Below are 127,855 nucleotides of genomic sequence, written 5' to 3'. Positions count from 1 at the left end.
TCTCTATTTTGCTTGTTAGTTCATTTTGTTCATTGCACTCCACACGTGAGTGAAATCATATGGTATTTGTCTTTCTCTGACTGACTTATCTCACTTAGCACAATGCTCTCCAGGTCCATCCATGCTGTCACAAAAGGTAAGATTTCCTTCTTTTTTATGGCTGAGCTGTAGTCCATTGTGAAAATGTACCACGGCTTTTTAATCTACTCGTCTACTGGTGGACACTTGGCCCCAAATTATTTACTAAAAAGTCTGCCTTTACCCAGTGATTTGAGAGGCTATCTTTATCATACACTAAATTTCCATATGGGTTTCAGTCTATCTGTGAACTTTCTCATCTGTTCCATTGGTTTGTCGGTCTTTTAATGCATCAGTATCATACAGTTTTTGTTGTTGTTGATTTTTAGCGAGAGAGCAACAGACAGTCAGGGACAGACAGACAGGAAGGGAGAGAGAGATGAGAAGCATCAATTCTTCGTTGCAGCACCTTAGTTGTTCATTGATTGCTTTCTCATATGTGCCTTGACCGGGCGGGGGACAGGCTCCAGCCAAGCCAGTGGCCCCTTGCTCAATCCAGCGACCCTTTGCTCAAGCTGGTGAGCCTGTACTCAGGCTGGCGACCTCAGGGTTTGGAGGCTGGGTCCTCCGCATCCCAGGTCGACACTCTATCCACTGTGCCACCACTGGTCAGGCAGTACCATACTGTTTTAATTAGAGGCTTTCTTTTAGTATCTGGCAGGGCTAGTTCACCTCTGTAATTTTCCCTTTTCAGTGTTTTTTAGTTTCCAGTTTTCCACATAAAAACTTTAGAATCAACTTGTCTAGGTTCATAAAAAGTTTTTATTTTCATTGGGAACCATTAAATTTGTTAATTAACCTAGGGAGAACTAACATTCTTATGATGTTGTTGTGGGTTAAATTTTGCCTACCAGAAAGATGTGTTGAAGTTCTACCCCTGGTCCCACAGAATGTGACCTTACTTGGGAATAAGGTTGTTTCAGATGTGATTATGTAGTTAAGGTGAGCTCATACTGGAATAGGGTGGGCCCTTACTCCAATCTGACTGTTCTTATAAGAAGGAATTCTGGGCCCTGGCCGGTTGGCTCAGTGGTGGAACGTCGGCCTGGCGTGCGGAGGTCCCGGGTTCGATTCCCAGACAGGGCACACAGGAGAAGCACCCATCTGCTTCTCCACCCCTCCCCCTCTCCTTCCTCTCTGTCTCTCTCTTCCCCTCCTGCAGCCGAGGCTCCATTGGAGCAAAGATGGCCCGGGCGCTGGGGATGGCTCCTTGGCCTCTGCCCCAGGCGCTGGAGTGGCTCTGGTCGCGAGGGAGCGATGCCCGGGAGGGGCAGAGCATCGCCCCCTGGTGGGCGTGCCGGGTGGATCCCTGTCGGGCGCATGCGGGGAATCTGTCTGACTGTTACTCCCCATTTCCAGCTTCAGAAAGATACAAAAAAAAAAAAAAAGAAGGAATTCTGCCTCAAGACTAACAGAAATACTGCTTGAGTTTCCAGCTTGCTGGCTTGCCTCCACAATCACATGAACCAATTCCTTAAAATAAATCTCTGTGTGTGTGTGTGTGTGTGTGTGTGTGTGTGTGTGTGTGTGTGAAATATATATATTCCATGTATTCTCTGGAGCACAGCAACTAATATATACATGTTGTTTTCCTATTCAGAAAGCTCTCTTTTCATTTGCTAAGCCTATTTTTGTGTGTTTTAAGAGTCTTTTAACGTTGAAATGAGTTTTCTATATACATGATTTCTTAAATGTCAGCCAGGCTAGATATAAAATTCTTGGCTTGCATCTTCTTTCCTTGGGTTTCTTGAAAATGCTTTTTCTGCTCTTGCAATACTTTGTGTATTACCCTTGAGGTCTAATGCCAGACAAATTTCCTTTTTTTATATTAGTAATGTGACCTTTTACCTGGAAGCTCTTAAGATTTTTTTCTTTGTTTCCAAAGTCTAAGATTTTATTAAGATATGTCTCAGAGTTGATGGATTCAGGTCAATTTTCCCAGGTATGTGGTGGGCCCTTTCTATATGTAGATTTTTCTTGTTTCTGGAAAGTTTTCTTGGATTAGAGTTTTGAAAAATTAGCTCTCTTCCAGTGTTGTTTTTCTTTAGGATTCAAATTATATCTCTGTTGGAGTTTTATTGTGTATTTTCCATTTTAACCACTTTTTTCTGACCCTTTTTACTTATTTGTTTTCCATTTTCTTGGGTTATTTTCCCCATCCTTTGGCAGTCGCCTTTATTAAATTTTCATTTGAATCTATTCTTCCTTGGGTGCCTGGTAATTTATTCACTTGAGATGGTTGTCTTTTACCTTGCCTTCAATTTCTTTCCTGGTTTCAGTCAATTCTCTTGCATTTATTTCTACCTGTCTGTCCATTTCCATTCTTAGTTTTTATATTTCTGATTTTAGGATTTTTATATTGAAAAACATGTTTAAATGTATTTAATTCAGTGTGGATTTTTCATGGTTGGCTTTTATGGGGAGAATTTTCATTAGCTGATCTTTTTTGTTTTCTTCTTAGTTTTGCATTGAGTTAATTTATTTATTTTTCTAACTCCCAGGCATTTTGTGGACAGAATTCCTAGCTCAATAGCATCTTCTTACTCTCAAGGAACAAATAGGGTTGTTGCCACATAAGGTGGGTGTGGGGTGGAGGGACAGGCAGGGGCTCCACTGGGGCACTATTTCTGTGCTGTGGTAAAGAACCAGCTTTACATTTTTAATTTTAAATCTATTGTGGACCAATATTTTTGTACAATACAATGAAAGTTATTATTTTTTTTTTTGAGAGAGAGAGAGAGAGAGACGGGAAGGGAGAGAGAGGGTGAGAAGCATTAACTCATAGTTTCTTTCATGTTAGTTGTTCATTGATCGTCTCTCGTATGTGCCTTGACCAGAGCAGAGCCAGTGTCCCCTTGTTTAAACGGTGACATTGGGCTTTTCATGCCAGTGACCTTTGGGCTCAAGCTGGTGAGCTTTGGGATCATTTGGACGATGCCCCTGCTCAAGCCAGCAGCCTGAGCTGAAAAGCCCGCACTCAGAGCCAGTGACCTCGAGGCTTTGCATCAGCAAACCCAGCACTCTGGGTCAACACTGTATTCACTGTGCCACCGCTGGTCAGGGAAAAAATGAATATTTTAATGATAAAAATTACAAGCCCCACTGTTTTTATTATATTTAACAGATAAGACTGCATTAAAAAATTTTTTTTTCTTCTTTTCCAAGTGAGAGGAGAGGAGATAGACTCCTGAAAGTGCTCCAACCAGGATCTACCTGGCAACCCCCGTCTGGGGCTGGTGTTCTGCCCATCTGGAGCCATGCTAGCAACCAAGCTATTTTTAGCACCTGAGGTGGAAGCTCCATGGAGCCATCCTCAGCACCGGGGCCGATGCACGTGAGCCAATCGAGCCATGGCTGCAGGAGTGGAAGCAGGGAGAGGTGGAGAAGCAGATGGTCACTTCTCTTGTGTGCCCTGACTGGGAATTGAACCCAGGACACCCACACACCAGGCCAATGCTCTACCACTGAGCAAATCGGCCAAGGCCTAAAATTGCATTTTAAATCAATATAATAAGAAACAAGAAAAAATTATTAAACTATGCATTCATTGAAAGTGAATATGTAAGCAATTAATAATCACTATTATATTCATAACTTTATTATTCCACAATTTTAACTAAAGTTATGAGTCAAAACAATTCCCCCCCATTAAATGCCTATATATGCACATTTTAAGCAAAAAAAAAAACCCATGTATTTTAAATATTTAAGAGTTTTAAATATGACGAATAAGCTTGGTTGCTGGTTCATCTATCTAATTGAGGTTGGATTGTTGACAGTGCTACATGTAAGAGATGATACAAACTATTTCTATCTTTGGTCTTAACATTTATAGTAGAGAAACTTAGTCTCACAGAGCTATGTTGACAGGAAAGGAAGAAGCTTTTTAAAGTAATTCAGCAAGCTCAGGACATTCATTTTTAATTTTCATCCAAAATAAAAGCAAGTGATGATTTATTCTAAAAATGTCTTCAAATCTTAATCCAGTTCTAACGAATTATGATGTAAAAGTTGGAGTTAATTATAAATTCTGAGTTTTATATACTTTTGGGTAACAGTTGGCAAATTACCCTTAAACTGTCTTCCATTATAGCATGGTTTTGCTGTGCACGACTAGGACGCAACCTGTTCTGTATGACTCACCATGGAAGCTTTCCAGTACCCAAACTGGTCTGCACCTTGTTCAGTGAGATGAGCCTGTTGATCATGTGTTTGGAGATCATGTAATGTCAAATTGCTACAAAAATTTCTAAACACCGATATCAGTTTTTTACTTATCACAAACTGATATTAGCCCAGACCTACACCATTCTTAGGCCGCTTTGATCAGCTCTCTTGGCCCACTGGCAAGTTATCGGGAGACTCCTTGGATCTTCAGGGATAGTGGAAGGTAAAGGGAACATTGAAGGAGTAGTAGATAAAAAAAAAAAACTCGGCCCAGGCTGGTTGGCTCAGCGGTAGAGCGTCAGCCTGGTGTGCGGGGGACCCAGGTTCGATTCCCGGCCAGGGCACACAGGAGAAGCGCCCATTTGCTTCTCTACCCCTCCGCCCCCCACTCCTTCCTCTCTGTCTCTCTCTTCCCCTCCCGCAGCCAAGGCTCCATTGGAGCAAAGATGGCCCGGGCGCTGGGGATGGCTCCTTGGCCTCTGCCTCAGGTGCTAGAGTGGCTCTGGTCGCGGCAGAGCGACGCCCCGGAGGGGCAGAGCATCACCCCCTAGTGAGCAGAGCGTCGCCCCTGGTGAGCTTGCCGGGTGGATCCCGGTCGGGCGCATGTGGGAGTCTGTCTGACTGTCTCTCCCCGTTTCCAGCTTCAGAAAAATACAAAGGGAAAAAAAAATTTAAAAAAAACAAACTCGTAAAATCCATCCATGACCTTGTAATCTTTTGAAGCGGAAAGAACATCTATCCTTAATTTCTTCCTCATTATCATGCATTATATTTATATATTCTAGGGATACCACTTTTTCTTCTCTTACTTGTCCCGCCCATCTTTCTCCTCATCACTTAAAGTTACCACATGAAGGTGGTTTACTTGAAAATTTAGTCTATAAATGTCACGTGGGGCCAGAGAGTAAACAAGTGCTAAAAAATAACGAGGACATGTCAAAAGGCACAGGGGCCAATGAAAGGGGCTCCCACTGGCCAAATCTGAGACAGTTTAGCAACAAACTAAATGATAGTGATGGATTGTAACAGAGACTAAGACAAACATCCATGAGGCCATGTGATATAAATAGAGGAGGTAAATTAATGGGAGAGAAGGGAAAGCTCTTCTTTACAGAATTCCAGTTATATAGAGGAAATAATGGATTGAGAAAACCATTATTTGGCAAATACCACAGTGGTAATAATTATTTCAGGCAAGAATCATCAATGGATGCTAAATGAATGGGTGAAGGTAAGATGAAAAATGAGATGTGGCCCTGGCCGGTTGGCTCAGTGGTAGAGCGTCGGCCTGGCGTGCAGAAGTCCCGGGTTCGATTCCTGGCCAGGGCACACAGGAGAAGCGCCCATCTGCTTCTCCACCCCTCCCCCTCTCCTTCCTCTCTGTCTCTCTCTCTTCCCCTCCTGCAACCGAGGCTCCATTGGAGCAAAGATGGCCCGGGTGCTGGGGATGGCTCCTTGGCCTCTGCCCCAGGCACTAGAGTGGCTCTGGTCGCGGCAGAGCGACGCCCTGGAGGGGCAGAGCATCACCCCCTGGTGGGCAGAGCGTCGCCCCCTGGTGGGAGTGCCGGGTGGATCCCGGTCGGGCGCATGCGGGAGTCTGTCTGACTGTCTCTCCCCGTTTCCAGCTTCAGAAAAATACAAAAAAAAAAAAAAAAAAAAAAAGGGATGTGAACATAGTTTTAAGGTGTCTAAATGTAAAAGAAAAAAATAGCTTTATAGGGGAGAAACCTGTCATGTAACACCTTAAGCAGTTACCGTCACCCAAAGGAGACATATTGACGTCATGTCCTAAGAAGGGCGCGCTGAGCTGGACGTGCCACTTCTGTGCTGTTCTTTCCAACAGCTCAGCACCTGAATTTCATCGTGAACAGGTATCAGTCAAACCCAAATTGAGGGATATTTCATAAAATAACTGGCCATTACTCTTCAAAAGTGAACTGTCCCACCAGACTGTTATCTGTGTCGATGAGTTTTTGTCTTGTTTGTTCATTTGTTGTTTTCAGTTTATTAAAACATTTTTAAAAAGTGAACTGTCCAAAGATAAAGGAGACTAAGAAAATATGACAACTAAATGCAATATATATTCCTGAGTTAGATCTTGATCCAATAAAAGGTCTTTAGTAGGTACAGTAACCTAACTTTAACCAGTTACTAGTGTTTGGAACCAAGAAACTGGCTAGTATATACCCACAGTACAATGATGGGTCCAAGCAGAGCTCCTTGAATTTAGTTCTATTATAGTTTATATTAAGCATTCACAAACCTTAGAACATGTTATCCCACTAAATGCTGATTTTACAAACTTGGAGTATTATTACCACCCCTTTTATATAGATTAATAACTCTGATTCAGAGATTAAGGTATTTGCCCCAAATTATTCAGTGGTGAAGTGGTGAACTGAATTCATCTGTATGATTTGTGCATTGTGGACAAGGCCCCCTGGGGGTGAGGACGACGGAGACGCAGAGACCCGACTCCAGAGACCAGGTTCACTGACGCAGATCCGATTTATTCAGGAAGTAAGCTAGCTTATATATACAGGTTCAGCCTATAGGGTGTTACAGCATGTCTTCTTCACAGCCAATGGCTAAAAAGATCAGGGAGCTGCCTGGTTGGTGCTGAGTTACTTCCTTACAGCGGGCGAGCTCCCTCCTGGGTGTGCCTAGGAGGGTTTCAGGTGCTGGAGTGTTCTCCTCAAGCATTGCATCAGCCACAGCTGCTAGGAATGCGCTCTGTGCTCTACCTACAGTGCTTTTTTTTTTTTTTTTTTTTTTTTTACAGAGACAGAGAGAGAGAGAGTCAGAGTGAGGGATAGACAGGGACAGACAGACAGGAATGGAGAGATGAGAAGCATCAATCACTAGATTTTCGTTGCGCATTGCGACACCTTAGTTTTCATTGATTGCTTTCTCATATGTGCCTTGACCGCGGGCCTTCAGCAGACTGAGTAACCCCATGCTTGAGCCAGCGACCTTGGGTCCAAGCTGGTGAATTTTTGCTCAAACCAGATGAGCCCACACTCAAGCTGGCGACGTCGGGGTCTCGAACCTGGGTCTTCCACATCCCAGTCCGACGCTCTATCCACTGCGCCACCGCTTGGTCAGGCACCTACAGTGCATTTTAATCTTTTTCTTTTCTAAGTGAGGAGGGGAGATAGAGAAATAGACTCCTGCATGTGCCCCAACTGGGATCCACCCAGCCACCCCTGTCTGGGACCAATGCTCTGCCCAACTGGGGCTATGCTCGGAACCAAGCTATTTTTAGTGCTTGAGGTAGAGGCTCTATGGAGCCATCATCAGAGGCTTGGGACAATGTGCTCTACCAATCGGGCCATGGCTGCAGGAAGGGAAAAGAGGGAGAAAGAGAGAGAGAGAGAGAGAGAGAGAGAAGGGGAAGGGGAAGGGGAAGGGGAAAGGGGAAGGGGAAGGGGAAGGGGAAGGGGAAGGGGAAGGGGAGGGATGGAGAAACAGATGGCTGCCTCTATTGTGTGTCCTGACTAGAAATCAAAGCTGGGACTTCCACATACTGGGCCAATGCTCTGCTAACTGAGCCAACCGGCCAGGGCATTTTAATTTTTTAAATTTATTGATTTTAGAGAGGGATAAGAGGGGGGGGGAGAGAGAGAAGCATCAGTTTGTTGTTCCATTTATTTATGTGTTCATTGGTTGATTTTTGTATGTACCCTGACAGGGGATCTACCCCACAACATTGGCATATGAGGACAATGCTCTAACCAACAGAGCTACCTGGTCAGGGCCTGACCAGGTAACATTTTAATTACAATGCTGCTTCCCAATGGCCTTCTCCAACAACTCTCTTTTTTAGAAGAAACCATTGCATAGTCATCGTATCATGAGAAGACTAGAAAGAAACTTTGCCTAAGTCCAAGGCTAGAAGGTTTGATGGATGACTCAGAATGGCCAATGACCCCGGTTCTTACATATTGGTTTGCTCATCCATTAGAAAGTAAGTGTATGGACCACAGCAGGCCAAGGGCAAGGTGAGGGTGGGTAAAGGGACAAGTCTGGGCAGTGCTCGGGGGTTGGCACCAGTTTGCACACTCATTCAAATGGCACTTGTTCCAGAAGTTCTGACCATGCTAGCTGTGTCTTCTGCGCTCCTGCACCCTGAGCTCTGCAGATGTTTTTGTGTCGGTCGTCACCATGCCTGGCCTTTGGGCACGCTTCTCCTCCTTCTCCTCCTCTTCATCTTCGCCCTTGTCCCGAACTCCCACCCCAGATCAGCCGCCACACTCAGCCTAGGGGTCGGTGGCCCAAAAAGAGTGCTTGGCCACTGCGTGAGCCTGGAGAGTTCGGACTGAGTCTCTGGACAGAAGCAGCAGTGGCTCTGGGCCAGAGGAAGACTCGGCATACCTGGACAGGGCTCCCTGCCCAGCTTCTAGCTGCTCAGACCCCAGGAAGAGCACCTGGGTCAGTCTTACGCAGCTGCTGCAAGACAGCCTGGCTCAGGCGTGTCTGGGCTCGTGGGGCCCTGCGCACTTGCTGATGCCCAGCTTGCTGGTGAGCCAGGTGGGCAAATGACTGTGCCTGGCCTACAGCGAGCAGTGCAGCCTGCAGGGGACGCTGCTGGACATCTATGTAGAACAGGGCAAGAGCTGCCACAGCATCGGCCAGCTGGCCCTCAACCCCAGCCTGGTGTCCACCTTCCAGCTGACCCTCGCGCTGCACCTGGACTCATGCTGCTGGCCCAAGATCCAGGGGCTGTTTAGCTGCGCCCACTCTCCCCTCAGCCAGTCCCTGACCCCGGGCTCCTGAGTCATCAGGAGGTGTATAGCTCGCACAGCTGCCCACTGAGGACCGACACTGCCCCCAAGGCACACAGCTGAACTTTTGGGGTGGGCACTGGCAGGCAGGAGCTGAGGGACTGATGCCTGTCATTAGAAAACGGACAACAGCTACCTGGGGGGAGGACGGTGTGAGGGGGGCTGTTTCCTGGGAAGCTGAGGTGTAGGTGGCTTCTCACAGGGGTGCAGGCTTGCCCTCCAGTACTGTAGCATGAAGCAAAGGCTTAGGGGCTAACCAGGCTTCCGGCTAGACATGTATGTAGCATGTCCCTTGGTTTTTTTTTGTTACTAACAGTTAAGACAACAGTGGTCTGACAGCCGAGAGCGCAGCTGGGCCGCACTGGCCTCTGCAGGCAGTTTGCTCATGGTGGCTGGTCCTGGTGGGAGGAGGGCAGTCATCAGGTGTTTTGTGTATCTCATGGTCTGAAGAGGCCAAATGTGTTTGTTCTTTGGTTTTGCATTTTTTATGGGTTGTTTTTTTTTTGTATTTTTCTAAAGTTGGAAACCGGGAGGCAGTCAGACAGACTCCCGCATGCGCCCGACCGGGATCCACCCGGCATGCCCACCAGGGGGCGATGCTCTGCCCATCCCGGGCGTCGCTCTGTTGCAACCAGAGCCACTCTAGCGCCTGAGGCAGAGGCCACAGAGCCATCCCCAGCGCCCGGGCCAACTTTGCGCCAATGGAGCCTTGGCTGCGGGAGGGGAAAAGACAGAGAGGAAGGAGAGGGGGAGGGGTGGAGAAGCAGATGAGTGCCTCTCCTGTGTGCCCTGGCCGGGAATCGAACCCAGGACTCCTGCACACCAGGCCGACGCTCTACCACTGAGCCAACCGGCCAGGGCCTGGTTTTTTGATCGGATCTTCACTACTGATGTTCTAGGCAGCGATCTACGGGTGCACGAATGTAAAACTAGGAAGGGATGGGTGTTGGGATCACTTGGAGGATCTTTGACAGTTGGAAGAAAACACACCAGGGAGCTGCACTTGGCCCCTCCTCTGCTATATGCTGAAGCCTTTATCTGTGAGGGGTGGAGCTGATGGCGGTGGAACCTGGAACCCCTCCCCCAGAGGAGCACCATCTGGGTCTTCCATCTAGAACTGGTTTTTTGTGTGTTTTGGGGGTTTTCTTTAGTGAGACAGAGAGGGACAGACAGGAAGGAGATGAGAAGAATCAATTCTTCGTTGTGGCACCTTAGTTGTTCATAGACTGCTTTCTCATATGTGCCTTGACTGGGGGTGGGGGTAGGTTTACAGCTGAGCCAGCGACCTTGGGCTTCAAGCCAGCAACTTTTGGGCTCAAGTCAGCACCCATGGGGTCATGACTACGATCCCACACTCAAGCCAGCAATCCTGCGCTCACGCTGGTGAGCCCGCACTCAAGCATGCGACCTTAGGTTTTCAAACCTGGGTCCTCTGTGTCCCAGTCTGAGGCTCTATCCACTGCACCACTGCCTGGTCAGGCCCATCTAGAATTGTGTACTTGAAGCTACTGTTCATGATGTTCAAGCATTAAGACCTATGCAACATATTAAAAATAAAAAAATTTAAAATATAGAAAAAAAGACCTATGCAATATTTCTTACTTTTCTAATAAAGTATTTGTTGGCTCTGGCTGAGTAGGTCAGTTGGTTAGAGCGTCGTCCAGATGTGCCAAGGTTGTGGATTTGATCCCCAGTCAGGGCATATACAAGAATCAACCAATGAGTGCATAAATAAGTGGAACAACAAATTGATGTTTCTCTCTCTCTAAAATCAATTTAAAAATAAGTATTTTTTAAAAAAGAAGTTTTTGGTACCAATGAAAATGGGTTGAGTATCAGTCCTTCAAAAAAGACATAGCAAAAGGGAAAAATCAATACATTATTCCTAACAGAATTAGGCCATAAGTATTATCTACATGTAAAATCTCAGATGTTTTAGAAACCCAGAATATCCTACCAATTAGATATAAAGTAATTGGGTCTTTTCTTTCAATGCTAGTGGAATAGTCGGCCACGAGTCTGGCTTTCCTGCCTCTCACACACTGTGATTTATGTTCCTGAACAAATTAGACTTAATTTAAGAGCAAATCATCAGCAACAGGTATGATAATCTTGGCAGAACATTTATTTTAATTAATTGCTTTCTTTCTAGCAGAGATAGAAAGGTGCTGATGCCATTTACCCTATAAGGATTAGTGCTGTCATGTAATTAATTTTTTTTCTTCCCCTAGAACTTAAAGTCTCATCACTTTTAAATTACAAAGGCATTGGTTTACTTCATATTTAATCATAACAATCTAATGTCTACGCAATGTTTATAGAAGAAACTTGTGAAAGAAAAATGGATTTTAATCACTGCAGCATTATAGATTCCTGCTCCCCAAGCAGAGGCCCACCTGGGGTCCATGGGGGTCGGTGTTTCGGGGCCAGGCAGCTGAGAGAGCCTCACTCCATAAACTTGACAGTCAGTAGTGGTGGGGAATACTGGAGTGATTTCAGAAGTGTTGTTCTTCTTCCCTGTGGAGTTATCAGCTTCACTATTATTTATAGTTTAATGAGAGGCAAAAAGAAAACAAAAATTTCCTCCACTCTATGGATGCTTACCACTGCAATTGTCAAAGGTATCTTGCAGTAAGTGGTAAAAAAAACACAACTAAATAGACTCCATCTTCTCAAACCTGCCAACCCTCAATGTTATTTAGAAATGATTTAATGATCTTTTCACAGCGGAGGCAGAAACAGCCAATGCTAAACCCAAGTAGGGTTCCCAGGGGCAGGACAGCGTAACTCTCATACTAAAATAATTTAGCTACATCATCATGAAATTTTAAATTCTAGTGCGAGAGTCTTAAGAAAATTATAACCTTAAAGCCTTTAGATAGTCTACGATAGTTCTTCATAGTCTAACCAATTAGTTGCTTATTTGTCTTTTAAAATGCCATAGGGAAATTTAAGCCTTTCCTACCTAAAGTCTAGTGTGAATTTATCATGTATTCTGTATCAATTCAGTAACAGGAGTGGTAATGAAAGTGTCTACCTTCTATTTGGTACCATCTCAGGAGGCAGTAAGAATAAACAAATGTAAAAAAAAGTAAGCATGAAACTGTATAACAAAACAGCCAATTCTGATTAACTAAAATCCTATTTAGTTACGGTTTTACAATATAAAATAGATTCAGTATTAAAATGACACAAATTTGGAATCATTACTAACTTTGTCACTCTTTATAGACATTGGTCCACTTCCATATAAAAAGTAGGGAGCGTCTACTTACACTTAATATTCTACAATGACGTTGTACCACAAACCAGTGACTTAGGCCCTGGTCAGCAAACTGCAGCTCGCGAGCCACATGCGGCTCTTTGGCCGCTTGAGTGTGGCTCTTCCACAAAATACCATGTGCGGGCACTATCTCGATAAGGAATGTACCTACCTATATAGTTTAAATAATTTGGCTCTCAAAAGAAATCTCAATCATTGTAACTGTTGATATTTGGCTCTGTTGACTAATGAGTTTGCTGACCACTGCCTTAGAGGAGAAAATGATGGGAATAAGAAGAATTTTATATTCATACCCCAAGATATCCCCAAATATTTGTTTTTGTCTGCATATTATGAACATTTATAACTCCACAAAGCCAGTTTCTTCTTATATCAATGTAGTATCTTAATATCCACACTAGACCATCTGGATCACCAAACTTTGAAAAGAGGTTAAAAAATCAGGTGCAGTCCCAAATCTCCGCGGCTGCATATGCACGCACAGGCACAGTTGAGGGCTGCTCTAAAGTTGAAAACCTGTTCTCCTGTTTCAGAGATATTTACACCAAATTAGGGCATCTACAATGGTTCACAGTATACACAACCCAAATATCATTGCCACCTCCCCTGTATAAGGAAGTTAATTAAGCATTCATAATCTAATATATTCAGAGCATTTTCTCCACACAAATAACACAAGCTATTCTAAATACTTTCATATTTATTTCAGTGCATTATTTTCAAATACTGAATGGAATGAAATTATAATTAGTGGTTAGACCATAATATTTAAGCACATTATAGAATCTATCACACAAATCAATTTATAGCAATACTATAGTTCACTGCAAAACAGCTTCACAGGCACACACAAGAGGAAGAACATAACTTTGAAAAACTTTTTAAAAAGTTTATATTGTCTACTTTACACTAAAAGATTTATTTTCACGAAACAGTCAATTTCCCAACCCCTTTTCTAAGTTTGACTTAAAGAAAGTTCAGTCCATTCGAATCTTCTGGTTTGTCATCCTATAAATGATGCTATCATATCCAGGATCCATGTTCCAAAGATTGTAAGAGATGACAATCACAGCCAAGGCCATGGTGATCATTATCCAAAGCACCATGTTGAAAACCACGGAATACTCAAAATTATATTTATATGCAAGGTTATAGGGACTGGTGTTCTACAATGAAGAAAAGAAAGAAAACCATGAGGGAAGAATTTTAGGGTAGGAAATTATCCCACTGTAGTAGTTATGATTCATTTACCAAACAAACTCTTATTCCTAAGTAGCGTAGAGCTTATACGAGGAGGACCCAAGAAGGGGAGCCTTCAAGGAGAAGATAACATACACTGTTGATTAAGTATAAACTGGTTCGACTGAGAAATCTGGCAATACCAGTAAAGTTGATCAATGTGCATATCCTATGATCCAGGAAGTTCATACCCTGGGGGAAACTTCTATATGTGTACAAAGAGATGTGGACAAGGATGACCATTAACAGAATGGGTGATTGTGGTACATTCATACAATGGAAAACAGCTGTAAAATGAACTATACAGCTATGTTTATCGGCCTGTGTAACTCTTAAAACCAACACTGGGCAAAGAACAGAAAAATACATATAGTATGATTCCATTTGTGTAAAATTCAAAAAACAGGCAAAACCAAACAACGCTGTTTAAGGAGACATACAGTTTGACTACATGTCAAACTGTAAAGAAGCGCAAAGGAATGATCAACACAATATTCAGGACAGCAATTACCTCTTAATGGGGAGGGTAAGAGATGGTCGAAGGAGGGATACAACAGGGAGCTGGCTCTTTAGCTATATAGTGTTACAGTTCTTTTTATTAAGTTAACTGGTATTACATGTTATCTACAGTCACATGCTGCTTAACAACTTTTTAGTTAATGACAGATCACATATATAACGGTGGTCTTATAAGACTGTAATGGTGCTGAAAATTTCCTATCACCTAGTGACCTCATAGCCATCTTAATGCTGTAGCTCAAGACATGACAATTGTCTATAGCAGATTTTCAACTGGTGTGCCATGAGAATTTTTTTTAGATTTTATTTATTCATTTTTAGAGAGAGGAGAGAGAAAGAGAAAAGAGGGAGGAGGGAGGAGCAGGAAGCATCAACTTCCATGTGTGCTTTGAGAAGGCAAACCCAGGGTTTCAAACCGGGCACCTCGTTGTTCTTCAGGTCGACGCTTTATCCACTGCGCCACCACAGGTCAGGCCACAAGAATTTTTAAAACATGTAATACCTGACTATTTAGTGAGGGGCAACGACCAATTTTCCCTTAGACCAGTGGTAGTCAACCTGGTCCTTACCGCCCACTAGTGGGCGTTCCAGCTTTCATGGTGGGCGGTAGCGGAGCAACCAAAGTATAAATAAAAAGATAGATTTAACTATAGTAAGTTGTTTTATAAAGATTTATTCTGCCAAATGTAGCGAAAATCCGACATAAAGTACTTGGTAAGTAATTATTATTATATGTTTTAACTTGCTGTAACTCTGCTTTATAAATTCTATAAAGTAAAGTTACTTCCCTACTTTATAAATCACCATTACTGTGGAACCGGTGGGCGGTTAGAAAATTTTACTACTAACAGAGATACAAAAGTGGGCGGTAGGTATAAAAAGATTGACTACCCCTGCCTTAGACTGTCAAACTACAAAATGACAACAGCCAATACAATAGCCGACCAGTGTGAATGGATCAAATTTATACTTTTTTTTTAGTCAGGTCAGCAAAAAATATATTTTAGTAGTTTATGTGTGCCGTGAGATGAAAAAGGCTGGAAATCGCTGGCCTCCAGTACTCATATGGGAACATGCTGTAGGCTTCCAGCTTGGGAGCAATGGGCTAGAGCATCTAGCTGAGGCGGGTAGCAGGCTACACCACCTAGGTTTCCGTAAGCACCCTCTACAACAGGGGTCCCCAAACTTTTTACACAGGGGGCCAGTTCACTGTCCCTCAGACCATTGGAGGGCCGGACTATAAAAAAAACTATGAACAAATCCCTATGCACACTGCACATATCTTATTTTAAAGTAAAAAAACAAAACGGGAACAAATCCAGTATTTAAAATAAAGAACAAATTTAAATCAACAAACTGACCAGTATTTCTTTTTTTTTTGTTTTGTTTTGTTTTGTTTTTTTACAGTCAGAGAGAGGGATAGACAGGGACAGACAGACAGGAACCGAGGGATGAGAAGCATCAATCATTAGTTTTTCGTTGTGCATTGCAACACCTTAGTTGTTCATTGATTGCTTTCTCATACGTGCCTTGACCGTGGGGCTATAAGCAGACCGAGTAACCCCTTGCTAGAGCCAGCGACCTTGGGCTCAAGCTGGTGAGCTTTTTTGCTCAAACTACATGAGCCCTCGGTCAAGCTGGCGACCTCGGAGTCTCGAACCTGGGTCTTCCGCATCCCAGTCCGACACTCTATCCACTGCGCCACCGCCTGGTCAGGCCTGACCAGTATTTCAATGGGAACTATGAGCCTGCTTTTGGTTAATGAGATGGTCAATGTCTGGTTCCATATTTGTCACTGCTAGCCATAACAAATGATATGATGTGCTTCCAGAGCCTGCGAGGCATGCGTCCCAAGTCACAGGAAGTAGTACTGTACGTGAGCGACGCCGCACTCTGCATCATGAGAGTACATACAATGCTCCTCTCACTGACCACCAATGAAAGAGGTGCCCCTCCCGGAAGTGCGGTGGGGGCCGGATAAATGGCCTCAGGGGGCCGCATGCGGCCTGTGGGCTGTAGTTTGGGGACCCCTGCTCTACAATTTCCACACCATGACGAAACTGCCTAACGACACATTTCTCAGCATATCCTCGTCATTTACGGGGCACATGATTGTATTTATGTATGATCTACTTAATTTGTCTTTTTTAATTTTTGAAAAGGAAAACAAATGATGGTTCATTAACCACATCTTTGTCCTGAAGTGACACCAGCTGGGCTTTGGTGGGAGTAGGGTCAATCCATTCCCGTGCAAAGGCACTGAAAAATGTAATCCCTTCTGGCAAAGGCAGTGTTGGTAAACTTAGTTCATTCTGGCTAGAGAATAAAAAAAAACCTAGGAAAATAGCAGGAGCTCAATGCAGGCAGAGAAGCTATCTGGTCTTCAGCCCTTCAGCCTATGGGCAACGGGAAGCCAAGAACAAGCTTCAATCAGGAAGTGACATGACCAGGTCTGTCTTCAAAAAAACCTTGATGACCACGTGTCGGAGGGACTTGGGAAGAGCAGGGTGAGGAGCAAGAAGCTGAAGAGCAAGAAGCCGAGGCAGTGAGGGGGGAGAAATGAGGGCAGGCTGTGTGGCAGTGAGTGGGAAGAAGAGGCCGTAACCCGGCAGCCCCAGCGCCTGGTGTGCTGCTAGGAAGACCCTGACTTACACTGGATGAGAGGATGGCTACACAGTTGTGCGTACATGCAGGGAGCTTAGAGTTGAGCAAGTGATAAAGGATGTCACAGACTTTTGGGGGGGGGGGTAAACGGGATCTTTTTCACACTCACTCTAAATGTACATTCAGTAAATCTTAGTTTATTTACAGAGCTGCTATCATCACCACAATCTAAATTTAGAAGATTTAATCACCCTAAAGAGAGAGCTCAAGCTGAAGGCCTCTTTTGCTCCATGAAGTAGGCAAGACCGCCAGTCCGGAGCTGAGGGGCAGACACGGACAGAAGAGACAGATGCAAGCTGACAACAGTGCATCAGAGACCGGAGGTACAGGCAGAACGCAATCCAAGGGCTATGTGGTACGAAACTCCCATTTCAGGGTGTTCCTTTCAGTCTACTAGGTTTAACAAAATATAAATCTTAGATTTTACATTATAGTACATGAAAATGTTAAGTTACTACCTTACAGGTAAAGAAAAGCCGATGACATCATCTGATCTTACCCCCCACCACATATACAATAACCTCAGAAACTACTTTCTGATAAACTCAACTTGTGCAATAAAGCAGCTGATTCATAAAGGCAATCTGACATCTCTGAGAAGACAGACAAATTCAGCTCTGCAAAACGAACTCAGCTCCCAGACAAGGGCACCTGCTTCAAACTGCTGCGTTCCTCTCTGGGGTCGCTTCCCAGAAACTACGAGGCCTAAGTGGCCAATGTTCAAAGAATCTAGTCTCCCATTGAAATTTAAATCTGCTTTTTAAAGAAGCATCTTGTGCTTTTTCCTCGTTTGACTCCTCTTTTATTTCCTTAATCAGTTTAAATGTTCATTTTATGACTATGCCCATATTCTAGTACTTGAAATTCTTGGGGGTCTAATTCTGCCGTTTGACGCTTTAGCTACCATGCACTCAAGGCAGACTGGCTCCACCTGTGTTTTACAATGTTCTGAGCTCACACTTGGGGAGACTAACTGTAGGGTCCCCTTTCCATCATGACTAGTGTGGAGGGTCTGTCCTGCCAGAGAGGTTTTCCATTTTCCATGTACTGCTGCTTGGGCACCACAGGTCTCACCAGCCTGGGACTACAGTAGGAGGGTTTGTGTTCATTTCTTGGCCTGGGGCTTCCTGGGACTTGCAGGTAAAACAAAGTGAGCCCCAAACCCACATAAAGATGACTCTGTGGTTAAGAATCCCCTATAAGACACCCCTAGAACCTACTACGACTGCACGAAGGCCGAGCTGCCTTCCTCGCTCCCCCTGCGGGAGGGCAGACTGGGCTCTATCCTGTACACACTCTCTCTGAGGGCACAGCCTCTCAGGGTCCCGGCTGTACACGGAAGGGTCAGTTCCACTCCCTCACCCGCTCCTCATCCCACACTCAGGGCCAGACACCTGATTTCCAGTCTCTTGGTAATCAAACTAGAAATATTCCCTAGAAATGTACTGCCTACTAACTACACATTTTTCAAGTTCCTCTTCTTTATTTTTTCAAGAATTTCCCTTCCTTTCTTATATTTTGTCCAGCATTTCTGGATACTTTTTTTTTAAGTGAGAGGAAGGGAGATAGACTCCCGCATGCACCCAGACCAGGATCCACCTGGCAACCTGTCTGGGGCTGATGCTCAAACCCATCAAGCCACTGGCTGTGAGAGTGGAACAGAGAGATGAGGGGGAGAGAGAGAGGAGGGGAGAGAGAGGAGGGGAGAGAGAGGAGGGGAGAGAGAGGAGGGGAGAGAGAGGAGGGGGAGAGAGAGAGGAGGGGAAAGAGGAAGGGAAAGAGAGGAGGGGAGAGAGAGGATGGGAGAGAGAGGAGGGGAGAGAGAGGAGGGGGAGAGAGAGAGGAGGGGGAGAGAGAGAGGAGGGGAAAGAGGAGGGGAAAGAGAGGAGGGGAGAGAGAGGATGGGAGAGAGAGGAGGGGAGAGAGAGAGGAGGGGGAGAGAGAGGAGGGGAGAGAGAGGAGGGGGAGAGAGAGGAGGGGAGAGAGAGGAGGGGGAGAGAGAGAGGAGGGGAAAGAGGAGGGGAAAGAGAGGAGGGGAGAGAGAGGATGGGAGAGAGAGGAGGGGAGAGAGAGGAGGGGAGAGAGAGGAGGGGGAGAGAGAGGAGGGGAGAGAGAGGAGGGGGAGAGAGAGGAGGGGAGAGAGAGGAGGGGGAGAGAGAGAGGAGGGGAAAGAGGAGGGGAAAGAGAGGAGGGGAGAGAGAGGATGGGAGAGAGAGGAGGGGAGAGAGAGGAGGGGGAGAGAGAGAGGAGGGGAAAGAGAAAGGAGGGGGAGAGAGAGAGGAGGGGAGAGAGAGGAGGGGAAAGAGAGGAGGGGAGGGGAGAGAGGAGGGGAGAGAGGAGAGGAAAGAGGAGGGGAGAGAGGAGGGGAAAGAGAGAGGAGGGGAGAGAGAGGAGAGGAGGGGAGAGAGAAGAGAGGAGGGGAGAGAGAGGAGGGGAGAGAGAGGAGGGGAGGGAGAGAGGAGGGGAGAGAGAGGAGGGGAAAGAGAGGAGGGGAAAAGAGAGCAGGGGAAAGAGAGGAGGGGAGAGAGAGGAGGGGGAGAGAGAGGAAGGGGAGAGAGAGGAGGGGAGAGAGAGGAGGGGAAGAGAGAGGAGGGGAGAGAGAGAGGAGGGGAAGAGAGCAGGGGAGAGAGAGGAGGGGAGGGAGAGAGGAGGGGAGAGAGAGGAGGAGAAGAGAGGAGGGGAGAGAGGAGGAGAGAGAAAGGAGGGGAGAGAGAGAGGAGGGGAGAGAGAGAAGGGGAAAAGAGAGCAGGGGAAAGAGAGGAGGGGAGAGAGAGGAGGGGAGGGAGAGGAGAGGAGGGAAGAGAGAGGAGGGGAGAGAGAGGAGGGGAGAGAGAGGAGGGGAGAGAGAGGAGGGGGAGAGAGAGGAGGGGAGAGGAGGGGAAGAGAGAGGAGGGGAGAGAGAGGAGGGGAGAGAGAGGAGGGGAGGGAGAGAGGAGGGGAGAGAGGAGGAGAGAGAAAGGAGGGGAGGGAGAGAGGAGGGGAGAGAGAGAAGGGGAAAAGAGAGCAGGGGAAAGAGAGGAGGGGAGAGAGAGGAGGGGGAGAGAGGAGGGGGAGAGAGAGGAGGGGAGAGAGAGGAGGGGAAGAGAGAGGAGGGGAGAGAGAGAGGAGGGGAAGAGAGCAGGGGAGAGAGAGAAGGGGAGGGAGAGAGGAGGGGGAAAGAGAGGAGGGGAGAGAGAGGAGGGGGAGAGAGGAGGGGAGAGAGAGGAGGGGGAGAGAGAGGAGGGGAGAGGAGAGAAAGGGAGAGAGAGGAGGGGAGAGAGGAGGGGAGAGAGAGAGGAGGGGAGAGAGAGGAGGGGAGAGAGGAGGAGAGAGAAAGGAGGGGAGGGGAGAGAGAGAAGGGGAAAAGAGAGCAGGGGAAAGAGAGGAGGGGAGAGAGAGGAGGGGGAGAGAGAGGAGGGGGAGAGAGAGGAGGGGAAGAGAGAGGAGGGGAGAGAGAGGAGGGGAAGAGAGCAGGGGAGAGAGAGGAGGGGAGAGAGAGAGAGAGAGAGAGAGAGAGAGAGAGAGGAGGGTGAGAGAGTGAAGGGGAGAGAGAGGAGGGAGAGAGTGAAGCAGATGGTCACTTCTCATGTGTGCCCTGAACGGGGCTTGAAGCTGGCATATCCACATGTTGTGCAGACACTCTATTCACTTAGATAATGAGCCAGGGCCTCTGGATGCTCTGTAGTAGGAAGATTTTTCAGTTTGTCTAGCCTGACACGGTCCTTCCACTCCAATTTCAAAGGGAACAATTTCAGACCAGCCATGTCCTGATTATCCCGAACAGGTATTATCTTTGACCATCTTACTAGAAGTCCCCACACTGTGATCAGTAAAACTGAGCGGGGAGGGGCTGCAGACGGGGCCAAAGTGGAGTGTCTCTAACTGACTGGGAATCTGCTCCGAGAGATGAGGCCGCTGTTAATGTTCTCGGCTGACGATGGTTTGGGGTATCCACACTGCTGCTCTTGTATATGTGCATGCGCGCGCACACACACACACATGCGCGCACACACACACTGAAATATGGCCGGCACCCTTGCTTATGACTCTAAATGCTTAAACTCAAAGCAAGGTCCAGGCCAAAAAAATTAGAGCAGTAAATTAAATTAAAAAGGGTGGACACAGTGGATTTTGGAAAATGGGCTGTTCCACAGAGACAGTGTCCCTGCCGCCGGGAAAAGCAGCATCCCCGGCTGAGAGCCACACCACTCCGTCACATTATCTTGCGATATCCCCTTGTAATACTGGTATTTGCGTTATCTTGCCGGCTTTGACAGATCTACTTTTATCCCTAACTCAAACTCTTGCATTATCTGATTACCCTCCAAAGAACTGAGCATCACCGACAAAACAAACATACCTACGAGAACAAGAAACCTATGTGAATAAGAAACCTGTTCGGAGATTGGTTTTCAGATTTACTGCCTCCTCATTCATGCTTCTGTAAGTGACAGAAGATTTACTGGGGTTTCTTTTAAGTTAATTTTACAATTTTAAAGCAGGACCTAAAAATACTCACCTCTTGTGTTGCCTCAAGGATAGTTCTTGTCTTCCTCACAAGGGACGTGTCGAAGGATCTGACAGTCACTAGCTCTACCACTGCGTTGCCACCGTAAAGCCCGTACATGTCATCTGCAAACTGAAGGCTTCCTGACATTACTATAAATCTTAAATACATATTTAAGTTACTTGTAAAACAATTATTTGTAAAGGTAATATAAATTGAACAAGAGACTGTACCTACTAAAACAACATGCACTTACCTATTGGCTCATTTAACATACTGTCTTAAAATAGGTAAGTCTTAACAGTTTTGATTATGTTAAAATATTCAGAAAACTACATATTAAGCTTCAACATACATTTTCTTTTTTGAGAGAGATAGAAGTATCAACTCGTAGTTGCTGAACTTTAGTTATTCACTGATTACCTCTTATATGTGCCTTCGCTTGGGGGACTTCAGCTGAGCCAGTGACCCCTTGCTCAAGCCAGTGACCTTGGGTTCAAGCCAGTGACCTTGGGCTTCAAGTCAGTGATCTTTGGGCTCAAGCCAACACCCAGCTGGCGACCTCAGGGTTTCGGACCCGGGACCTTAGCGTCCCAGGTCAATGCTCTATCCAGTGCACCACCGGTCAGGCTCAACATGCATTGAAATGTTCAAAATTACTTGAAGAACAGCCTGGATTTGATGGCTTATAAACTGGGAGAAGGGACGTAGGGAAGGGAAGTGAAGGCATCTTCCTGACTGGTCTCTGGTTAATCACAAAGATCTACAAAGATTTAACTGGGAACCCTCACTGAAGAGTGAGTTACAGGTGAGTAACTGAAAGGGCAAGAGAAAATGAGCATTTGTCACACATCTACTAAACGTCTGGTACTGGGCCTGGTGTTCCCCTCCGATTGTTTCATTGTTTCATGGGTACAGGGTTTCAGTTAGGGAAGATAAATTCTAGCAATGGATGGTGGTAGTGGCTGCACAACATAAGTACTTAATGCCACAGAACTCTACACTTAAAAAAATGGTTAAGATGTTTAGTTTTATGTTATGTATATTTTAGCACAATGAAAAGAAAAAAGCCTTGTGCTGGAGTTAGTCATTATTTCCTATGCTGCCTCTGCCAGCATTTCAGACGTCCCAACATATATCTTTAAAAAAAAAAAAATTATTTATGGAGAGAAAGGGGGTGGGGAGCGGGACGGGGAAGGGGAGGGAGAGAGAGAGAGAAACATCAATTTGTTGTTCCACTTATTCACACATTCATTGGTTAATTCTAGTATGTGCCCTGACCAGGGATTGAACCTGCAACCTTGGCATATCAGGACGATGCTCTAATGAACTAAACTACCCGGTTAGTGTCCAACTTACATCTTTGACCTATTCTATCCTTGGTCACTAAAATTAGAGGTTCACCAAAGACGGTAACACTTGAATCAACATTAAGTATTTCACTAAGCAGATTTTTCCATTAAGAGGTTAAAAATGAAATTATCAGCCGGACCAGGTACTGGCACATTGGATAGAGTGGGATGCAGACGACTCAGATTCAAAACCCTGAGGTCACTGGCTTGAGCACGGGCTCACCAGCTTGAGTGTAGGGTCACTGGCTTGAGCATGGGATCATAGACATGACTCCATGGTTGCTGGCTTGAGGAAGGGGTCACTCGCTCTGCTGTAGCACCCCCGCCCCCATCAAGGCACATATGAGAAAGCAATTAATGAACAACTAAGGTGCCACAACAAAGAATTGGCCTTGGCCGGGTAGTTCAGTTGGTTAGAGCACCATTCTAATATCAGTGCCTGGTCAGGACACATATAAGAATCAACCAATGGCCTGACCAGGTGGTGACACAGTGGATAGACTATTGGCCTAGGATGCTGAGGACCCAAGTTTGAAACCCCAAGATCGCTGGCTTGAGCTCAGCCTCACCAGCTTGAGTGAGGGCTCACCAGCTTGAGCATAGGGTTGCCGGCTTAAGCATGGGATCATAGATGTGACCCCATGGTCACTGGCTTGAAGCCCAAGGTCACTGTCTTGAGCAAGGGGTCACTGGCTCAGCTGGAGCCCCCCCAGTCAAGGCACATATGAGAAAGCAATCAATGAACAACTAAGGTGCCACAACGAATTGATGTTTCTCATCTCTCTCCCTTTCTGTCCCTCTGTCTCTCTCGCCAAAAAGAAAAAAAAATCATACCCTAACCCAGTGGTTCTCAAAGTGTGAGCCCTACATTTCCAGGTGTGCCTTATGGTATTCCAGAGAAATACATGCCTGTTGGGGACCAAGAAACAAGGTTTCTGGAGTTTAGATTTTTGGGGGACAGAGGTGTGAGGAATTGGCTGTAAGCTGACAGTCTGCTCAACCCCCCACCTCACTTGCCTGATTAGGTTGCAAAAGGCTCTTAAGCTGTGGTGCTGGATTGTTTACACTACCCCCTATGTTCCCTGGAAAGACTGGAAACAAGTTTCTTCTATCCTTTGTTTGGTGTAAAGTTAAGATGATATGCTGATTTGCTAATGGCCTCACTCTGCCCTATAAATAAAGCAAGATGCGGTTTTTGGGCACGCTTTGTTCTTGCCAGCAGTAATTACAGGGCCCTCCCACCCCATATTTTCTTTTTTTTTAAAGATTTTATTTATTCATTATAGAGAGGGGAGAGAGAGTGAGAGAGAGAAAGAGAGAGAGAGAGAGAAGGGGGGGAGGAGCAGGAAGCATCAACTCCCATATGTGCCTTGACCAGGCAAGCCCAGGGTTTTGAACTGGCAACCTCAGCGTTTCCAGGTTGACACTTTATCCACTGCGCCACCACAGGTCAGGCCGTATTTTCTTAATTCTGCACCATTCCCACTCAGGACCTGAAATTACTAGCTTCGCTGGTTCGCAGCATGTGCCCAGATATAAAAATACAGTAGTACCTTGAGATACGAACAGACCAACATATGAATTTTTTAAGATACGAGCTGCGACTTGGTTCGTATTTTTGTTCGAGATCCAAGCGAAATTCCGAGATATGAGCTGTGATATGGGAAGCTGCGGCTAGTTGGCGTGGTACATCAAGGTACCACTGTAAATATAGTTACTCTATTATACTGTTTCATTACAGAAATACAGTGGTACCTTGAGATACGAATTTAATTCATTCTGTAACCGAGCTCGTAAGTCAGTCAACTCGTACATCAAACTGCCAATACTGGACCTGTGCTCCAACATTCCAACTAGCGGCAGCTTCCCAAATCACAACTCATATCTCGGAATTTCATTCAGATCTTGAACAAAAATACAAAGCAAGTCGCAGCTCATATCTTAAAAATTCGTATGTTGGTCTGTTCGTATCTCAAGGCACCACTGTACCACTCTTTTTGTTAACACATTATATTTAACACATCATTATATTATTTTTAGATAAATACACCCAAATAAAATGGATAGATTTCTCAAAAAGAAGCACGATATTGAAGAATCCGATTCTGGAAGTGAGCAAAAGTTAAGTGTAAATAAGATAGGACTTGAATGCTGATGGGCAGAATTTAATTTATAGCATTTTCCGTTACTTAACACTGAACAATAAGATTGGATTAGAAACCCACTCCTGGAAGCTTCAAGTGATTTTGGTTTAACATTAACAAAAGAAGAACTGGCAGCTATATCCACTGATCGTGGATTGATGATTAAACATAAGGAATTGTCTCTTGAAGGCTTTTGGATTTCTATAAAAGAAGAATATGTGGCAATATCTAAAAAAGTTTTGAACATTTTACTACAATTTTCAATATCCTATTTATGTGAGTTAGGATTTTCTACCCTCAACACAATTAAGAGTAAAAAGAGAGGAATTCTTCAATGTATTGACGAGGAAATGAGAGTTTGCCTTTCAAATATATGCCCAAACATTGAAGAAATCTCTAGGACACATCAGGCTCATGTTTCTCATACACACAAGAATGAAAAAAACTTAACACATTCGTGCCGGGACCTGCCAAATTGACTAAATCTTACTAAGAATGTATCTATATATATAAAAAGGTAACTTTGTCTTTATTTTTTAACCCCTCCTTTTTAGGAATTCTAAAAAGCAAAACTCAAAAACTGTAATATAAAAATGTCTTTTAATGTCAGAATAAATTTAATTATGTCATATTTATTTCATTTAATTACCATAAAAGCACTCTTGGATTTTATATTTTTCTTTAATATTTGACTTGTTATAACATTTCTCAGAAATTTGTATATAGTGCGCCTACAATTATTTGTAGGATTTTAAATACGCCGTGACTTCAAAAAGTTTGAGAACCATTACCCTAACCTCTCATACTCCATTGATCATTTACCTTTCGTACAGCATCAACAAGGATCTTAGAAGCATCTCGAAATTGTTCAGAATCTTCTCCATAATGTTTCCCAATTTCATCCAAACCTGCCAGTTCCAGTGAATATAAATCAGGGGAATGATCCCTGGCCAGATGCTTATGTCGAGACAACTTAGGAGAACAAACAAACAAAATAAAGTGAATAAAGTAATGTCAAATGCAGCCAGTTGAAGTGTTATGCCTAACTAAAGTAGGCTGAACAGAACCCGATCAGTGTGCCCAGTATACAAATAGTCTAAAATGGTCGCAAATAGAGCTGCTTTAAATAAGTTTCTGATAAAACAAACCCAGCAGAACTCTTTTTTTTTTACAGAGACAGAGAGAGAGTCAGAGAGAGGGATAGACAGGGACAGACAGACAGGAATTGAGAGATGAGAAGCATCAATCATTAGTTTTTCGTTGCGCGTTGCAACACCTTAGTTGTTCATTGATTGCTTTCTCATATGTGCCTTGACCGTGGGCCTTCAGCAGACCCAGTAACCCCTTGCTTGAGCCAGCCACCTTGGGCTCAAGCTGGTGACCTCGGAGTCTTGAACCGAGGTCTTCTGCATCCCAGTCCGATGCTCTATCCACTGCGCCACCGCCCGGTCAGGCAGAAATTTTTTATTTAAAACATAAGTCTCATTTATAAGAGCAGTTATAGGACTACCTGAATATTTAATAAAAGTTCTTTTTTAAATTTCTTAGTTTAAAAACTTCAGATATGAAAGAACAGATGGTTGGAGCAGTCTGATCCCAGAACAGCAGCCACCAGTACCCCGAAAGCAGCCCCCTCCCGTGTCTGCCCGGACCCCCTGGCCGGCACTCAGCACTGTGCCTCTGACCCGGCCCCGCTGCAGAGGTTTGGGCAACAAATTCAGCAGGTAGTAAACAGGCAAAATTTTCTATTTAATCACATTTTTAAAAAAGTCATTCACTAAAAAGGAAAAAATACCCTTTATGCAGATTTAGTCCCTTCTTGACTTGGTCAACACCATTGTTAGTCCAAACTGTTATTTCTATTTTAATTTTTAATTTTTTTTTTCTGAAGTTGGAAACGGGGAGGCAGTCAGACAGACTCCCGCATGCGCCTGACTGGGATCCACCCAGCACGCCCTCTGCCATCTGGGGCGTTGCTCTGTTGCAACCAGAGCCATTCTAGTGCCTGAGGCAGAGGCCATAGAGCCATCCTCAGCGCCCGGGCCAACTTTGTTCCACTGGAGCCTTGGCTGCGGGAGAGGAAGACAGAGACAGAGAGGAAGGAGAGGGGGAGGGGTGGAGAAGCAGATGGGTGCTTCTCCTGTGTGCCCTGGCTGGGAATCGAACCCGGGACTCCTGCATACCAGGCCGGCGCTCTACCACCGAGCCAACCAGTCAGGGCCTGTTATTTCTATTTTAGAAGCAGGATTTAAGTTTTATTGTCTGACAAGAAATCAATAGCCAAGTCAGGGCTGCAGATAGGGTAGTCCACCCAAGTCCTATATTCTTCTTGGAAGACATACCTTACTGTTTCCTAAGAATAGAAATCCAAAATAATTTGACTAACATGAGATGAGCTCAAAATTCCCCACACCACTACTAATTCCTCAACTTCCATGGCATCATAAATAAAAACAGGGCACACCGGATCGAACGTTCCTACTGGTTTCACTATCACTCAGACAGTCTCTAGAAATGTCTTCTGGAACAAAAATAAATGGGACTGGCCTGACCAGGCAGTGGAGCAGTGGACAGAGCGTCGGACTGGGACACAGAGGACCCAGGTTTGAGACCCCGAGGTCGCCAGCTTGAGCACAGGCTCATCTGGTTTGAGCAAGGTTCACCAGCTTGGACCCAAGGTCACTGGCTTGAGCAAGGGGTTACTCGGTCTGCTGTAGCCCCCCGGTCAAGACACATATAAGAAAGCAATCAATGAAAAATTAAGGAACTGCAACGAAGAATTGATGTTTCTCAACTCTCCCTTCCTGTCTGTCCCTATCTGTCCCTCTCTCTGACTCTGCCACAAAAAAATAAATAAAAAAAGATAAATGGAACTGAAAAATTAGAGCAGCCTACTTACCAAACTTGAAATATCATGGAGAACTTGCAGTTCAGAAAGAAAGAGTAAATCAACCTGCAGAGCCCAAAGGAAGGAACATTGCTTTCAATATGTACCCAAGATCTGTGTTCACCATTTATCAAACGAGGCACAGGAGGTTACAAATGGTAAGCACATTAAGTGATTTTATGTCACAGCTGCTTCCATTTGATAGGTTCATTTCAACTGAAAATACATGTAAAACATTATTTCCTAACAGAAAGGTGATGGTCATTCCCCAGCACGGTGACTACCACTCAACAGCCGTATTTCTGATAAAGCTATGAGGAAGCATCTACCAGGCGTCCCCAAACTACGGCCCGCCGCATGAGGCCCCGAGGCCATTTATCTGGCCCCCGCCGCACTTCCGGAAGGGGCCCTCTTTCACTAGTGGTCAGTGAGAGGAGCACTGTATGTGGCGGCCCTCCAATGGTTTGAGGGACAATGAACTGGCCCCCTGTGTAAAAAGTATGGGGACCCCTGAAACTCTTTAGTTTTCCCTCAGGGCATCAGAACACTGCAGCGCGGGCCGGCCCGTGGCCCAGTCTGCTCACATCCCTTGAATATGTTCTACATGGGAGAATAAAAGACAGGGTCCTGGTCAACCACAGTGGTAGAGGGGAGGGTGCCAGAAAGGTGACATGCCATATGATTAAGAAGGTGCATGAGCAGGTGGTGACACTGACACACAGGAGTCAGAAATAAGGGTGGTTCCCTCCACCACTTTCAAGAATGAACTAGAAAAATGAGGGAACACGTCAGCAGTGGCAGTGAATGATGGCACCCACATCGCCAGACTGACACAGCTCCATCGACCACATTTCCGGTTTGTCTGGATTGACTGGTGGCAACCCTCATGCTAGAATGTAATGCTATTGACTACTACAGCTCAACGCACAAAAGGAGTTTATTCATGAGGTTCACAAGAAAATTACACTAAAGGAAAGGAGAATCTACTCCAGCCATGAATTTGTAAAACTTTTCATTCTCTAAAATATCAAGTTTGCTCTAAAGTCAAGAGCATAAGAAATTGGAAACCAGTAATGACATTAATTTATTTATTCGGTAACTGTACTTACCTCACTGTTCCTACTCAGAGAACTGAGGGGAAGTGAATTGAGAACAGAGTCTTCCTGAAACAGGCGATTGCGGAGCTGTCGTAGCGTTACTGACAGATCCTCAAAGGCTGAGTTTGCCTTCCCCACCATATACACTCTCTGCAAGGAGAATCCAAAATTCTAGGTTACGTTCTACAGATTAACTCCAATGTTCAGAGGCCTGACAGCACTGTTCATAAAATTGGTTTTACATTTTTATTAATTAATGAAAGCTAATTTGTTAAAGCATCTTAAATGAAAATTGTATTACTTACTTCCTCGCTGGGAGCCAACTGCAAAACTACAGGAGTTTCTTCAGAAAATAAGGAGTGAATGGAATTTGCAACACTGTCGAGACTAAAAGGAACTGCCTGTAATTTAAGAGTAAGACCTTAATTATTATCCCACCCAAACAAAGTGGGGAGGAAAATCACTCAGGTGGTATTTAAAAAGGAGGCTTAAAAAAGTATCAGCATTTTCTATGGAAATTCGAGACCCATATCACATCCAAACACAAAGAACCCTCTTGAGGGCACAGATCAAACAGCCTCCTCTGGGCCATGGAGTCTGTCTTCAATGTGCCTGAACAGGAAATAAACTGCAAACAGGAAGGACGCAACACTATCTTTCATAAGCCATCCTTTTCCGGTGGTCATTTGTGTATTTTAAGCACAATACATTTGGTTTCAATATTAATTAAATATGCCACAAAGAACATGCCACATTCTATCATAAATTATTAACTTTCAAGAGGTCAGAAGAATTTGAATCAAACTGAATTAAAAGGGAAATAGACCTCATTTATATATTTCAAAATTTACAAAAGGTTTAAAAAGATTTAGGGGTGATCTTCAAGTACTGAGGACTCTTAGACAAGGCATGAACTATGTCACAGAATGTCATAGGTCCTCTACCTTAGGATCATACAGGTTTTTTTTGTTTTGTTTTGTTTTTTCTGATGTGATAAGTGGGGAGGGAAAGAGACAGACTCTCACATGCGCCTGACCGGGATCCACCCGGCACGCCCACCAGGGGGCGATGCTCTGCCCATCTGGGGCGTCGCTCTGTTGCAACCAGAGCCACTCTAGCGCCTGAGGCAGAGGCCACAGAGCCATCCTCAGTGCCCGGGCCAACTTTGCTCCAATGGAGCCTCGGCTGTGGGAGGGAAAGAGAGAGAGAGAAAGGAGAGGGGGAAGGGTGGAGAAGCAGATGGGCGCTTCTCCTGTGTGCCCTGGCCAGGAATCGAACCCGGGACTCCTGCACGCCAGGCCGATGCTCTACCACTGAGCCAACCGGCCAGGGCAGGATCATGCAGTTTTAATTTGAAATAACCAATTGTGGTAAAATGTTTTTCCTTGAATTTTCTAAATGAAAGTAACATACATATAATACAGTGCACAAATCGGGGTAACAGCTCAAGGAATGTTCACACATGGATACACTCATACAACCCACCCGGATCAAGACAAATTTCTCAGCACCCGAGAGGCCGCCCCACCCACTCCCTCCACCCCCAGGGGGAACCAGAATTCTGACTTTTATCTCCAGAGATCTGTTTTTGCACCACATTATTTTTAACAATCAATTGTGGTAATTTCCCCCTTTAAAATAATTATTTTATTCTCATATGATGGTATTAAAACAAGCAGTATAGTAATTTTCCAGTAATGCCCTTTACTATTAAAAAGTTCATGTTTATAAGCAGCAAATTAATGCTAACATGGTACAGGCGGAAATGCGTGTGATTATATAAATCTTACTGATCAAATCCCACCATTAAAATTAAGTTTCTCAATTTCATGATACTGTGAAACAAAATCATTTTTTTCCTCTTAAGATGCATATTTTCCAAAATATTTTCCACTCTTTCCAAAATTCTCTTAATGTGAGTTAATGAGCAAGTGAAGAAGGGAGAAGAAAGTTCAAACTTGGAAAAGCACACTGCCCAGCCCCCCGTCAGCCACAAGAGCTCTCTTTGCAATCACAGTTTACCTCCTCAGACCCTGGAGGGAATACTAACACTTGTAACAAGTTCTCCAGCCTCACTGCGCCTAGTGAAATGGCACTCGTGGCAGAAAAGTTGAAGATTAAAGGTGACACGTCCCTAGCAATCAAACTGGAGAAGCTACTGAGTCAGATGCTCGCCAAACCGTGAAGGAAAAGAAAGAATCAGATGGACCGCTAAGCTCAAGAGGAAAAGGCTCGGCTGCTTAAAATATAGTGATTATTATTTTCTGCTGCATTGTAAGGTTATGCACTGTTTGTCCTAGAAAAAGTGGAATTTCTCTATCTGTAGGAATTGAAATTCTAGTGCAGTGGTCGGCAAACTCATTAGTCAACAGAGCCAAATATTGACAGTACAACGATTGAAATTTCTTTTGAGAGCCAAATTACCGAAACTTAAACTATATAGGTAGGTACATTCCTTATCGAAGTAGCGCCCGCACGTGGTATTTTGTGGAAGAGCCACACTCAAGGGGCCAAAGCCGCATGTGGCTCGTGAGTCGCAGTTTACTGACCAGGGTTCTAGTGGAAACAGCTAGCTAATCAAACAGATGCTTCATTAAGTGGAATTGTAAGACATTCTTTTTTTAATTTATATTTTGCAGGTTTTGCCCTCTGAGTCTTATATTTCATTTATCACCTATTGCCAGGAAAAGTATTAGGAGCAGTCAGTCAGGGTCAAGGACTAAAATGAGTTCATTTCACATCGTTTACTCATGTGAAATGAGGCTAGTCTGTTTTAAAATGTTTAGTTTTGAATTGTATGCTAATGAAAATCTTAACAGTATTTTGAATTTTCATATACTGTACTTATTTTAAAGGGGCCTTCCACACTGATTTTCACAGAAATCACAGTATCACATTCAGGCAGTCCCTGAGTTCGAACGACATAGGTTCTTGTAGGTTTGTTCTTAAGTTGAATTTGTATATAAGTTGGAACAGGTACATTTACCTATTAAATGCAACTTAGATGTTTTCTTAACTTAGTACTTTTTTTTAATTTTACCTTTCTGTGCATAATAAATACTTAAACGTTTTCAAACCTACAGAGCCTATCTCGTTCATAATCCAGGGACTGCCTGGACTTAATTTATAATACTTGAGCCTTTTGATTTTTATGGTTCCCTTCCTTCCATTTACTGTGAAATCCTGGTTTCTTTAGTTCATTAATTTCTAATCTTTTCATTGTCTAACATGTGCATTTAAGGCTATAAATTTTCCTTTTCTTACCACTTGAGCTGCATCCCAATTTTAAAATATATGGTACATTCACTGACAGTTTCAAATAATTTTGAAATTTGAAATTTTGAAACTGTCAGTGATTTTTCCCCTCGATCCATGATTTATTTAGGAGTGCATCTATTCCAACTTTCTTTTCTTACTTTTATAGAAAAAAGTTATATATACAAATCATTTAAGAAGACAAATAGCTCTATAAGAGTTCTTTTTTTTTTTAACAGGGACAGAGAGAGAGAGTCAGATAGAGGGATAGATAGGGACAGACAGACAGGAACAGAGAGAGATGAGAAGCATCAATCATCAGTTTTTCATTGTGACACCTTAGTTGTTCATTGATTGCTTTCTCATATGTGCCATGACCGTGGGCCTTCAGCAGACTGAGTAACCCCTTGCTCGAGCCAGTGACCTTGGGTCCAAGCTGGTGAGCTTTTTGCTCAAGCTAGATGAGCCCGTGCTCAAGCTGGCAACCTCGGGGTCTCGAACCTGGGTCCTTACGCATCCCAGTCCGACGCTCTATCCACTGTGCCATGCCTGGTCAGGCTCTATAAGAGTTCTTATGATAAGTTTGTCCTTCCCTGCACTTCCTATTCCTCTGAGGCCCTCAATTTCAAATCCTTTGTTTCCTTTTCCTATTTCTATATAATGTGATATTATTATTTTGATTTTTTAACTTTCGTTATTATCTATTTATCACCCATTACAGAAAATGGGAATTGAGCTCTTCACACCACCAACCAGGGTGGCGGCATGCCCTGCCCCGTATGTGCACTCCGTCTCTCTCTCTCTCTCTCTCTCTCTCTCTCTCCAGCCTCCCAATAGTTCCATCATGATTTTCATTGGATCAGTATCATTTCATTATTATGACTAGCCTTATACGATACAAATTACTGCTTCTCCATTTTTGCTCCTCTGATCCCTAATGGCAACAGATAAGAAATCTGCTATCATCCTACTCTCATTCCTTTGTAATGACAGTGTTTTTTCTCTGAAGCTTTTAAGATTTCAGTGCTCTTGATGGTTCCTCAATTTCATTATGTCTAGGTGTTGATTTGGCTTTAGTCTTCCGGGTGTTCATAGTGCTTTAAAGCTGAAAAGTCTTCAGCTTTCAAAGTTTTCAGATTTAACTGCATTGTGGTCAGAGGGGGTGGTTTATATGATACTGATTTTGTATTATCTGTTGAGATCTCCCTCATGACCAAGTACTCAGTCATTTTTCGAACCAGCGACCTTAGCAAGCAAGGTCGAGGCTTTTATCCACTGTGCCACCACAGTCATTTTTCTGTAAGCATATCATGTGTATTTGGAAATAATCTACATTAAACTGCAGGAAAGTCTGAAAAAGATTTCCAAAAAACCAGCTTCATACAGACCACAGTCTTACAATGTAATGAAATAAGAAATTGAAAACTAAAGAATGATTTTAAAAGAACCCACACATTAAACACTTCAAAGTAACTCATGGATTAAAGAAATCACAATATAAATTATGAAATATCTAGGAGCAAATGTCAATGAAAGCACTACATATCAAAATGTCTTATAGCTGCCTCATGGTTTCTATCCCTTCCTTTAACTCTCACAATTTTTTTTTTTTTGAGAGAGAGAGGGACAGGAAGGGACAGGGTGAGAAGCACCAACTCGTAGTTGCTTTCACTTTAGTTGCATGTTGATTGCTTTGCCTACGTGCCTTGACTGGGGCAAGACAGTGTCCTCTTGCTCAAGCCATTGACCTTGGGCTTTTCATGCTGACAAACTTTGGAGTCAAGCTGACAATCCAAGCGTTGGGATCTAATGGACAATCTCCATACTCAAACAAGCGACCCCATGCTGATCCCAGGCCCTAGCTCAGAACCAGAAACCTTGGGGCTTCAAACCAGTGACCTCAGTGTTCTGGGTCGAGGTTTAAGCCACTGCGCCACTGCTGGTCAGGCAACTCTCACAATTTTAATGTATGTATTTTCAGATCTCTTTGAAACTAGTCTATTGGGGATGAATTGCTTGTTGCGCCCGCTGACTCTCTCATGGCACTTTTTCCTCCAAGTGCTTTGTAAATTTGATTCATCTTTAAATTTTCCCCCCAAAGGAGCCCTGGGCTGTGGAGGTATCCATCTGGGATGGACCGGGTGAATCTGCAGCACAGCACAATCTTGCAGTTTCCATTTCTCTTGGGGATTCTGAGGGACACACAGCCAAGGGTGGCACGCACTTCCTCTCTGGTAGCCTTGGGGCAGCTGGGGTCTTACTAGCTCTCAAGAACAAGACAGCGTTGTGCAGACCCTGGCTTTCTGCACAGAACACAATTTCAGCTTCAGATCCTGCCCAGAACTGTGGCTTCTGAGTTTTCCGTTCAAATGTGGCACCTGTGTGTGTCCCTTCCTTGTTTCCAAGTTTCGTTATGCACGTAAAAATGTTTTGGAGACTTCCAAATGCTTGTAGGGGAGGGAGGGCCTCTCACAACAGCTCAGTCAGCTTTGTTGCTTAAAAGGCTAGTGAAGGAGTAAGTGAGCCAGCCAGACAGCCTCCTGTCTCCTTACACAAAAATGAGGTAAAATTCTGAAGGAAAAGTGGAAAGATCATGCCCAAGAAAGTATCAGCAGAACACACTGTCAGCTGGTTTCATTTTTTCAAACCTCTGACTATTCTGAGAGTGGGGCAATTGCTATACCTTTCATCTTAGAAAGTACTCCCACCCATAGGAAAGAGATAAGTTACAATAAATTTACAACTACCACGTAATTTTTAAACGGAAGTTATTTTACTTATCAATCAGTACGTTAAAAAAAAAGACACGTTTGTCTGGAACACAATTCACAATGATAGCTGACAGGACAAAATTAAAAATGGGCCCAGTTAGCCTGACCAGGCGGTGGCGCAGTGGATAGAGCGTTGGACTGGGATGCGGACGACCCAGGTTCGAGACCCTGAGGTCGCCAGCTTGAGCGTGGGCTCATCTGGTTTGAGCAAAGCTCACCAGCTTGGACCCAAGGTCGCTGCTTGAGCAAGGGGTTACTCAGTCTGTTGAAGGCCCACGGTCAAGGCACATATGAGAAAGCAATCAATGAACAACTAAGGTGTCGCAACGAAAAACTGATGATTGATGCTTCTCATCTCTCTCTGTTCCTGTCTGTCTGTCCCTATCTATGCCTCTCTCTGACTCTCTTCTGACTCTCTCTGTCTCCATTAAAAAAAAAAATTTACCAGGTTAGCCTGACCAGGCAGTGGTGCAGTGGACAGAGTGTCAACCTGGGATATTGGATCCAGGCTTGAAACCCCAAAGTCACTGGCTTGGGCATGGGGTTGCCAGCTTGAGTGTGAGATCATAGACATGACCCCAAGGTCGCTGGCTTGAGCCCAAGGTCACTGGCTCAGCTGGAGCCTCCTGGTCAAGGCACGTGTCAGAAGCAACCAATGAACCACCAAAGTGCCAAAATGCTATACCAGTTGATGTTTCTCATCTCTTTCTCCATTTCTGTCTATCCCTGTGCGTCCCTCTCTCTGTCTCTCAGACAAAAAAAAAAATGCATCCTTTTAAATTTGTATACTAAATACTCACATTCTCCAAAGGGTACGAAATGACACTGCCCGGGGATAGAGAAAGTTTGTCCACGCCCTTCACCATCAGCATAACAGTAGCCTGAGGACGCTGGAACAGGTTACCCACGGCAAGTCCCGGCCAAGGAAGGTCCTAAACGTGGAAAAGCATGAAATGGTGCTTAGTTATCAATTCAGGAATCCACGCCCCAGCAACCTCTACTGAAGAGTCCAGGGGTTCTGGGATGACGCTGGCAATGGAAATGCACAGGGAAAGCAAATGTGTCATTTAAGGCAGCAGCTGCGATCTCCCAATCAAGGATGCAGAGTTCTACCTTCATTTTCTTAAAAAGTTCACAGATTTGAACAACAAAGTTTAACAGTAAGTCACCTCAAATTGATGGAAAATAGAAGGCAAGTAAACAAAACAGAGGCACCTTTCAAATTCCAGATTACAAAATAGTCTTGTCTCCATGTAAGCAGGACATTTTCCTCCCCTCAGTGTCTGTCCTTATCTACAGCACCACCTCTCTCTTTCCGTGACAGGGAAGGACTGTCCTTAAAACATTCTCATTAGACGAAGCTTTTTATAAGGAAAACAAAGTTCCTGCTGAAAGGAACTCATTGGTTTACTACTAATTATTCCTAAAGGTTATTTTCATTGCTGTTTGTAGTCAAATTTAAGTCTGTGAAGAACAAAATACAAATTTCACCCTTAAATGTGAAGAACCAGTCCAGTCCTAGGAGCTCAGAGCTCCTCCCACCGGCCCCCAGGGCACCCAGGACCTAGAAGGACAAAGTTCCTTTGAGTGACTGATGGTATCTAGAGACCACATCAAAAGCACCAAACGCATAAAATGTGTGTATGACAGGAAGACAGAGCAAACTAAATCCCTTTCCTTCTAGCCCCTGGCTTTAGGTTTCTTATACTGGCTGGATCTTGGCTTCTTCCGCTACTACTACGTGTTACAGCTTAACTGTAGGAAACCATGGTCCCAGGCCATTCCTTAACTACTGACATCACTCTTTTCCTACACTCGGGCCAGATGCACACTCATTTTATCAAACTGTTAACAGACTGAATGTTTGTGTCTCCCACCCCGAGTTCATATGCTGCTATCCTAACCCATGGTGATGGTATTACGAGGGGGTCCTGAGGGAGGTAACTGGGTCATGAGGGTGTATCTCTCATGAATGGGGTTAGTGCCCTTATAAAAGGGACTCCAGAGAGCTCTCTCACCCTCTCTCCACCATGTGAGGATACAACAGAAAGGCCAGCCTGCAACCTTCCAGGAGGGCCCTCACTAGAACTTGACCGTGCAGGCACCCGATCTCAGACTCCCAGCCGCAGAATGGTAAGAAATGTCTATTGTATATAAGCCACCTAGTCTGTGGTGCTTTGTAACAGCAGCCTGAACTAAGGCACAAATCTGTGTACTGAAAAAATAAAATTATACACCCTATTAATACTAGGATAGATGCATTCTCTTATACACAAAGAATGTTACTACTGTGACTAAAATATTTATATGGTTAATGATTTACAAGGATTTGGTTACATAAGCCAAGCTTGGAGCACTTATCCAAAATTTCCCCAACTACAAATGAGCTTTTTTACTTCTGCAATCTGTATCACATAGACCTATGTTTGCTTGTTGCTTTCTTGGGCTATTAGCATAAAGCAACAGAAATGCTTTCAGAAGCAGCTCCAAATATATACTTTTTAAATATACGTACTTCTTTCACAGAGAAGCCCATGGATAACGCAGCCACATCTGGGATTCGCTCTCCTGGTATAGGCCAATTTCCATCGCGGAAAACAACAGACCCTGGTGATCTTAATATACTAAATTCGTTCCCCAGAACACCTGAGAAGAAAACAGATTAGTGCATGAATGATCAGCATCATAAATCTTTTTGCATCCATGTTAAAAATTATTAAATGTTTCCCCATCCCTACTGACTTAGCATACTAAATTATGACTGGACAAAATGCTGAATTCTAAATAAACATTAATGAATTCTTTTTCACTCTAAGAATTTAAGTCCACACATTCTGCTGTAACAAAGCACAACTACAAAACTGGGTTCTCCTTATGATCTAGATGGCTTCCTGAACAAATAAATGGTCCTTAAACAGGGGCATGTGTTGCCCCTGGTCAGTTGGCTCAGTGGATTAAACATCCGCCTGGCGTATGGACGTCCCGGTTTTGATTCCCAGTCACACGAGGGAAGCAACCATCTGCTTCTCACCCTCTCCCTCTCCCCCTTCTCTCCCTCTTCTCCTCCTGCAGTGGCTTTATGGGTTCCAGTGTTGGCCCCGGACACTGAGGATAGCTCAGTTGGTCCCAGCGTGTCAGCTTCAGGTGCTAAAAATAGCTTGATTGAGTCAAGCATCAGCCACAGACAGGGGTTGCCCGGTGGTCCTGGTTGGGGCACATGTGGGAGTCTGTCTCACTATTTCACCTCCTCTCACTTAAAAAAACAAACAAACAAAAATAACAAACAGGCATGTGGCAAAAAATTTGTCAAGAATTAGAAATCAGTGGCATTTCTCCACAATTTAAGAAATAAAAACCAAAACTCTAGCAGACTAACAAGGAAGAAAGAAAACTTAAAATCTCTATTTCTACCATCAACCCTCTCTTCAAAATGCAAACTCATAAAATCCTAGCATTTCACCCTACAACTTTAGCAGGTTAGTATATCTTAGGAAAGATCGTTCTCTTTCTTTTAATCCCACAGGCAAACCTAGTGAAATGAGGACTGTCAAATGGGGTACATGTTACCAGTCAGAATATAAAACAGTTCAAGCTTTCGAATCAAAATCCAGGATAGAGTGTTTTCAATGGACATGTTGAGAAGGTGAGAATAGATATTCTGTAATAATAAAGTCAACTAGTGTAGGGGTGTGGGCCTGGGATGAAAATGTAGAGGATGAGAGTCAAGGGACTACTTTACAGGCTCTGCAAGGATAAGGGTAAGGTATCTGGCCTCTTCACCCGTCCTGTGTTAATCCAATGGTGTCTAGCTTACAAAAGGACAAATAGCTGATGGAACCTTTCCAGTTCCTATGAAAAGATTAGCTCCAAGTCCAAAACAAATCTTGTTTAGGCCTCGTATGGGGAGATTAGACTTTCATAAAGCATCATTGTTCTTCTCTTGACCTAAAGAAAGGATCACTTGCAGTGTAAGAAGAAAGCTGGAAGCCACAATGTTTTGGTGGTGCGGTACTGACAGTGAATAAAAGGCCTCAGGACGGTGCTGATACAACCTGAAGAGTCCTGAGGTTCAATTCAGTGCCGCCACCACAGCAGAAATTTCCAAATTGTTCTAGCCTGAGGCAGACCAAAAAATTAGCAGAATGGAATGGCCATTTGTAACTGATAAACATCTTGGCTCACTGAAGTCATAGTCATTGCAGCTTTAAGGAAAATGGGGCAGCAAGAGATAGCAGTCCTCCAGGAGCCTAGAGCTTTAGAAAACCTTAGTCATGGACTCCTACACCGACAAACTGCTGCTTAATGCAGGCACCTCCGGGGTACCTGACAGAAAGTCACCGATCCTCTACCTGAAGGCAGACATCATGTCAACTTACAAACAGTACACTTGCCAGCAACCACCTCCACTGTCCTGTCTAGTTCTTTGAAGAGTTCTTCCTTGTACTGAACTGAAATGGGCTTCCTTCCTTCTTTCATCTTTGGTCACTCCTTACTGGGCCTCACCACTTAACCTCTTCTCCAGCTTCAAGAGAAAGCAGAGGAATTCCTCTAGCTACCTGCTTCCTCTCCTCACTACAAACTCACCTGCATGAGCCTCTATCCTTAGTTCTTCTCCTTCCAGATGCTGCTGGGGATGTTCCTCGCCCAGTCTAAAATAACCCCGTGAGTCCTGGCCAGTTGCAGTGGATAGTGTTGGCCCAGCGTGCGGATGTCCCAGGTTCAATCCCTGGTCAGGGCACACATGAAAAGCGACCATCTGCTTCTCTTACCCTCCCTCTCCCCCTTTTCTCCCTCCTTCCCTCTCGCAGCCAGTGGCTCGATTCAAGCGTCGGCCTTGGGCACTGAGGATAGCTCAGTTGGTCTGAGTGAATGTCAGCCTTGGGCACCGAGAATAGCTCTGTTGATTCAAGCATCGGCCCCAGACAGGGGTTGCTGGGTGGATCCCCAAATGGGGCACATACGGGAGTCTATCTCCCCTCCTCTCACTTAAAAAACAAACAAAACAACCCCTGTGGTTCAGCCTTCTTAAAAGACATTCATTCATTCACCTATTAAATGATTCATTTAATGTTTATTAGGCAGCTATTCTAGGACAATGTATCAGGACTTAGGTGCCTATATGGTTGTAGGCATAAAAAGCTGACCCTGAGCTGATACTTCTTGCTCCCCGCCTTCTGTAAAATCAATAACTAAAATCTTTCAAAATAAATAAATAATAAATAAAAGTAGAACCAGCCCTGGTCAGGTAACTTGTTTAGAGCATCATCCCGATCAAACAAGGTTGTGGGTTCGATCGATCCCTAGTCAGGGCACACATGGGAATCAACAATGAATGCATAAATAAGTGGAACAACAAATTTGAGGTTTCTCTCTGTCTCTCCCTTCCTCTCTCTCTCTCTCTCTAAAAATCACAAAATTAAAAAAACAATTTAAAGAAAAACCCCGGCAAGAGCAGCCAGCCCCATTCGCTTCTCCATGTCTTCAGCTCCCGTTTACTACGTGGTCCACAGCCTCTGACCCCGCCCCGCCACTGGAACGACTCACAAAATCCAAAAGACAATTTTCAGCCCTTAATTTATTTAACTTCTCAAAGCATCTGATACTGAGAACTCCCTCCTTGAAAACCTCCCACCTTGGCCCTCGGAAGCCCGTGCCCCTGGTTTTCCTCCCAATCCCTCTGCTTCTCCTCCTGTTTCTTTCCCCTCCCACCCTTGAAAGTTGAGGTGTCCCACTTTTTAGGTTTCAATCCTTTCAGTACAAAATTTGAAAGTAGCCCCACTATACAAATATTTATTTACAAAGTATACACTTGTAGTATAATAGATTATATATTCGTAACACATCACAAAGCACACAAAAATGGAAATATTTAAAAAAGGATATTCTTCCAATTTCATCGTGAGAAAATATAAAACAAACCCAAATTTGAGGGACAGTCTACAAAATATCTGACCATTACTATACAAAAAGGGGGGAGATAAAAATAGATATAAACGGAAGTTCTAGCACAGGGGTCCCCAAACTTTTTACACAGGGGGCTAGTTCACTGTCCCTCAGACCGTTGGAGTGCCGGACCATAAAAAAAACTATGAACAAATCCCTATGCACACTGCACATATCTTATTTTAAAGTAAAAAAACAAAACGGGAACAAATACAATATTTAAAATAAAGAACAAGTAAATTTAAATCAACAAACTGACCAGTATTTCAATGAGAACTATGGTCCTCTCACTGACCACCAATGAAAGAGGTGCCCCTTCCGGAAGTGCGGCGGGGGCCGGATAAATGGCCTCAGGGGGCCGCATGCGGTCCCCGGGCTGGGCCGTAGTTTGGGGACCCCTGTTCTAGTACATTCTTCTGCCATCCCCGTGGACCAACTAGCATATTCCACTTTGGAGATCTGACAGCTCCAGTCCTGACCTTCACTGCTTTCCTAGTCTGTACGTCTTGCCTGAGGCTGAAAACACCAACACACTGGCGCCTCCCAGACTGTGATCTTCAGCCCAGATTTCTCCCGAGCCTTAGCCCCGTGGGTCCTTCAAACTCAGCAGGTACAGAACTGAACTCGCCATCTTCCCACGCACTCCTCCTGTATTCTCTCTCTTGAAGAATGACATCACTTGCCACCCAGCTGCTTGCACAGGTCACCTTTAAATCCTTCCTTAGCACCACAGCTCAGCAACCACTGAATTCTGTCAACCTTTTTTCTGATTATCCCACGAATGCTTTCCCCTTTGTGCACAGTCCCTCACCAGGCTTGCTGGAACTGGCCACCTTATGGCCTTCCTATCACCTTTTCAAAATATACATAGATCTGTCCATTCATCCTTCAGCTTAACCACCTTAACTCATTGCCCAGAGTCTCTGAGACAAAATCCAAAACCTAACATCCAAGGGCATCTCACCAACGTTACTTCCGGGGTCTCTTAACTTAACCCTACACATTCTGGCCCCACCAAACCATTTGGTCCTTGCTGTCATACCTCTGTGCTTCTTACACACGCTGTTCTGTCAGAAATGCCTTTTCTTCCCATTCCAACCTTTCACATTTGTTCTAAGGCTCCCCCTGCCCAGGGAAATTTTCCTCAGCCCCTCTAGTCTGAGCTAGAGGCTAAGTCTGATGCCCTTTGGGTACTCCTGCCACACGATGCTGTGATCTATAAATGGTGGATAGCATCAGTGATAAAATAGGAAGGTCCCACTTTTTACCTCTGGGACATCAGTGTCCAAATTGAATTCCTCTTCAAGACAGCCCTTCAAATTCCATTTGTCTTTTTTAACCTTGGCCTTTCCTATCCGGCCTAAACATCTGAATTTTTTCAAATACTCCTTATGACATGGTATTCATAACCCTAGTTCCCTTCCTCGAGTCTCTCTCTGATTTGGTAACATCATTGTAAAGGACTTCCTCCCCCACCCCAAATAGAGAACTCTGATCTCTTCAAGATGTTTTCCACTGAATCACATTTAGTCATGTGGAAAAAAGTAATTTAACCTCAGCTGACAAGACCAAGCAAAGCAAAAGCTGACAGGATCAGATTCTTGGTCTGTATGAACTAGACTATTCTAGTTAGGAAACCATGTTCAAACCACGTACCAAACTGAAAACAAACAAATAAAACCCCTTTAGTCTCACTGAATCAAAATTACTATATACCATCATAACATTAATCATGTATTAGCAGATGCTCTGATAAATCATAGTATCAAAGGGAAGATTTTTTTTTTAGAAAGGAGAGAGAGAGGGGGAGAGAGAGAGAGGAGAGAGAGAAGGGGGGAGGAGCAGGAAGCATCAACTCCCATATGTGCCTTGACCAGGCAAGCCCAGGGTTTCGAACCAGCGACCTCAGCATTTCCAGGATGACGCTTTATTCAAAGGGAAGATTTTTAAATTTAAAGAACTAAAATAGCCTGACCAGGGGTGGTGCAGTAGACAGAGTGTCAGCCTGGGATGCTGAGGACCTGGGTTTGAAACCCTGAGGTCCATGGCTAGAGTGCAGGTTCACTGACATAAGCGTGGGGTCATTGACATGATCCCAGGTTGCTGGCTAGAGCCCAAGGTTGCTGGCCTAAAATCCAAGATCACTGGCTTGGGCAAGGGGGTCAGTGACTCAAGCTTGAGCCCCTCCCCAAACACATATGAGAAGCAATCAATTAACAACTGAAGTGAAGCAACTATGAGTTGATGCTTCTCATCTCTCTCCTCCCCCCCCCCTTGTTTCTCTCTCTCAAAAAAATAAGTAATAATAATTAAAACAAAATTCTCCCCAAAGTTACTTACTAGATAGATCAGAATGACATTCTGGATACAGACACAAAACGAACAAAACCACCCTAAAACTTGAGGGGCATGAAAATAAGTGTAACTATCTTCAATACACAACACTGGCAGGAGTTGGAGGAGACATGCAGATTTCAAGAACATCGGTGGTTTCTACCCCCAAGCAGAATGAAACCACCATCCCGAAAGTGGGACGTCCCAACGCCTCACAAAGCAGAGGCACAGGCCTCCTGTAGCGTTTTAACTATATTAAACGGATGCCCTGGGGAACAGAGCCCAATTCCTCCAAATTGTTTTCACCTCGGCCTCTTGCTGGCCACTGCACCGCAGTCCCAGCCCCCTTCATTCCCACCTTGTCACACAATAGTAGCACTTCTCCTACTCGTGTCACAACACATGTAATGGAAAAGACCCAAGCTCTGGAGCCAGCTGATCTGGGTTCAACTCCAGCTTTGCTGCTTTTACTACTTCTGTGGTGTTGGGTAATTCATTTAGGTTTCATCACTCTGTAAAAACGACGATGATATCCTCTTCTAAGGATTGCTGTAAAATTAAATGAATTACATGATACACAGGAAGAGGCCAAATATTAGCTGACTTGCATGCCCTTTGCTGAATGCTAGGGAACCTGGGTTCCACTCAGAAAGCTACCATTATTTGACATGGGACCCTAGGAACATGACTCACATCTTAGTTTCCAAATGCTTAAAATTGGTAAACTGTGACAGGCTGTTGAGAGATACTGTGAATTCGTCTTTAGAAATCATCACACAAAACCAGTTATTCCACCTCCAACTTTGTATCGTGAAACAATCACCGATGACTGCTAGGAATGAAGACAACAGAAAAATGCAAAGAAATGCAGCAGTTGATGGCAACTAAGAAGTCGGCCTTCCCTTCTCCGCAGAAAGCTGCGATTCAACACTTAATTGAGAAATGCATTCCAGTCCCCCGAAACGCCTCCCGAGCCGGAAGAGGCCGGTGTGACACGAAGCTGGAGGCAAGACAGGCGGACGCGCCCACTTCGAAGAGGCGGAAAGTGGAGGGGGAGCCTCACCGCCCCCGCCCCGGCCGCGCCGCACAGGGACCGGCTGGAGCAAGGCTGCCGCCCCTTGCCCGCACTGCGGCACCCGCCCCACAGCTGCACAGCCCAGCCCTCCGCCTCAGAGCCTCCTGGAGCGCGCCCCGCCGGCCCCGGGTCCTCACCTGCCACCAACAAGGACAGAAACACGACGAGCACAGCCATGGTTCCGCGCCGGTTGCACCAGTGCAGGGAACACGCAACGGGCCGGGAGAACGCAAGCGACCACCGCAGACCCAGGAGGTGAAGAGCCCCGGCTCGGCTGAGTGCCTGCGACCGCCCTGTCGTCGCCTCCGCGGGGCCAGCTGCCGCTTTCTCCACCAATCGCCAGACACGCCGCGGCCTGCGGGAAAGGCGGAGCCGGGATGACGTCAGTCTGATGGGCGAGTCTAACGTGATGGATGGAAGGCCCTTCCAATGGCAGGCAGCAATTGGAGAGCCGGACAGTCCCGCCCCCGGCCCGTGAAAACCGGTCAGGAGATGGGGGGTAGAGCCGGCAATCGCCGGGGAAGACCAGAGGGTTCCTGTCTAGGAGTCCAGAGAGCACACGGGGTAAGCCTTCCTCACGGGTGCGGACCCTTTGGCCAGTCTCAAGTGACAGTTTCCAATCCAGGTGTCTGTTTTTCCCTGCCGCGTGGCTCCGCCCTGCCACCGGTGTAGCCGTGGAAGCTGCGTGGCTGGTTTGGGTTTCGCTCTAACGATTGCACAGATGCTGAGCATCAGTTAGGCAAAAGCTAGGTGCCCCTGAGAACCCCTGTCCTCCACGTAGGGCACGACGAATAATTTTTGTATAAATATGTCGTATTTCATAGACGTACTTATACTAAAGAAAACTATTCGTTGTTTGTCTGAAAGTCAAATATACCTGAGTGTCCTGTGTTTTTATTTGTTAAATCTGGTAACCCTACCACCTAAGACTTTCTGATCCACCAGGAGTGATGTAATAGGAACATTAATTACTTTCTTCATCCGTTCCCTCAGTGTTATGGGAGAGCTAGACATATTAATTAGACCAGGATCCTCCCTTTCCACAGCTCATCATTTTTTGCCTATGATATGAGGAAAGAAATGACACAATGTAGCATCTGTAGTTAGAAAATGATTCCTCCGCCGATGCCCTTGAGAGATGGATGTGGTTTCAATATGCAAGGATAGGTGATGGGGAGGTTTTTCGAGGTCGCAAAAACTAAGTTATGGCAGGGAGGACATAAAGCTGAAAATAAAAGTCCGGGACTTATTTATTGAGGATGTTCACTTTTATATAAAAGAATGACCCTTCATTTGTTAGGAAATGCGAGCCATTGAAGGTACTTGAGCATTGTTCAGTGTGCAAACGTGAGATAGACTTATTAGGGAAAGAATGCTCTGAATTCTGAGCCCTGCTAACTTGGAGCTGAACCTTGGAGAAATTGCTGAGAATTGATGTCCTATTTGAAGGGGAGAGATTAACGTGATGGATGGAAGGCCCTTCCAATAGCAGGCAGCAATTGCAAAGCTGGACAGTCCTGCCCTTGGCTGTGAAAACCGGTTACGAGATGGAGGGTAGGATGAGCGGGGGCTTCTTTTCCTATGGCTCATCTCCAAGTTAACAAGGACCCATGGTTACAGAGCACATTGTAAACACACAACATTGGTTACATCAATGAATGAACGAATTAACAAATGATAGCTTCTATTTATACATGAAGAATGACATGGAGGAAATCTGCTAGTAAAATGATCACAATAATTTCAATTTCTAGATAATTACAAAGGCAAAAACAGGACAAGAGCATGCCTGCTCAGCCACAACTGTTTTTTTTTTTATTTGTTTATTTTTTTACAGAGACAGAGAGTAAGTCAGAGAGAGGGATAGACAGGGACAGACAGGAACGGAGAGAGATGAGAAGCATCAATCATTAGTTTTTTGTTGCACATTGCGACACCTTAGTTGTTCATTGACTGCCTTCTATATGTGCCTTGACCATGGGCCTTCAGCAGACCGAGTCACCCCTTGCTGGAGCCAGCGACCTTGGATTTAAGCTGGTGGGTTTTTTGCTCTAACCAGATGAGCCCACGCTCAAGTTGGCGACCTCGGGGTCTCGAACCTGGGTCCTCTGCATCCCAGTCCGACGCTCTATCCACTGCGCCACTGCCTGGTCAGGCTCAGCCACAACTGTTTTTAAGGCAGAGTCACCTGAACAGGCCCTTGGTCCTGCCTCCCCCCCCCCACCCCTTAACTCCCCTTCTGTCTTTTCTGCCTTCCCCATTCTGTTTTGGACCCATGGCCTACCCCTCACTCCTTCTCTTAACCACACCCTGATTCACTTTTTTCTTAGGTCTTCTCGTGGAACTACTAGGCAAAACCCTAATCCTGCTACCATGTGGCTGCCCACCTTCTCTTCCTATCATGGGCTACTGATTGCTTTTTTGGAAGTTCCTCTACCCCAGGGGCTTGGCTCAAATCTTTCGGACCATCTTTTGTCTTGACCAGTCATTGCTTCCTCCCTTCCTCCGCTACCCTCACAACTATTTCAAGTTTCGAGCAATGTCTTCAAGCCCCTATCAGCCCCCAACCCTTTTGGGAAAACCACACTCCTATCTCCAGCCAGCTGTTGGGCATCCATCCTGCTCATCATAAGGGGAAAGAGTCTAGACTCAGGAGCTGAATTGGTTATTACTGATCCATTACCAGCATCAGGAAACCAAATCTGCTCCCTCTTCTCTCATCACCCCTCACAGGTATTTTCCCTTCTTTATGAATGTGATGACTTATGAATGCAAAATCTCCCCTCTCCAGATCCCTTCCCTCACCCTTGGAAGGGCCACACCCGCAACCCTCCACACAGCAGCCTGCAGGGGCACCTTGCAGTGACTCACTCTGTCACCAGTGAGATTAGTGAGAGCCAAGAGGAGGCATCTGAGCCTGGCTTTGCACTGTCATTGGCCTCATGCATGACCCCCACCCATGTCTTGAGTTTCCATGGTAGGTGCGGTGCCCGTGGTTGGGGAGAGATGGGTGCATCAGAATCAGCCTCGTGTTCCTACCTCACCCAGTTTTCGGACTTCTGGTCTGACATTTGCTCTGTCCTTCATTCATTGTCAGAGTTACTCTTGGTTCCAGTTCAGCCTTCCACTTTTGGGTTGTTTGCTTGTTGGAATATACTTTTTAGTTTAGAATAGTTTCAGGTTTACAGACAAGTTGCAAAGACAGTACACAGAGTTCCCACATACCCCCCATCCAGTTGCCTCTATTATTAACACCTTATGTTTTTACGGTATATTTGTCACAACTAATGAACCAATTAATGCATTATTATTGTTATCATTTTTATTCTTAGAAATATATTATTATTAACTAAAGCCCATATTTTATTCAGATTCCTTCAGTTTTCACCTAACCCAGCTGGAGTTTTGATTCATTTCCTTCCTTCCTCTGCTCCTGAACTTGCCTTGGCCTGGGCGTGATTCTCTCTGCTTGAGGCCTCTCCCCACCTCCACTCCTGCACCAAGTTCTCCCCACCTCAGCCCAAACCCACAATGGCCGCACAGCAGGCGAGCCTCTCAACCCTGGAAGCCCCAGGGACCTGAAGTTCTGACCCTACACTTTCACCTACAGCTTGGTTGCAGGTGACTCATTCACTCACCTTAAGACCTTAACAAAAAACAGGGGTCTTTTTTTTTTTTTTTTTTTTGGTATTTTTCCAAAGCTGGAAACAGGGAGGCAGTCAGATTCCCGCATGCGCCCGACCGGGATCCATCCGGCATGCCCACCAGAGGGCGATGCTCTGCCCATCTTGGGGCATCGCTCTGCCGCAATCAGAGCCATTCTAGCGCCTGAGGCAGAGGCCACAGAGCCATCCTCAGCGCCCAGGCAAACTTTGCTCCAATGGAGCCTTGGCTGCGGGAGGGGAAGAGAGAGACAGAGAGGAAGGAGAGGGGGAGGGGTGGAGAAGCAGATGGGTGCCTCTCCTGTGTGCCCTGGCCGGGAATTGAACCCGGGACTCCTGCACACCAGGCCGACGCTCTACCACTGAGCCAACTGGCCAGGGCCAAAACAGGGGCCTTTTATTGGCAGGACCTAAGGGTACATAACAAAACTGGTGGCAAAAGAGCTCATAAGAACGCTAACTCAGTTATGTAACTATTCGTGTGACCTTGGGAAAGTTACTTCACCGTTCAGGGCTCAGTTTCTTCATCTGTGAAATGCAGGTGATAGTAGAGATGTCGACCCTACAGATTATGTGAGGAATCAAGTCAGTACACATAGAGCACCTAGAAAGCGCCTGGCATAGGGAGCGCTCAGTTATCCTTAGGAGCTATAACAAGGAGGATGATGACGATGATGGTTATAAGGGTATCTCAAGGAGAATGTTTTAAAAAATTCCCAAGGGGTAAGAAGAGCATTAGGAACAGAACAGAACAGAAAAATAAGAACGGAGTTTCCTCTCCTCTAATGCTACGGGATCTCTCTCTTTCCTACTTTTTTCTTGAGTGTTTGTTTCTTTCTTCTGTTCTCTGCAGGCTGGGACAGAGGGTAGAAAATGAAGTCGATGTGTCTAGTGCCCCCAAGCTAGGAGGCTTCGTGTTGGTGTCCAGATTCCAAATTTCTGGAAGAGGAAAGCACAGAAGGCAGGAGTCCGGCAGCCTCTGAGGCGCTGGTGGGATTCAGCCAGTTCACACTGGTTCCGGTTCACACTGGTTCGGCAGAATTGATACCTAATGTTTTGTTGAGTTTGGTGAACCAGTTGTTAAAATGGCACTTGTAATTAGGGTTCTTTCTAAGGTGGGCGCCTGGGCAGCTGCCCAATGTGGCAATCACAAATTTATGTTCCTTACTCTTTTTTAACGTTCTCTTGCACAACCGCGTATTCTAAGCCCCCATAGTAATCTTCATTCCATCCATATGAAAAAAAAGTTGATGAATTAATTCAAAACCTTAAAAAATATAAAATTTGTAGAAAATCATCGATTTGTTGGGCTTCCTTGGGAAAGACTTAGAAAACATTATAAGGAATTTGAAAAAAAAGACTAACGGATTGTGAACATTTAAAAGCAAGTTGTAGCCTGACCAGGTGGTGGCGCAGTGGATAGAGCATCGGACTGGGATGCGGAAGGACCCAGGTTCGAGACCCCGAGGTCGCCAGCTTGAGCGCGGGCTCATCTGGCTTGAGCAAAAAGCTCGCCAGCTTGGACCCAAGGTCACTGGCTCCAGCAAGGGGTTACTCGGTCTGCTGAAGGCCCGCGGTCAAGGCACATATGAGAAAGCAATCAATGAATAACTAAGAAGTCGCAACGCGCAAAGAAAAACTAATGATTGATGCTTCTCATCTCTCTCCGTTCCTGTCTGTCTGTCCCTGTCTATCTCTGCCTCTGTAAAAAATAATAATAATAAAAAATAAAATAAAATAAAATAAAAGCAAGTTGTAGCCAATTTCAAGATAGGAATAAATTATAATTTCTCAATTTTTTGGATCAGATCACTGAACTAGTACTAGTTCCATGGAAAATAGCTGAAGAACAATTGCTTATATTTAATGACATTTTTAATTACCAAATGGATATTAATGATTATTGAGATTTCATGGAAAACGTTTTAAAAAGTTCCCAGAACTATGCAATTCCTGAAAGTGTTCAAAGAGCTAAAAATATTGTCTGAACAATTGCTGTAAGTTCAGCAATAGCAGAAAGTTTTTCAAAGATGAACATAATATGTTCAGAGAATAGAAGTCGCCTGTTTCTAATATATCAAACACAATGACTATTAGTCTAGTCGGCCCACCTCTAAAGGAATGGGGTTCTATTCCTACAGTGAAAAGATGGTGCAGGATAAATCACACTGCCAATGATGCTCGGATAAAAGTAAAGAAAATTATCAGTGAGGACGCCAATCAAGAAGCAATATGGAAATATCTTAACAGCTTTATTGGTTTTTTGTCAGGTATTAATATTTTCCCATTAATATTTAAAAAAACTCTTATAATCTAGTTTTTTTTTACCTCTTTTATTGTTCTTATTTAAGTATTAAAATGCATGAAATAATAAACTACCTTTTGGTATATTGTTTTTTTCTTATCCTTAAAACAGTCATTAGGGCAGAGAACCGGTTGTTAAACTATTTGAACCCTGCCGCTGCTCCGAGGGTCCTGTCACTGTTGGTGTGCAGGGACTCATGTGGAGCCAGTGACCCGAGGGCTTCCCCTCCCAGGCCAAGGAAGCAGCAGGTCCTTTCAGAACGGACTGTAGTAGTTATCTATTGTACCACAAATCACCCCAGAACTTAGCTGCTTCAGACAACAAAAATCACTTCTTATCTCTCAGGGTTTCTGTATGACAATAATTTGCAAGCAGCTCAGCTTGGTGGTCCTGCCTTGGGGTCCCTTATGCCATTGCAGTCAGATGGTGGCTGAAGGGGGCGTCATCTCAAAGGCTTCTACACTTGTCTGGTACCTAGATTGGGAAGACTGAAACAGCTGGGACATATTGGGCATCTCTCTCTATATATATGTGTATATTTCTACATGGTCTCCCCACATGTGTGTGCCAGCACGGCAGACTTAGGGTAATCAGACAGCTTCCGTGGTGGCTCAGGACTCCGAAGGCTCTAGGTGTGTCCTGAGAAGGAGAGAAAGCCTCAGAAGACATAGCCTCGGAAGGTCACTGAACATCCCTTCCTTGCTTCCTAGCTAAACACATCACTTGTTTGATGAACGCAGACCGAAATTCTGCCCAGATTCAACGGGAGGGAACAGACCAACCAACCTGTCAATGGAGGCCTGTCAAAAATCACACTGGGAGAAGAGCCTTGAGTTGGGGTATTTATTGGAGGGGCCATCTTTGGAAAATACATTCTGCCACAGGGGGTTTGCATGCAGATGAGGAGACAATGATTATCATATCTAATACACTGCTCACAAAAATTAGGGGACCAGGGAACGTGCAGATACTCCAGTACTTTCAGTCTTCTGTGTAGTGCATTTTCACCAATGAAATAAAAGTTGGTTTTGCATCTCATTTGCATAATCGAACAACTTTCTTTAACTTGTCATTTGTTTTTCTGATGTTCTTGTTTAATAAAAAAAATCAACTGCTTCTTTTTTTATTGCTTCATATTCATTTTGAAATATCCCCTAATTTTTGTGAGCAGTACATAATACCATCTAATACATTTTACCGAAGAATATATTTTTACCCAAGAATATACTATAAACATTTCTTCACACAATTGTTTTTCTGCAATATCCTTTTATAAAAAGGTGTTAATTCTTAAAGTTCATGTTATCAAAGTAATGCATACTCATTGTTAAAAAATCCAAAATACAGAAATGCATGCAGTAAAAAGTGGAAGATTCTCCCTTCTCTTTCCTCTAATCAGACTGTCTAGGTGTAGATCTGTCTAAACTTTCCTCTATATGTATCTATGCAATCATATACATGATTTTATTTTATTTTTTAATCAAAATAAATTGTGTTCTATGTTCTTACTCATTTTACTTTGAAATGGCTCAGCTCTCTTGCCATGGCAAGTGCTATAGATGTGTCATACGCTTTTTTAGAGGGGCGTAGTATTCTGTTTTCTGTCTTATTACGTCTGTAATATACTTTAAACATGGGCAGTGTGTTGAAAGTGTGTGTGTTATTTAGTCTAAGCTACACTTTGGTCCAGTTAGTTGCCCTTTACAGGAATTCGCACTGCAGGAGCTGTCAGTTCCTCAGAGTGCTTTATTTTTATTTTTATTTACTTTTTAGGTGAGAGGAGGAAAGATAGAGAGACAGGCTATATCATGAGCCTGACCAGGATCACCTGGCAACCCCTATCTGGGGCCAATACTTGAATCAAACAAGCCACTGGCTGCGAGAGGGGAAAAGAGAGAGAGAAGGGGGAGAGGGAAGAGAAGCAGATGGTTGCTTCTCATGTGTGCCCTGACCGGAGATGAAACCTAGGACATTTGCACATTGGGCTGACGCTCTATCTGCTGAGCAACCAGCCAGGGCCTATTTTTATTTTTTTTAAGTTTTTATTTATTGGCCCTGGCTGGATGGCTCAGTGGTAGAGTGTTGGCCTGGCATGCAGGAGTCCCGGGTTCGATTCCCAGCCAGGGAACACAGGAGAAGCGCCATTTGCTTCTCCACCCCTCCCCCTCTCCTTCTGCTCTGTCTCTCTCTTCCCCTCCCGCAGCCAAGGCTCCATTGGAGCAAAGTTTGCCCGGGCGCTGAGGATGGCTCTGTGGCCTCTGCCTCAGGCTCTAGAATGACTCTGGATGCAACAGAGCGATGCCCCAGATGGGCAGAGCATCGCCCCCTGGTGGGCAGAGCATCGCCCCCTGGTGGGCATGCCGGGTGGATCCCAGTGGGGCGCATGCGGGAGTCTGTCAGACTGCCTCCCCGTTTCCAACTTCAGAAAAAAAAAAGTTTTTATTTATTAATTTTAGAGGAGAGAGAGAGAGAGAGAGAGAGAGGCAGAGTTGAGAAGAGCAGAAAGCATCAACTTCTATTGTAGTTGCTTCTCATATGTGCTTTGACCAGGCAAGCCTGGGGCTTAGAACTGGCAACCTCACTGATCCAGTTCGACGCCTCATCCACCAAGCCACCACAGGTCAGGCCTCTGAGTGGTTTATCTACTTTTTTTTTTTTTTTAATTTTTTTTATTCATTTTTAGAGAGGAGAGAGAGAGGGAGAAAGAGAGACAGAGAGGGAGAGAGAGGAGAGAGAGACAGAGAGAGAGGAGGGGGGAGGAGCTGGAAGCATCAACTCCCATATGTGCCTTGGCCAGGCAAGCCCAGGGTTTCGAACCGGCGACCTCAGCATTTCCAGGTCGACGCTTTATCCACTGCGCCACCACAGGTCAGGCTGGTTTATCTACTTTTATCTTCAGTCTATATCAGAAGTTTTGTTAGTTAGCATAATGACTGTTTGAGTGAATCTGCACAATGATGTTAGAAATGGGCTCTTATTGTTGAATTGAGAAGTATTCAAGGTATATTGATTGGCTGAACTATTTAGGAGATCTTCCTCTTCCTCACAATTGTACAAGCAGGATGGTTGAGTGTAGACAGACATGTAACCTGTACTCAGTGGCACCTGTGGCTGGATCTCTAGTGGGGCCTTTGTCTAGCCATAAATTTGGACATTCTGGTTGCCTGATACCTCCTTCCTGGTGCCTTCTACAAGGCTAATGGGATGCTGCTTCTAGAGTACTGTAGCCTTCACCTCAAATGAACCTTACACACAAGGACAGAGTTCAGACTCCTTTGAGTGGACGGAAGAGGTTGTACCACTGTTGCTAGACCTGCTTGTTAATATACACCTGGCTGACTTGGACCTGGGACCTGCTTTCATTACAACCTGATAGCAAGGTGGGGAATGAGCAGACCCCACCTACCTGGGACCAATGGCGGCTACCAGAGAGCCTTATAAGAGAGCCTGATCAAATAAATGGACCTTGGTCAGCTCACAGCATTATCATAATTTAATTTCCCAAACTCGTTTCAACAGACAGTTAAAATGCTTCCAATGTTTTGCCTTTATATGAAATGCTGCAGCACTGTACTGGTGGTGGCGCAATCGATTGCATGTCGACCTGGGACACTGAGGTCCCAGGTTCGAAACCCTGAGGTCACCAGCTTGAATGTAGGGTCACTGGCTTGAGCCATAAGATCATTGACAGGATCCCATGATCGCTGGCTTAAGCCCAAAGGTCACTGGCTTGAGCAAGGGGTCACTGGCTCAGCTGGCCCCCCAGTCAAGGCACATATGAGAAAGCATCAGTGAACAACTAAGGTGGCAACTAGGAGTTGATACTTCTCATCTCTTTTCGACTTGTATGTGTATCTCTCTTGCAAAAAAATAAAAAATAAAAAAATGAAATACTGCAGTACCATCATTTCATAGAATGTTTGTATAAATCTTTTTAATAATTGCATAATATTTCATTGTGTGAATGCACCCTTATTAATCTAACCCCCTATTTTTGTATTTTAGGTTTTGGCAGAATCTAAATCTGAACCTGGGTATGATTAAGGCCAAAGCCCAAGTCTTCCCCAAACTTCTACCAGGGGTCTCCAAACTTTTTACACAGGGGGCCAGTTCACTGTCCCTCAGACCATTGGAGGGCTGCCAAATACAGTGGTCCTCTCACTGACCACCAATGAAAGAGGTGCCCCTTCCAGAAGTGCAGTGGGGGCTGGATAAATGGCCTCAGGGGGCTGCATTGCGGCCCGTGGGCCGTAGTTTGGGGACACCTGTTAGAACTTTTGGAAAGACTGACCCTGGGAGTCAAAGCACCGGGAGTTTATTGTGGCTATTCCTCTTTCCCCAGTTCCTGTGTGGCTGGGGATTCCATACCAGACCTCGATTGCCTTTTCACCTCTCTGGATCAGCCTAAAATGATTTTCCACCCTTGTTACAGGTATGATTGTTTTGAACAAACATAAGAAATGCTGTTGTTACGATCTAATTTTCAAACCCAGGAAGGTGCCAAGATTAGATTGTCAGTATATGAAGTTAAATATAACCTCATGCACTGAGCAATATATTTAACTTCCCAATTAATAATTCAGAGCATCAAGTGCAGTGTGGAAAGATATTATGTCTGCACTGCCTGTTTGTGGGGAAATTTGCTACCTTAACTGCATTACACTCACCTTTCACCTACCAACCAGAAAGCGAACCAGAGACATTTGCCAAGAAGTGGCAAGCTTATACTAATAACAAAGAGCAGAAAGAGTATTATTCCAATTTACCAGTGATAATGCCACTGAATATACTTCTTTAAGTTCCATCTTCTGAGACAATGGATATTTCGATGTGGATTTTTGCCTTCATTATACTGTTTTATAATCTGTTTTCCTAAGAACTGGGTCAGATTTTGCATTATGTCTGTAATTTATTTTGGAGTGCCTGGTATTTACATTCCTAGGCAAGCAGTATATATAAAATGCCATTTTAATATAGGAGTTTTAAGTTAGAGGAGTTTTTTTTTTAATTGAAATAACAACTCACCCTAGCCCTACCAAACATTCTACACATAGTTTAATGTAACTTAATTTGTTTTCTAAAAAAATTCATCTGTGATTTCCCTTCCTGCAGATTCAGTCTTTCCCGCTCCACACATCTCTTCACCCCAGAACCCAGCCAGCTAAAAGTAAGTTATAGCTTTTCTGATCCTCCAGAGGATTTGATCAGTTAACTTGTATAGCAGGGCGCCTCCTTGTGTTGGCGGTGAGCATGGCACCAGATGTTAGACAGGTAGGGGTCAGACCGGACATTGGTTCAGCAACCTCGGAACTTGAGTTCTGGCTTAGAAAGAATTCAGAATCAAGATTCAAACTATAAGAGGAAGTGTATTTAGAAAGTCACAGAAAAAAATGAGTGGTAGAAGAAATGGGCTCAGGAAATAAGTTACAGAGGCAAAAGGAGGGGCCTTTGGCTTAGGAGAGAGAAGGGTAAAGGTAATGTGCCTGGGAAGGGGAAGAGGAGGGACACAGGACAGGTGCAGGCATACTGTCCTAAGGGCTTCTTCTCTTTTTTTAGAGAGAGAAAGGCAAAGAGACAAAAAGACAGAAAGACAGAGAGGGAGAGAGAAGGGAAGGGAGAGAAGTGAGAAGCATCAACTCGTAGTTGTGTCACTTTAGTTGTTCATTGATTGCTTCTCATACATGCCTTGATGGGGCGGTGTGCTCAAGCCGAGCCAGTGATGCTTTGCTGAAGCCAGCAACCTTGGGCTCAAGCCAGCAACCTTGGGCTTTAAGCCAGTGACCACTGGGCTCAAACCAGTGACCATGGGGTCATGTCGATGATCCCACACTCAAGCTGGTAGCCCTGCGCTCAAGGTGGTGAGCCTGCACTCAAGCCAGAGACCTTGGGGTTTTGAACCTGGGACCTCAGAGTCCCAGCTCAATGCTCTATCCACTGTGCCACCACTGGTCAGGTTGTCCTAAGGGCTTTTATGAGTGGGGATTTTAGGGGAGTTTCCGGGGAGGATCTCAATAGAATATTCATCAGCTTTCCAGGTGTGGCCTTTCAGGATCCTGGTCTCCACTGATTGGTCAGCACCAGGGCAGGGGGTCATTAGTCAAGGCAGCTGGTCCTGACGTCAGCCATGGCTTTCCTTTGTCTGGTTTTGCTGCTTTTCTGGGCCTGGAACTGAAGCACGACTGAGGCCTACATGTGTTTGATGAGTGTCAGAACCTCACTGTCCTGGGGGCTTAATGCTTAAGGGCTATTCTCTGGCCCCCTGTTCGTTCCCCTTCTAGGGAGGGTTTAACCCCATGACTAGCAATATGCCGGGGAGGAAAGGTTGGGGGAGATCCCAACCACATGACCAGCAATATGAAAAGTCATAGGCCAGGGGAGAAAAGGCTGCCCTGGGGGTGAGACCCTTGTTTTCCCAGTTTTGCCAGTTGCTAGGCTTCCGGGGCTTTCTGCCCTGGTGACCTTCTGTACCTGGCCCGTCATCCTTGCTCTAATAACGTCTAACTGCCTACCACATTTAGTTGGAATTTTAATTTGTTTCTAGGCAAGAGAAATTGCTTGTTAAAAGTTGTCTGGGTCTTGTTTATAAGTTTATCTAGTGCAGTGTTATTTGTAATTGGAAAGGATTGCAACAACCCGAAAGTCCACCAGCAGAACACTTCCAGTTAAATAACAGCCAGGCCATTTACAGTGTGGAGGACCCTGCGGCTCTAGTAAGAACAGAAAGTCCGGTTTGTTTTTGTGTTTTTTTTTGTTTTTTTTTTAGAGAGGAGAGAGAATGAGAGAAAGAGAGAGAGAGAGAGAAGGGGGGAGGAGCAGGAAGCATCAACTCCCATGTGTGCTTTGACCAGGCAAGCCCAGGGTTTTGAACCGGCGACCTCAGTGTTCCAGGTCGACGCTTTATCCACTGCGCCACCACAGGTCAGGCCCCAGAAAGTCAGGTTTGTAAAGATAAACTGTTGAGTGAAAAAAAAAAAATCAAGGAACAGAACGTTGTGTGTCATATGCTACCATCTATGTAAAAAGGGGAGGGGTGTATGTAGATATGTGTGATTGGCTTGTGTAGACATAAATATTTCTGAAGAAACTGATAAAATCGGTTGCTTTGCGGAAGAGGATCTGAGAGAAAGGTAAACTTTATATGTATATATCCTGTGGTATCTTTTGAATTTTGAACCATGCAAATATATTATCTATTTAACAAATAAAGAACAAAATGGAAATTAAATAACAAACAAAAGATGCAACGACACAGGCTGTCTAGGAGGAGGCAGCAGGTTACCTAGGAGTTGACCTTGGTTCTAAGAGGTCCTTGGGCCACCTCTCTTAGCTATGTAGATGCATGGTGACAGCCCAGGAAAGGGGTATAACATGACCTTTTGTGGCTGGATATGGCCTGCCTGCCTCTCCCGGTTGACCTTGGCTCCCAGGGACTGGCTCAGGGCAAATTTATATAGGGCTCAAGAGAGTCCTCAGATCATAGGGACCTGAGCCTGTGTCCTTTACTTTTGAGGAGTCTCTCTTCTCTGATGGATTGAGAGGGTCCTGGTTGGTATCTGCTGGCCAGAGAGGAGCCTTTGGACTCTTGGATAAATGCACCCAGAAGGAGGAAGCTTGGCTGAACGCCTTGGTGTTGACTGTTACAGAGGATGGCTTCTGACAAGCAGTGGAGCTGGGCCTGCAAACCCCCGGGTGTGCTGTAGAACAAGGGCTGTTTCAAGGCCAAGTAGAGCCATACACTTGAGATCCAGTTCTTGGCACCTTGTCCCAGGGCTCCCCAGAGGAAGGGGAGCTGGACTCGGGTGAGTTAGGGCAATGGTCCCCAACCCCCGGGCCGCGGACCAGTACCGGTCCGTGGGCCATTTGGTACTGGTCTGCAGAGAAAAAATAAATAACTTACATTATTTCCATTTTATTTATATTTAAGTCTGAACGATCTTTTATTTTTAATTTTTTTATTTTTTTTATTATTTATTCATTTTAGACAGGAGAGAGAGAGAGTCAGAGAGAGAGAGAGAGGAGAGAGAGACAGGGGGGAGGAGCTGGAAGCATCAACTCCCATATGTGCCTTGACCGGGCAAGCCCAGGGTTTCGAACCAGCGACCTCAGCATTTCCAGGTCGACGCTTTATCTACTGTGCCACCACAGGTCAGGCTGAACGATGTTTTATTTTTTAAAAATGACCAGATTCCCTCTGTTACATCCATCTAAGACTCACTCTAGACGCTTGTCTTGGTCACGTGATACATTTATCTGTCCCACCCTAAAAGCCGGTCCGTGAAAATATTTTCTGACATTAAACCGGTCAGTGGCCCAAAAAAGGTTGGGGACCACTGAGTTAAGGTGATCAAGCCGAACAAAACCATTGGTATTTTTCTTGCCATGCTGCCCCCAAGCTTTGCTGTCGAATAACCAGTGGTTTTGTTCGGCTTGATCACCCTAACTCAGTGGTCCCCAACCTTTTTGGGGCTCCCTGCTGGGGGACTGCTCATTCGGTAGTTCTTTCTTTTCTGGGTGTGTGGGAGCGGGACTGGATAACTCACCTGGGCGGGGGCCTCAGCAGAGAAGCTGGGCTTTTTATCAATCTGGGTATGTGGACCCTCAAGCAGTTAATTTGACTGTAAGAGACTTGAAAGGGAGCAGAATCTGCCACCCCAAAACATAAGGCATAAGAATTTTTGCCTTTTTGGCATAAGGATTATTTTTAGCTGGTTATTTTAAAGAAACAGCAGACAGGAAGAGCTCTGATAACTGAATGAAGTTACCTTTTCATAGAGACATTTATGTTAATAAGGGAAATCTCCATTCTTAAAGGTGTCCTCCTTTCTGTACCAGGAAGAAGAGGATGACTTTAAATTTATAGAAACTCTTTCCCAAGAAGCCACTGGCGAAAATCCGCATAGCAACAATACCCTTGTTTACCGTGCTTTGCCTGATAACCTCCCATAACCGCCTCCACACCACCAGCATCCTCTTCTGTCTTTAGCTGCGGATGGTATTTTTGCTTCCCAAAACGGCTGAAGCCACCGACTTTTCCTGGGCGTCTCCCATGTTTATATAGGAGGTATACATGTTATTAAACTCCTTTTTGTTCTTCTCCTGCTAATCTGTCTTTCATTGCGTTAGGGGTCTAAGACAAGAACCTAGAAGGGTAGAGGGAGGCTTATTTTTCCTTCCCTACAGTCCAAGTGATATTAAGGTATCATTGTTAATTATTTGGGGGGCATTACTGGTTTTGTGGTTATGTTTACAAAGAATCCTTCTGTTTAAAAGATACATACTGAAGTCTTTGTGGGTGAAAGAATATGATGGCAGGTATTTGTTTTAAAAACTTGTTAGGGAGGAGGTGGGGGGGGGGAGGAGGAAGTGGGTGGGGTATGTGTGAACTGAGACAGGCCAGAAATCCACACTAGTTACCCTGGGTGATGGGTACGTGGGGGGGGTCATTATACTTTGGTCTTTATGTGTAAGTTTGAAAACGTTAAATGTTAAAAAAAAAAAGTTAAGGGAAGAAAAAGGCCACATGAGCTCATTTAACCCCAATTGGTAAAATTTGTCCTACCAACAGTGGGTTTACAGTTGTGAGTGCTCAAAACACAGAGTTTATTCTTGTATTATTATTTATTAACTGTTGAATTGTTTTCCATACAAATAACCATAACCCTACTTTTGCCCCACCCTGTATATACTGTTTGTTCCTGGGCTGTGTTGTTCTCTTCAACTCAAGCATCAACTCCCCAAAGCAGCGGTTCTCAACCTGTGGGTCGCATTCTGATGGCTTTAGACGACCCCTGTGTTTTGGTCTTTCGACTCCCGCCGGGGTCGCGACCCACAGGTTGAGAACCGCTGCCCTAAAGTGAAGAAGCTTGTCTTAAACATCTCTCTGTCTCAGCACCTGAGTTTCTGGCTGGGCACATGGAGGCAGCAGAGGATAGTGGATAGAAGGGAGAGTGCTGGACACAGTGCCTGGAGCTCACATCTGGGCAGGGCCACTTAGTAACTGGGCAGGTTACTCAGCTTCTTTCTGCCTCTGTTTCCTCATCTGTGCAACAGGAATAAAGAAAAGAATATACCCTAAATGCTATTATAGGGATTAGACAACATGGTATAATATAGTACCTGATTTATAAAAAGCTCCAAAGTGCTTATTAATAGTAGGCACTCACATAGTTTTTATTGAATATGAATGCCCAGATGAGTAACGGTGTATGAGAGACAGTATTATTACAAAATCTATCATTTATAATTTCTCCTATTTTAAAAATATATTCAGGCCCTGGCCGGTTGGCTCAGCGGTAGAGCGTCGGCCTGGCGTGCGGGGGACCCGGGTTCGATTCCCGGCCAGGGCACATAGGAGAGGCGCCCATTTGCTTCTCCACCCCCCCCCTCCTTCCTCTCTGTCTCTCTCTTCCCCTCCTGCAGCCGAGGCTCCATTGGAGCAAAGATGGCCCGGGTGCTGGGGATGGCTCCTTGGCCTCTGCCCCAGGCGCTAGAGTGGCTCTGGTCGCGGCAGAGTGACGCCCCGGAGGGGCAGAGCATCGCCCCTGGTGGGTGTGCCGGGTGGATCCCGGTTGGGCGCATGCGGGAGTCTGTCTGACTGTCTCTCCCCGTTTCCAGCTTCAGAAATAAAAGAAAAAAAATATATATATATATATATATTCAATATTTTCTAATGTCCTTAGTTTTCTTTAAAAATATTTTCTTTATTGATTTTACAGGGGTGGGGGACAAGAAGTAGTTGCTTCACTGTAGCTGTTCATTGGTTACTTGTATGTGCCTGGAACGGGCAAGCCCAGGGATCTGAACTGGCGACCTCTGTTCCAGGTTGGTGCTGTATCCACTGCGCCACCACAGGCCAGGCCTCAGTTTTCTAAGAAAACTTTAAAATTACTTAAAATTTGCCATCCTTTTTGTGATTTAACATTTAATTTGGGATCTCCTTTGCAATAATAATGGACATCCAGAAGGACTCATTCTGAAAGTTTATTCAGCATATATTTTTTGGTATTCTATAGTCTCAAACTTAAAGAATTTCTTTCTTTCTTTCTTTCTTTCTTTTTTTTTACAGGGAGAGAGAGAGACAGACAGACAGACAGACAGGAACGGAGAGAGATGAGAAGCATCAATCATCAGTTTTTCGTTGCGAGACCTTAGTTGTTCATTGATTGCTTTCTCATATGTGCCCTGACCGCGGGCCTTCAGCAGACCGAGTAACCCCTTGCTCGAGCCAGTGACCCTGGGTCCAAGCTGGTGAGCTTTTGCTCAAACCAGATGAGCCCACACTCAAGCTGGTGACCTCAATGTCTCGAACCTGGGTCCTCTGCATCCCAGTCCAATGCTCTATACACTGTGCTACTGCCTGGTCAGACTTAAAGAATTTCTTAATGAGAAATGTGAAGTTTAGACTTTTGGCTAATTCATTTTGAGAAGATTAGATAATCCTTACCCATAAAATGGGGAGCCTGACCAGGCGGTGGCACAGTAGATAGAGTGTTAGACTGGGATGCAGAGGGCCCAGGTTTGAAACCCCAAGGTTGCCAGCTTGAGCGTGGGCTCATCCGGCTTGAGCACGGGCTCACTAGCTTGACTGCAGGGTTGCTGGCTTGAGCGCGGGATCATAGACATGACCCCATGGTCCCTGGCTTGAAGCCCAAGGTCTCCAGATTGAGGAAGGGGTCACTGGTTCTGCTGTAACCCTCTCCCCCATCAAGGCACATATGAGAAAGCAATTAATGAACAACTGAGGACCTGCAATGAAGAATTGATGCTTCTCATCTCTCTCCCTTCCTGTCTGCCTGTCCCTCTCTCTGTCTCTGTTACAAAAAAAAACAAACCCCAAAAAACCAAAAAAACCCATAAAATAGGGATATATTTTTTCTCCCATGCTTTGCTAATGAAAAAAAATTAAGATAGCCCTGGCCGGTTGGCTCAGCGGTAGAGCATCGGCCTGGCGTGCGGGGGACCCGGGTTCGATTCCCGGCCAGGGCACATAGGAGAAGCGCCCATCTGCTTCTCCACCCCCCCCTCCTTCCTCTCTGTCTCTCTCTTCCCCTCCCGCAGCCAAGGCTCCATTGGAGCGAAGATGGCCTGGGCGCTGGGGATGGCTCCTTGGCCTCTGCCCCAGGCGCTAGAGTGGCTCTGGTCGCGGCAGAGCGATGCCCCGGAGGGGCAGAGCATCACCCCCTGGTGGGCAGAGCATCGCCCCCTAGTGGGCAGAGCTTCACCCCTGGTGGGCATGCCGGGTGGATCCCGGTCGGGCGCATGCGGGAGTCTGTCTGACTGTCTCTCCCCGTTTCCAGCTTCAGAAAAATACAAAAAAAAAAAAAAAAAAATTAAGACTCAATCTTGGGGGCAGGGGGAAACGGCGAGTTACTCGTCAATGGGTATAAAGTTGCTGTTCCACAAGAGAAGACATTTTAGAGATCCGCCCAACAGATAACAGTACTGATTGTGCACTCAAAAAATTGTTAAAAGGGTGTATCTCACTTAAGTGTTCTTATCAGATTTTTAAAACTATTTTATTTAGAAAATTAAATTTAATGGGGTGACATTGACCATTAGGAGTACATGGGTTTCAGGTAAATATCTCTATAGCACCTGAACTGTTGATTATGTTGTGTGCCCATCACCCAAAGTCAAATCATTTTCCTTAACAATTGTTTTAAAGACTCAACTTTAAAGCTTCCAGCCAGAAGTCTGTCTGTTATTAAGTTTTGCTGTAAGCAGTAAGCACTAAAAAAAATGTTGACCTAAGGAAGATATTTTCACAAACATAAGCTTCCTTGGACTAATGTTTCCTAAAGAAACATTAGTCTTGGCCAAAATGTCACACAGCTAAAGAAATGCTGGGGCATCACAGAGGGTCACCCAGCCTGGGTAGAGTTGGTGGAGTGGCTGGAGTGGGTTGGGCCTCAGCTTTGGAGCCCCCCAACATTACGCTATCAGTTTACCCAGAGTGGGCGTGGCCCTTGGGGCTGAGTCATCATATCAGGTAAACTTGGAGACTGATGGATATTGAGGGGAACCAAAGTTTTGCCACCCCCAAATGTTCCTTTTGAGATATTGACTTTAAGCTGGTTATTAAGAAACAAGACTCAGAAAGAACCTTTGATTCTCCCCCTTTCCTGCCTAGAGGAATTCAGATTTTAAAACCCGCTTCAGGAAGGGAACCTTAGCGTAATCGCCTGAGCGTGTGCGCTTCAGCACACAGGAGACAGACGGGAAGAGATCGAGCACAGGCTGTGTCCTCCTCCTGTCACACTGTGTTGGGTTGCCTTGGAGGAATTTGTCTGCCACATGTGCTCCGCTCTTTCTCGTCTGCCTGTGAGTTGCCGACTCCCCCTTGGAAAGCGCAGACCCCTGCCCCTTCTCCTTTGTCCGCCATGGCAGGTAAGCCTCCCTGCCCAGTGTGTCTTGGGCCTCATATCTTATGACACCCCTGGCATGTGCATCTGTAATGAACTCTACATTTTCTCCTGTCGGTCTGTTTCTGTTAATCTGATTATTAGCCCAGCTAGAAGAAAACGCAGGGGAGAGGGGTTTTTTATACTTCCATAATATGATAACCCCAGTATGGCTCTCAGTGTGGAAGCCATGCTGGTGCGTGGCATTTACTAGACTGTTTTCAAAAACCTCTGTATTGTCATTCTTAGACACCCTTCTCAACCGCCTTCCCCAATCACACACACAAGCTTGAGATCTTATCCCTTCTCAATGGCCAGAATAGCGTTCCTGCTTTAACCTTTTTGCTAGAAAATTAGTCTTCAAAATAAGGCAGTGATTTTCAGTGACGTATTGTTGCCTTTTAAATCATCTCAAAAATTTGTGATTTAGAATAACAATAATTGGCCCTGGCAGGTTGGTTCAGTGGTAGAGCATGCCCGGTGTGTGGATGTCCTGGGTTCGATTTCCAGTCAGTGCACACAAAAGAAGCAACCATCTGCTTCTCCCCCTTAACACCCCTTCTATCTTTCTCTCTCTCTCTTTCCCCTCCTCCCATAGCCATGGCTTGATTGGTTTGAGCGAGTTATTGGCCCTGGGACTCTGAGGGTGGCTCCATGACCTTGCCTCAGATGCTAAAATAGCTTGGTTGCTGAGCAAGGGAGCAATGCCCCAGAGGGGCAGAGCATCACCTCATAGGGAGCTTGCTGGGTGGATCCCGGGGTGAGTAAGAGGGTTAGAGAATACAAGCATGACTATAGAGGGGCAGAATTTTGGAATGAGGTCAGAGTTGGCTAAAGAAGTGACATGGAAGCCTGGGAGATGTTGGAAAGTAGAGATTTCAAAGAAAAACCGAAGGACTAGAGATGGAGACATAAATACATGCCCATGTTCTTTATCTTCTATAGACATGGTAGGCTGGTGTGGTGTTTTAAAACAGCTTTGGAAGTCCTTTGACACATCGAGAGATTGAGTCTAATTCCTCTCCCTTTGGACATGGGATGGATGGCCTTAGGGATGTGCTTGTCATGAATAGAATATGGTGGAAGTGGTTCTGTGTGACTTTCAGAGCTAGATCACGAAAGGCAATGTGACTCCTTCCTGATTATCCCTTTTGGAACACATGTCTTTACAGCCTTGGGCCCCCATAGAAGAAGTCTAATTACCCTACAGCCATCATGTAGAGGGATCATTAGGGATAGAGGGACACCGAGGAACCAAGCAGTACCAGCTGCCAGCTGTGCTGTCTTCTTAGCCCAGACATTGGACATATAAATGAATAAACCTTCAAGATGTCCCTAGCCCCAGCCTGTAATAGAAAATCTATAAGATGTTGTACCAAACAGAGAATATATATTCTATTTTTTAAAAAGATTTTTATTTATTCATTTTAGGGGGGGGAGAGAGAGAAATGGGGTGGCAGGAAGCATCAATTTATATATGTGCCTTGACCAGGCAAGCCCAGGGTTTCAAACTGGCGACCTCAGCATTCCAAGTCGATACTTTATCCACTGCACCACCACAGGTCAGGCAATATATTCTATTCAAACTTTGTAAAAATTAAGTAAGACTTAGCCTTCAAAAATTCTGAATATATTCCAAAAAGGTATCATATAGACCAGCGGTAGTCAACCTTTTTATACCTACCACCCACTTTTGTATCTCTGTTAGTAGTAAAATTTTCTAACCGCCCACTGGTTCCACAGTAATGGTGATTTATAAAGTAGGGAAGTAACTTTATAAAATTTATAAAGCAGAGTTATAGCAAGTTAAAGCATATAATAACAATTACTTACCAAGTACTTTATGTCAGATTTTCGCTAAGTTTGGCAGAATAAATCTTTATAAAACAACTTACTATATGAAAAATACAAAAAAAAAAAAAAAAAAACCCAAAAAACCAAAAACAAAACAAAACAAAAAAAAACTTACTATAGTTAAATCTATCTTTTTATTTATACTTTGGTTGCTCCACTACCGCCCACCATGAAAGCTAGAATGCCCACTAGTGGGCAGTAGGGAACCAGTTTAACCATCACTGATATAGACAATATTATCTGACCATAACAGTAAAATTAGAAAGTAACAATAACAAATAGTCCAAATAACTATGCTTTTGGAGATTTGAAAATAAACTTTATCTCACATAAATCAAGAATAAGCAAATATTTTATCTAAGAAGGTGAAGATGCAAGATTAATTTAACGATGACCAAAGAGGAATCCTTAAAATAGGGAGAAGAGTACTACAACATGGATTGTTGGAAAACTATCAAAGAAAAAAAAAAGAAAAAACAGGCCCCGGCTGGTGGGTCAGTGGATAGAGTGTCAGCCCAGTGTATGGATGTCCTGGGTTTGATCCCTGGTCAGGGCACCAAGAGAAGCGACCATCTGCTTCTCTTCTCCTCCCTCTCTTCCTTTTCTCTCTCGTCCTCTCTCACAGTCAGTGGCTCGGTTGAGTAGAGCATTGGCCCCAGATGGGACTGCCAGGTGGATCCCGGTCAGGGTACATGTGGGAATCTATCTTGCTGTCTCCCCTCCTCTCACTTAAAGAAGGGAGGAGGAACCAGTCAAAAGAAAGTATTATTTAAACACTAATTCACAGGCTCAGTAACCCCGCTTCTTTCTACATTTCTGCTCTGCCATCTTTAGTTGCCATTGCCTCCACTTATGCTCACAATATGGCTGCACCAGCTCCAGGCATCACATCCTCACACAATATCCCAAGGTCAGAAGGGAGGAGTCTTCTCCTTCCTTGTGTTCCTTTTTGAGAGGAAAACCTTCCCAGAAGCCTCCCAGCAGGCTTCTCCCTCTTAATCTCTGGTCATCACACTTCCTTTCATGAACCAGTCACTGGCCAGAGGAACAGAATTATTTATTGCCTTTGGCTTCGCTTCATCAGAATTCACCCTCAGTTCTACCCCTGGACTGGGAAGGGGCCCAGACTCCCCTGAGTCACAAGGCCCCCCATAACTGAACAAAATCTCCATTTTGCAAGTAAGAGAATAGATTGGATTGGGTAAGAAACCAGGAATGTCTGTTGTAACCTATCATTCGAGAGACTACCACCTGCATCAAAATGTAATATGTAATATATTCCCTTTCTTTTTAAAATATTTCATCTACCAAAAAAAAAAATTTCATCTATTTGAATGGACAAAACTCTCAAATATTAATAAATTTATTAAATAACATGATCAAACAAATTAAACTTTTAAACCCAGTGAACTTAAAATTCTCCTGAATATTTTGGTACTTAGAATCCTAAGTCTACATCAGTTACATATTTTAAGTTCGAGTCATGTGGCTATTACTTGAATAGGCTAAATCTTCTTCTTTTTTTTTTTTTTTTTGCATTTTTCTGAAGCTGGAAACGGGGAGAGACAGTCAGACAGACTCCCGCATGCACCTGACCGGGATCCACCCGGCACGCCCACCAGGGGGCGATGCTCTGCCCCTCCAGGGCGTCGCTCTGCCGTGACCAGAGCCACTCTAGCGCCCGGGGCAGAGGCCAAGGAGCCATCCCCAGCGCCCAGGCCATCTTTGCTCCAATGGAGCCTTGGCTGCGGGAGGGGAAGAGAGAGAGAGGAAGGAGGGGGGAGGTGGAGAAGCAAATGGGCTCTTCTCCTATGTGCCCTGGCCAGGAATCGAACCCTGGTCCCCCGCACGCCAGGCCGATGCTCTACCGCTGAGCCAACCGGCCAGGGCCAGGCTAAATCTTCTTAAATGTTATTTATGCCCAAATTGCTCAGATTTTTTTATAAGCAAATATGGGCTACTCCTAAACATTTCTAAATTTGATCAGAAATCTTCCCTGGTTCAAAAGATGTTACCCACTAAGGAACGTTGTTATCATCCCAGTGAAATGAAGTTCCTTTTGACCAGAAATTTCGGCCACATATGAGCTCTTAAGCTACAGAGAACCAGGAAATTCCTCTCACTCCCACTAAAGGAACCACTGTGTCGTCTTCTCAGCATGCTGGAAGTTGCAAAAAGAACCAGAATTGACATTTAGAGTTGCTACCATCAATGCTTCTATAACTTCAAGGGTGGTCTTGGGCCCCTGGCGTTATATCTAGGTAATTTTTCAGTCTTCTCACTTAAGTCAGTAAGCCCCGCCCAGGCTGAGTAAGTCAATTGATTTTTTTTTTTTTTTTACTTTTCAAATTTTATTTAACCATTCTTCTAAAAAATTTATTGGCATTATATTGGTTAATTATATTATGTAAATTTCAGGTGTACAACTTTATAATACATCTGTATACTCTAGCAGGGGTCCCCAAACTTTTTACACAGGGGGCCAGTTCACTGTCCCTCAGACCGTTGGAGGGCCACCACATACAGTGCTCCTCTCACTGACCACCAGTGAAAGAGGTGCCCCTTTCGGAAGTGCGGCAGGGTGCCGGATAAATGGCCTCAGGGGGCCGCATGTGGCCCGCGGGCCATAGTTTGGGGATGCCTGCTTGTGTGCTCGCCACCCTCAGCCTAGTCTCCTGATTATTTCTTTGGCTCTTAAAAGGTATGTACACATTTTCCTAGGACTACAGACCTTTGAACTTTACAGGAATTCTGCATCTTTTCATGGTCTCAGAACAACTCATTTTCTTATATTAAAACAATATTCAATTGAATTCTGGAAATCTCACATGGTTTTGTCAGAATTTGTGATCACAGTGCTTAAGCCCCATTCTACTGCTGTTAAACACCATTGGATTTTGTGGAAAATATTTTAGAAAGGTGTGTGAATAAGTAAGTCTGTGATCAATTAGAGTGGATTTAGTGTTGTATCATAAACAAGGAAGAAAACAGGAAGAGAGGGGGAAGGGATGGGGAGAGAGAGAGTGACAGACACATGGTTTATGCCTGACAGGGTCTCACTGCCCAGAAATGGAAGCAGGGCTCGGTTCTGGGCACAGCAGGGCAGAGTGGAGAAGGGAGAGATGCCCCATCTCCTCACAACTACTTAAGGCTGACAGGGTGGGCCGGCATGGCTGGGCACGCCGCCCCACCATTCACCTCTGAGTGTAGGCTTCTGAGTGCTCCGTTTCTCTTGCCCCCCGGGAGGTACGAGCTTTGCTAGCTGCTCTGTGGCAGGCTTCCTCTGCAGGCCGTTCTCCTTGTGACCCCTTAGTGTACTAGCCAGAGGTCATTTGACTTTTCTGTTATTACCCGGGAATATGTTCAGCCAGAAGAGAGAGAGCCTTGATCTTGTCACGGAGAACTTGACTCTTGGGGTGACTGCCTGGCGAGCTGCGGGCTGCTGTGACTGCCCCTGGGGGTTGCTCTTATAACAGGCTAGATGGATGCTGCCGCTGAGTGCTCCTGCTCGCTCCTGACTTTCCTTCCTTCTTCCGGAGGCACACCCATGAAGCATGAAGGAGTTCCTTAACTGGGACTCAGTTGCTGATAAAACTGCTCAGTTTGTGTTTTCTGAAAATATATTTTCACCCTTTCTCTTTTAATCTTTATTTATTGATAGCGAGAGAGGAAGGGAGAAAGAGAGAGAGAGAGACAGGAACATCAATCTGTTCCTGTATGTGCTCTGACCAGGGATCAAGCCAGCAACCTCTGTGCTTTGGGATGATGCTCTAACTCAGGGGTCCCCAAACTTTTTACACAGGGGGCCAGTTCACTGTCCCTCAGACCATTGGAGGGCCGGACTATAAAAAAACTATGAACAAATCCTTATGCACACTGCACATATCTTATTTTAAAGTAAAAAAAAAAAAACAAAACAGGTACAAATACAATACTTAAAATAAAGAACAAGTAAATTTAAATCAAGAAACTGACCAGTATTTCAATGGGAACTATGGGCCTGCTTTTGGCTAATGAGATGGTCAATGGGTTCCTCTCACTGACCACCAATGAAAGAGGTGCCCCTTCTGGAAGTGCGGCAGGGGCCGGGTAAATGGCCTCAGGGGGCCACATGTGGCCCGCGGGCCGTAGTTTCGGGACCCCTGCTCTAACTGATAGATATGTGTATTCCAAACTGCCCTCTTGATGTTCCGCTTATCTGTCAGACCTCACCCTTACTGGACTATCGCCCCTGAGACAGAGGAATTCCAAAAAGCTGACAAGCCGCCCCAAGGAGGGGCTCCGGACACACCAGGACTTTTGATTCAACACCCACATGCTCGAAATTCTTCTTGACCCCATATAATTTGTCCCCCTAGCTTGTACTGGTGCCCTTCTCCCGGAGGAGTGCCCCGGCAGGTCTTTCTCCTCTAATAAAGCCTGCACACCTGGTAATCGAGTGCTGTCTCATTCTTACATCTGGTGCCAAAACCCGGGACAGGGTACTAACTGCCTGGACGATCCCTCTTTGCCGTCCAAACTTACAACCAGGGAAGCAATGGGCAGCGGCAGCTCGTCCCGGGCTTACTCCCTGATTCTGTTTGGACGTGTAATTGCAGGTTGATTGGCCAGCAGTCTAACCCTGTCCTGAACCCCTGCTGGACCAGAAAGGTAAGGAGTTTCTCCCTTCCCCTTCCCCGGTTGGCCTCCAAATTTCTCTCGAAAAAACACCCCTTCCTGGTTGGACGGTTTTGACTTCAGACCCCATATCTACGGGTGGTCTGCCTCTACTCCTTTATGGACTTCTACAAAAGTCTAGGCTCACCTAGCCAGGCCACTCTCCTACGTCCCAGGATCTCAGCCTTGGGGTGACGACCTCTTGTCTGAGACTCTCTTTCTACGAAGATTTTCTCCTCTCGGAACTGTGACTGAAGGCGGGGACGCCCCCTTCTCTCACCAGTCTCCTCTACTGTGGGCTCCTCTCAGTGCAAACCGTCCAGCCAGACTCCCCTCGGAACATGGCCTCCCAATCTCAGGCCTCAGAGACTACTCCTCTACTCCTTTGGGACTCCCTACTCCTTCGGGACTCACCCTACTCTCTGAGGTTCACAGTTTGGGAGGTTTCTACTCTGAGTGGCTAGCTTCTACGGACTTCCTCGAAAGTCTAAGCGCCTAGCCAGGTTGCTTTCTACTACCATTACAATACCCTAAGAGAGCTTGACAATTTCTGCCACCAGACGGGGAGGGCATCAGAAATTCCTTACATGCAGGCTTTTCTTCTCCCTTCTCTCCTGTCCTTAATTTCTGTGCCTTCTGTTCTACACACAGGCCGTTTTTGGCCAAAGAATCCTCACCTAAAACCTCTGCTCCTAATCTTTCCTTCTCCGTGGACTTCCAACTCTCTCCTTCTCCTGCCTGACCCCTGAGGGCACCCCTCTCTCGGGACCCCTCTCTGGTCCCTCTGCAAATCTTTTCCACTCCAGTCTCTCCACTCCAGAAAGCCCCCTCCCTTTGCAGAAACCTGTTTTCTCATCCACCTGCAATACCACACTCTCCCTTTTTCCTCCCCTGCTGGCCAGGGGCCCCTCCCTTCAGCACAGAGTTCTTAAACCCCTCCTCCCTCCTTACAGATGGACAGCTCTGTCCCTTTTTCTTCTTTGATCCATTCCCCCACCCCACCAGCTTCGGCTGTCTTTTTTTCTTCTTCGACCCATCCTTACCCCTCCTCAGAGACTGACTGTGCCTTCCACTACCCCTCGTCCTCTCCCCTCTCCTCAGAGCTCTAAATCCTTTTGACTCCTCTGACCATGTGGCGCCACACCAATACTTTAACCTCCTCCTCCTTCTCCTCCTCCTCCTGCAGATTCTGACCCTCCTTCTTTCCATCCAGCTGCTCACACTGTCCATCCATCTGCTTTCTCTCTTCCTCCCCTCTATGCTGGCAACTCCCTGCCATCTTGAAAAACTTTAAAAAGCAGAATTGTATATTAAGTAAGTATATAATTGTATATATGAGTAAGTAATCCGTCTTGTCTCTTTGTCAGAAAATATCTCTAGTATAATTTTAATTGAAACAAGTAAAGTGCGCTTATTTAAATTTCTTAATTCATAATATGTGAAGTCTTTGTTTAATGTGGAACTCTGTCTGTTTCTAAGGCCTTAAACCAATAATTACCCACCTCATAAACTGAGGCTTACTCATCCCCATGGACTCTCTCTGCAACACCCTCATCCTTCCTGTTCGAAAACCTTCAGGGGCTTATCACCTCGTACAAGCCTTACATCTAATCAATGAGGCGATAGTTCTCCTCCATCCAGTAGTCCCTAATCTCTACAAGTTAATGTCAAACATTCCCTCAAACACCACTCACTTCAGGGTCCTAGACCTCAAGAATGCCTTCTTTACCATTCCTCTGCACCCTGACTCTTACTTTCTGTTTGCTTTTACCCAGACACTAATGCAGCCCAGCGATTTACATGGATTGTCTTACACCAGGGGTTCAGAAACAGCCCACACCTGTTTGGGCAGGCACTAGCTCAGGATTTAACAGCATGCAACCTCAAAACTAGTACTCTCGCCCTGGCCGGTTGGCTCAGTGGTAGAGCGTCGGCCTGGCGTGCAGAAGTCCCGGGTTCGATTCCCGGCCAGGGCACACAGGAGAAGTACCCATTTGCTTCTCCACCCCTCCCCCTCTCCTTCCTCTCTGTCTCTCTCCTCCCCTCCCGCAGCCGAGGCTCCATCGGAGCAAAGATGGCCCAGGCGCTGGGGATGGCTCCTTGGCCTCTGCCCCAGGCGCTAGAGTGGCTCTGGTCACGACAGAGCGATGCCCCGGAGGGGCAGAGCATCATCCCCTGGTGGGCAGAGCGTTGCCCCTGGTGGGCGTGCCAGGTGGATCCCGGTAGGGTGCATACGGGAGTCTGTCTGACTGTCTCTCCCCGTTTCCAGCTTCAGAAAAATACAAAAAAACAAAACAAAACTAGTACTCTCTTACAATATGTAGATAATCTACTCCTCTGCAGCCCCTCCCTGCCTGCCTCAAGGAGACACACCGCCACCCTTCTTAACTTTCTCACTATGAAGTGATATCATGTCTTCTTTGCTAAGGCTCAACTTTATTCTCTGTTCGTAGTCTATCTAGGCATCGCCTTAACCCCCACCACCTGAAGTCTCACCCTAGATCGAACTCAGACCCTCCGCAATCTCCAACCACCTACCACCACAAACCAAATCTTTTCTTTCCTCGGTCTAATAGGCTTCTTTAAACAGTGAATTCCCAATTTTACTCTTAGTCAAGCCCCTCATTGAGATATTCTGAGCATGGCCTTTAAGGTCTATAATGGCCAAGGAAGTAACAGGAAAGACAAATAAGGCCCAAAAGAAGTAAGGAAATACCAGCTTTTGGCTCTAGCGCCCTAAAGGGCTTCATAGAATTCCATCAGGGCCCTACTTCAAGAGTGGAAAGAAAGGTCATTGAACTGAAGCCTGTCAGGCTTCCTGGCCCCATCAAGGGACACACCTCTGCTGTGGAAAGAGGGACACAAGAAGGTAAGCTGCCCCCTTGTTCCACAGAGGGAGGGTTCAGTCTCTTCTAGTGCTGCTCCAGCTACCTGTGACCTGACCTTGCCCAGCATGCTGGGAATTGCCACTGAAGGCCCAAGGACATCGTTCACGATCCTAAGGTATTTCTTCCAAGTAGCAGATAAACTAATCTCATTTCTTGTAAACACAAGGGCCATCTACTATGCCTCCCTTGAATATTTGAGTTTTATTTTTCCCTCAAAGATCTCTACTGTGGGTATTGACAGTCTAATTTTGTTATTTTATTTAATGTATAGTATCTCCTTTATTCCTCTTGTCTCAATGCCCCATGCCTATTATAGGCTGGGACCTGCTGCTAATTCCAGCTAGAAGCAGTAGTCACTAGGACTTAAACTCTAACTGCAAAGTGTAGAAATGTAACCACCCTTTCCCTAAGTACTTGCAGGATTTACAGGTTACTCAGCAAACTGTTCAAAGACTGTCCAAGAGGCGCTTCCAGCACTACATCACCCAAGGACTGACTTTCACGTGGACAGATCCACACACCATAATCCTGACAACTCCCACTGCTGCTAAAATAGAAAGACAGCATGCCTTACTCCAACCACAAACCTTAAGCTGGTTGGTCTACGTATGGCAAATATGTGAAAAAACTAAGGACTCTTTTAATCAGACTTTGGGAAAAGGGAAACTAGGGTAAAAAGAAAGTCAACTTAATTGTCACTAAAGGTTAAAGATTTTTAAATCAAGAGTTCTGACTAGAAAGGAATTGTATGGTTTTGATAATAGAAGGTATAAGATATAGAAATACTTTTGAAAGAAAAAGGAAAAGCAAGTTGTTATGAAGGCCAGTTATTTCTGGATAAGAAAGTGCATGAAAGCTGAAGGTCTATGTAAGTTGTAGAAGGTTTGTGCAGGTTATAGGAGGTTTGTACCGAAAAAAAAAAAAAGAATTTGTACAGTCAGAAAACTGGTTTTCAAAGATTGTTTAATCAGTCACCTTAGCTAACAATCCTCTACTCTCCCCACTTATTGGGGAGACTCTTTCCTCTACCCTGACCATCTGGAGCTCAGAAACAGAGAAACAAAACCAACCCCTTGTCCTTCTATTCTCTATTCACCTCTCAACCTGCCTCACCCAATCAGGGGCTTTCTACTCATGTGGAACCAACACCTATATGTGTCTCCCTACTAACTGTACAGAAACCTGCACCCTAATCTATCTCACCCCAAATATCAATCTAATCCCACCCCATGAGCCTCTTTCAATTCCTAATACACTACCCGTCAATCTAAGGACCAAAGGAGCTCTACAGGTAATTTCTCTTCTTGTTGCTTAAAAAATTTCTATAAAAGCAGGTCTAAGGGCAGGGGGACTGGCTACTTCCCTGTCTTATTCCTATTCGTGCTCTCTCTCTCTCTCTCTCTCTCTCTCTCTCAAGCCCAGTGAATTCATAAACATGGAATCAGTGGTTTCACACAAACTGGGTGTCTTGACTATTGCCTTTTATTGGTCCACTCACTCTCCTATTTATTTTTCTAACTTTTGGACCCTGCCTCTTACGTTTGTTCAGTAGTTTCTTACAGAACTACATGCAGACCTTCGCCAATCAGAAAATTGGAAAAATCTACTTAACCCTACACACCAACTCTGAAACCTGCCCTTGCGAAACAGAAAAATCTGAAATCCTATATCAGTGAACCTCCTAAATCCTGTCTTTCAACCCCTACAGGTCCCCTAACCCTAAAGCTCTTCCATATCCCTGAGGAACTAGGAGAATAAATAGCATTAACCTCTTAACGCTTCTCAGTCTTTTCACCCTTCACATAGTAAGAGGACAAGATCGCTGGGTCTTCTTGACTAAGAAGAGCCTACAAACAGACATGAAACATTTCTTTTAGCTCAAACTAACTGTTCTCTCCAGGGCTTCCAGGAAAGAATATCTCTAACTTTACCATGGAAGAACTTTCACCCCTGCTATACAACCCTCCTTATCTCTGCATTCCTGATCTCCAAATACTTGCCCCCTTCTTTATCAAGTTCCTACAGACCCGGATGAGAGAAATCTCCAGTATTACCACAATCAAATGCTCCTACACTCTTATCCCCAATACCCCAAGGAGAACTTCACGAGAGAAATATCAAATAGGTAGGGATGACAGCAGGAAGAAGCCGCCCCTCATCCTGAGAAGTTCCCTCCTGAATGTTCTCCAAACCCCCTTCTTTTTAAACCACACATATTCAGTCTTTCTAAAAAGTTACACCAACAAGTTCCCTGTCTCTAAAAATCTCCACATGTTCTTCCATTTGAGAGGAACCAGACCATCATGTCTCATGAGGCTCATCCAGGAGACCGTGTATCACCATGTCACTCTGTCCACTTGGCACTCGCAGCAAGCAATTCACAATTATTACCTTGCAAATTTTTTTTTACTTCCTCACTCAGGTTTTCGAGGACATCGCCTGGTTCAGACCTCACAGCACGGAAATTGACGACCTCCTTAACTGGATGAGGGACTTGGCTTGGCAAGGTTCCCTTCTTGAGTTCTCTCCAGAAGAAGCAATAATTTTCCAATTTTTTCTCCTCTTTCTCCTCATCACCCCTCACCGTATATTATAAGATTAATAATGGCTTTTCTTTTATATTTAACCACAGAGTTGAGAAATGATAGATGTGTGCATTCCAAACTGCCCTCTTGATGTTCCGCTTATCTGTCAGACCTCACCCTTACTGGACTATCGCCCCTGAGACAGAGGAATTCCAAAAAGCTGACAAGCCACCCCAAGGAGGGGCTCCGGACATACCAGGACTTTTGATTCAACACCCACATGCTCAAAATTCTTCTTGACCCCATATAATTTGTCCCCCTAGCTTGTACTGGTGCCCTTCTCCCGGAGGAGTGCCCCAGCAGGTCTTTCTCCTCTAATAAAGCCTGCACACCTGGTGATCGAGTGCTGTCTCATTCTTACACTAACCAACCAAGCCATCTGGCCAGGACCACCCATTTTCCTTGAAATACATTTTATCTTAGCATAAAATTCTAAATTGATGATTTTTTTTTCTGAGCACTTGAAAGATAGCATTTGGTGCCAAGTCAATTCAACGAGGGGAAGAAGAGTCTTTTCAATAAATAGTACTGTGACAACTGTATATCACATGCACAAGAATGAAGTTGGACTCCTTTCTTCTACTGTATACAAAAATTCATCAAAACTAAAAACATTTTTTGGCTCAAAGAACACCATCAATGAAGTGAAAAGACAACGCATAGTATGGGATAAAATATTTAAGAAACATATACCCAATGAGCATCTAGTATCAAGCATATATAAAGAATTTTTTTTTTCATTTTTCTGAAGCTGGAAACAGGGAGAGACAGTCTGACAGACTCCCGCATGCGCCCGAAGGGGATCCACCCGGCACGCCCACCAGGGGCGAGGCTCTGCCCACCAGGGGGCTATGCTCTGCCCATCCTGGGCGTCACTGTGTTGCGACCAGAGCCGCTCTAGCGCCTGAGGCAGAGGCCACAGAGCCATACCCAGCGCCCGGGCCATCTTTGCTCCAATGGAGCCTTGGCTGCGGGAGGGGAAGAGAGAGACAGAGAGGAAAGCGTGGCGGAGGGGTGGAGAAGCAAATGGGCGCTTCTCCTGTGTGCCCTGGCCGGGAATCGAACCCGGGTCCTCCGCACGCTAGGCCGACGCTCTACCGCTGAGCCAACCGGCCAGGGCTATAAAGAATTCTTATAACTTAATAATCAAAAGACAACCCAATTAAAAATGGGCAAAGCATTTGGATAGACATTTCTCCAAAAATACATATAAATGGCCAATAAGCACATGAAAAGATGTTCATGATTAGCCGTCAGGGAAATGCAAGTCAAAGCCACAATGAGATATTAGTTTACACCCACTAGGATAGCTATAACTAAAAAACAAAAAAAGACAGATAATAATGTGTTAACAAGGATATACAGTGTGTCCGTAAAGTCATGGTGCACTTTTGACCGGTCACAGGAAAGCAACAAAAGATGATAGAAATGTGAAATCTGCACCAAATAAAAGGAAAACTCTCCCAGTTTCATACCTATTCAGTGCAGTTCCATGTGGGCTCATGCACAGATTTTTTAGGGCTCCTTAGATAGCTATCCCGTATAGCCTCTACAGACTCGTCACTGACTGATGGCCTACCAGAACGGGGTTTCTCCACCAAACTGCCAGTTTCCTTCAACTGCTTATCCTGCCGAGTCATGTTATTCCTATGTGGTGGTGCTTCGTTATAAACATTCCGATATTCACGTTGCACTTTAGTCACGGATTCGAATTTAGCGAGCCACAGAACACACTGAACTTTCCTCTGTACCGTCCACATCTCGACTGGCATGGCCGTGGGCTGCTCCACTGTATACACGGTGTTACATCATCATCTGCGCATGCGCACATGGCCACATCATCCTACAGAAACTGGGAGGGTTTTCCTTTTATTTGGTGCAGATTTCACATTTCTATCGTCTTTTGTTGCTTTCCTGTGACCGGTCAAAAGTGCACCAGGACTTTATGGACACACTGTAGAGAAATTAGAACCCTTATACATTGCTGGTGAGAATGTAAAATGGTATACCTACTCTGGAAAACAGTTTGGCAAACAGTTCGGAAATCAGTTCCTCAAAATTTTAAACATAGAGTTACTATATGACCCAGCGATTCCACTCCTAGGTATACATTCAAGAGAAATAAAAACATATGCCCACACAAAACTTTCACATAAATGTTTATAGCAGCACTATTTATAGTTGCCAAAAGCTAGAAACAACCCAATTGCCCACTAACTGGCAAATAGATAAATAAAATGTAGCATATCCATACAATGTAATATCGTCTGGACATAAAAAGGAAGGAAGCCCTGACATATGCTCCAATGTGGTTGAACCAAGAAAACATCATGCTAAGTGAAATAAACCAGCCACAAAGGATCACATATTGTATGATTCCATTTATACGAAATGTTCAGAATGGGCAGATCTATAGAAACAGAAAGTAGGTTGGTGCTTGCCAGGGGGAGAGGGAAATGGGAGTGACGCCCATGGGTAGTCTTTTGGGGGGATGAAAATGTCCCAGAATTAGATACTGGTGATGTTGCACAATTTTGTGAATATACAAAAAACCCACTTAACTGCACACTTTAAGAGAATGAATTACGTGGTACGTGAATTATTATTATTATTATTTTTAAAAGAGCATTTGGCTATCTTCTGGCTTCTACTGTTGCCTTTGAAAACTCTTAACATCTTAATTGTCATTCTTTTATAAGTAATTGCCCCCCACCCCAGGCTGCTTTAGAATCTGTTTTTTTTCTTTGGTTTCTACAGTTTCACTGCGATGTGTCTCAATGTGGATTTTCTTTTATCCTATTTGAATTTGTTGAGCTCTGGATCTGAAGATTCATGTATTCCATTAATTTTGGAAAATTACCCACCATTATCTCCTCAAGTATTGCCTTTCTTCCACTTTTTTCCTTCTCAGATGCCAATCAAAACATTTATTTGGCTGTCTCATTCTATTGTCCATATCTATAAACCCCTCCTTTATATTTTGTTCATCTCTCTTTCTTTGCTGCATTCTGGGTAATGTCTTGGAAACTTATATTAATATATTCAACTGCTTTCTCCATTTTTCTTTTCTTTTTTTTTTTTTTTTTTTTTGTACTTTTCTGAAGCTGGAACCGGGGAGAGACAGTCAGACAGACTCCCACATGCGCCCGACCGGGATCCACCCGGCACGCCCACCAGGGGCAACGCTCTGCCCACCAGGGGGCGATGCTCTGGCCCTCCGGGGCGTCGCTTTGCCGGGACCAGAGCCACTCCAGTGCCTGGGGCAGAGGCCAAGGAGCCATCCCCAGCGCCCGGGCCATCTTTGCTCCAATGGAGCCTCGGCTGCGGGAGGGGAAGAGAGAGACAGAGAGGAAGGAGGGGGTGGGGGTGGAGAAGCAAATGGGCGCCTCTCCTATGTGCCCTGGCCGGGAATCAAACCCGGGTCCCCCGCACGCCAGGCCGACGCTCTACCGCTGAGCCAACCGGTCAGGGCCCTTTCTCCATTTTTCCACCTGCGTACCTAATAGCATGTCACCTATTGCAAAGTCCAAAACTAAAATCCTACACCCTCCAACCTGCTCCTCCTCAGCCTTTCTGTCTCAGCAAATGGCGACTCCATTTTGCTAGTTGCTCAGACCCAGAGCCTGGTGTTATCTTCGCTCTTGCTCTTTCCCGCACACCCTACATTCAATCTATCAGCAAATTATGTAACCTCTGCCCTTATATCTTGTAGGTGGAAGAGAAAATGTACTCATCTGTTCCAGAAGAAAGAACATCAGCCAAAATGTGAAATTGAGATCTAATTCCCTAGCAACAGAGTAAGAGGTAAGAACAGCCTGTGTTTTTGACTAGATATTTTGCTCTGGGTCCTGAACGCAAGATTTTGATCTGCACAGGACATTCTTTTGGAAGTGGTAATCTCCTTCGTCGACCAAACTATAGACCAGAAAACTGCTTATTAGGCAGAGAATTAGAACAAACAAATTTCCATCAAGCAGCAGAGGCCTAATAGACTGTTCTTCACTTCAGGTCTCTATCTAATGAACTCAGGCCAATTATCCAGAATTAGTGATCCTCCGGCCCCATCCCTTGTATCCCAGAAATCCTGCTTGAATCTGCTCTCTGGCCTCCATCCTCACCCCTGTGCCTTGGTGTGAGCCTTATTGTCCCTTTCCAAGATTCACGTAGTGGCCTTCTGTCTGGCCTGCCTCCAATCTTTCCTCTGCCACTTTAACTCCCACCGTCCCACTGGCATTATTCTCCTAGAAAGACTTGGTCTCACGCTAGCTCTGTGCTGGGAAACTTCCTTTGATTCCCCAGGTTTCATCATCAAATCGAAATGCCGTGGCTTGCCATTCACACTCCACACACACTGTGCTCCAGCCACTCTGAGCCTCTCTCCACAACCACTACAACATTGGGTATCCTTAGAGGTGTGGCTTCCTCTGCCTGAAAAGCTCTTCTGCCCCCTACCCGCTTGGTAATCACTTACTTACCCTTTAAGAGCTAGCTCAATGTCATCTCCTCCAGGAAGCCTCTCTGGACTCCTCCAGACAGTGCTCCCCTCTCCTACAAAAATGAACACAGTATATTGCAAATGTTTGCTTGCACCTACCTCCTCTGTAACAGGTAAAACACCTTGAGGGTAATGACTCTGCTCTGACTATTCTTATTTTAATCCCCAGAGCCAAGCACAATGAGGGGCTCAGAAAGGTGCTCAAAAATGATTTGATGGCCTCAGCCGGATAGCTCACTTGGTTAGAATATCATCCCAATATGTCAAGGTTACAGGTTTGGTCCTGTCAGGGCACATGCAGGAATCAACCAATGAACAAGTGGAACAACAAATAGTTGTTTCTCTCTCTCTCTCTCCCCCTCCTCTCTCTTTAAAATCAATTTAAAAATAATTAAAAAAAGAATTTGATGAACGAATGAATGCCTGGATAAATGACTGATTTTTTTAATAAATAAATTTTTATTAATTTTAATGGGGTGACATCAATAAATCAGGGTACATATATTCAAAGAAAACATGTCCAGGTTATCTTGTCCTTCAATTATGTTGCATAAATGACTGATTGTATGACAGTTGTGGTAGATTGTTATTTGGTGATGCGCAATGAATCTTGCCCCCGTGTTCCTGCCCTTGTATAGCCCCTCCCACATTGACTCTGGGCTGGGGAGTGACTCCTGTCATTTCGGCTCACAACTCAGTGAGCAGGACTGATCACGTGGCCTTGCCTAACTTCAAGGCGCAGGGAGGTGCGGTGCTATCAGCAGTGCACTTGGCCGCCAGCCCCCAGCTCTCAGCCCCTTCGGGGTCTGCCTGGGCTCCAGAGGGCACCTCACCCGGGTCATGGCCTTCTGGGGGGCACCGCAGCCACTGACAGATGGCTGCTGGAGTATGAAAATCCAGCCATGTCCGTGCAACTCAGGACAACTCTGAATGGCCATTCTTGCTCCAGACCTTTCCATGGGGCGGCTGAGACTGTCACTGAGCCTGCACATGGCTGACTTTATCCTCTGCCTTCCCTTCCCTGCTTCCTTTTCCTCCTTTCCAAGGGGACTTAATAAACATCCTGCGCGCTCCCCTCGGCTTCAGAGTCTTTCCAGGAAGCCAGCCTGCAACACTTAAGTGAGTTAATTTGCCTCCCTGCGCCTGGCTCCCTTCATGTGTGCCGTAGCTGTGGCAACACCTTTCTGGAGGCCTGGGATGCGGCTGAAATGAGACCTGTCCGTGCAGTCTGTCTGGGGCGAGTGCCGGACCGAGGCGTGATTCTCATTAGGGTGTTTACTGGCTGGAGCTTGCTGACTGGAAATGACAGCAAGTTGCTGCAAGGGATTGTTTCATGCTTTAAACTTGCGCTGAGTGCTGCCAGGCCACGCTTGCCCCTCTGAAATGTGTCCTGTGTCTGCTGGAGTCCCTCCTGCTGTGCTAAGGCTGGTAATTCGGCTGTGCAAGCTCAGTGTGTGGCGTGACAATCTCCAGGGTGGCCTCAAGCCCCACCACTGCCCTGAAGGGAGGGGGCGGGGACGCTGGGTCCCCCAGCGGGAAGCCATCTCTGCAGGAGACGTTTCTAATTTTTTTGAACCCCAGGAGGTGGTGGCATGGAGTTAGGGCAGGGGGCTTGTCTGGAGGAGCTGCTGTCCTCAGGGGGTCCCAGCAGGACCTCGGCTTTCTGTAAACTCGAGCACCATATCTAATGCCTCCTTAATCCCTTTAAACGTGGTGGCCAAAGCATGCACCTGTGCTTGACGGGGAGCACGCCATTTCCCCTTTTAGGGGCCTGCAACTCTCCTGGCTTGGGTGAGTCACCTCATGGTTAGCTAGCACTGGCTTTAAAAAGGTATTATTTTTCTATTACAGAAGTAATGCAAAATCCACCTTCAGGCTGTCCATCAGAGAAAAATGTAAAAATACAGATAAACATGCATGCGTGCACGCAAACACAAGAAGGGCAGACAAAAGAAAAAAGTAATCTCTATCCTAACTACAGATAAAAACATGACACTGGCCCTGGCCGGTTGGCTCAGCGGTAGAGCGTCGGCCTGGCGTGCGGGGGACCCAGGTACGATTCCCGGCCAGGGCACATAGGAGAAGCGCCCATTTGCTTCTCCACAACCCCCTCCTTCCTCTCTGTCTCTCTCTTCCCCTCCTGCAGCCAGGGCTCCATTGGAGCAAAGATGGTCTGGGCGCTGGGGATGGCTCCTTGGCCTCTGCCCCAGGCGCTAGAGTGGCTCTGGTCGCGGCAGGGTGACGCCCCGGAGGGGCAGAGCGTCGCCCCCTGGTGGGCAGAGCATTGCCCCTGGTGGGCGTGCCGGGTGGATCTCGGTCGGGCGCATGCGGAAGTCTGTCTGACTGTCTCTCCCCGTTTCCAGCTTCAGAAAAATACAAAAAAAAACAAAACAAAAACATGACACTTTGGGGCATGCCCTTCCATACTTGATTCTTTATACGCGCTTGTCAATATGCAGCAGAGTCACACTGTGTACCCCTTTAAAAGATGTCCGTTGAACCATCTATACTTCTCAGAGCAAAAGAAGACAGTTTAAATAACGGGTGATTCCGCCCACTAGTTCACTCAGAGAAGGAGCATGAGATGGAAGCCACGAAGCTTCTATTCCTCACTTGCTCTCAGTTCAGGACGCCTCTCCCGTCCTGCCGAGTGATACTAGTGTCTAGGGCACATATTTTTCACACAGTGTGATCCCTCGTGCAAGTAAACTACTCTATCGGGGTTCACCCTGAGAAACTGCCCTTGCTGGGTAGGATTTAGTGCTGAGCTTCCAATATGCTGCTGTCTACATTATTTTCAAGGATGATTTGACTGTTGGTGATTTCCTCTTACTGCCTGTTTTTAGAAGCCACCCCCTCCAGAGGGTGCAGTTTCACTGCACATCTGTTTATAATATTTAGGATGTTTTCAATTTTCCAGTAAGAATGAAGACACTGGGATAAACATTCTTGTCTATAACATGCTTCTCTCTTATCCAGTCACTTCTTCACGGTAGATTTCTAGAAGTAGATGCGATGGTTAATTTTGTGTCAAGTGGACTGGATTCTGGGGTGCCCAGATACTTGGTTAAATGTGATTTCTGATTGTGTCTGTGAGGGTATTTCCAAATGAGATCGGTGTTCGAATTCGCGGACTGAGTAAAGCAGATTGCCTGCCCTCCCCCGCCCCCCGTGTGGGTGGGCTTCACCCAATCTGCTGAGGGCCTGAGTGGGACAGAAAGCCGCAAAAAGAACTTGCTCTCTGCCTGACTATGGGGCTGAAACGTCGATTTTCTACCCTTGGGCTGGGACTTCCACCACCAGCTCTCCCGAGTCCCCAGTTTGCAGATAGCAGATCGTGAGACTTAGCCTCCAGAATCACATGAGCCAGTTCCTGATAATAAATCTTTTTTATTGGACCATCTGTGTCCATTCTCCTTATCTTTATCTGCTAGCTTTGAAGTCAGACAGAAGCAGCTCAAACTCAAGTCCCACTTCTTACTCGCTGGCCAGTTTCTTAACCTCTCCGAGTCGTGGTTCCCATGTTCTAAAATGGAGTCCGCAACACTTTCCACCTTGAGGTTTTTGTGAAGATTAAAAGCAATTAGCACGTGCCCTGGCCAGATAGCTCAGTTGATAGAGTATCGCCTGAGCCCAAAGGTTGCTGCTTCGATCTCTGGTCAGAGCACATACAGGAACAAATCAATGTTCCTGTCTCTCTCTCTCTCCTCTCCTTCCTTTCTCTCTAAAATCAATCAATCAATTTAAAAAAAAAAAGCAATTAGCACAGTGCCACTATAGTAAAAACATATTTACATGTAATTTGAGGGAATATTCTATTGGTTCTGTTTCTCTGGAGATATCTGACTAATACAATAGAGTAGTGCCAAGCACCCATCCACCCCCCAAACATGCTGCGGCGCACACTCCCAACAGCAGTGTGGGGGTGGGCCTCGTGTCCTTCTGCTTGCCAATGCTGAGTATTACCGCTCCAAAAATATCAGAGTATGTGGTCTTTCTTTCTTTCCTTTTTAAATATGTAATCCATATACGTGGTATGTAACTCAAGCAATGCAAAAGGGTTTATGGTTAAATGTAAGGTTGCCATCCTTATCTCCCAGTCCCTTAGTTCTCTTCTTGAGAGGCAACCCCTGTTAATTGTTTCTGGAATCCTCTTCTGGAAACACCTTTGGTCTGCACTATCGAATATGGGGCCACTCGTTCTATGTGGTTATTGAGCTTTGAAATGTGGCTTTTCCTAACTGAGATATGCTGCACGTATGACATACCCACTGGGTTTCGAAGACTTAATACACAAAATAGAATGTAAAACCTCTCGTTAATAACCGTTCATATGGATTACATGCTGAAATGATACTATTTTGATAGATTGGGTGGGATGAACTATCTTATTAAAATTAATTTCACCCATTTCTTCTTTTTTAAAATGCAGCTGCTAGAAAATTTGAATGACATCTGCAGCTCCAACTATGTTTCTATTGGCCAGAGCTATTCAGTACATGTTGAAGTGTTTGCTTTCAGGGATCCCCAAACTACGGCCCGCGGTGGCCCTCTGAGGCCATTTATCTGGCCCCCCACCGCACTTCCGGAAGGGGCACCTCTTTCATTGGTGGTCAGTGAGAAGAGCACTGTATGTGGCGGCCCTCCAACGATCTGAGGGACAGTGAACTGGCCCCCTGTGTAAAAAGTTTGGGGACCCCTGTTAGGTCTTTCTCCTTTTATTTACCTAAATGGCAGTATCTGAGGTATATCGCAGGAGATCCCCCCCCCCCCCCAGCCGTGATGTTTACATTGCTGAGTGCCTCTGGGCAGCGCCGCTGGCCAGAGCTACACCTCCACGGCTATGGGGCATGGGAGAGGTGCCCTGCTGTCCTCTTCCTGGCTGGAGCCTCAAGGCTGAGGTGCAATCTTGCCTTTAGTAATATTTAGCTGCCCTAACTCATGCCTCTCCTCAAAAAACAAAATTCCTTTTAAATCTATATTGTCCTCTGCACCAGTAAATTGTCAGCCCGAGGCTCGGCATGTGGCGGGTACAGGTCTTCGTCCTTTCTGTCTCACATTGAGAGGTTTTGTGAGGCCGAGTACACACCCAGGAAGACCAGCGTCTGTGTGGTCTAGGAATATGAGGTGAGCTGTATGTCAAGATCAGCGAAATGGAAAAATAAAATGATTTTTTGTTATTGTCAGTGCTTTGTAGGTTATATTTTGTCCTAGAAAATACAGTCTATTGATTTTTCCCTCGGTATATACAAATCCACTTATAACCTTCCTATTGCAGAAAACTAAAAACTTACAAAGAAAGAAAGAGAGAAAGAAAGAAAGGAAAAAGAAAAAGAACTTGGCTACCAGGGAAAAGACACAGGAAACTAGAGCTTGTGAGGATTCCATAAGTTCCAGGATGAGGCAGGGCAGGTCTGGAGTGTTCATGCAGGAAAGACTGGCAAGGAAAGATCAATTGAAACCATCTGCTTCTAGAAGAGGGCCAGGTGCCACCCTGACAGATGGGCACGAATGCTAGCCTGACATGGGGCCAGCTGATGCTCGGCCTAATGGCAGAGAGCGCAGTGTCTCCTCAGCACGCGTGGCCACCACCCAAACCTGGTCAAGGCAGAACCAGGGGGGCCGGCAACTCCTGTCTTTCTGCTTTCTCAGATGGCATTCTGCACGCTGCTTCAGGCTATAAGGGGAGGTTAGGGTTAGCGGGAGCTGTAGGCTACTCACCCACGTGTTGTTTATAAAGCGGTCCATTTGAAAAGCATTCTTGCTTCACACACTGTCAAAATGTGCCTATTTAGTGCTTAGTCAAAAATTTCCCATGATCTTTTTTGCCTAGGAAATGTTCCAAGAGGTGAGGATGGGAAGTAGGGTGACATTAGTTTGGTGCTGCCAGTTGAAAACCTTCTTACTCTGTCAAAATGGATGCATACAGGGATGACATTTGTTGTTTTTGCCTTTCCTTTCCTATTCAAGAAAATTATTCTATCTAGTCTCACCTGTCGAATCTCACACACAGATGGCCACAATTCTCACCCCCCCATCCCGTGGTCATGTGACTTTGCATTGCCTTCCCACAGTGGATGAGTTGATCTGCCCCATCCGTGGATGCTGGCTCAGCCACGTGACTCGCTTTGGCCAATAGGCTACCAGTAGGCATGAAACAGGCTGGAAGTGGCTTGTGCATTGGAGCTTGCTCCCTCTTGGGCACTTGCCATCTCCATGATATTAGGCCAGGCTAGCCCACTGGACCAGGAGGGACATGTGTTGAGGAGCAGAGCTGAGGCCAGCCACCAACAAGCCAGGAGTGAGATCAGCTGAGATCAGCAGAACCACCTAGCCAGCCATCTGGATGCACAAGTCCTTATTGCTGTATGCCACTGAGCTTTGACTTGGTTGTTAGGCAGCACTGTTGCAGCAGAAGCTAACTGATATATCCAAAAGGCTAGAGGGCCTGAATTTGCCTTCTGTGCATATGGGAAGGGAAATCCATTTTTCACATGCATTCCAGCCAATGCTGCCCACTGATAATATTTATAGAAGAATTGGTACAAATTTGTTTCCAATTGCTGCAGCCCCAACAGCAGAATCCTGGGAGCTTTCAGTGACCCAGAGCAGTCATAAATTAAGCCGTATTGGAGCTATGTATGGTTTTATAATGCAATCACCCATAAAACCTTAAGAGTTCCTTTAGAAAAAATATCCAAAAATCACGTGCGGACAAAGAGCTCCATCTGTGTAGCTGGAGCCAGCTAATGTTTGTTTTAGAAACTTCCCTATTTCCTGCCTTGCAGGCGTTCACCCCTGCACACTCAGCAGGGTGATAACAGTGGTGTCTGCATTAATGTCCTGTGCCTGTAATGAGACTCTCTTACATCCACGTAGAAGGTAATTTCAGTAGTTCTCACAGCAGGCTCGTAATTCTTAAATACTTAAAATATTATGTATGTTGTCTCTCCTGATGAATAGAACATTTTTTTCATCTTGCTGTTAACAAAGTTAGATTCTCTCAAGTGATTGAAAAGCACTCTGCCAGCCTAAAGTTCTATAAAAACTCTAAGTAATAGCAACAATAAAACCTTATTAGCCATTTCAGGCTCTGAATCAAGATTTTCAATCCTTGGCATCTAATTAAACGTTTTACATTCTACGGGAACACGTAGCATTATACCTCTCTCCAAATGCTTCGTTTCCTGACTGGGGTTAGAAAATCGGTCAGGACTTTGGACGAGGCGCACACATGAACTTGAAACGGAGATGTCTTTGGTAATGCTTTCACACATTATAAGCCTTGGATCTGGCTGAAGTTGCTAACTGCTGGTGGGGTTTGGGGACAGTAAGAAAGCTGTTGTTTTGGGAAAACCTACAGGCATCTCAGGTGCTTCGAGGACGTTATTACAGCCTTGCACCTGCATTATGAGGCATGACCCCTAAGTTATGGAGAAATGAGAGGTGAGGGCCAGCAAGAACCTTTGAGTTCAGGCTTAAAACTGATCAATCCCAGAAGTGAAAGTGCTCAGCTTCAGAATCCCAGATTCTCATCTATCATCTTTTTTTTTTTTAAGTGAGAGGAGGGGAGATAGTGAGACAGACTCCCTCATGTGCTCCTATCAGGATCCACCCTGCAACCCCCATCTGGGGCCAATGCTTGAATCAACTGAGCTATCCTCAGCGCCTGAGTCTGACACTCAGACCAACCAAACTACCCTCAGTACCCAGGGCCAACACTCGGACCAACTGAGCTATCCTCAGTGCCTGGGGCCGACGCTTGAACCTATCAAGCCACTGGCTGCAATAAGGGAAGAGAGAGAGAAGGGGGAAAGGGAGGGGAAGAGAAGCAGATGGTCGCTTCTCCCATCCAAGTACTAACCAGGCCCGACCCTGCTTAGCTTCCGAGGTCAGACGAGATCGGGCGCGTTCAGGGTGGTATGGCCATAGACGATGGTTGCTTCTCATGTGTGCCCTGACCGGGGTCCGAACCCCAGACATTCGCATGCCAGGCTGATGCTCTATCCACTGAGCAACTGGCCGGGACCTCTATTTTCTTAAACTCTGTTCACTTAGAATCTCTGCCTGCATTGTCCAATATGGTCACCCAATGGCTATTGGATGCTTGCAATGCGACTGGTCCAAATTGAGAGGTGGTGTGTCAAATAGCACCAGAGTTCAAAGGTTTAGTATGAACAAAAGGAATTTAAAATACCTCATTAATGATTTCTGTATTGATTACATATTGAAATGATAATATTTTAGACATATTGGGTTAAATTAAGTAAAGTGTTACAATCCATTTCACCTGTTTCTTTTTACATTTGTGTGTGGTTACTTGAAAATTTACATATGTGGCTTGAATTTTGTTTCTGTTGGACTAGGTTGCCCTATAGGAGGAGAGATAGCAAAAGTCAATATTGGGCAACCTCTAATGGGAGTGGACTTCCTTCCAGGCTTGTCTCCAGGTTAGAAGGACTGTGTGGAGAAATTATTCCTTTAAATTAAGCAGTAGGTGGGCTCAAAAACCAAACAGAGCCTGTGGTGGGGCAGTGGATAAAGCATCGACCTGGAACACTGAGGTCGCTGGTTTGAAACCCTGGGCTTGCCTGGTCAAGGCACATATGGGAGTTGATGCTTCCTGCTCCTCCTCTCTCCCTTTTCTCTCTCTCTCTCCTGTCTAAAATGAATAAATAAATTCTTTAAAAAAAAGTGTCTTTTTAAAAACAAACCAACCAACAAAGCAGTGCTCTTTGCATCGGGGCGGAGAGCTGCAGAGTCCCAGGACTGCTCTCCAGCCTGCCTTGGTGAGCAGGCGCTTCCAGGTGGGAGCACATCTTTGTGACTGGTTCTTGGGCTTCTGACACTTTGGGTTCTTTGGTGGGTCTAGTTGCTGAGAGCTGATGGGATCTGTAGTGGACAGCTGTGGAAAATGAGCACAAAGGGAGCAGTAGGCTGTGGCTTTGGAGAGCCTCCTGACACGGTTCAGAAAGGGCATGACCCTTTCCAAGGTCACTGTCTCCCGCTGGGATCCCCAGGAAGAGGACTCTGCGATGAATGTAGTGTGCAGAAGGTATATTAAGGAGAGCCCCAGGGACCCAGCCCTGGAAGGGAGTGAGAGCACAGGAGCGGGCTGGGGAGAAGGCGGGCTGCAGTGCAATCTTCAGGGAAGTCTTACCCGGCTCCATGGGAGTTTGAAAGAGAGAATGACTGACTTGGAGCGGTCTTAAGGTGGGGAGAGAAGGATGGGGTTTTTTTTTGTTTGTTTTTTTGTTTGTTTTTTTTTTTGTATTTTTCTGAAGCTGAAAACGGGGAGAGACAGTCAGACAGACTCCCGCATGCACCCAACCGGGATCCACCCGGCACGCCCACCAGGGGTGACGCTCTGCCCACCAGGGGGCGATGCTCTGCCCCTCCGGGGCATCGCTCTTCCACAACCAGAGCCACTCTAGCGCCTGGGGCAGAGGCCAAGGAGCCATCCCCAGCGCCCAGGCCATCTTTGCTCCAATGGAACCTCGGCTGTGGGAGGGGAAGAGAGAGACAGAGAGGAAGGGGGGGGTGGAGAAGCAAATGGGCACTTCTCCTATGTGCCCTGGCCGGGAATCGAACCTGGGTCCCCCACACGCCAGGCCGACGCTCTACCGCTGAGCCAACCGGCCAGGGCCAGAAGGATGGGTTTTAATACCCTCTTGTCACTGTCATTGGAGATGGGCTCTGTTAGGTTCAAGGAAGTGTGCTGTGGCTGCCAGAGTCTAACTCTTAGAAAAACAGGAACAGGGAAGTGCTGACAAGGTCCCTGTGAGGCTGAGAACAAAGAGTTCAGCACAAAGTTGGGTGAACATCCTGCATTCTATGAGTCAGAGACCCTTATCAGAAGTTTATGTTTGAAATTCTCCACTGAGCTAAACCCTTCCCCTGTTGCTATGCTGCGCGCGACCTCCCTAGTGAATAGCTAACTGCCACATCTGCTTCTGTATAATGCTTGCTCACTTAGGATATATAAGGACCTAGTTGTAAGTGCCAGGCGCGACTCTCATTTGCAGCCCCTTGTGGGTACGGTTTCTCTGGACACCTTGAGAGTTTGTCCCTGTGCAGGTTAAACTTGGCCAATAAAGTAAGATCTAAACCCCTGAAAGTCTCCGACATTTGTTCTCGCGCTTGGTGTATGCAACAGGCTACCCTGGGAAAAGGCGTGGCTTTGGCTGCAGGGCCTGATGGCTGGGGGTTGTCTGCTGGTGGCACTCCCCAAAGCTGGGGGGAAAGGGAGAGGCCACAGTCATACAGCTGGCCTCTGAATCTAGGTCCCTAATCCCTTGTCCTGCACTGGTTCTCCTGTTCTGCGCAACCAGAGAGCCTGAGCTGCTGTCCATAGTGGGAAACGTCTACAGAGCAAAACAGACTAGCCAGGGCCTGGAGCCTGAGAGGCACTCTGCAGAGGCAACAGGCCACGATGTTTCTGCTCCTGCTCCCTTCACCTACTTTGGAAAACTGCCCTCGTCTCATGGGATGTGGCAATCCTGGAGCAGTCAAGGAACAATGGTGGTTTACTATGGGTGTAGCCAAGAGCTGCTGTGACAGCGAACCAGTGAGCTCTGCCATGTCCTCTTACATGGCTGTAGTCCCCAACCTCAGCCGGCTGCGTGATTACCATGAGACAAACACCGTGGTCTGGACTGCTGGACAGGCGGGAACTCATGCATCTGAGCGCTCAGGATAGCAGCACGGTGGCTCTTGGGCTGTGCCCTTTGCCCTTGCTTTGTTAGCATAGCTTTCTTGCCAGAGCCCCCAGCAATATACCAAGCACATGTCAAGGTCAAAGGCCCTCGGTGAAGGCAAAGCTCTCAGAAGATGTCAAGAAGGTAGTCAGTTCTGGTCACTGCCCTGTGCTTTCTGTACGAAGTGTTCTGAGCGAATGGTGTTGGCCTAAAGGGCTAAAGGCCTGCCAAAATCTTTCGGGGAAAGAAGGTGATAGTGTCCAATGTCGGTTTGGAAAATGGAGGCTTGGATCCAGGAAGCTTGACTGTTTTGATCACTGCCTTTCTTAGGCAAGTCGCTCCGATTTGTTAGGTTAATACAGGAGTAATTCAGCCTTCACAGGGCCCCAGTACAACTAGATGGACCCATATCTCTCTCAGACAGACGGAATGGGGGCTGGTGTCTCAGATAGCGCTCTGTACAGAGCCCCGACTGGGGGGAGTGGAGAGACGCACACGAAATTGCAGCCAGGTAATGAAAGTACCAAGCACAGCAGCACATGATCAGGCAATTATTGAGCCAAGACTTCAGTTTTAAGTCCTAAAACTTCCAAGTTAAAAGATTCTACTAATAATAGTTAATAAGAACATAATCCTTAACCATAAGAAGCGGGGAACGTTGTCTAGAAGACAAACTGCGGGCTACAGCCGAGTTAACAAACAAAAATGCAGATTTGTGACAATGTTAACCAAAAAGAATGGAACAATAGTAAGTGCGCTGAGGCTTGGCAAAGGGGAGAAGGCACCGGCAGGAAACATGGGAAAACCCACTTTACCTTGATTAGCTCTTAATGAGTTTTTGACTGACCGGAGGGACCACTCTTTTACTCCATCTTGTGGTCAAGCACAGAACTGTAGCCCACTGTGGGTCTTTCCCTCCCTTTCTGGGTGTTTTTGTTTGTTGTTTGTTTTAGTTTCATAACTTTATTTGACAATCAGCAGTTTGTTGTCATACACATTAACTTTTTGTAGATTTTTGAAAGTGATGACAAGGGCCCTGGCCAGGTAGCTCAGTCGATTAAGCGTTGTCCTGAAACACCAAGGTTGCTGGTTCAGTCCCAGGTCGGAACACATACAGGAAGTGCCCAATGAATGTACAACTAAATGGAACAATGAATGAATGCGTCTCTCTCTCTCTGTTTCTCTAAAATCAATCAACCAATCAATAATAATAACAAAAAAAGAAAGTGGTGACAAGTACATAGGTAACCAACATATAGAACTTGTTTGGTGAATCTTCATCCTCATGTTTTCTGGACAGATGCATCTGGATACAATATGAAACATTCCTTATTCTTTTGGCCCAGACAGCTTTGTTCAGTCTGGTGTCAGTGTGCACATCTGGAGTTCCCATCTCTGTCATGGCACATTTCCGGATCTGTTTGAGTGCGCAAGGGCATGCTCAGTGGTGGGATTCAGCCGGTTTGCACCGGTTTGGCAGAACCGTTACCTAAGTTTTTGTTGAGTTTGGCGAACCGGTTGTTAAGATGGTACTTGTAATCAGGGCTCTCTCTAAGGTGGGCGCCTGGGCAGTGCCCAATGTAGAAATCACAAATTTACATTCCTTACTCTTTTTTAACGTTCACCTGTGCAACAGCGTATTCTAAGTGTGCATACTAATGTTCATTCCGTCCATAGGTGAAAAAAATTGCAAGTGAGGACGCCAATCAAGAAGCAATATGGAAATATCATAAATAACAGGTTTATTGTTTTTTGTCAGGTATTAGTTAATATTTTTTCATTAATATTTTGAAACTCTTTCTTATAACAATCTAATTTTGTGTACTTCTTTTTTTCTTATTTAAGTATTAAATGCATGAAATAATAAACTACCTTTCGATATATCTTTGTTTATACTTAAAATGGTCATTAGGGCAGAGAACTGGTTGTTAAATTATTGAATCCCACCACTGGGCTTGCTTCTTGAAACCCACTCCATGAATGTGCTCCTGAATGTCGATGGTGTGCTCTCTGGTCACTACGTCATTGATGGCAGAATGGCCCTTCTTTGCACTCTGCCTGGCCCCAGCTGGGAAGGGAAGCTTTCCCTCTTTTTCTGTTTTCCAAACATGCCTGTGTTTCTATCCCCAAACTGTGAGTCAGTGGATTGAATTTGCCCCACCATTTCACCTCTGTGGTCTCCAAGTCCCAGCTCTATTACACGATAGAACCATAGCCTTTTATACTTGGCTCTTTCTTCTCTTGGTCAAGAGACACCTCTGAGCATGCCTGGCTGAGGAATGTGTGTGACTGTGGAGAGTGGTGATGATAACACACACATGTGTGGGGTATGGGTTTGAAAACAGGAGAATCCAGGCATTGTGGGACCTAAAACACAATTTTGAGGTCCCTCTTTAAGTAAAACAATATAAGATTACAGATACAAAATTTGGTGTGATGAGAAATCACAAGAAATTCTGAATTTTAAAGAGGTGATAGATACTCACACCTCACAAAATCCAGACAAGGTAACATAATATATATATATATATATATATATATATATATATATATATATATATATATATATATATATATATTTTAAATTTATTCATTTTAGAGAGGAGAGAGAGAGAGAGAGGGAGGAGAGAGAGACAGGGGGGAGGAGCTGGAAGCATCAATTCCGATATGTGCCTTGACCAGGCAAGCTCAGGTTTCGAACCGGCGACCTCAGCATTTCCAGGTCGACGCTTTATCCACTGCGCCACCACAGGTCAGGCAACATAATATATTTTTTACCTAACACACCTCCGTACTACTTTTTATCTTACAACATTTGGCCGCATACTCAGTGATCGATTTTTGGTTTGATCAATAATTCTGAAAAAAATATATAAAGTTAGTCTGATATTAGGGCATACAAGAGCAATTCAAATGCCTTCTTAAATTGCCACTACATGGTATCGGGCTATATAATTATGTAATCGAATTACTCTTATGGGATAAAAATTGACTCATTGATAAATATGTTTCTTCAGGGTATTTTGCTGCGTCAGTGGCAATTTTGCTTGCCATTTCGTCTGGAACTGCCAGACCTCATCAGAATAAGAGGCATCAGCTACTCAAAGATTCAGTCCAATTCAGTGAGGTGGAGAAAACATATGACTTCACAGACACACGTACTCACTGTTGTACTTCTATAGGTCTGTGCCCGCAAACCAGGATTTCTGATCAGTTCTACTCCACATACATTCCATGAAAAGGGACAAGAAATATATGATGCGTTCATAATCATATACATTGTATGCTCAAAAATTCCCACAGCAGAGAATTTCCTTTGTCTAGGGATGAATAAGAACTAAATCCCCTGCTTATAATTTCTCACGTCCAATGATTGCAAGAATTTTCCTCAGAGTAGCTTCTGACTCCATACCTTTCAAACTTTGTTTCTCCTCCACTACCCATATGCTCTGGTTCTGAGCACTGCAGGACGTGTTTACATTGAGATATAACCTCTGGGTCTGACTTTTCATGTTACATCACCTGGGGAGTCAGCCCAGTGGGTGGTGAGAGTAGTCCTGGAAGCTATTCTTACACTGGGATAGCCGCTAGCAACATATTACAAATACACACAAAATATCCCACTAACGCCAAATTAAATATATCCCTAACTCAACTTCCCCACCAGTGGTGGGATTCAGCCAGTTTGCACCGGTTCGGTAAAAAAAAAGATACCTAATTTTTTTTTTGAGTTCAGCGAACCGGTTGTTAAAATGGCTCTTGTAATCAGGGTTCTCTCTGAGGTGGGTGCCTGGGCAGCCGCCCAATGTGGAAATTACAAATTTACATGTCTTACTCTTTTTTTTTTTTTTGTATTTTTCTGAAGCTGGAAACGGGGAGAGACAGTCAGACAGACTCCCGCATGCGCCCGACCAGGATCCACCCGGCACGCCCACCAGGGGGCGACGCTCTGCCCACCAGGGGGCGATGCTCTGCCCATCTTGGGGCCTCTCTCTGTCGCGACCAGAGCCACTCTGGCGCCTGGGGCAGAGGCCAAGGAGCCATCCCCAGCGCCCGGGCCATCTTTGCTCCAATGGAGCCTCGGCTGCGGGAGGGGAAGAGAGAGACAGAGAGGAAGGAGAGGGGGAGGGGTAGAGAAGCAGATGGGCACTTCTCCTGTGTGCCCTGGCCGGGAATCGAACCCGGGACTTCTGCACGCCAGGCTGACGCTCTACCACTGAGCCAACCGGCCAGGGCCATGTCTTACTCTTTTTTAACATTCATCTGCGCAACAGCGTATTCTAAGCGCCTGTAGTGATGTTCATTCCGTCCAAAGGTGAAAAAAATTGCAACTGAGGATGCCAATCAAGAAGCGATATGGAAATATATTAAATAACAGTTTTACTGTTTTTTGTCAGGTATTATTTAATGGTTTTTATTAATATTTTAAAAAACTTTCTTACAACATAATCCAGTTTTGTGTACCTCTTTTATTGTTCTTATTTAAGTATTAAATGCACAAAATAATAAACTACCTTTCGGTATGTCATCTAGGGAAGATAACCAGTTGTTAAATTATTTGAATCCCACCACTGTTCCCCATAGATGGATGTAAAAAAAAATTCCCCTAGCTACTCCAGCGCTACTATATCTAAGCATGGTGGAGAGTCAACTGGAGGTGTGGTAATCTCAGTTTTGCTGACCTGTTGTATGTATGAGCAGAGCAGAGCTCTGTGGCTTTGGGCAGGTGTTGGCATTTGGAAGAAACCAACTTATTACAGGAATCAAAGGAGAACAAAAACACCCAGACAACCTGATGAAGGAAGTAGGATTTATTTAGCCAGCAAAGCTGCGTGACCCCTACAAAGTCAACAAAACACATGCTCTCCGAAGTTAGATTTATTCCATCTTATATACCTTTACAGAATGCAGGTTTTCATGCAAGGGTCTCGTAATCGCTTTGTCTAGAGCTGTGATGGCAAACCTTTTTATAAAAACCACCCACTTTTGCAGTGCTGGTCAACCTGGTCCCTCCCGCCCACTAGTGGGTGGTCCAGCTTTCATGGTAGGCCAATCGCTGCGCCCTTTGGTTGCCCGGCTACCACCCACCTGCTGAGAAACTGCTCACAGCTCTGCTTCTTGAGACTTTATCTCTACTTTCTGACCTTGCCTCCTGTGGCCATGGCTGCTTGATCCATGGGAAGATACCTGACCCAGGCTGGACCAATCAGAATTCTTCCCTGCGATTTTCAAACTGGAGCTAAGGGGGAATGTCCGGTGGAAGGCTCTGGAGCAGTTGCGAGTCACGTGGAGGGAAAAATGCCATCACTCCAAAGAGAAAAGCTGGGAGAAGAGACAGCATGGGAGCCACATGCAAAAAGTCCCAGGGGTCCTAGTGGCGTAGCTGCTTCCCTTTCTTTTTTTCTTTCCAGCATCCTGCCAAGAAAACCCTGTTGTGCTGAGCGGAGCTGTGCTGAGCTTCTGGTCTCGGAGAGGAGAGTTCAGGATTGAGTGGGATGTGAAGAAATACTGCAAGAGCAGACGACTTCCAAAGAGCTCATGATGAAGAGAAGGGAGAGACAGAATGCCGAAACTCAACAACAACACAGGGTCAAGCAAGGGTTTTTGAAATTTTACTATTTTTAAAGCTGTGGCAAATTTAAACATGTTTATGTGCTAGGGGTAAAGAGCCAGTAAAAGCAGCATAAATCATAACAACAGAATATACTGAAACGAGGCTGAGATACAAACCTATAAAAGACTTAAAGAAAATATGCCCTCAATAAAAAATAAGGAGCAAAGCAGAAGGAAAATAAGCCTTGCAGTGGAAAGCAGGCGTTGGCATGAGTGCCACGGCATATACAGGGGCTGGGCAACTGCTTCCTCTCAGGCCAGGGGACAGTTCCAAGCTCTTAACCTCTTGCTTGTTTTACCTCCTGGGGCTCACCCAGGGCACAGGGAAGAGGCCCTGGAGAAGCAGCTACCTGATGATTAGGATGAGACATGTCTACTCAGTGCTTAAGACCACAGTCGGGCCTGACCAGGTGGTGGCGCAGTGGATAGAGCGCTGGACTGGGACACAGAGGACCCAGGTTCGAAACCCTGAGGTCGCTGGCTTACGCGTGGGCTCATCCAGCTTGAGTGCGGAGTCACTGGCTTGAGAGTGGGATCATAGACATGACACCATGGTCGCTGGCTTGAGCCCAAAGGTCACTGGCTTGAAGCCCAAGGTCTCAGGCTTGAGCCCAAGGTTGCTGGCTTGAGCAAGGGGTCACTCAGTCTGCTGTAGCCCCCTGGTCAAGGCACATATGAGAAAGCAATCACTGAACAACTAAGGTGCCACAACGAAGAATTGATGCTTCTCATCTCTCTCCCTTCCTGTCTGTCTGTCCCAATCTGTCCCTTTCTCTGACTCTCTCTCTCTGTCTCTGTCAAAAAAACAACAACAACAACAAAAAAACCCCACAGTGGGAAGGGCTGTGGGAGAGCAGGGGATGGAAGATGCAGGCGAGAAAGGAGATGACTGCTGAGGTCCCTGCAGAGGGCAGGGCTGGTGTCAGGAGCACAAGGGAGATTAGCATCAGATCAGATAAGAGGCCCTTGGCGATGAGACAGGAGGGGAGGGAGAACACTCCTGTGTCAGGCACGTGGTGGGCAGGAAGCCGATTCCATTTTCTCTGCAAAGTTGCAGGCAAGGCCATCTGCTGACAGTTATCAGGAACTGCGCTGAATGTGTCAGCTAGGAAGCCTTTTGATCTTGAGCACTCAAAAACCAACTAATTGTGGCTTAAATTGTAAGGACCTTTACTGCTTAGCTAACAAGAAGTCTGGAGGTAGTTAGTTCCAGGGTTTGTCTATGGTTCATTCGTTGCATAAAGGACCCGGTCTGTCAGTTACTCTGCTCTGCCATCCTTAGCTATTGGCCTTTTCTTCCCATTCTTGTCACCTCATGGTGTCAAGATGGCTGCTGTAGTTCCAGCCATCAAGTACCTGTTTTAGGAGAGGAAGTCATGGAAAATTCAGGCAATGAGGAAACTCCCACACTCTTACCTCTTCTCAGAAAGAAAAAAATTCTCATTAGAAGCTTCCCAGAAGACTCCCTTACTAGCTAGGACTGGGTCATAAACCCATCATAGAACATAGTAGCTAAAATGAAGAGATCTTTGCCTAATACTCAAACAAAATTGAGTTCTGTTAGCAGAAAAGAGGTGGGGGATGCCTTGGGTGACCAGCCCTATGGTCTGCTACACTCAGGGTAGGAGCTTGAATAGAGGGGCAAAGTTCTCTAATAGCTGCACAAGGGAAAGGAGGGAAATAGAGCATCCTTCAGTGACAGGACGGGTCCAGTGGGTATTCAGCCCAGCGTAAAGGAGCAGGGTGAAAGGGGGGAGATGGGAATAATTGCTAAAGTCTCATTTTTTCCTTCTTTTTCCAAGTGATAGGAGGGAAGATAGACAGACTCCCACATGCTCCCCAACCGGGATCTGCCTGGCACCTCATCTGGGGCCAATACTCTGCCCATCTGGGGCCATGCTTGCAACTGAGCTTCTTTGGGCACCTGAGGTGGAGGCTCCATGGAGCCGTCCTCAGGGCCCAGGCCAATGTGTTTGAACTAGTCGAGCCATGGCTGTGGGAGGGGAAGAGATAGGGGAGGGATGGGAAAGGGTAGAAAAGCAGATGGTCACTTCTTCTGTGTGCCCTAACCAGGAACCAAACCTGGGACATCCACATGCCAGGCTGATGCTCTACTACTGAGCCAACTGGCCAGGGACTCAAAGTCCCTGTTTATACAATGGACCCAGCAACAGCCCTGGAAAAAGTTGAAGATGTTGGCCTCTATCAGGTGACACCAAAACTTCACATGATATAATGATCAAATTGCAAAGCGTCCACTGGTTTGATTGTCACGTATGACTAACACTGAGGGTTCAGCTGCAGGAAGAAGAAATTAGTCCACCTACTTTAAGCAGAAAGGGATTTAATTCAGTGTATTGGGTATTTTCAAAATTGTCATAAGGACGGGAGGACCAGGCTTTGGGCTGGTTCCAGGAATGACTCTAACAATGACACCATGAAATTACTGGCCTACAAAAGGCAGTGGTTCTACCACTACCTTAACCAGGAAGGTAGGAGAATAGAAGATGCTGTGGATACCGGCGGTGTCAAGAGCATGCTGCTTTAGCTGGGAGCCAGGGGTCAGGAAGACTCAATGCTGTTGCCACACTGCCCATTGACACCCCCGTGAGGCTGGGCACTTGCAAATTGCCACCGAAACTACTCTTGTCAGTGGCATGTGGCCTTGGCCTCAGTCCTGCTCTCTGAATCACCCACAGGAGCATCTGACTGGTAGAGTCCAATGAGCACTGAGAACCCTAGCTTTCCAGGCTTTGCAGTGCAGGAAGGCACAGAGAATGCGGGTGGGCTAGATGTCGAGAGGCAAAGTCCTCCACGTCCACTGCAGCATCCTAAGAATTTCCTGCCGTTGAGGCTGCTTTTAAGGAAGAGCTCTTCATACTTCAGATCACAAAAAGCTTTGGTGAGTGATTCTTTTTTTAATTTTTTTAGATTTATTTTTATTTTTAACTGTGGTTTAAAAATAACCCCACGTAACATAAAGTTTACTTTCTTAACCATTTTTAAGTGTACAGGTCAGTAGTGCATATGCTTACATTGTTATGTACCAGATCCCCAGAACATTTTCACTTTGCAAGATTGAAACTTTGTACCCGTTAAGCAACTGTCTTCCATTTCCCCTCTTCCCAGCCCCTGGCAACCAACATTCTACTTCCTGTTTCTGTGACTTTGACTCTTCTAGATTCCTCATGACGTGGAATCGTACAGTATTTGTCTTTCTGTGACTGGCTTATTTCTGGTGAATGATTCTTAAAACAAACAAACAAACAAAAAAAAACCCTTGGGCTATCACAATTTGCAATGACTAGATAGGACCCCAGGATATATTATAAATCTTTGTTGTAATGAACTGAAGCAGACACGTTCCACAACCTCAACAGTCTCTCTATAATGCACCACCATAAGCAGAATTTATAATGATATGTCCTTTTTTATTTATTTATTTATTTATTTATTTATTTATTTATTTATTTATTGTATTTTTCTGAAGCTGGAAACGGGGATAGACAGTCAGACAGACTCCCGCATGCGCCTGACCGGGATCCACCCGGCACGCCCACCAGGGGGCAATGCTCTGCCCCTCCGGGGCTTCGCTCTGTCTCGACCAGAGCCACTCCAGCACCTGGGGCAGAGGCCAAGGAGCCATCCCCAGCGCCTGGGCCATCTTTGCTCCAATGGAGCCTCGCTGCGGGAGGGGAAGAGAGAGACAGAGAGGAAGGAGAGGGGAAGGGGTGGAGAAGCAGATGGGCGCCTCTCCTGTGTGCCCTGGCTGGGAATCGAACCCGGGACTTCTGCACGCCAGGCCGACACTCTGCCACTGAGCTAACCGGCCAGGGCTGTGATATGTCCTTTTTTATATAACCTGGGATGGGCATGGAGATCTCAAAATGAGTGGTCAAGGAAGCTCTGCCTACAGTGGGGAGAAGGCTATTTTCAGTACACTTCCTGTTGGAGGCAGAATTCTGAGATGGTCCCCAGAGGTCCACACTCCATAGAATCCTTTCCTCTTGAGTGTGGGAGGGACTTATAGATATGGTGGCATAACACTATTGTGGTTAGGTTATACTGTATTGCACAGTCAACTTTAAGAAAGGAAGATTGCCTGACCAGGCGGTGGTGCAGTGAATAGAGTGTCAGACTGGGACACAGAGGACCCAGGTTCAAAACACCAAGGTCGCCAGCTTGAGTACGGGCTCATCCAGCTTGAGCACAGGCTCACCAGCTTCAGTGTGGGCTCATCCAGCTTGAGTGCGGGGTTGCAGGCTTGAGCAAAGGATCATCGACATGACCCCATGGTTGCCGGCTTGAGCCCAAGGTTGCTGGCTTGAGCAAAGGGTCGCTCGCTCTGCTGGAGCCCCCTGGTCAAGGCACATATGAGAAATAATCAATGAACAACTAAGGTGCTGCAACAAAGAACTGATGCTTCTCATCTCTCTCCCTTCCTATCTGTCTATCTCTCTCTGTCCCATGTCTGTCAAAAAAAGAAAGAAAAAAGAAAGAGAGAGAGAGAGAGAGAGAGAGGGAGGGAGGGAAGGAGGGAGGGAGGGAAGGAAGGGAAAGAAGATTATTCTGGGTGAACCTGACCTAATCAGGTGAGTCTTTATTTTTTTTTAATTTTTCATAATGTTTATTTCATTGATTTTAGAGAGCGGAAGGAGGAGAGCGAGAGAGAGACAGGCTCAGGTGAGTCTTTAGCAGGTTGTGGGCTCCTCCTAATGAGAAGGATGCGACACGTGCGAGACACTTGGTGTCAAGGAGATTGTTCATTTCTGGCTTTAAACAGTGGAGGCCATGCGGCAAGGACCTGAAAGTGGTCTCTAGCTGCTGACAGTGACCCCTGGCCAACAACCAGCAAAATATGAACTCCTCAGTCCTATGATGGTAAGGAACTGAATCCTGCCAACAGGAATGCATCTAAAAGGGGACCCTGCGCTCCAGGTGAGGTCGCAGCCCTGGCTGACCCATGATGTTAGCCTTGGGGCACCTGAGCTCAGAATCCAGCTACTCAGGGCCCCAACCTCTGACCTACGGAGCTATGAGCTCATTAGCTGGTTGTGGTTTAAGCTGCTGAATTTGTGGTAATCTGTTACACAGTCATAGAAAATGAATACATCTAGGTCCTAATGTTGGTCCTGCCTCCAGTCTGCCATGTGACCAAGGGTATGTCACTTAACCTCTCTGAGCTTCAGCTGCCACACTTAATGAAAACAATACCCCATTTCCTGCCTGCAGGATTAATGTGAAAATCAAATTAGTTAATGTATGTGAAAGCACTTGGAAAGTTACAAAGCGGCTTATAAATGGAAAGTTTATTATTGTCATATTAAAAATAACCCCAGCTTTGAGCACAGGAAATGATTTCAAATCAGCCAACGCAGGGCTTTGGAGTTAAACGATCATGGGTTAAAATCCCGGCTCTGCCACTCATTAGCCATCTTTTCATTGGGTTATTTAATTTCTTCGACACTTGGTGTCCTGGGAATAGAAATAGGTACCTCATAAGGTTGTTGTGATCCTCAAATACCGCAGTGCCGGGCACAAAATAAGGGCTCAGTATACAGTACTAAGTGATGGGTGGGCTGGGCCTAGAGGGCGGCCGCCCCACATGGGGCAGACGAGGTTCCAGAAGAGAGATTTCCCACAGGGTGAAATCGATCGAATACTTGATCTGAGTGTCTTTAGAGGAGATTTAGCTAACTGGCAAAGTTTACAGTTGCATTCCTGATTAGTATGTAGGCAAACAACTATTAACTCCAGGGGAAGAATTGTACAAGAAAAACAAAACAAAACAAAAACAAAAAACAAGAAGCCGTAATTCACAACATGGATCAGCTATAAAAAGTAATATTTATAAAACATTTAAGCTCTGGCTGGATGGCTCAGTTGGTTAGAGCATTATTCTGACGTGTAGAGGTTGCCGGTTCGGTCCCTGGTCAGGACACATACAGGAGCAGATTGATGTTCCTGTTTCTCCCTTCCTCTCTCTAAAATCAATACAATAAACCTTAAAAAAAATTAAAACAAGCCCTGGCCAGTTGGCTCAGTGGTAGAGCGTCAGCCTGGCGTGCAGGAGTCCCAGGTTCGATTCCCGGCCAGGGCACACAGGAGAAGCGCCCATCTGCTTCTCCACCCCTCCCCCTCTCCTTCCTCTCTGTTTCTCTCTTCCCCTCCCACAGCCAAGGCTCCACTGGAGCAAAGATGGCCCGGGCGCTGAGGATGGCTCCATGGCCTCTGCCTCAGGCGCTAGAATGGCTCTGGTCACAACAGAGCAATGCCCCGGAGGGGCAGAGCATCGCCCCCTGGTGGGCATGCCGGGTGGATCCTGGTCGGGCGCATGCGGGAGTCTGTCTGACTGCCTCCCCGTTTCCAACTTCAGAAAAAAATACACACACACACACACAAAAATTAAAACATTTAAGCATTTAATAAGACAAACACAACAGTGATCCAATCAAAAGTCCACCCTCTAACTATTGGGAGCATGGGGGTAGGGGGGGGGAAGCACACGTGTGTGGGAAAAGCCAGAGGAGAAATGAGAAAATTTTAAGGAAAAAAATGGATCGACGGGTTAAGTATTATGATTTAATTTGATCATCATAAGTGAAAGATGTTTTAGTCCTTGAAAGATTTTAACTTGTAACAAAGGATATAGTGATAATATTTTAAGAGGGCAACGATCGTAGGATTTAGGGCTAGCTCAGAGCCATTTGGAGAAGGTAATATTTCCCTGTCAGGGGGAGAGAGCTGCAGGGTTCTGGAAGGCATAGAACTTTCTAGCAAGTAAAAAAATAAAATGTCTATGTTTTTTACTTTGGGAAAGTAAAAAACTATATAGTAGGAAATAAGTGTGAAGGCACATGCCCGTGTCACATCCCTGGGAGAGACTAAGCGGCGTGCGGGCGGCGTGTTCAGAGGGCACTGGACGTCGTTCATCCCCAGCTCGCCAGGTGCAGTGCTGAGCGGGCCTGTGCCAGCTGAGGTTCGGCAGAGGCCTCTAACAGATGATTTGAAATCATTTCCTGTGGTCAAAGTTGGGGGGTTATTTTTATTTATTTTTTATAATATTTAAAACTAATTTGAGAGAGAAAGGGGGAGAGAGAGAGAGAGAGAGAGAGAGTAACATTGATTTGATGTTCCACTTATTTATACATTCATTGTTTGATTCTTTTTTTTTTTCTTTATAGTGAGAGATGGGGGTGGGGGGACAAACAGAGACGGAGAGACAGGAAGGCAGAGAGATGAGAAGCATCAATTCGTCATTGTGGCACCTTAGTTGTTCATTGATTCCTTTCTCATATGTGCCTTGACTGGGGGGGCTCCAGCTGAGCCAGTGACCCCTTGCTCAAGCCAGCGACCTTGTGCTTCAAGCCAGAGACCATGAGGTCACGCCTATGATCCCATGCTTAAGCCGGCAACCCCGTGCTCAAACTGGTGAGCCCTCACTCAAGCTGGTGAGGCTGCACTCAAGCCAGTGACCTCGGGGTTTCAAACCTGGGTCCTCAGCATCCTAGGCCAACAGTCTATCCACTGTGTCACCACCTGGTCAGGTCATTGGTTGATTCTTATATGTGTCCTGACCAGGCACTGATATCAGAATGGTGCTCTAACCACCTGAACTACCCGGCCAAGGCTTTAAGGAGTTGTTTTTAATATGACAATAATGAACTTTCCATTTATAAGCCGCTTTATAGTTTTCCAAGTTCTTTCACATATATTAACTAATTTGATTTTCACATTAATTCTTCAGGCAGGAAATGAGTTATCGTTTTCACTGACTGTGGTAGCTGAAGCTCAGAGAGGTTAAGTGACATACCCTTGGTCACACAGTAAACTGGAGGCAGGATCAATGTTAGAACTGAGATGTATTAGTTTTCTATGACTGTGTAACAGATTACCACAAATTCAGCCACTTAAAACAACAACCACTTATTGCTCATAGTTCTATAGGTAGAAACTGGGGCTTTCCCCCCAGTACTAGGCAAATGTATAATTTACAAGCTGGAAAGCGCACAGATCTTAAGTGGATAGCTTGATTACTTTTTTTATGTGTAGGTACCTATGTGACCAGCACTCAAATCAAGATAGGGAACATTCCTGTCACCCCTACAGAGCTCTCTTATGCCCCTTTCCACTCAATACCACCCCCTTTAGCTTCCCATAGGTAACTGCTATGACTTTTTTACTACCGTAGATTACATTTTGCCTGTTTTAAAGCTTCCTATAAATGGAAGCATGTAGTATTTACTCTTATATGTCTGGCTTCTTTTACTTGCCAGAGTGTCTGTGCAGTTCATTCATATGATTGTATGTATCCATGCTTTGTTCTTTCTTTTTTTTTTTTTTTTTTTTTTTTTTTTTTTTTTTTGCATTTTTCTGAAGCTGGAAACAGGGAGAGACAGTCAGACAGACTCCCGCATGCGCCCGACCGGGATCCACCCGGCACGCCCACCAGAGGCGATGCTCTGTCCACCAGGGGGCGATGCTCTGCCCATCCTGGGCATCGCCATGTTGCGACCCTCCTGGGCGTCGCCATGTTGCGACCAGAGCCACTCTAGCGCCTGGGGCAGAGGCCACAGAGCCATCCCCAGCGCCCGGGCCATCTTTGCTCCAATGGAGCCTCGGCTGCGGGAGGGGAAGAGAGAGACAGAGAGGAAGGCGCGGCGGAGGGGTGGAGAAGCAAATGGGCGCTTCTCCTATGTGCCCTGGCCGGGAATCGAACCCGGGTCCTCCGCACGCTAGGCCGACGCTCTACCGCTGAGCCAACCGGCCAGGGCCACTTTGTTCTTTCTTAAAAAATATTTTAGTTCTTTTTTTATTGAGGTATAGCTGACATATAACATATTCATTTCAGGTGTACAACATAATGATTTGGTATTTGTATATCTTGTGAAATGATCACATTGTCCAGTTAACATCAGTCACAGTACATAGTTACAGAATCTTTTTTTCTTGTGATGATAACTTTCAAGACCTACTCTCCTGCTTTGTTTTTTTTTATATCCCATTGTATGAATATCCACTCTATTGAGATGGACATTTGAGTTGTTTGAAGCCTATGCTCTTAACCACTACTTTATGTATGAGATCAATATCCTCCTTATTCTGATGGCTTTGTGTGGACGTTTCTTACCAAGGCTGGTAGGTTTGCTGGAGTGGATTCATCATCAGGGACCAGGCAAGAGCCTTGGGGCTTCTTAGGGAATAGGCCCTGGACCATGCTGGTGAGGGCAAGAGGCCATACACATTTGCCCACTGGAGACAGGGACAGCCCAGAACCATCTGAATGCTAGCTCACCCTTCAAGGGCAGCACCAGTTTTCCCCCTGAGGTGAATTGTTTTGCAATCTCCATGGAGACCTGAGAGACCCCACAGTTCCCTGGGAAGTCCCTGGGCTTCCACCCATCAAGGAGTCAGGGTTAGGCGGGATTGTCTGGCCTCAAAAGCCATTTGTAAAGCTAACAAACAAATCACAAGGCAAATTGAGTCCAGTCTGTTTCTGGGTGAACCCAGCCACGGTTTCATTGTGGTCTTAAGGGTGGGATCCTAAGGCACAGGCCTCTGGGGTCATCTGCACAAAGCCCGGGCAAGTTTTATGGGCCCTTGGTGGACTTGCACGCCAGCTACAATGAACATGCCCGACAAAGGGGCCCTTTAAAGGAGAGTTTTATGGCCTTCAGCAGCAAGCTGGGACTTGTTCACTGGCGTTGGGGAGGAGTCAAGGGAGGGGTGATTTATGGCAGCTGGGGCACCTCCCCTCCTGTGAACTTCTCTGGGTTAAAGCACGCATCCGATGGTCTCCAGAAGCCTGCAGGCTGGTCTGTGGTGGGCAGCTGGGAGCGACAGCTTACAGCCGTGTCTATGGTGGGCAGCTGGGAGCGACAGCTTACAGCCGTGACGATGATGAAAAACCCGGAAAATAGGACTGATGGGCACTGTTTAGAACCTGGATTATTCAGCCTGGAGAAGGAACGATTAATGCTCGTGCTCAAGTATATAAGGAGCTCTCACACTGAAGTTGGTGGTCAGCTATTCTCCATCTCTCAGAAAAAGAAAGAAATCATGAGATGATGAGGTGGTTTTACATTCCAACAGGAGGGGTTAAGGGCTCAGAATAAAATGAAGACATGTGACAATGAGAATTGAATGTTAGCCTAAGTCACCATGGAGGCTGTGGGAACCTTCTCTGCATAGCTGTGCAAACAGACCTGGAGTGCCTAAAGATCAAGAAGACACGGATGAGGTTCTGGCCAGATAGCTCAGTGGGTCAGAGCATCGTCCTGAAGTGCAGAGGTTGCCAGTTTGATCCCCAGTCAGGGCACACACAGGAACACATAGATGTTTCTGTCTCTCCCTTCCCCTCTTTAAAATCAATAAAATAAACATTTAAAAAAAAGAAGGCCCTGGCCGGTTGGCTCCGTGGATAGAGTGTCAGCCTGGTGTATGGACATCCTTGTTTGATTCCTGGTCAGGGCACACAAGAGAAGCAGCCACCTGCTTCTCTTCCCCTCCCTCTCCCTCTTCTCTCCCTTTTCCCCTCCCACAGCCAATGGTTCGATTGGTTCGGGTGTCGGCCCCGATCACTGAGGATAGCTTGGTTGATTTGAGCATTAACCCCAGATGGGGGTTGTCAGGTGGATCCCGGTCAGGGCACATGCAAGACTCTGTCTCTCTATCTCCCCTCTTCTCACTTAAAAAAAGGAGAAGAAGAAGAAGAAGAAAAGACAACACGGGATGACTCCTAAGGTCACTTTATTTCTGCACTGTTGTCTTAGCGTGGGTTTCCTAAGACCCAAAGGACGTGGGTACAGGTAGTTCACTTGGGAAGAGGTCCCAAGAAGCATAGTGATGGATTGGGAAATGAGCCAGGGAAGGGAGGAAGACCAATCTTATGCTATGTGGAAAAAAGCCAACACAAAAGAGTACATACTATATGCTTCCATTCATATGAAAAGTCCAGAATGGGAAAATTCAGGGAGACACAAAGTAGATTAGTCAATCATGTAATTACTATGTATAGTGCCACATGGGTACCAGGCTTACCAGGGTGATCACTTCATAAGTTAGGAAGTACATATGAATGTCTGATAACTATGTTGTATACCTACCTAATATTGTATGTCAACTATAATTGAAAAATGAAAAAGTATTTTTCAAAAGTAGAGCAGTAGTTGCTTAGAGCTGAGGAGATGGGAAAATGGAGAATTATTGCTAATTAATAAATACAGATTTTTTGGGGGTGAGAAGGTCTAAACCTTGATTGGGAGGATGGTTGCACAACTCTTTAGATGTTGTAAAAAAAACCCTCATGAATTGTACATTTAAAATGGATGAATGTATAGTATGTAAATTATGCCTCAATAAAGTTGTTTAAAAAAAAACAAAAAGAGACTACACAGCTACACAGACTTTTTAAGGATTGTTGGTATAGACATTGATACCAGGTATACAAAGCCCCACCATGGGCCATGTTATTAAAATGGAAGCACATAGGGGCCAGGTGATAATGGTGGTAGTTTCATTGGGTCCACGAACCTACCCAGTGGTCATTTCTCTGGTCCCTGGATGTCTAAATGAAATGAACATATTTACTACTTAGCAAAACCCCCAGTCACATTGGCTCTTGGGCTTATGGAGGAAGGGCTACCAGAATAAAGATGATATGGAAGCCTCTGAAATACCCACCTCACACACCAGGCCAAGAGATCGAATCATAAGCGGTATCACATCCTGGGAGATGGCAGAGATTTGGGCCACCCTCAGTGATGTAAAGAATGCAGCACCGGTGGTCCCCAACATATCCCCATTTAATTCACCAGTCTGGCCACTAAAAGAACTGAATGGATCATGGTGAAATGAAAGTAGATCACTTAGTCACGCACAAGCTCCAATAGTAGCTGCTTTGCCCAATGTGATATCTTTGCTTCTGGCACTTGATATGTGGCCAATGATCTTGAAAATACATTCTTTTCCACCCCCCCTTTTTTTTTACAGAGACAGAGAGATTCAGAGAGAGGGATTGATAGGGACAGACAGACAGGAATGGAGAGAGATGAGAAGCATTAATCATCAGTTTTTCGTTGCGAAACCTTAGTTGTTCATTGATTGCTTTCTCATATGTGCCTTGACCATGGGCCTTCAGCAGACCGAGTAACCCCTTGCTTGAGCCAGCGACCTTGGGTCCAAGCTGGTGAGCTTTTTCTCAAACCAGATGAGCCTCCACTTAAGCTGGGGACCTTGGGGTCTCGAACCTAGGTCCTCGGCGTCCCAGTCCGACGCTCTATCCACTGTGCCACTGCCTGGTCAGGTTCATCCCTTTTTTTTTTTTTTGAGAGGAGGGGAGATAGAGAGACAGACTACCACATGTGCTCTGACTGGGATCCACCCGGCAACCCTCATCTGGGGTCGATGCTTGATCAACCGAGCTATCCTCAGCACCCGGGCCAACACTCGAACCAGTTGAGCCACTGGCTGCTAGAGGGGAAGGGAAAGAGAAGGGGAAGAGGAAGGAAAAGAGAAGCAGGTGGTTGTTTCTCACATGTGCCCTGACCAGGGATCGAACCTGGGGCTTCTGCATGCCAGGCCAATGCTTTATCCACTAAGCAAATTGGCCAGGACCCTTTTCCATCTTTAATAGCTTGCATGTGTGTAGGCTGAACAATGGTAGTCATGGACAGTCTTGCTCCAGGACTATTAACTTTCCTACCCTCTCTCATAATCTGAAGGGCTCTGGACTATCTGGGCATTCTGCAGAACATCACGTGGATGCACCAGGTTGATGGTGTCATGTTAATCTGACCAGATGAGCAAAAAGCAGTACACATATTAGAGGTCTTGATAAGACACATGAGTTCCAAAGTGTGGGAGATAAACCTTATGAAAATTAGGACCCAACCACATCAGTGAAGGTTTGAAGAATCCAGGGGCTGGGACATGTTGGGACTCCCCAGCGAAGTGAAAGACAGCTTACTGCATTTTATCCTGCCACTGAGATAGGAGGAGCTCCATGTTTGGTAAGCCTTCTCGGGCTCTGGGGCAGCATGCTCTGCACTTGGGGATACCTGTTAACCGGGTGATACAGAGGGCTGCCAGCTCTGAGTGGGACCCAGAGAAGACAAATCTCTGCAGCAAGTCCAGGCTGTGCTGCCAGCATCCCTGTGGCTTGGGCTCTATGGCTTAGCACTTGAGATAAGTGTGGTGAGAAAAGATGGTGGATGGAGTGTATAGCAAGGCCCAATGTGAATAAAGAATAATAATGAGGCCCTGGCCGGTTGGCTCAGTGGTAGAGCGTCAGCCTGGCGTGCAGAAGTCCCGGGTTCGATTCCCGGCCAGGGCACACAGGAGAAGCGCCCATCTGCTTCTCCACCCCTCCCCCTCTCCTTCCTCTCTGTCTCTCTCTTCCCCTCCCGCAGCCGAGGCTCCATTGGAGCAAAGATGGCCCAGGCGCTGGGGATGGCTCCTTGGCCTCTACCCCAGGCGCTAGAGTGGCTCTGGTCGCAACAGAGCAACGCCCCGAGGGGCAGAGCATCGCCCCCTGGTGGGCAGAGCGTTGCCCCCTGGTGGGCAGAGCGTTGCCCCCTGGTGGGCGTGCCGGGTGGATCCCGGTCGGGCGCATGTGGGAGTTTGTCTGACTGTCTCTCCCTGTTTTCAGCTTCAGAAAAATACATAAAAAAAAAAAAGAATAATAATGAACCCAACCACATGTGCTCCCCCTCATTAAGCCTCATCTGAGTACTGGCGCTGTTGAATGCCCAACCTATCATTAACAGAAACCATTACTAAACTCCCAATATGCCACCATTTCTCAAGGGGACCAGTTCTCCACTTGGTAGTAAGTTGATTTCCACCCTGGAAAGAGCAATGATTCATCTTGACTATGATCAGTACATATTTATGATGCAGGTTTACCTTTCCTGTCCACTGGGCCTCAGCTAGCAACACTTCCTAAAGGCTTACCGAGCACTTGATTCACTGACATGGGATCTCACATATATCACTCAGACAGAAGAATCCCCTTTACAGCAAATGAAACATGACAGCAGGCATATGACCACAGGATGCTCTGGTTCTGTCACTCACTGCATCACCCTGGAGCCATTGGCATGATTGGCATGATAAAGCAGAGAAATGGCCTGGTAATGGTACCACTGGTGCACCATCTTGGAGATAGAATCCTGTAAGGGTGGGATGCTATCCACCAGTACATCGTACATGCTCTAAAATCAGGGGTCTCAAACTCGCAGCCCGCTGAACAATTTTGTGCGGCCCGCAGACTAATCCACGAAGTTCAAAATATTTTGAATAAAATTAAGTAAGCCTAGGGGCCTACTTGTATTTTTCATTTCTCTAGCATCCTAGCTAGATATTAGCTTAGTTAACAGCAGTTGTGATGCGAACTACAGTTTCTGGTCGTTTTGTGACACTGAGTAAACTGCATGTACGATTGTGCTTGTTGTACTGATTTTTTTTTGTTTTCAACTGCAGTGAGAAAAGTGTTGCGTAACAGTTGCCTTTTGTAGACCTAGTGCGGCCTGCTGAACGGCTGTGATCTTGCTCTGCGGCCCACATGCTGAGTTGAGTTTGAGACCCCTGCTCTAAATCAACAATGATCCTATGGTGCTGTAGCCTTGGTAGTAGGATGTATGCATCCAGGAAGAAAGAGGTGGAAATAAGAGTGGCCCAATTAGTATCAGTCCCATTGGTCCACTTGGGGACTTCGTGCTTCTGGCCCGCATAATGTGAATCCTCAGGTCTTGGTTCTCAGAGGAGGACTGCTTACATTAGGGGTTACCATAAGGTTTTCATTAAACTTTCAGATTCAGTGGCCTCCTATTTTCTTTGGGCTCCTTACGGCAAGTGACCAGCAGGCAAAGAAAGGAGTCGCTATCGTGGCTGTGGGAATGGGCTGCTGCTGATTAGCAGGAGCTAGAGCTGCTGCTGCACAACTGGGACAGTGTGGAGTCCGGTTTCTAAATAATCTTCCGAGGAACCTCTTGGTGCTCTTGATGCCCAGGGTTAATGGAAGAGTACAGAAATCCCAGCCATGGTGACCCAGGGTTCAGACCTTTCAAAGATAGAGGTCTTTATCATCTCACCAGGAAAGGCAACTGGAGAACAAGGGCACTAGTGGAAGGGGTCTGTGAAAGGTGATGGGGAAGGAGTAGCTGTTAAGATTTCAAAATCAATTGCAGTAGTGGCAGGGGCTATAACTAACCCTTCTCTTTTAAGTTTCCCAGAAAGCAAGACTTCAGAATCCTGGACAAGCTCTTCTCTCAAGTGGCACAAACTCGTTATAAGAAGGAAGTGAGCCTGACCTGTGGTGGGGCAGTGGGATAAAGCGTTGACCTGGAACACTGAGGCCGCTGGTTCGAAACCCTGGGGTTGTCTGGTCAAAGCACATATGGGAGTTGATGCTTCCTGCTCCTCCCCTTTCTCTGTCTGTCTGTCTGTCTGTCTGTCTCTCTCTCTCTCTCTCCTCTCTCTGAAAATTAAATTGAATAAATATAGTCTTGAGAAAAAAAGAAAAAGAAGAAGGAAGTGAACGAAGTAGTTCAAAGGGTAAACTAGTAAATACTGTTGTGTTCTATCCAGATCCCTCTTCAGGGCCAACCTACCAGCCCCCAGCTGCTGATGCTCACAGCTCTGTCCCTTAATGGGAATTGTCCTCAGCTACAGTGAAGTTCCTGGTTCAAAGTTATGCTCCTTCCCAAGAGAAGCCTGCAGCCAATGGCAAAGGCCTAGTTTGTGAACAAAAGTTAAGGAAGGTCTCAGGTCTGAGAACTCCTTTCTCTGCAGTCCTTAAAGTTTACCTCTTATTATTACTGTTGCCAACTATGTGAGCAAGGATGAAAGGAGTGCTGTAGTTGGATTAAAGAGAAAGTTATGCTTAACCTGTGGTGGCGCAGTGGATAAAGCATCAACCTGAAACTCTGAGGTCACAGGTTCAAAACCCTGGGCTTGCCTGGTCAAGCCACGTATGGGAGTTGATGCTTCCTGCTCCTCCTCACTTCTCTCTCTCTCTGTCTGTCTTCTCTCTCTAAAAATGAATAAATAAAATCTAAAAAAGAAAGTCAGGCCTGATCAGGCGGTGGCGCAATGGATAGAGCATCAGACTGGGATGCGGAGGACCCAGGTTTGAAATCCTGAGGTCGCCAGCTTGAGCGCGGGCTCATCTGGTTTGAGCAAGGCTCACCGCCTTGAGCCCAAGGTCTCTGGCTTGAGCGAAGGGTCACTCGCTCTGCTGTACCCCCCCCCATCAAGGCACATATGAGAAAGCAATCAATGAACAACTAAGGTGCCTCAACAAAGAATTGATGCTTCTCATCTCTCTCCCTTCCTGTCTGTCTGTCCTTATCTGTCCCTCTCTCTGTCTGTGTTACAAAAGAAAAGAAAAGAAAAAGTCAGTGTTAGGCCTGGAGGTCACAAGCCTAGCGTATCTGTCTTGGAAAACTTGGTAGGTAAACTCAGCAAGCAGGGCTGCTTACATAATGCGTGGGGCTCGGTGCAAATGAAAATGCAAGGCCTCTTTTCATCCTGACTGGTGGTGGCACCATGGATAAAGCATCCACTCAGAATGCTGAGGTCGCCGGTTCAAAACCCTAAGGTTGCTGACTGCGAGTGCGAGCTCATCAGCATGGGGTTGCCGGCTTGAATGGGGGAATCTTCCACACGATCCCAAAGCTTGCGAGCTTGAGCCCAAAGGTTGCTGGCATGAAAAGCCCAAGGTCACTGGCTTGAGCAAGGGGAAACTGGCTCACCTCATCAAGGCATGTATGAGAAGCAATCAATGCACAACTAAAGTGAAAGCAACGACAAGGTGATGCTTTTCACTCTCTCTCCTTTCTCCCTCAGAAGCAATCAACGCACAACGAAAGTAAAAGCAACTATGCGTTGATGTTTCTCACCCAATCTCTCTCTTCCTTTCACTCTCTCTCAAAAAAAATGCAGGGCCCTTTTTCAAAAAGTGGGGGGAAAATACTGTTAAACTTAAAACATATAAAGCTTTTAAAAAAAATATGTTGTGGCCCTGGCCGGTTGGCTCAGTGGTAGAGCGTCGGCCTGGCGTGCGGGGGACCAGGGTTCGATTCCCGGCCAGGGCACATAGGAGAGGCGCCCATTTGCTTCTCCACCCCCCCCCTCCTTCCTCTCTGTCTCTCTCTTCCCCTCCCGCAGCCGAGGCTCCATTGGAGCAAAGATGGCCCGGGCGCTGGGGATGGCTCCTTGGCCTCTGCCCCAGGTGCTAGAGTGGCTCTGGTCTCGGCAGAGCGACGACCCTGGTGGGCGTTCCAGGTGGATCCCGGTCAGGCGCATGCAGCAGTCTGTCTGACTGTCTCTCCCCGTTTCCAGCTTCAGAAAAAAAAAAAAGTTATATTCCTTATAAAACACAATAGTAGTAATAGTAATACATGAATAACAACAGAAATTTACAAATTGCAAACCAATTATTTTTGGTGTCATAATTTTATGTAATACAATAAATAATACTTTATTAATGTGATCTCTTGATTGATCATATATTTTTTGCTCACTTATCTACAAATTCATTTATTAGGTCATCAAAATTTATACTTTAGCAATTTTATTTTCAATCAATATAAATTGAAAACGACATCAGTCACTCTTGGCAAATGCAAGATTGCACATAACTGATGATGTTTAATTTTGAAAGGCTCTTTCTGCTGATGCACCTGTTACTAAAGCTGTTAAGAGTATTTTTATAGGCTATGACAACACTGTGATTAATTTCTAATAATTTTTAAATTAAAATTTTTTATTTTATTTTTTAAATAGAGTGAAGGATTTTTTATTGATTGATTTTAGAGAAACAAGGAGAGGAAGGGAGAGAAAGAATGAGAGAGAAGCATTCCACTTGTGCATTCACTGGTTGCTTTCTATATGTGCTCTGACTGGGCATTGAACCCACAACCTTAGCGTTTCGGGATGACACTCTAACCAGCTGAGCGAACGAGCCAAGGTAAAATCTAAAAATTTTAGTGTAGCTAGAGCTGACAATTCTCACGAAACAATTAAAAAAAATTAACTGTAGCCTGACCAGGCAGTGGCGCAGTGGATAGAGTGTCGGACTGGGATGCGGAGGACCCAGGTTCGAGACCCCAAGGTTGCCAGCTTGAGCATGGGCTCATCTGGTTTGAGCAAAGCTCACCAGCTTGGACCCAAGGTCGCTGGCTTGAGCAAGGGGTTACTCGGTCTGCTGTAGCCCCACGGTCAAGGCACATATGAGAAAGCAATCAATGAACAACTAAGGTGTCACAATGCGCAACAAAAAACTAATGATTGATGCTTCTCATCTTTCCGTTCCTGTCTGTCTGTCCCTGTCTATCCTCTCTCTGACTCTCTCTCTCTCTGTCTCTGTTAAAAAAAAATTAGCTGTAAAACTCAGTTTCACGTAAGTCTGATTTTAGTTTTAAATGTAAATTTATACAATGGCATTTGAATATTTTCTCTGACATTTCCTATAACTTGTGGAGGTCATAGAAGAAATTGAAAGTGGCTTCATGATTTATATGTAATCAAAATGTCCATTTATGCATTCTATTACTGTATCTTCAATCACAAAGAAAAATCAATTTTAAAAATTGTCTTCGTTGTTAATAATTGGTTCATCTGATGCTTCCGATGAAAATAGTGTTCTTTTCAGTTGAATTTGACGATCTTTAAATTTAATTTCTATTTCTAAACCAGTGGATATTCGTCATGCAATGTTGCTGTGGTTTTCAAAACCCAAGATTCTTAACTCTGAAAAGCTCTACCAACTCCCCGATATGCTTTGATGCAACATCCATGCTTTGACTTTTTAATAATTTACTGACCAAGTTTACTGTCTAGGCTCCAGCAGTTTCTGTCCAGGTGCTCAGGCTGGAGAGTTAATAATTGTGCAGATGTCTCAAGGTTGGGATCCAGACACTGATGGGCAAAGTTCGCCTCCCGCTGTGGATCCCAGCGCTAACCCCACGAGGAGTCGCTCCTCTCTCCTCCACCTTGGCTGGTACCTCTGCTGCTATCACCATTAAACTAACCTGGGCTTTGGTGCTCTATGACGCCCTGACTTCCCCAGGTGTGGGCGTGTGCTGGCCCTGGGTTGCCAGGGGATCCTTAGGGCTGTGCTGTCTGCAGAGCGGAAGTTGCCACCCAATGTAGCTGTGCTGTTCCTGCGCATGCTCCGTTGCCCCACCAGATGCCACTTATGAAACACTGGTTCAAGATAAAATGATGAAGAATTTCCAAATGGAGACAGCAGAGCATTGAACCAAGCACGGGTCCCTTCTGAGAGCCAGCGCTGTGCTTCTGCCACACGTCCGCAGGCTTCAGGCTGTACCTGACCAGCTCATGGGCCAGCTGGTGCGAGGCTGCCTGTCTTGGTTTGCTTTCCCTCAAAGCAAAGGGGCCCCGAGGCAAGGACATAGGTGCAAGTTTAATTAGAAGTAGAGAAGTGAGAAAGGAAGTGGGTAAAGCCCACTCCGGTCTGTTAATGGGTGGATTAACCCGTGGATACCCGGGGTGCAATGCTGTCTGGGGCCCACTGAGGGGCTTCGTTGAACACTCTGGAATCATTCTTCTACTGAGAAGCCCAGTATTTATCTTTCAACTCCCATTCCTCACTGGTTAAGGGTAAGTCCTAACTCCTGGGGCTTTAACACCCAGCCTGCCCCTACTCCTCAACCCACCCAAGCACACCCCCTGGGCAGGGGAAGGTCTTCTGGCAGAGACCCCAGGAAGCCACAAACTGTTTGTAGCTCCTGGGTGGAGGGGGGTGGGATGGGTGCAGCTATACCAGCCCAGTACCTTTCCTCTCATCTCTCCCACTCCTGCACGCATGTGCACGTGCGCGCGTGCGCGCACACACACACACACACACACACACACACACACAAACTGCGTGGGCCTTTCTATTTTTCGTTAATGCTGTAATTAGTGCTTAATTTCCTCCTTACATTAGTATTGCAAGTGCCTCCAACAACTTTTCCTGCTTTATTTATACTAGTGAAAAGGCACTTAGAAGCAAATTGTGCTCGCCTCCATATATCTCTCTACCTGTTTATCTTTGTTTGCAGGTGCCTATCACCATGGTATCAGGGCATTTAGCCAGCCCCATTAGATCAGATTCATTACCTAAGAGAAAAAGAAAACCACACTCCACCTCCAGCCCCGTGCAGAAGGTGCTCAGTAGCACACCCAGGGCTTCGACTCAGGGGAGACCCGTCAACCCCGAGTCTCTTGTTTTGCAACTCAAGGGGAGGAATATTTTTGGCAAAGAAGTGAATCCCCGCCTGGAGCTAGGCATGGAGAGCTTGACTAATTTGGAAGATCTATCAGAGGGTGGGAGTCAATATGTTGGGCATTTAAAATTTGAAATGATTTCAATTTCATTGCTCTCCAAATATCAAATTGAGCCCATTTTTCACAAACGTGGCTTCTCGCTCTGAGCAGCTTCCACCGGAAGATTCTGGATGTTAACTCCTTCTTTCTCACCCTGGAGTTATCGAAGATGCCAAGCTAAAACAGCACGAAGTAGCTCTTTGTGCCCAAGGTCTGTGTGGCTGCTTGATCCTCCCCCCCATCTCTCCTGCGTGACCTGGGCACAACATGGATACCTCTGTCCCTCACTGCTGGTCACAGCCTCGGGCCCCGCCCCCTGCTCTCCCTTCCAGCCAATACCTTCTGCCTTCCAGTCTCCCTCTGAGTTTATGGCATTGTAACCGAACAGGAAGAGAGTTGGTTGTCATTGTCCTATCTACTGATAGGGTTGCAGGTGGGGGCCGTGACCCTCTCCTCCCTTAAGTGGACAAAAGGACACTGACAAACTGGATGTTCCAGGTTACTACCCCCTGGGCATCTGGGTGACTAATCCGGGTGTGGAAGGTCCCCTAGCTTACTTACAGTTAATCTTACATAAATTGCTGAAAGCTACATTTTCCCTTAAGGACTACCAACCCGCATCCTCACATCCCCTATTTAACCCTACCTGTTAGAGGACTGGTTGCTGACCTCCACCTTAGGAGTCAGCCCGACAGATGACCCCCTAATAAACTTTTCTTACCTGAACTCAGGTGTCCTCCTTCGGCCGACCTTGCATCCCCCACCCCCACCCCACACACAGCAGAGCCAAACACTGAACACTGAGTTCTGCAGTGGAGAAGTTAGAGCTGCTTTATGTGTAGAGTAGGAGAACAGGTGTGTATGGCTTAAAACCCCAAACTCCCCAAAGGCTTACAATTAAAGCGTTTTAAGGAGTTATGGGTATGTGGAAGCTGTGGCAGGGTGAGTTTTAATTGGAGGACCTTGAAACTTGGCCATTTATGACAAGGGGGTTCAGCATTGGATCTTCCAGGACAACACACCCTTTGCTTTCAAAGGAGTTTCAGTGTTCAAGTTCCGGTCATGTCCTGATCCTTTGATTCCTTGGTTCCGGGTGCGACTGGGAGACAGGGGTGGCATATGTGCAATGCCATCTTCACAAAATAACTTAAGGATTGTATATATAATCATCAATCCGCTTTAAGGGAGTGCAATTAAAGTTTTTTAGCTGGGCAATGTGATTTCTGTGTTGTTTCAACCCAGCTTTGCCCCTCAGACAATAGTCACCGCCATGCCCATCTTTCACTACAGCTGGGACTCTGTCTCAGGGCCTCTGTGGGCCATCGTGACCAAACGCCATGTCAACCTAGGACTCTCAGGGTCCCCATTGTGGCATCCTCCCCACCCCTGGCGTGGGGGGACGGTTCATGCAGGCCCAGGTAGGAGAATACAAATGCCATCACCGGAGAGGAAATACAGGTAGAAACCTTTGCCTTTTAGAATGACATAATGTTGTCCTGGCAGGGTGACTCGGTGGATAGAGCACCGTCTCTGCATGCACAGAGAAGGTGGTTTGATCCCCAGTCAGGGCAGATACAAAAAGGAACCAATGAGTGCACAACTAAGTGGAATGACTTGATGCTTTTCTCTCTCTCTATCTCTCTCCCCTTCCCCCCTCTCCCTTTTCCTCTCTCCCCTTCCTTTCTTTCTCTCTCTCAAATCAATGTAAAAATTTAATACTGTAAAATGAAATGACATAATGTTAATGACATGTTATTAATGACACGTTAATGTTGGGGCATTAAAATAATTTTCTTCCCACCTTTCTAAGTTCTTTTGGCTGGTCTAATAATCAAACTGACATGAGGCATTAGCAGGGGGAAAATAAATTAAAGTTTAATAATATGTATACCTCCTGTATACATGGGAGAGACTCGGGAACACTGAGTAACTTGCCAAAATGATGGAAGTCATCACCTTAAATACCACATTCAGCTAAAGACAAAAGAAGAGGTTGGGGGTAGGGAGGCAGTTATAGGAGGTGAACAGGAAAAGCACAGTAAATAGGGGTAAGGCTGTTCTGCAGATTAAATCCAAGTCTTCTTCACTGATAGCGAAGGCAAGCCCGGTACAGTGAGGAAAGTAGTCTTACAGATGGAGATTTCCCTTACAAATGTAAATGTCCTTTTACAAAGGGTAACTTCTACTTGATTTTCAGAGTTTATCCCAGGTTTGCTTAAAATTAACCAGCTTAAAGTAATGTCTCAAACAGGCAATTTGGGGGTAGCAAACTCTGCTCCCCTTTAATCTCATTGAACTTTCACCTGCAACTATACTGTAAAGCCAGTAATCAGGGCCAGGGCCACTATCACAGCAGCCCGGCCCTTGCAGGTTCGCATTGGATTCGGACAGTCGGCAAAGAAACAGCGGAGCCAAAAACTGATGGGCCATAGTCTTTAATCCTAGCTTGCACCCGGCGGGCAAGTAAAAAATACACACTGGGCTCCAAAACCCAGTCACATTCAGTGCTCACAAAGCCACTGACTTATCCGAGTTTCCTAGAATCAAAGGTTTCTAGCTCACCAGACTTATTCTCCTCTGTTCCCCATCTCCGTCTTTATCCCAAATACAAACTCTACACAAACTGGCATCTCACTCAGCACTTCACCATCTTGGCTGCTTCTCCTGGCCTCCTCCACGTGGCCTTTCTCTGCTCTCCTCTGCTCTCTCTTCTAATGATAATCTCAAGAACCAAGAACCAAACTCCCGCTCCGTTCCCATTTTATAGTGTAGAAATCCAAACCCTTAATCCAATATACATAATAGGGAAGTCTCTAATACAAAGTCACTTCTCTGAGGCATGATAGGATTGTACCACCTTACACCAAAAAGGGTAGGAAAGGCTTAATCCCAAAACCAAGCCCCAGGCTACAAGGATTCTGCCTGCCTTTAGCCCACCCCAACACACATTAATACCACCTGGGCAACGGCCTCTTTAACAAAGTGAGCATAATACATTTTATCTGCCCAACATATACATATAAACATATATGTATATATATATATATTTTTTGTATTTTTTTGAAGCTGGAAACGGGGAGAGACAGTCAGACAGACTCCCACATGCGCCCGACCAGGATCCACCCGGCACGCCCACCAGGGGCGACCCGCTCTGCCCACCAGGGGGCGACGCTCTGCCCCGACCAGAGCCACTCTAGCGCCTGGGGCAGAGGCCAAGGAGCCATCCCCAGCGCCCGGGCCATCTTTGCTCCAATGGAGCCTTGGCTGCGGGAGGGGAAGAGAGAGACAGAGAGGAAGGAGGGGGGGGGGGTGGAGAAGCAAATGGGCGCTTCTCCTATGTGCCCTGGCCGGGAATCGAACCCGGGTCCCCCGCACACCAGGCCGACGCTCTACCGCTGAGCCAACCAGCCAGGGCCAATATATTTTATTTAAACAAAATAAGGGTATGCCTTTGAACTAATTCAGAAACTGCTTTATTCACTTAATGGATTGAGAGCCAGATCTGTGGAGGCGCAGTGGATAAAGCGTCAATCAGGAACTCTGAGATCACTGGTTCAAAACCCTAGACTTGCCCTGTCAAGGCACATCTGGGAGTTGATGCTTCCTGCTCCTCCCCCTTTCTCTCTCTCTCTCTCTCCTCTCTCCTCTCTAAAATGAATAAATAAAATCTTTAAAAAAAATAAAACAATGGATTGAGAGTATTTTCCTAAATAAAAATAATCTACATTAAGTTTTTTAAATGGTTGCTCAGTGTTCTTCTGTATGAAAACATTATCATTATTAAGTGTACCTCTTATGGTTCATTTAGGTCATTTGCAAGTTTTCACTATTATAAATTACTTTGTGATGAGCTCAACTGTGAGAACTTTGGACAATTACTGGGTCAATTTGAAAGCTTTAGACCATGGCCGAATTGCTCTCCAGAAAGCTTGTGAGGCCATACCATCCCACGAGGTTGGAGGGAAGAGATCATAGACAATCGGTACACCTTATGTCTCCTCTCTGTCCGCCAGTCTCTGTATCCCCTTCCGGAAGACCTCTATGGCTGGCAAGCCAGACCAGCCCCAAGCCAAATGAAGGTGGCTGCCAAGGGTGCTCCCCTCTTCCTGGTCCCCTGACCTGCTGCTGGCATGTCTGGACCCCTGGCCTGCGAGGGTGCCTGCTGCCACGGCAAAGCCTGGCCCGGGCTTTGGGTGTGTATGGCTGAAACTGGAAAAATCAGCATTGGTGCTGCCCGTCACCACCCAGCCAATTAAGTAGAGAAAGGGATTGAATGTCTGTGAGTGCTTTATTCAGATGGCGGGCAATCTGAGAAGACAGCAGGTTATGTACCCTAAAAGCTGTCTTCGTCTCTCATCGCGAGCTAACCTTGTAGGAAGAAAAGGGTAGGTAAGGGATTTGAAGTTAGGGAAAAGGTAATTAGATAAAAGTTGCAGTGCAGAGGTTTCTCCAGCATTTCTTAGTCTGTCCCTGAAGCACAAAGGCTTTGCTTGCAGACCCCTGGGGCACAAAGGGTAGATTGCTTGCAGCCCTTGTGAAGTCACTTAGGCTTGTCCCTCTATCCTAGCTCCTGGAACAAAGCTTTTTATTTGCATTAATCATTAAACCTATTAATTATGACCAAAAGTTACTATTACTAAAGTTAAAATTGAAACTCTTGAGCTCCCCCCTAGCAAAGCCAGGACTGGGGACGGGCTCGGGTGTAATAGTGAAATGCTCAGTCCCTCTGGCCCCATCTTGTCCAAGCCTCCTTTGTTCCCATGGCCTTCGGGCTAATAGCTTCTACTTAGTCTTTTTTGCATGTGGACAGGTTAATCATTAGAGGAATTCTGCTTGCAGCTTGAGGAGATAAGGGGAGTATGTATTGTTTACCAAAGATTTTCAGGAACCTTGCTACCTGGACTTAACTTCAAGGAACACAGTCTTCTTTGGCCCCTGCTGGTGCCCAGGTGTCTGTGGTCATCAGTCACCTCTCGACACAAACGAAGCCTGGCCTCTCTATTTTGATAAGATGGATTTGAGGTACCAATAGGGCTCATACCTTCTTGATGGTACCTTCTTGATCGATAAACCTTTCTTTACTCCAAATTCTGACGTGTTGTGTTTTGGCCTTTCAAAGCATTGGGCACACGGACTTTGGACCAGTAACAAGGGGGTTCTGTCTGTGACCAGACACAGTGAGACCACCTGGGACAGCTCTTTCTTGGGATTCTGCAAATCCCTTCCTGATTCTGCCTGTTTCTGTGATTCGTCTTTGGATCACAGGCTGGTGGCCGTGGCCATGCGGATTTGCCTTGAACTTGAGCAGATGGTAAAGAAACTGTGGAGCTGGAAAATGGTGGGCCATTCTGTTTATTAGAGTCTCACAATGGCGGCTGAGCAAACAGGCGAAAGGGGGAATCCCTTCTCCAGGAACAATTGCAAGCAATGGCCCCTCCCAATGGCGGCAGGCAATCCTACAATCTGCCGCCCTGAGGGCAAGCACCTGCAGCCTTACATAGACTATACACACGTGGCACTGCCCTGTGCTCACGCACCAATCAGGCAAGGAACAAGCGAGCAAGCCTAACACACTTGTTTGTCCAACACCCTGTTACCATCCATGAATATCTCCATTGCAAATGCCACTTCCTGCATGGAGCCTTCCCTGATTCCAGACAAAAGGGGCGCCTCTGGCCTGGGGCTTGGGAACCCCTTTTCACATTGGTGTGGTTGTCTCATTCCTGCTTCTAGACTGATCTATCTCTTAAGATGATAATCGCATTTCATTTACCAAAGGCAAGTGTCACTGTACACCCTGTAGTTCCCAAGGCCAGCTTTCCAAGGTGCCATATAGCAGACTCATTGGGAGAGAAGAGGTGGGTGTCTGACTCTGAGAAGGAAGAAAAAGAGGAAAGGAACAGTTCTAAAGTCCATCTGGAACCTTCTATGTACCCCCTATGCTACACACAGGGCTTACCCAGCTGAGACCGTTTCTAAGGGCTCTAGGGAGCCCAGCCTTCGCAGTGAGCAGGACTGCTGGGATAGTGCGCTTTGTAATAAGAAATATATATTTGCTCTTCAACCCCTTTTCTGGCACAGAGTTCCTACAACCCTGGGAATTTTCTGTGATAAGATGATAAATGTATTTTTTATGTTAATGAGATGAGTTTTGGAAAGCCCTTAGGTAACCTAACCCTGAGCGCTGGTTGCCAGAACTAACCATACTTTTAAAGGGTTGAAAGTTTCAGTCCCACCCTGCAGCCTCTGGAGAGGGGAGAGGGCTGTAAGTTGAATCCATTGCCAATGGCCGATGGTTTAATCAATCATGCCTATGTAATGAAGCCTCTATTAAAAACCAGAAAGACAGGGTTCAGAGAGCTTCTGGGTTGGTAAACACGCGAGGATTCCAGGACAGTGGTGCACCTGGGTAGGATATGGCTTTTCCATCCTTGTCCTAAGCCTCTCTTCCATCTGGCTGTTCCTGAGTTTATATCTTTTTATAATAAACCAGTGATCTAGTAAGTAAAATATTTCTGAGTTCTGTGAGCTGCTCTAGCAAATGAATCAAATCCAAGAGAGGAGAGGATCGTAGGAAACTGATTTATAACCATTGGTCAGAAGTACAGGGCTTGAGACTGGCAGGTGCAGTGAGGTGGGAGGGCAGTCCCATAGAACCGATCCCTTTAATTTTTTTTTAATTTATTCATTTTTAGAGAGGAGAGAGAGAGGGAGAGAGAGACTTAGAGGGAGAGAGACAGAGAGAGAGAAGAGGGGAGGAGCTGGAAGCATCAACTCCCATATGTGCCTTGACCAGGCAAGCCCAGGGTTTTGAACCGGCGACCTCAGCATTTCCAGGTCGACGCTTTATCCACTGCGCCACCACAGGTCAGGCACATAGAACTGATCCCTTTAATTTTTTTTAAATTTATTCATTTTTAGAGAGGAGAGAGAGAGGGAGAGAGAGACTTAGAGGGAGAGAGACAGAGAGAGAGAAGAGGGGAGGAGCTGGAAGCATCAACTCCCATATGTGCCTTGACCAGGCAAGCCCAGGGTTTCAAACCGGTGACCTCAGCATTTCCAGGTCGACGCTTTATCCACTGCGCCACCACAGGTCAGGCACATAGAACCGATCCCTTTACCTGTGGGATCTGATGCTATCTATCTCTGATAGATAGTGTCAGAGCTGAGTGGAACTGTAGGACCCAGCTGGTATCTGGAACATTGCTTGTTGGTGATGTGGGGGGCTTACCCACACACACACACACACATTGAAAGTGGGTTCAGGAACCCAAAATAACTGCCATTCTGAGTGACTCTGGGGCAACAAAGAGGGCTTCTTAGATGGGAGACTGAGCACCCATCGGCACACTTGGAGCCCAAGGGCTGAGGCATTGGTGATGTCAGAGCTGTGGTGGTAGTGACGATTGCTACTATTACCACTGCTGTTACAACTGTGACTATTATTATTACCGAGCCTTCCTGCCAAGGGAGGAATGCTGAGGAGCTGCAGTTCTGAGGCTCTAACTGCTGTAGCCTAAGGCATCCAGGAGCACCTTTGTTCCATTTGAGGCAGTGGTTTAGGACTCTCCTTTTTGCAGATGTCAGTTGTCTCACCCATGCTTCTAGACTATGATTTTTTTTTTAAGTGAGAGGAGGGGAGATAGAGAGACAGACTCCTGCATGCACCCCAACCAGGATCCACCCAGAAACCCCCATTTGTGGCTAACGCTCAAATCAACCAAGCTATCCTCAGTGCCCAGGGCTGAAGTTCAGACCAATCAAGCCACTGACTATGAGAGAGGAAAAGAGAGAGAAGGGAAGAGGGAGGAGAAGAGATGGTTGCTTCTCCTGTGTGCCCTGACCAGGGATTGAACCCAGGACATCTGCATGCTGAGCCAATGCTCTATCCACCGAGCCAACTGGCCAGGGCCACTATGATCTTTTTAAAGACCAGTGGTAGTGCAGTGAATAGAGTGTCATCAACTTGGGATGCTGAGGCCCCCGGTTTGAAATCCCAGCTTGCCAGCTTGGGAGTGGGATTGCTGGCAGGATCACTGACACAATCCCAAGGTCGCTGGCTTGAGCAAGGATGTCACTAGTTCAGCTGGAGCCCCCTGGTCAATGCATGTATGAGAAGCAATCAATGAACAACTAAAGTGAAACGACTACAAGTTGATGCTTCTCATCTCTTTTCTCCCTCTCTCTCCCTATTCACTCCTTATTTCAGTCTCTCTTTTTCTCAATAAAATAAAATAAAGTAATAAAACAGGCCAAGTATTTTTTTTAAAAAAAAAAAAAGAAAAGAAAAGACCAGCATTGTGTTTTGCTTACCAAAGGCAAGGATTTTATCATATTTGACTCTGTATTCCAACAGGTGGAGCTCATTGACTAGTGAATTGTAACTGTTCAAGGACTCATCAGCATCGGCTGGACTGCGGACCCCCTGTAGTGCCCCCTGTGGTGCGCACAGCAGCAGCAGCAGCAGCAGAAAGCTACCCCATGACTATCCTCCCACAACTGAGGAATCTGATGCTTAGAGAGAGTAACGAGTCCAAGGTCCATAGCAGTGAGTGGCAGAGCCAAGACTTCAGTCTGGTGTTCGCCAATCCCAACACTTGTATTCTTAATCACTGTATGAATTTCCTATTCCTGCTATAGATAACAAATTACCCCAAATTAGTAAATTGAAACAGCATAAACTTATCATCTTATAGTTCTGGAGGTTAAAAGTTCGAAATGAGCCTTATGGGGCTGTAATCAAGGTGTTGGCAGAGATGGTTCTTTCTGGAGATTCCAAGGAGAATATATTCTTTGCTCCTTCCAGTTTCTAGAGGCTGCCAGTGTTCCTTGGCTCCTAGCTACACTTCTCCAACCTTTGCTTCTGTGGTCACATGACCTCCTACTACTCTGCTCTCTTGACTTCCTCTTAGGAAGACCTTGGTGATTACATCAGACTCACCTGAATGAGCCCAAACTATCTTGCCACCTCAAGATCTTTAACATCATCACATCCGCAACGTCCCTTTTGCCGTGTTAGATACTATTGAATACTTGCAAGTTCTCAGAACTAAGATGAGGATATCTTTGAAGCCCATTATTTGGTCTATTACAGCCACTCCTTGGGCCACCTCCCTTATACATGATGATGGGATGAATTAATGAAGGAATGAGCAGTGTGGAACACAGTGCCCTTAGTTTGGGTGCTCCCAAAAGCCAATAAAGACTTGGTCACAGGTAAGCCCAGGAAATCCCAGAAGGGCAGTGGGAAAGTGAGACAAGGAAAAGAAAGAGCTGATAAAGGTGTAGAAATGAGTTGGTTGCCCCTGTGGGACCAGCCACAGGGACTGTACTTGAGTCTGCAGACTGCTTCCCACCTAAGTTGACTGCCTCTCCCTTTCTGCCTTCCTGTCTGTGGCTTTCTGTGGACGCACAAGAACCAGGCTCAGTGCTAGGGCCTGACACCACCAGGGGAAGCCAATGGCATCAAGCCACTGGGGACCCTCTTAGGAGCAGTTTTGAACACATCTAAGAATCATTCTGCTGACAGCTGCTGTAACAGAGGACCACACGCTGAGGGGCTTACACAAAAGGATGTATCGCCTCATGAGTCTGGAAGCTAGAAGTCTAAAATCTGGCTGTTCCTGGGGTGGCTTCCCTCTGGAGACTTTGAGAGAGAATCCATTCCACGCCTCTCTCCCAGCTTCTGGTGACTGTTGACACTCCTTGGTGTTCCTTGACTTGTAGCCACATCATTTCGATCTCTGCCTCTGTCTTCATGTGACTTTCGTGTGTCTTCTCCTATTCTCTTCTAAAGACCCTTGTCACTGGATTTAGGGTCTACTTGGATAATCCAGTATGATCTCACCTCAAGAGTCTTAACTTGATTATGTGTAGAAAGACCGTTATTCTAAAGAAGGTCCCTTTCATAGGTTCTAGGAAGATATATCTTCTGGGGGCCACCATTCAACCCACGACAGACGTGAAACTGAAGTATTTCTCATCCTTCACTGGCTGGGGTTGCCCCTGGTGGCATCAAACCCTACCATTGAGCTTGGTTCCTGTGCGTCCACAGGAAGCCACAGGCGGGAAGGCAGGAAGGGAGAGGCAGCCACTCTAGGTGGGAAGCAGTCTGCAGGCTCAGGAACAGGCCGCCGTGGCTGCCTCTGAACCCTGAGGTCAGTCCAGGGGACACGGCATGAGGCAGCGTGGGAGGATGTATGGAATCTTCCTTAGAGAGATGGGTGGCGGAGAGCCTTCCTGTGTCCCACTATTTCCTTCCCCTCCTCCCTCCCCTTACTCCTTAGGTACCTTGGCCTTGCTGCAGCCTCTGGAATAAATGGATCAGCAGGAAAAACTCTTCTCTGCCCAGAAAGCCGGAGAAAGAAGGAGGCCCGAGGTGTTTCATGCGCCTCCCACACAAGCAGGCCCCGGGGGTTTGGCTTGGAAGCAGCCCAGCCTTTGAGACTGTACATCTTTCTGAGCAGGCCAAGTGGAAAGAAGGGTGGGGTGGGGGCGGGGTGGGGGGGAGAAGTAATTAGTTTGATGAATCTTCTTTTTAAGTCGTTCCCTACATGGGCCTCTCATGGCGTTATAGGCTCAGTGATGCATTCCCTAAGTTTTATGAATCCTTAAACATGGGCCATTTTTCAAAAGAGAGAGGTGAAAGCAATCATTTGTCAGCACAAGCCCTGGGTGGTGTCCCTGGTCTGGAACAAGGACACCTGATGAGGCTCCCCCCACCCCCGGCCACAGAGGGCTGTGGAGAGTCAGAATGAGGCTAAGATCTTGCTGTCCACCTTACTGTCAGAAGTGATATGTATTCAGTGTCCATCCATGCGCTCGACAAGGCTTCTTGACCCGGCCACCTGGTACTTGGATCTGGGGCTGGGGATGTAAGTGTGACACAGCCCTCTGTGCCCTCTGTGTGGAAGTCGACAGCTTGCTCAGAGGTGTGGTTCGAGATAGACTGTGTCAGTAGACCCTCCTCACTGGGCTGGCTGGTGACCCCTGCCACACTGCCTGTGGCGAACTGTAAAGTTGCCCTACATTCTTTCCTGCCCTTTAGTTGTGTTCTCCCACTCTGACCTTGGACTCGACCACTGACTTGCTTTGGCAAGTCACAGATGAAAGGTGAGCTGAGGCTTGGAAAGTCCTTACATGGTGGTGCTTGTCCACTGGCTGCTCTGGGAGTCTTTGGCCACCAGGTGCACAAACCCAGGCCAATCAGCTGGAGGGTGACAGCCATGACCCAATTATCCCTTTGCTCCATCTGACAGCCAGTCCCTTGAAGTTGTTTATTGATTGCT

At 45.8% G+C, this 127,855-nt stretch overlaps 1 protein-coding gene, 1 long non-coding RNA gene and 1 pseudogene across 5 annotated transcripts; 2 read left to right on the top strand and 1 right to left on the bottom strand.

Annotated features, from left to right (window-relative positions):
* Positions 1 to 6,748: 6,748 nt before the first annotated feature.
* LOC136385702 (DNA damage-inducible transcript 4 protein pseudogene) lies at positions 6,749 to 11,722 on the top strand (annotated as a pseudogene).
* Positions 11,723 to 13,191: 1,469 nt separating this feature from the next.
* On the bottom strand, positions 13,192 to 44,399 carry ATP6AP2 (ATPase H+ transporting accessory protein 2). 2 transcript variants are annotated; one of them, XM_066356864.1, is made up of 9 exons: positions 44,216 to 44,399; positions 37,242 to 37,372; positions 35,527 to 35,658; positions 29,006 to 29,101; positions 28,713 to 28,850; positions 27,616 to 27,669; positions 25,539 to 25,688; positions 21,233 to 21,352; positions 13,192 to 13,478 (listed from the first exon to the last, which is right to left on the bottom strand). In XM_066356864.1, exons 1-9 carry the CDS (start codon positions 44,253 to 44,255, stop codon positions 13,290 to 13,292), a joined length of 1,050 nt encoding a protein of 349 aa, XP_066212961.1. In that variant the 5' UTR covers positions 44,256 to 44,399; the 3' UTR covers positions 13,192 to 13,289. The 2 variants fall into 2 exon arrangements, with proteins under 2 accessions (XP_066212961.1, XP_066212962.1); XM_066356865.1 differs by lacking the exon at positions 29,006 to 29,101.
* A 160-nt stretch (positions 44,400 to 44,559) lies between these two features.
* On the top strand, positions 44,560 to 69,949 carry LOC136385705 (uncharacterized). 3 transcript variants are annotated; one of them, XR_010747863.1, is made up of 4 exons: positions 44,560 to 44,642; positions 54,388 to 54,477; positions 55,158 to 55,212; positions 69,898 to 69,949. It is a non-coding gene; the product is annotated as an uncharacterized lncRNA (long non-coding RNA). The 3 variants fall into 3 exon arrangements; XR_010747862.1 differs by lacking the exon at positions 69,898 to 69,949 and adding an exon at positions 58,878 to 59,098; XR_010747861.1 differs by lacking the exon at positions 69,898 to 69,949 and adding an exon at positions 58,027 to 58,168.
* The last annotated feature ends 57,906 nt before the right edge of the window (positions 69,950 to 127,855 follow it).

The sequence above is a fragment of the Saccopteryx leptura genome, chromosome X, assembly GCF_036850995.1.
Source record: "Saccopteryx leptura isolate mSacLep1 chromosome X, mSacLep1_pri_phased_curated, whole genome shotgun sequence".
NCBI lineage: Eukaryota > Metazoa > Chordata > Mammalia > Chiroptera > Emballonuridae > Saccopteryx > Saccopteryx leptura.
Note: the sequence above shows the minus strand (reverse complement) of the source record. Positions and strands in the feature narration are given on the sequence as shown.

Bases quoted from the DNA above. Each gene is read 5' to 3' on its own strand.
- ATP6AP2 (XM_066356864.1), bottom strand. From the start codon at position 44,255: ATGGCTGTGCTCGTCGTGTTTCTGTCCTTGTTGGTGGCAG. The intron at 37,373-44,215 runs GTGAGGACCCGG...TTTTCTTCTCAG, and splicing joins TCTGTCCTTGTTGGTGGCAG to GTGTTCTGGGGAACGAATTT. The intron at 25,689-27,615 runs GTAAGTAGGCTG...TGTTCTCCTAAG, and splicing joins TCCATGATATTTCAAGTTTG to TTGTCTCGACATAAGCATCT.